The following is a 144179-nucleotide window of genomic DNA, read 5'->3' on the forward strand; positions in this document are numbered from 1 at the left end:
GGCTACTGTCCAACACCCACAGTCACTCCTACCAACCATTATGGCCAAGTACTGCCATCTACTGCACTTATTCCCTCACCTGCTGTCTCTGTAAGTCTACCAATATACCACTTAGATTGTAAGCTCTCTGGGGCAGGGATTTCCTTTCCTATTGTCTGACTTTGCTGTGCTTATTATATTATTATAATTCCCTGTACTGTATTGTCTTTGTGAAGCGCTGAGTACACTGTCAGCGCTATATATAAGTTAAGATATGCATAAATACATACAACTCACCCGCATAATCATACACACAGCTCCCCCCAATATAAACACACAGCTCCCCCCAAAAAAACACACCTTCAAAATGTCTTAGAGTGTTTCCTAAAATCGTAATAAATAGTTCATAATAGCCCTGTCTTTCTACTATCTCATTTCTCTAAACTCTTTTAATGTTTGGCATCTTGTTCAAATATTCTTGCTAAATTTACTCTCATATTCCACTTGTTGCAGTAGGTTGATATACGGTTGAAGGACTTATTTTAGATGATAAGTAATAACTTCAAACTTCATGCAGCTAAATTGTTTGGCCCATTATCCCTCTTTGTTCTTGTTGACTTCTCAGCTTTTCAATACTGTGGTCATTGTTTTTCTTTTCCCAAACTTTAAATGTCTTGGCAAGAACTTCTTATGCCCTTATTCTGTAAAGTATGATAAGCGCCATTGACGTGCTATTGCTATCAGGTAGCTTCGATATGCACATCCCACCTTCAACCCGCATATTTTTGTCTCGCCACCTAAAGGATGGTAAGATCGGGTTCACGATGTGCATAGGAAGGAGTGTATATGTTATTTTTAATGCATAGGATTGAAGACCGGGGGTCTCAAGAGCTGAACCACATTACTTTCAGCTTGCGAGACCCCCTGCTTCAATCCTATTTTAATACATTTTAAAATAAATGCAGCGGGATCACCTGTAAGAGCTGTGCCGGGATATGCAGTTTCTCTCTGCACAGCTCTTCCAGACTGGAGCGATCTCGCACGGGCGTATCGCTTGAAAGGCAAATTCCAACACCTGCGGTATGTACTTTTTCTACCATTATTTACCAAGCGATATATCTTATTGAATACCGTTTTTTCACAAAATTCAGACAGTTCAGTAGGAACATGCAAACATGTTCTATGTTGCAGTGATGAAATCAAAGACATCTGAATAGGCTCCTTAGTGGTATAATAATGCAGCAGTCAAAAGCTCTAGGGAACCCATGTAATACTGTGGATTGGAAGCTAAAACTGACATTCTCTCTAGATTTTAACTTGCATGTCACCATTCAGAATCCTTGTCATCACTTTAACCAATTTATGCCATATGGCAATGGGGTGAATAAAGCTATTTGCCAACCCAATGCTATCCTTTATCTGCTTTGAGATCTCTAGTCTCTTATCATCATCTGATGCAAGCTAATTACTGGCATACAGGGCAGCCTATACCTCTAATAAGTATTACTCAATTACCTCCCTACGTTGCTGTGTTGTGTGCTAAGATGGCCCATCAGAATCACGGGATCCATGTGGTACTGCCACTAGTGATGGCAGTGGTGCTGTGGTGAGTGGTTTGCCTAGAGATGGTCGCTGACCTTTGTGAGCTTCAATAGTTTCCTCCTAGGGCAGTGGCATGGGTGACTAATGATCTGACCTCTCTATCCAAGGAAAATGGTGCTGAAGATAAAGTCTTAGAGGAGGGCCTGAAGGGAAATAATGAGGAAGAAGGAATGCCATATGTTCTGAATGGAGACTGTATGTGGAAGAGTACTTTGGAATGAGATTGGAAATGTTGTTAGGCCCTCTGTCATGTAGAGCGTTGTAGGTGAGAACCAGAATCTTGAATTTTATTCTGCTGGCCATTGGTAGACAATGTTGGAATTTGCACAGTGAAGCAGTAGATGTAGAAAGATTGGTGAATTAGATGAGCTTTGAAGTACCATTTAGGATTGATTTGAACAAGGTAGTCAAAAGAGAGAGAATATCACAAGGAACAATTGCAGGCTGGAGTGCTGTTGATGGAAATGGGCTAGCAGGCAGGTAGCAGTGGTCAGAGGACAGGCAATGGTCAGAGGCCGGCAGTAGGGAAACAGTGTAACGAATAGGGCCTTGTACAAGAATAAAGAGCAACAAGTTATGACAACAAGCTGGAGTACTGAAGTAGACCTCAATAATCAGGCAACGAGGAAGAGAAAGGAGAGCTTTATATAGGCCTGGCTGCTGATGGGGGACAGGAACCACTCATGAGGTAATCAGCAGATTTAGAAGGATCTCTATAAGAATAGCAACAGGCAACCCACATTCATGGTGGCAGACAGGCAGAACTACAGACTGGGAGTGTGGAGACCAAGATTCAAGGCCCACCAGGGTCATCCCTGATATGAAAACTGCCTAAGAGCAGATTATAGTAGTCCAGTCACCATAATAAAAGTATATGAATTAGAATATTGTGCATTGCATGGTAAGTAAAGGGCATATTTTGTCTATGTACTGTACGTGGCAGTGAATTCACTGAAAGCCTTTTGATATTATTATAAAGTAATATGACATGCTTTCCCTCTGGATCTATCAATTGACAAAGACTAACAAAATATGACCTCTATGAAATACGTCTTACACATACATACAACGGTGCCAGAAATAAGAAAAGCAGAACTCTGTAATTTTAACATTATAAAGATTGAATATATAGTTGAAGAAATGTGTATTGAGTAATACAAAAAAAGTAGAAACCTTTTTTTCTTAAAAAGAAGAGAAAAGGATGACGGTGGCCCTGACCTTCCAGTGGAGGCAACAAGATTAGCTCATCTGAATGTGAACTCCATCAAATACAACAGGAACAAAGGATTATACAATTTCATAGCTATCTGTTTTTCTCACAATAAACTTTTCAATATTTTCTATGATTTCTTAATCCTTATCTTTTCAATTGTCAGTCACCAAAGGCAGAATCCATTACAGCTGCTGCAAAGTAGATAGAAATACCAAATACCTCATGTCACGGGAGACCAGAACTCAGATTAAGTTAAAAAATCACAACAGAGCTTATACTCACAAACCTCAGAACAATAAAGAAGGAATCCCAATCGCTTAGGTATACGTTACCACCGAAATGACTCATGCAATGCAGTGCAGCTTCCACTTCTGCAGTAGGTCCAGAGTATCCTGGCAGCTCTGGATGCAAGTTGGTGCAAGGCAACTTCAAATCTCCTTCTTAGCATACAAGCAGCCGTGACTTCAGGTGTCTCTGGCACGTCCTCATAGCCCACCGATTAGTCTATCCTGACGCCAGCCCATGAGAGATCTGTGGAACTTAGAACGGTTGCTGCTTTTCTAGGTTCTCGGTCTCCATAGGAAATCATGGAGAATGGGGCAGCAACCAAACATGCTGCATGAGGAGCCATTCACAGGACGAGGGATCGCCTGTGTTGGCTTATTCAGGCTGGGCAAGGAGGGCAGGGAGGCTGAGGCATGGAAGGCAGGAATTACAAATTAGCCAATGAAAAAAACGCCTCCAGTGTTGTCAGTGCCAGCTTGCTATCTCGAGGAGATAGGCGCCTCTGTCTGGGCAGACAATGGCTCGGCTTTTCGGACCAACATCTCCCAGATACGAGGACTGCACATACCCACCCTCCATGGTCTGCAACCTTCCTGTGGAACAATGTGCAGAGAAATCCTGCAAATCCATCAGATGGAGAAGGGCCTGAGACTGGGCTTAACTGCGCTTAATACTTGTCTCTGGGCCCCGACCATCACATTGAAGTGTACATTTCAATATTTTTCTTTTCACGGGCATATTTTTTATTTTTTTTGCAATAGTCCTTTCATTAGTGACAATACAGACTTTGCAGTATTAAAGACTGTATGGGGCTTTCGAGACTAAGAAATTTGAGAAACGAGTGTGATGTGTTTTCACCACTGGGTGTTGTTTGTGTCCCAGTAGTCATAATTGTAATTTCCAATTGCATTCATCTTCACAATCCCTCCAAGGCTACACAGTGGCAACAGCATAAAAGAGACATCTTCTCATCATTATTAACTATAAAAGGTGAAGAGCCATAAAAATGTGTGTTTAAGTAAAATTAACCGTTTCAGACCTGGCCCTGTACATTGCTTTCTATTTGGCTATATAGATTAGGATATATATCAGGCCAGAAAGAGTTAATTTATTTCCGTCAATTTGAAAATATATTTAACATAATTCCTATAATAATGTAAACCAAAACAAATACAATAACGTTAAAGTGTAATCACGCCTGTGTAGGGACTTCTTTTACGTAGACACATTCCTAATTGTATTATTCTTCTGTGCATTATGTCTTATATACTATTTGTAAAGAGCTACGTACACTAACTTGCACTATTTAAATAAAAACACAAAAAAAAATCTACAAATCAGCACCCAAATCAAATTCACGCAAATGCAAAACTAAACGTCAGGAATTTAGCAAGACCATGTGACAAAGGAAAAAAATTCTAGAACACACAAGTATATCAATTACAGAAAATGGAAAGTACAGGATCACTACATGGGCACCACCCTATCCCACACCCAATTGTGATTGATTAAATTATAGATTACGGAGAGAACATTCCTCACTGACTGCCTATACCTGGAATGCCATTTCCTTCAATATACGACTAGCACCCTCTCTATCCACTTTTAAGACCTATCTTAAAACCCACCTCTTTAACGGAGCATATGAGTAGCTGGTTGTCGGGGCTAGCCTACAGTTGGCAACAACAGGTTATACCTGGCAAACATGTAGACATATGTGTGTGGATAACATACGGTTTGTCAAAGAATGGATACAGACTGAAACTGCCACATATCACTGCTCTCAGAGTGTAACTTCCAGGCTAGTGATTAATTAATCCTGTACATTTGTACTTGCTGAGGTATAATACATGGGGTTAGTGAATACTCCCCTTTTATAGGTAGAATAAGAGGATTATGAGTAAAACTCTGTATCCTAATTAGACAACATCTGCCTATTATTTTTATATAGTTTGCTGATGTATAATTGCAAACTAAAGCTTAGTACTACTGTATGTGGCAGAAAATATTTTTTTTTAAATCACGTTGTCCCTATATTAAAATTGAATAATGTCCTTTTGGTGATGTAATTATATACTTCTTCTAATGTAGGAATGAATAAAGAACATTAACAATTGCTCCTAATAATGGAGTTAGCCAAGAAATAGGGATTGATCCCTTTAAACCCCTTGTTAAATGTCAAGTGGTATAGGGTGAACTGTTATGCTTGGACACAGTTTTGGTTTGAAATAGTAAAACACAGCACTGTGTATGTGATGCTGCAATTCTGTTTTCCTGGCTTAAAGTTAAGTAGTTCTGTATAAGATGACACCACAATGGTAGTTTCACTTTTAGAAATACCTATATGGTTAATGCTTATGGATAGCAACATTTAAACAGCCCTAAATAGTATGCTTAGTGTTGCATATCTATTAGACATCATGCAGACCGTAGATGCAATGCATGCTAGGAGCAACTTCGGCAAAATATACTGCCTTCATAGAACGTAGCTTAATATCACTGCGAATCTCAGACTGGTATCACTGCCGTAATATATAACATCCATTACATTAATATCTAGCTGACAGTATGTATCGGCTTCAGGAGGAAACCAGTCTCATACTCCGAGCTATCCATCAGGTTCGCACTACGGTAACATCATCGAGATCGACACACACCACGTACCATACACCAACGTACGTTTCTCATCTCAATTATGCTTTCTCAAGGTGGCCCCGCCTACAGGTAAGATGTGTGCCTTAAGTAGGGGATAGTTGCCATGGTAACTCAATAGTGTTCGCTTCAGTGTCACTGTGTATGCAGAATCAACTGGCTCATCGCTGTTATGTTACAGTAGTTAAAATGGTAAGATGATTTTGTGCTCAATGACCATAGGTATATTTAATTTATACCGTTATGAGGTTTTAGGCATGAAAACAGATATCGCTCAGATAGTGTTGCAGAGGATAATGCTAGAGGTCTGTGTACCTGCACCTTTCGATTATGTTAACCTTATTTATGTTATTAGTTAACATGCTAGACAATCCTTGGATGAGATAGAATTACAAAAGATATTCTCAAGTGACTATTAGAGTGTATCCTGGAATTATTTAAACCTAGTTTCTATCATTAGGCAACATTCCAGACTATTCCCCTCCTACTGTCTCTGTACGTTCTCCCTACCTACCAATTAGATTGTAAGCTCCTCGGGGCAGTGACTCCTCTTCCTTAATGTTATGTTTATGTCTAAAGCACTTATTCCCATGATCTGTTATTTATATTATCTGTTATTTATTCGATCACCACATGTATTACTACTGTGAAGCGCTATGTACATTAATGGCGCTATATAAATAAAGCCATACAATACAATACAATACTATCAGCACATTCTGCAACCACTATGGTAAGGAGGGAACTGTGTTAACAAACCTATTGTATAGTACAACCATATTATAATGTCTGGCATAGATGGACTAAATATAAATCTCTAGGACTAGTGACATCCCAGAGAGCCAGATATGTTAGATCGCTTAGGTAGAAAGGGGGCTGTGAAGGTACAATGTTGTACATTACAACCTAGAATAGCTTCTGACACAGGAACAGTAAGAGTGTGTCTCTGATGTTGGTAATAGACACCACTGTATGTCAAAGTTGATGATCATAACTGAGAAGTGAGAAGACAAAGCCTTCATTGAGGCCTTGAGGAGACAAAGTGCCCAGATTATATATCCATCGCGATTCCCATTGGAGGAGCTCTTTGTCCCAGTTACAACCTCATATGGTGAATGATATATGATCTATACCTTTGAATTTAACATTGGTCAGATCCATTATGGATCCCATTAATGTGCTTACAGTAGCTAGGGGAACATCCAGTTTTTTCCTGATTGATCCCACATGTTCGAGTACCCTCCTTCTAAGTTGTCTAGAGGTCTCACAGATGTTCTTCTTCCAGCAGGAACATATAACTTTATATATTACTCCTGCTGTATGAGTTTATAAATTGCTTGATCTTAAATGTTTTCGAGTCATCACAGTTGTTAAAGGTTTTATTCACCTGCGCGTATTGGCACGGACGGCATCCTTGACACTTCTGATTGTCTGGAGTTCTTTTAGATAGCCAGGTCGTTTTCGCTATACTTTAAAAATGGCTATGAAATAATTGGTCCTTTAGATTTGAAAATCTCCGACTTACCATTGATGTTTTTTTTTAGTAAAACCTCTTGTAGGTCCGGATCTTCAAGAAAGACATGCCAATGTCGGTATAGGGTATTATATATTTTTGCCATTGATTGTTGTAGGTTCCCACTAGTCTGATCAGTTTAGGTGGTGTTTCTGGTGGTTTGTTACGCAAGAGCTCATGGCGTTTCGTATATTTGGCTCGATGATAGGCCTTTTTAATACTGTTTCTACTATAGCCTCTTTCCAGGAACCTTCTTTTCATTAGCCCAGTTTGTTCTTCAAACTCCTTATCGGTAGAACAGTTTCTTCGAACTCTGGAAAACTGTCCTACGGTGGCGGCCGCCTTTAGTCTTATGCGGGTTTCTCCGTGGGTATTTCTAAACCGCGTGCAGACGCGGGCTTTTTTTTTTTTTTCGGTGCCACAGACGCTTCCATTGTTCAGCGCCATTAGCGCTGAATGGAGAAACGGCCGGCGCACGGCCACGAGATGCGGCTGGCGCGTGGCCAAGTTTGGCGGCTAAAAAAAAAGCCCGAACAATTGCGGTTAAGCTTTAGATTAAGTTTAGACGCAACAGTATAGGGATACCATTAATCAGACTGGTTGAATGATGGCTACTAGCATGTAGTAGACTGTTAGTAGCAGTCTGTTTCCTGTTGACAGTGGTTTCTAGGAGACCCTCCACTCCCCTTGATATCTCAAGGTTCAGGAACACAATTTTATTACCTTCTATTTCATATGTAAGATGGAGATTCAATATATTGGTATTCAACTTATCAATGAACTGTTTAAAGACGTCGGCCGTAAATTTCCACAGGATTAACACATCATCTATATACCGTGCCCAGAGTATTATGTGGTCGGTATATATGGTATTCTCTTCACAGGTTCCAGGTGTACCTAATTTTCTAATTAAGACCATAAGAATTTACACTATTTAGCAAATAGGTCCATCTGGGATTGCGTTCCAATAGAACTTTATCTGTCACCTTGTTTTATGCCTAATTTGGTTTACACAATCCCAATACATTTGAAAAAGTTTTACCTCCATGGACCGCATTAAAGTCTCTGGAAACACTACTTGTTTTGTCTATATTGACAATGTCATTTTTGTGTTCAAGAAAAAATCTTCTTAATTCTCTTTTAGTTTTACATGTGTACTGTGCACCTTTGTGTATCAACAGTAAAGTCAATAAATGATACCAATACTTTAACAATTAATAATGCTGTTAATTTTATATCTAAATGTTATTCTTCAGAGTTCGTGTCAGGTCCAGGATTCCATATTTCATATATTTTGAATCGTAGGGGTAATCATGCCCCTTTGCACTCTGTAAAATCCTTCCAGGAATGCTTTGAAAGTACCTTTAAATGTATCCTATTTTCCCGGGTGTCCGAAGAGCCATAATTTTATTCCATCTCTTGCCAAACAAATTCCCTTATCTCTAAATTCAATTCGTCCCATACAACACATATTTCATTTTAAGTGGGCCATCAGTGAAACCCCCAATAAAGCCCTCTTTGTACAGTAGATCATCACATATGCATATAGAATCTTGATCTGTCATATACACAATTTATTGTATTTTTAAGGCAAACTGTAACTATAGAGTAGAAGTCCGACAGGAGGCTGGTGCCCCTAAGGTATATTTTGGGTGGGTGAAGGATTTTGAGGGATGGGTAATCAAAAAGCCTGATCCCAAATATTATAAGTAGTACCCCTATTCTTCATGTTGGAAGAACTAGATATCATCGCTGTAATCAGTGGATGAAGTGGGTCTTGCTGTCTGTAAGTGTACTCTGGTTATGTTGTACCATAATATGTGTAACCTGTTATTATCTTGCAGGCTCCAGAGTGATGGATGGTGCATCAAATTTGTTCCAGTGAGGACATGGAATTTTCCACCCAGGGGACAGTGTAGCCTACCTAGTCCAGGCTGTCTCTCTGCCTCCTGTCATGTAAGTTCCTGGTAGTTACAGGCTGTGGCCGGCTGTCCTAGGGGGCGTTTACCCTCCATGCTGACTCTCTGAGTGACGAAAGAGGTGGTGCCACAAGGGTCTGTGTATAGTCAATAGTGGTACAGACCTTGTGCCCTCCACTTCTGGAGTCCCAATGAGGAAGTGCCCAAATTATAGGTGTTCTCTTCCACCACTCCTAGAGAGAGGAGGTGTGTGCTGCTCCTCCCGGCTGGGAGTGAGCCAGGCCAGTCAGTCCCTACTGGGCTGACTGAAGACAAGATCAGAGTCCTCAACACTAACAGAGACCCCAGAACCATCCAGAGGCCTGGGACCCTCTGTGACCTATCTTCATCCGCTGTGTGACATCTGCAGTGTGCCAAATTAAGCATCCCTTTTCATATACCCTTTCCTGAGCTCTCAGTCTATTGGGCAGGGGTATGGATGTCATCTGTCCTAGTGGGGGACTGACTCTGGAAATCCTGGAGCCCACTGGAGCTGGAGGCTCTGACACGCTGGGTTGAACATCATGATCATCAAAAGCCTGTCTTGTTCCCCACACCATTGCGGACTACTCAGCTCTTCTGGTCCCTCACAGGTATGTCCGTACCACAACAGCAGTAACCAGTAGTGACATCTCTCGGGAGGGGGTGGGGGGGGGGGACTGTGTTACACGTAGTTGTAAGTAAGACTTCCCATTTTATTTATAAAAAGCTAACTGTATTTATTGCATGTGTATTATATGCTTAAGAATAAAAACCCAGAAAATACTTTGTGTCAGTTTGCTTCTTGGTGATCTTAAATGGAGTATTTATAAATTCATTCACAATTAAAATCAATTGTTTGCTGTATTTGAGTGCTGTCTGAATACCCGGTCCTATTATGATATTGTTGGCGATAGTTTGGGGAATTAAGGGAAAACATCAGCCTTTGAGTTTGTTTCCCAATTATCGAGATTGTTTTTACAAAAGGTTAAAAAAACCATATGATACTGTACATATCCTTTCAATTGCAAGGGAATTCTTTAGCAGAATTTTTACTTCCTTTATAAATCCCTAATCCACATTTAGCAGCAAATGATTCAAACCATGTCTACCAAGATGTTCTTAGAAATACATAGAATTAACACTAATGGTCTTATTCTATATTAACCGAGGTGGCGGTCCGGGTAAATTTCAGCCCAAATTTCCTACTGACTACACTGGTCAGTTTTCTCTGAAAACACCCGATCGGTCATTGTGGCTAAAATAGAATAAGGTTTTTTTAAATTGGGATAGAAGATATTAAAATATGAACTGGTTGAGGCTTTCTTTTCTAGTATTAACTTTTACATCTCCAATCCCTATTGGAAAAAAAAAAAACACCATTTGTTCTAATTTAAAGAAGATTGATTAAGACTTAAATACTGTGTACAATAAATAAATATAAATTTATATAATCCAACTTTGTTTTGGTACCCCTGGGAGAATGCACCAAAGAGAATATCCTTGCCAGCATGTGGTTAAATAATTCTAATAAGAAATGAGTCAACTTCACAGGGAGAAAATTAATTTGAGGTTGTAAATCAGTTCAACACTTTTCACATGAGTGAAGCGCTGATTTGTACATTTGTAGGTTTCTCTCGCTGAGTCAAAGCAATCTAACAATGAGAAGACTTCAGTGTATGGCAGTGAAAAGGCAAAGGCTGATTTAAAGAGGCGACCTGATAATTTCTTCTGGAACTCTACCGAAAATAACAGTCAGATATTGCTTCACAAATGATAACATGTAGATGCTTTACTTTTTCAACCCTTATATATTATAGCCATACATTAAATTCAAATCTAACCTTCGTATGTTATATCAAAGTACAAATCTGATAAATAATAGTAAAGCTAGTCTAGCCAGGGTTCCTCCCGGTGCTCTGTTCCCCCTCCTTACCTCCGGTGCCAGGGGCGAGGGCGAGTGCCGCCGGAGCAAAGTGGAGGATCCGCCGGCATTTCTGGAGGGTGGGGGCCAAGCAGGGAGCGCTCCGGTGCTCTGGAGGCTCTGCGGCGGCCCGACAGTGGAGGGTGCCGCCATGTTGTGCCTCACGCATGCGCCAGTGGAGAGACGGAAATGCGGCGGCAGCCATTATGAAGTTGCGCATGCGCAGCACACTAGGCGCACGCGGCGTCAATGTTAATGACCCTAGATGGGGACTACAAGACTCAGCAGCATCTGGGGATGCTTTACCACCTGATGCCAGGGAGCCAATAGGGCTGCAGGATTCCCTGGAAGGGGAGGATATATTAGCAGGCTGGAAGGAAGGAAGTCACTCAGGGATGGGAGGCAGACAGGGGAGGAGGTAGGTGTGCAGGGTCAGTGACCAATGCACTAGGCCAGTGTACCCTCCCCAGGCCCCAGATAGCCCTGAGTCACCAGTGAGCTGCTGCAGCTAGGGACAGACCCCAGGTAGGGATGCTGCCACCTTAGCTGAGCAGGATAGCTAAGTTGAGACAGTGTTGCTTTGCAGTGCAGCACAGCAGTTAGTTTTGGCAGTTTCAGGAAAGGCCCCTTCAGTGTGAGGAGGAGTTGTTTTCTATAGTACACAGTGTTGTGTGACATCACCGGTGCCAGTTGCACGCGGTGATCGCGGCCTGCGTCTGGGCTCAGACAGGCTCTACAGTAACAGACATTCTGTGGGTGCGATGCTCCACGAGGGAGACACTTCACACGGAGGTGGGACACCACGGAGGCGGATTCCTGTTCCTGCGTCAGCCCCTTTGTGAAGATCTTTACACCCGGGCACGGACGTGTGCCCGGGCAGGGATCTATAAGTGCACCTACCTCATCTCATCTAGTGGGCAGCGCTGTCTCACACTTGGGTGGGAGGGGACTTTGGGGACATTTGGGACTTTGGTATATGGCATGGGGTTATCACTCATGGGGAGTAGTGTTACAGACTGACACAGTTATTGTTTCTGATGCATGTGTAATGTGTTATGGTTTGTTGCTTCATATAGTAAACGGTTATATGTATACTCCTGTGTATGTGGTTACTATATGCGGGTCCTGTGTGGGGTACATTCTACACTCCTAGAATCCTACATAGGTGGATGCACTGTAAGAAAAATCGTTCCAGAGGATTCACCCCAGGTTCCCATCAGCGGAGTCTCAGGCCTCCTGTGAACCTGCAGGTATACGCACCACACCTGGTAACATATAGGTTCCCCCTCACATGCACTCTATCTGCGATTGGGGTAGGGGGAATACCCGTTACACTAGTTTCACAAATATATTAAATATATATGCGAGAAGTGTCTCTTAAAGCCACTTTGATTAAGAGGGCGCTTTTCTCACTAGAATTTACAGTAAATAATTTGTTGGTAATGCTTGGAAAATGTTGCTAGCTTTGCTAAATTTTCTGAAGCGCTGAATATCGGATATTTGCAAGTTTCAGGAGCATGTGTGAAAGTTTTACATACTGTATCACTGGTTGGTATTCATATCGCTAACTAAATGATTTTATTTGTGTCAGCTTTCGAGATACAGTGATCTCTTCTTCCGGCGATGTTACAATGAGTAAAGCAAGCCAAGGGTTTACTTAAAAACAGTGTATCTTGGAATGTTATCTGTGACTGAAACCTATCCCTCCCCCCTGTGCAGTATGCAAATTATTTATCAAATGCATCGTATTTATTCTGACCCATAACTACTTCACATTTGGAAATGGCACATACTGTTCCTCTATACAACTGGAACCAAAATGGGCACTCGGATGGCGCCACAGTATACCAATCTGTTCAGCACAAAACTGGAAAGTGACTTTCTTTCCACCTGTCACTTGAAACCCCTTATATAACTTCGGTACATCGATGACATCCTCCTGTTTTGGATCTCTGGTGAACAGGACTCCTACAGTTCCATGAGAACTTCAATAGGTTCCACCCGACCATCAACCTCAAACTCACCCATTCCCCGGACGAAGTATATATTTTAGACACCACCATTACTATAAAGAACAACCAACTACAGACTTCTGTATACCGCCAACCTACAGACAGAGCCAGCTATTTGAGGGACAACAGCTTCCACCTGACACACACTAAGCATGCAACCATCTACAGTCAAGTCATACGATACTGCCGGATATGCTCTGACACAGCAAACAGAGGCCAGCGGATTACAGCCCTGTGATCGGATTTCATAAACGGTAGATATAACAACAGAATTGTAGACCAGAAAATCCACAAAGACACCAGAATACCAAGAAGTGATCCCCTCGAATACCGACAGAAAGAGACAGGCGACAGGGTACCTTTGGTGGTCACAAATAACCCACACCTAGAAGCCCTACGCAAGATCACCAGTGAACTACAACCCATTCTCCAGGAAGATGCAAGACTGCAACAGATCTTCCCTGAAACAACCCTATTATCATACAGACAACATTATAATCTCAAGAAAATGATGGGGAGGAGAAAAGTATTCAACAGCACAACTGAATGCGGGACAAGACCTTGCCAAAACGCAAGATGCAAAGCCTACGCAATGCTCCACACAGCGGGCACAATACAAATACAACACAGGAATCTAGAGTACAAAATCAGAGGAAGGTTAACCTGTTCCTCAAGCAATATCGTGTACCTCATCATGTGCATGAAATGCCCAAGGGACTGCTATTACATAGGTGAGACGGGGCAGGGGATAAACATGAGAATGAATCTGCATCACCCCAGCATCACACGCGGAACAAGAAACAGTCCTGTTGGTGAATATTTCTCTGACTCTGGCCATAAGTTGAATGATCTGAAGGTGGCCATACTCAAAGTTAATCTTAGAACACCGAAAGAGAGACGGTTGCATGAATACAAATTTATGCAACTGTTTGGGACACTTAGCGGTGGCCTAAACAGAGACCGCAGTTTCATGAGTCACTACTGACACAAGAGAATTCTCTTCTCATGAGAGCTAAAGGCCATGTCTATACATATTGCGCAATATGTATGCACACACTGCTGTCTCTTACACATACTAATACTCTATGTAATTCCATCCCTATATACCAATAGGGACCACATAGTATCTACACATACTTTTAGTAATACAACACCCTCTTACATTAATCCCTGTGCTTCTCCCATTGGGATAGCAATAAATGGGGTAATAAATATACATAGTGAAAACTTAATCTATAAGACAAAGGAGACTTTTGGTTACATCCTTTGATCAAATAATGCCAAGCCTGCTAACCAACGTCAAGTTAAGTCTCAATAGCAGGTCCCTATTCTAAATGCATACATATGTTCTGTGAAATATACCCTGAAGTGGTTAATATACTCAGCATAAGATATGTAATTTAGTGCAGTTAAAAACTGGTATATACTGTACCAGTGAAGCTGTTATAAGGCTGCAGCGGTATGGGACTTAATGATAATTCATTAACAACTATTCTAACCATTTTCTAACCTAGTACTGTCCATAATCTTCCTTTTGCAATTTTGCGTCCATTATATTGTTCTGTTTCTTTTCTGTCTAAGTAAGGAATCACAGCAGTGTCACGCAGTAGGGCTTTCAGATAAACTCTAAGAGCCACTTTACTTTGCATTTGAACACAGGGAATTGTGTACCAACATATTCTCTCATAAAGGATCAAAGGTAATCGAACACAGACCAAACTTTCAGTTGTTAAGGGATTAGGAAGATAAGGGATAAAATGATCTCTGGTTTCTGTAGAAACCGTAGAATACCTTGGGCTGAATTATTGTTTCTTTTCTTTTAAGTACAGTTCATATGAAACTATTTCTAGATGAATGGATTTATTCTAAGGGGAATAGAGAGATAGAATCATAGATATACTGTAATAGCCCTCAAGCATTTATTATACAATGTGCTTTATATTACATCACTCTGAAAGCTGTAAATATGAAAATAAATGCACTGGAATTGTTTTCATGGCCCACTGCTCAGCTCTTTTGATGCAAGTACTTTCTGTTGTATTTACTTTTAGACATTCGTGTTCTTTGACCATTTTCATTTACATCTGAATATCAGCAACCAGCTAAAATAAAGAGAAGGTCTCACTGATAAAGGTTGTGACAAAAACAACCACCAAGATCAAAATAACTATACAGTACATAACACAAATATGGCAAAAATTAGATCGTTTTGGTCGGTACACATACACTGGCGACACACTTTATTCGAGCTCGGCTAGTCCCACGAATTCGGGTATACTCGGGTGTATTGAGGTTTGTGACTGTTTTCTGCCCTAGTGCATTGCGTTATTTTCCAGGCAGGGATTGAAGCATTTTATTCCCGCTGGCTGCAATACTGCACAGTATATATATATATACTGCATTACAATTCATGAATTTATGCCATGTGGTAGACACGTAAAGCATTGCAGCCTATTAAATCCTAATCATTATCATTTAACAGATCAGCCGCCCGTCAGCCAGGCATGAACCCAGGCTGGGAAGGCAAACGCAACGGGGCTTGTCAGAGGTGAGGAGCGGCGCATTCCAGGTATCTGCCAGGTACATACTGGGTATTTGCTCGAATAAAGTGTGTCGCAGCAGTAGATTGAAATTATACTTTTAGTTGTTTGCTATTTTGGTACCATCAAGGCTTCTTTTAACTTATGATAGTGATGTGCCGGGGACGACTGGCCTAGTTTCCCAGACAGTTGTTGTATCGCTTCAGCGAGTACCTGGTCTCTAGACGAGCTGCGGGAACTGCGACTGGTCCGACCTGACCGTCAGCTGTCACCTGACTCGGTGCTGGCCTCGCTCCTTCTAGGGCTACCTGGGCATAGGAAAGGGATCAACCACTGGGGGCTCCCCTTGGGTAGGGTCAAAACTGAAAACCTCCATTTTTACTGGCAATTTAGGGTATATAATATCCATTAGATAGAGCTCCAGGAAATTACATGGTCTGACGGCCTTCTTTGTCCTGCACGTCACAACCGCCGGTAAGTAGAACGGCACTAGAAAGCTTCTCAGGCCCCGGTCTGCGGCATATAATATGAGTGTTTTGTAGGCCCGAGAACTGCCCCAAAACATGCATATATCATAGGAGGGGTGTGTGCGGGGTCCTGCCCAATGGCGAGCACTTGCCAGGGGGGGGGGGTTGATTTTTCAGGGCCCAGTCATAGATATCCTGCCTGGACGGTAGAAACATGATCCTTTACTTAATTTGGTTCTACTTTAAATCGGGCACCCCAGGTCTGAATCTCAGGAGCGCCTCCAAATGTCCACCTTTTCCCTAAGGGAAATAGCGGTATTTATGGTCACTGGTGCTACCTGTTAGACTTACAGAAGGCCTGAGCCTCTGCTCCTGGGAGACTGGGGTGACAGGGTGTTCTCTCTCTCTGGTGCAGCCCCTCCACCTATGAGGATCCCACGTAGCAGGATGACTCCTCATAGGAACACGTATACATTTATGGTATACCCCAATAACACAATCAGATAAGGGTTACAATAACTCTTTTACTGTGGTCCCACAGTAGGCCCAGGTAGTACCACATAGACCAAAAACAACAATAATACAGAGATAAGAATAAGAACAATCCTGGGGTAGCTAGCCCCAATAATACTGAGGGTGCTTTGGCACATATAACCCAGTGTCTGGCAAAAAACCCTTGCACAATGTATGTCTGAGGGCAGTGCTACCCTTGCTGTGGTGCACGAATACCTTCCTGGCCTTAACCAGGGAACACTTCCAGATGGCGAATGATCAGCGGCAGGGTCCCATGCTGCGGGGTCTCCAACAACAGACCCTCATGCCTCACGTCCAGCTGCTGCGCAGTGAAACCTCCCACTGGAGGTACTACTCTCCTGGCTCTGGTCCTGCTTCGCTGCTACCACTCATTAATGGGAGATTCCTAGCTGTGTGGCCGGCCTGACAACTCCACTTAGGTGAAGAGACTGCCTGGGGCCTAGGTGTAGTATTTCTGGCCTAGTCCAGAAGCTTATGGGTATGGGGGAGATGGGTGCTCCAAGGTAGGAGAAAATTTGCCACTCCATAAATCCTGAAGGACTCCCTGTGAAACCGTATAACGGAGTGGGTACAGTAAGAAAATGACCTGTGAGTTACCAATGCATGCCAAGATCACTACTACTGGAGGGAATAATAATGCAAAGAATCACCTCACAATGGCCTCATAAGAAGAATAAAGATGCTGGTACTCATCCATGGTTAGCCAAAGTCAATAATGTAGATAATCTTACCCACTCCTGCAGTCTCTGGGAGTCCAAAGTGGCATGCCAGCCGCAAACGTAGAAATCCAGAGCAAACGAACAAGAAAACTGCAGCGCACTGCCAGGGAGTCAGGTGCTGAAATATAAAATCCTATTTATTCAGCACAACATCCACAAAAGTATCACCCCAGGAGGGGAACAGGGTCCTCTTACGCATTTCGGACAGCAAAGTCCTTTATCAAGGAGCTTGTCTAACTCCCTTGAAACTACGTTCCTCGCTGCAGGCTCCGGATCAATTGACCATGCCATCCCCAGTCTCAGAAGAAATCCAGCTTAGACAGGACCTCCTCTTCCGGCAATGCCAACCCCAAGATAGCCACCGCCCTACACATAGTTACGGTCTATGTGGTGGCGCCAACCACAACATGGCCGACACAATTTCACTGCTACTCCTGAGTGATGGAGCTAATTCCACCCCAGGAGATAAGAAGGGGGAATTCTGCTACACTACGTATGTATTACTTTCACGTATTAAATTGTTTCTATAAGAATAAAAGCAAAAAGAGAGACAGCGCAAACAACCTCATTGTGTAGTATATAAACAAAATTGTATTAGTAATCAGGTGAGTATCACACGTACATCAAATAACTGAAAAATAGGCAAGACATGTTAGGTACATGTTACCACTCTGTGCTCTGCAATCATGGATGATTTATGTGGGTCACCAGGATCAGCTCTCCTCCCGCAGGTTCCCTAGGATCGATGCAAACTTCTGCTAGATCAAACCAGGGCCTCTGGTAGCAGGATGCAGGCGCGGTAACCGCCGCTACGAAAGGGGAGACCTCTCCGGTTTTCACTGCCATGAAGGGGAAGCCTCTCTACCGGTTCCTCTGTCTTCGGTCACAAGACGCACACCAGTGACGTCATCAACCGGCGCCAGCCAGAGACGCGAGTCACATCTAAATGAGTCACCATTTAGGAGGTGAATGTCCCAAGAATGTCCCGAACCACAGAGTGATATGGAAATAGGCAAATAGCAATAAAAACCTCAATAGGTCCTCATTCAATCCAACGTGTTTCGTGTATTAAACACTGACGATGTGTTTAATACACGAAACGCATTGGATTGAATGAGGGCGCATTCTTTATATACCTATTGAGGTTTTTATTGCTATTTCCCTATTTCCATATCACTCTGTGGTTCGGGACATTCTTGGGACATACACCTCCTAAACGGTGACTCATTTAGACGTGACTCGCGTCTCTGGTTGGCGCCACTTGATGACGTCACTGGCGTGTGTCTTGTGACCAAGACAGAGGAACCGGTAGAGAGGCTTCCCCTTCGTGGTGGTGAAAACCGGAGAGGTCTCCACTTTCGTGGAGGCGGTTACCGCGCCTGCATCCTGCTACCGGAGGTCTTGGTTTGATCAAGCAGAAGTCTGCATCGATTCTACGGAACCTGCGGGAGGAGAACTGATCCTGGTGACCCACATCAATCATCCATGATTGCAGAGCACAGAGTGGTAACATGTTCCTAACATGTCTTGCCTATTTTTCAGTTATTTGATGTACGTGCGATACTCACCTGATTACTAATACAGTACTACACAATGAGGTTGTTTGCGCTGTCTCTCTTTTTGTTTTTGCACTAGTTCGGTTTGTGGAGCCATACCACGAGCACAGCCGCATAATCTCTATTTCTGTAACAGGTTTATATTTGTTTATTAATCACAATATATATATATTCACTCGAGCACAATTATCACGATTATATGAGCGCAGATCACTCTCTTCTTTATCACTTATCCTTTCTATAAGAATAGGATGATTTAAAATAAAATTAAACACGACCAAAACCAAAAAAAGGGGGTGGTGAATGAGAAAATGCAGTGTACAATGTTCCCAACAACTATTTTCTCCCTAACTTACTCCAACCTAAATCCTTGACTCTATCCTTTATATCTGCTCCAATTCCCATAATCATTGCAACATTTTAAACGTCCCCATATCAACAACACAATCCCTCTCAACCTTCTGTCGTGCTATTATATGAGGCTGCAGCAATAACAGAAAAGCTGGTCATTGAGTTCAAGTATGTGGATTAGTTCGTAGTGTAGGAGTACGTGGAGGACAAAAAATTATTGGAGGACATAGGTGAGGATTTAAGTTCACAAATGGCACAGAATGAGATTATTATCATTGATTTGTAAAGTGCCAACATATTCCACAGCATAGTACAATGGTGTACAGTGTTATGTATTTGATATAAACAGTTTGACATACCAAATAAGGATAAACAAACAGATAAAAAAAAGTAATGAGGGCCATGCATCTAGTGGAGGTGGAATTTACTCATCTGTTGAAGAACGGAGATAGTAAGACTGTTACAGTACACTGAATTTGGAGTCAGTTCTTACTCCTCCTGTGCCATCTGTGTCCAACGGCTTATTCTAGTAGCTTTGATAACTTTGCTGCTATCTCGAATGATGTGGCATGTTCCAGCCAAACGGTTTGTCATTTGTGTTATCATGGTATTCAAAGAATCTGAAACCATCTCAAACCTTGAGGTACTGTTGCGGCCCCTTTTATCCTCCTACATCCCCGAATTTTTTCGGGGATGTTTTCCGTATGTCACGCACTTTGCCGCGTTCAGCCGCAGTCTGTCATGCCTGTATGCCCGCAGACCTGGCAAGACACCAATACTGAGGTGGGAAGGGTATTACCATGCACTCACAGCAGTGAGGGCGTGCCCGGAGTGTGGTATGGCATTGCCGGGCCTGTTGAAAGATAGTTAGTGATACTTGCAATGCCTTGGGAGTACAGAGTAAGGATAATGATGTCCGTGCGCCAGATTTCATGGATCCAGAAGTCAGAGTCGTCAAGTTCATAAGCCAAAGTCCAGGGGTTACAGAGGTCAGCAAGGTAGAGTTCGTAAGCAGGGTTCAAGGGCAACAGAGAGAAGGGTAGTCCAGGACAAGCAGAGGTCAAACCAGGGAGATCCAGAGTTAAGCAGGAGCAGGAACAAGCTGTAACACAGAGGAGAGCCAAGCACAGGACTGCACACACAGGGAAAACAGAAGCTATGCAGAGCAATGATAGAAAGGACATACAGTGGTTATAAAGGAGGGAACACCAATAGGAGAGAGGGAAGGAGCAGAAGGTGAAGTGGGAGAAATTAGGGATAGGTGAGGAGGAGAAGAGGAGTAGACAGGGGAGAAGACAGGGGAACCAGTAAGGGAGATCGCTTGCAGGGCCTGGGAGGAGGAGTCAGTAGGCTGAAAACCCCTAGAAGAAGAGTGTGTGCGCGCGCCCTCTGTAATCTGAGATTGCGTGCGCACAGGCTGCGTCACGAGGCATTCGGAACGCCGCGCCGCGGGGACACCCGCAGAGGAGGATGGTGGAACGGAGGGAGAAGCCGCCAGAGGAAAGGGGATGGGAGAAGATACCGAGGGGGGCTGAGAGTGGGGAACGCCGCAGCAGGGGCTTGGGAACCACACGGGTGCATGAGTCTTGCGTGGCATGCGCCGTGGTGCAGGAACGGCGTCAGAGGCTGCTGGAGAGGGACAGGAATGGGTACAGGAAGGGAGGCTGACAGGGGAAGGGACAGAGAGGGTAGGCGAGCGTGTGACATCAGGGACACATGAAGTGGAAGTAATCCCCTGAACCGTCACACATTCATGGCTTGACAGCGCTAATAGCGCTACACAATGAAACCGCCCGCAGCGCCTAAAACGGCCGGAAAACGGCTGGAACATGCCGCATATCCCCGCGGTTTTAAAAATCGTGCTTAAACGGCCGCACGAGGCTAAAGGCGGCCGACACTATAGGAAAATGCCAAAACCGCTCAGTGTAGCAGCAAAGTGATATCAGATATTTTCTAAGTTCTCCCGCTGCGATCTTCTTGCAATCTGAGCTGCATTGATAGATGCAGAGAGAGAGTAACCTCTCCCAGTACAGCTTTCACAGGTGATTACAGTGTTTTTGTTTTTATTTTTATTTGAATACTAGTGTGCGGGAGCATGGGGTCTCCAGAGCTGAACCGCATTAATTTCAGGTCCGGAGACCCCCTACTTCCCGAGATACAGGCCCCGGTATGGGGTGCTGGTATCTCCTATGCGTTTAAATGTCCCTGTCACGTGACACAGGAGATTGATATATTGGAAATCAGACTGTGAAGACATCTAAAGGTAAGAAAAACATTGAATGTATGTAAAAAAAATTCCCAGGTTTTTTTGTTGTGTTTTTTAATTATTTTTTTTTGCTTGCTCATTGACTGCCAATGTATTTATCTAGGGCTATAGATAAATACAGTGACAGGCAATGCATTTTTTGGCAAATGCTTGTTTTTAATTAATTATGTTTTGTATTTCTGTTCCTTGTTTTTAGTTAATTGATATGTATTTGTAGGGCTTGTTTTTATTTAATGTTTTTGTTGTTTAGGTGTTTGTTTTATTTAATTGTTGTGTTGTGTAGGTGCTTAGTTTTTTTAATTGTTGTGTTTTTTGTTAGGTTGTCCATTGACTGCCATAGTGGCTAATCATGACCATATTATATAAGCATGATGTACCACTGTGCCAATCAATGGGTAGAGGTTGGGGCTAGTTGACCCAGGAAGTGTGGTTAGGCCTCCTGAGTGGGTAGTGTGGGAGGGGGTCAACTCCTTAATTACTACAGTGGTTACTAATCGCTAATGTGATTAAGGAGTTAGTGGCCATTTTTTTTTTTTTTTTATTGTACTGTTGCTGCCCACGGTGGACATGGACATAAAGGACGGTAATTAGGATGGCCTTCATTCCTGGCAGGGGTAAGTAGAATTTTTTTTTACTTTATGCGTGCTGGATAATGTTTTATTTTTAATGGGCAAATGAGCTATTAGCCAGATCTGGATAATAGTAATTTTGCCCATTACTGTACTATATGTGTCAGGGGCTGGGGTTGTTGGGGGTAGAGGGGGTGCCCATTAATTCCCATTGGGGTTATCTTTGCTCCCATTGAGGCAATGAATGGGTGTATTGGCTAGTATTGTGTTTCAATGTTTATTGATGGTAGCAGGGGTGGGTGAAGGTGGAATTTGACCTTTGGTGGGTGTTTATGCCTACCGGGTAGGTAGCGGGAAAGGTTAATCCTTTCATTACCATAGTGGTGGTAATCGCTAAAGTAATGAAGGGGTTAACTCCTCCCGCATCCCCCCGCATGGCTTAAACACCCACCATGGGCCAAATGCCACCTTCACCCACCCCCACTAACCACAATAAACATTAAAACACAATACTAGCCAATATACCCATTCATTGCCCTCAATGGGAGCAAAGATAACCCCAATGTTAGTAAACCCCTTCATTGCCTTAGTGGTTAGCCGCTAAGGTAATGAAGCTGCCTGTAAATTTATTTTTATTGCATTGGATGGAAGCTGGGTGTCTCTGGAACTGGTATTAATGCATATCAGCTCCGGAGACTCTCGGCTTCAATACGATGCAGGAAAAAATAAAAAAAAAATCTAAGTCCTACTCTCAAATCCCTTCTCGCCACCCTTGGGGTGGCAAGATGAGATCCGTGACAAGCTCTCAATCTCATCGCGGCTCTGAAATAATCGGGGCTACTAGAATAGTGTGATCTTATCAAAATGGCACTATTTTGCTTTATTTAGCTCTCGCTCAGTGTGTTTGAGCAGGAGCGAGACTGCTCAGGAAAACGCACTTCCCAAACGCAAATAGCAAATTGGCCAAATTGTTTGGGAACTGCTCAAAAACTTCAATGAGTTAGTTATCAAACCTACTAGAATAGGCCCCTAAGTCTTTGTTGAACCCATGTACCTGTAATATGGTTTTTGAAAATGTATTTCAAATGAGACAATGGTATGATCACTTTTACCCAAAGGGTCCCGGACTTGAATATATGTTATGACTTCTACATTGTTTGATATTACCAAATCCAGTATTGCTACTGTACTCTCCGTGTTGGTTCCTCAATAATTTGGGTAATGTAATTATTTATAAGCAACCCAAAAACCTGTTTCCTTTTGTTGTAAGGGAAAATTAAGACGTTAAGTGGTGCAGTGCTACAGAACAAGACTGGACTGCGGTGTATTAAGCACACACGTTTTAATGGCACATTTTTTCTTTAGAAGTTTTCTTGTAATATCTGTTTTAATATGGGTGCCTCCCTACTTGCCAAACTCCCACATGACCCCATTTTACATCCCCACGTTAGCCACTCTAACGCGTTTCATGCTGTAGGATAGTGCTTTGTCTTTGATTGTCTTCTACATTGGCTGGAGCACGCGAACATATCCACGTGGACCATCAGCGGAGTGAGTATTTTTTTCTTACATAATAGAACTGTGCATTGTGAATATTGATTACATTTATCAAGCGAGGAACCGAGGGTCACAACTTGTATTCATTTGGACTCTCCGGGACCAGTGACACACAGGGGACAAGGAACACGGGTGCTATCTCTGTACTCCCCCCCCCTCCATCTATTGCATTGTACTGTACATAACTGCCACTGTGTGTGAAAGTAGTTACAACGCAGCTATTTTCTATATACTCAATCAACAGATACTCACTCCGTAGGAATTTTTTTCTTTCTAACGGATATCTGGACATTTTTATCAACATTTATTGTGGCTATATATTACCATATAGTTGATTACAGTACCGACACACTTTATTGCAGTGTGGTCGGTACCGCAAGCCGGGAGATTTCCCGGCTTGCTAGTGGCCGCCCCTCGGCGTGCCGCGCGTCATAGACGCGCGGTCACGCGTCTTCGGGAGCGTGCGCCCCCTGCACGCGCGTCCAGGGGCTCCCCGAGGGAGCCCTGGTGTCCCGCGATCGCGGGACAGCGGCAGGGGGTTCCGGGGGACCCGGCGGACCCGGCAGCGGTAGGGAGAGCGCCCCGATCGGAGGGCGCTCTTCCGCTGCTTCGGCGCGCGCCCGTCACACTCGGGCGCGCGCCAGGCTACTGCTGCGGCCAAGAACGGGCAAATGCTCGAATAAACTTGGCCGCAGCAGTATATCTCAATAAGGAACAGTCCAAAACTTTTTTGCTTACCTTATCTTGATGCATTGTAGTGGAGTTTAATTGTAATGCTAATCTCATTGCTCCAGTCAATGTCTGTATAATTAAAATCACCCATTATGCAAACATGACCTACAGTAATTTTGATGCCTTCTCCATTTCCAATGTATTTTGGCTTCACCTCTTTCACAGATATTTGTTGGTTTATAACATATCCCTGCAAACATTTTCTTTCTACTTTTACCTCCACTGCTCATTTCTATCCACAAGGTCTCCAGATTTTCCTCAATCCCTTCATAAACATCTTACGTTATAATAGGTTTCAGATCTGGTTTAACATATATAGTAAACTTACTCCACCTCCTCTTCTATTTTCTCTAAATTAACTGCCAGTCATGAGTTTCATCCCACCATGCTTCAATAATGCCTATGATATCATAATGCTCCCTTATAGCTTAAAATTAAAGCTCCCCCATTTTATCTGTCAGGCTTCTTGCATTAGCACGCAAGCCTTTAAGTTTTTTTCATTCTGTACTATTATATTATCTGCTCCTGCTTTTCTACTCCAATTGTATTTTATCTTTAGAAGTTTTCTTGTAATATCTGTTTTAATATGGGTGCCTCCCTGCTTGCCAAACTCCCACATGATCCCATTTTACATCCCTGATTGATAGCTATTTCCCCAGCCCTATCTATTCTATTTAGTTCATTATCTATTTATTGCCCCTCCCCCTCTGTCCTGAGTATTTAGGATTATACATTATCTAAAGGATTGCCTTTTCTCTCGCTTCATATTATAATTGAGATTAAATAAAACATGTTTTCTGACATACAATTAAAAACAAAGTGAAGTACAGATGTGACAGCTGTGCTAGACATCAGCTGTCTTAGCTCATACTCCTAGATCTGTGGCCTGGAAAAACAGTGGTTATGGGTTCTAGACATGATTTGTCTGACATACAGTAATAGGTAGGTGCCTTAGGCTTATTATGAAGTCTATATACTCGGTATAGAAATTCTTTTGGGAAGTGTGGGACAGGACTCATTTAAATATGCTTTGCATAACCATTAGCATATTGCTCCAGTGTTCTCCTTTTTCATCATAGGCATGTCTCCCTAATTTATTTGTAGAGACTCTTGAGGGGATATATATACAACTGGCAACTGACAGTTCTGTCTCTCTCTCAAAAAAAATCTTTAATTGTAAATTTCACTTTTTGAGAGTGATCCTCAGAAATCTGTGGATCAAAGATCTGCTCGATTTGATCTGGATCCAAATTCACGCATCTCTAATTATTTGGAATCATATACTGTACACTTGTCTCCTTAACTTTAGGATTTTTACAGCCAAATGAGTCATAGTAAAAGCAGAAGTTAAAAATACCATAGTGCAAAATATATTTTGCAAGGCATTGTGTTTCGAAAAGTTGATGCATTTGAAATGAGAACCTTAACAGAGATGCAGTTATGTATACAGTATTCTTTTAATGCACAACCCCTATTCAATACACCATTTAATAATAATAATAATAATAATAATAATAATAATAATAATAACCTTATTTTATATACCGCTTTTCTCCCAATGGGACTCAACGCGCTTCAAAATTACAGTATAGTGCGATTTGATTCCCATTGGGACTTTGAGCCTGGAGGCTGGGAGGAAACTGCACCTGAGGATCCAGTTCAGGGTAGTCGCTCCCCCCCTCCCCCCACATGTTGCAGCAACTGAGGATCTTTTGGGACACTGTCCCCATCTGACAGTTAAGGACTCAATGCTTTCTCTGTGTGTTATTTAAAGTTGGTAACCATCTTAGCCAGCCAATATTGCAAATAGGGATAGGCATGTGAGTTAGATGTAATGCCTGTTTGCCCGCAGACCTGGCCAGTCCCCAGTACTGAGGTGGGTAAGGGTATAACACAGACCCACAGCAGTGAGGGCGTGCCCGGAGTGTGGTAGTAGCGTTGCCGGGACTGGAGAGTAAGGGTTAACGTAATACTTGCTGAGTCCAGGGTGCCAGAGGTCGGAGGGTAATGTCCAAGTGCCAGAGTTCAGGGATTGGAGAGAGCAGCGTAGTGATGTCAGAAAGCCAGGGTTCAAGGGCAGGAGAGAGCAGCGTAGTCAAGTCCAAAGCAGAGTTCAAGTTCAAGCCAAAGGAATCCAAAGAGGGGCAGGGACAGGAACCAGGGCTGAAACAGACAAGGGAGCTAGGCATAGACATTGCACTCACAGGAGCTACAGGAAAGCTATGCAGAGCAAGCACTGGGAGGACAGAGTGGGGTTATATGGGAAGGAGGGCCAATAGGGATGCAGGGAGAAGCAGAGGTTTGAGTGGTTACTTGCAGAGATTGGTCAGTGAGAGCAGGGGAGGAAACAGGGAGGTAATCAAGAGTTATAGCCTGCAACCGACGGGGGGCAGAGTCAGAGCGTGGGGGCGGCAAGTAACTAGAGCGGGTGTGCGCCCTCTGTAAGGCCTTGCCCCCGCTGCCTACTACAGCGTCCGCTGTGGCAGACGCTGCACGCACGAGAGCCCTCCTCGCAATGGCGCCGGGCCCGCTGCGAGGGGGGGCCGCAGCGCTCGCGCGAGAGCTACTCCTGCTCTCAATAGAATTGAGAGCAGGACTCGAGTCGAGCGATTAGGCACGCCCCCCCGTGGTTCAGCTAATGAGGACGAACCTGCCGGGTGACGTCATGGCCGCGCCCCCGTCACTCCTCCGCCACGCCCCCCCGGTCTCTCCTCCTGCAGTGAGCTGCAGACCGGGGAATCGGCTGAACGTGCCGCCAAAAGCGCGGTCGCGCTTTACAGCGGAGAGACCGGGGACTTAGCCTTACCCTGCTATGCGCGCGCAGTGTGCGTGCACCAGAGCGTGGGGGAAAACCAGCGGAGGAGGTGCACGGGAGAGGAGACAGAGGGGAAGGAGGAATGGAGGAACCAGGTAGGGAACGGACAGGGATGACAGCCTGGAAGCCTGGAAGTAATGCCCTTCATAAGAGGCTGACGTACACACCAGTCTTCATATAGCGTTAACACATGTGGTTGGTTTGGCTTGTAAATGGATTGGATATAGTGCCTAACTTGGAGAAATCTGAAAAATTCAGAGGAGGGAATGTTGTGGCTCGTTTGTAACGAGGTGAATGGAGGAACCTTACCTTTGATGAGAATATCATTAACTCTTAGGAGTCCTTTTTGGACCCAAAGGTTAGATTGTTGGTTATAAGTGTAAAAAGGGAGGGATCTGAAAACAGGGGTTGCATGAGGGATGGGGTACATGTAAGTTGGAACCTAACTTTAAGGGAGTCCCAAAGATTACATGCGAAAGATAGCACCGGGTTTGTGTAAACCGCAGCTGGTCTGGATTTTTTATTTAGCCAGAGGAGAGTCTTAATTTCGAATGGGGAGCAGATCAATTCTTCTATTTCGACCCATCTTTTTTCGGTTGGGTTTGAATGCCAACTAACTAGTTGCCCCAGTTGTGCCGCTCTATAGTACTTTTGTAGGTTTGGAAGGGCTAAGCCTCCTTCTAACTTAGATTTATAAAGGATATCTTTGCGGACTCTAGGGCGTCTATTTTGCCATACAAATTTCAGAATTTTATTTTGAATGTTATTTAGGTCCTTCTGACAAATCTTTACTGGGAGAGTTTGGAAGAGGTACAGTATTCTAGGTAAGATGTTCATTTTAATAGTGGCGATCCTTCCGAACCAAGAGATAATGTATGGATTCCAGGTGGACAAGTCCTTTGCAACTTGGTTGAATAAATGTTTAAAGTTTATTTTGTATAGGGATGAGTAATCTTTTGTTATTTGAACACCTAAATATTTAATGTGGGTCTGATTCCACTTGAAGTCAAAATTAAGAGAGAGCTATCTTAAATTCCTTCTGTCCAACATTGATACCCGTGATATTGGGGTTCATTCTTATCTGGCAGGCTAATGGTTCTATTGCCAAAGCAAACAACATGGGGGACAGTGGGCACCCCTGTCTGGTTCCGTTCGATATTGGGAAAGGGTCAGACAAGGAGTTATTCGTTTTTACTATGGCTGTCGGAGCCGAGTATAGCGTGTTTATGCTATTTAAGATTTTGGGAGTAAATCCCATTTGTGAGAGTGTGGCGTTCATAAACTGCCAATCTTGCCGATCAAAAGCTTTTTCAGCGTCTAGTGAAAGTAGTAATGATCAGCGTGTGGTTTGTTTTGCAACATGTATTAAGTTCACCGTCCTCCTTGTGTTGACAAGGGCTTGCCTGCCCAGAACAAAGCCAACCTGGTCCGGATGGATCAATCGTGGAAGAATATTGTTTAATCTAGTGGCCAAGATTTTTGCGTATAATTTTAGATCTGTATTTAACAAAGAGATAGGTCTGTAGCTAGAGCACATCATGGGATCTTTTCCATCTTTTGGGATTACGACTATGGTTGCTCGTAGCATATCTCTGGGTGGGGGGAGGCCTAAAAGCATCTCATTAAATACTTTGGTTAAGTGTGGGAGGAGTATTGTGGAGAATTTTTTGTAGTAAAGGTTTGAAAATCCATCCAGACCACGGGCCTTCCCATTTTTAAAAGATTCTGGTTCCAGCGTCGGGAGCCAGCATTGAGTTAGAAAGTTTTGAATTTTTTTCGCTTTTTTCTTTTTAGCCGATTCTCCCACTGGGCCAGGCAGATTGTAAAGAGATGCATAATATTTCTTAATATTCCTTAAAGGCTATGGGGCTATGAGATATCTTTCCATTTTTAGTATAAATATTATGGATCTTAGCTTTAACCTGCTTTTGTTTTAGTTTACGTGCCAGCATCTTATCTGCCTTATTACTTTTTTCGTAGTATTTCTGTTGGGTCCATCGTATAGCTCTCTCTGCGTTTGTCACTAACAAAAGATTTAATTGCCCTCTAACTGAGATTATTTGTCTATAGTTTTTTCGGGAGGGATTTGCTTTATGGATACTTTCTAGTTCTGATAGCTTTTGTGTTAATGTCACAATGTGTTCCGCTTTTTCCTTCTTTTTCCGAGAAGCCAGAGCAATCAGTTTACCTCTAAGCACAGATTTATGGGCCTCCCAAAGGGCAAAAGGGAAAACGTTCGGGGTGTTATTTATATCAAAATATTGGACCAGTTCCTCTTCCAATTGTTGGAGATTTTGTGAGTTCGACAGTCATGATTCATTTAAAGACCACAACCTTGTTTTGTTTTTGGTTGTGAGGCCACCCAGTTTAGTTATAATTGTAGAGTGGTCTGACCAAGCAGAGGGGGCAATTTTTGCTAAGGAAATGCTATCGCTAACTTGTTGGTCAATTAAAATAGAGTCTATACGTGAATAACTGTTATGGGGATGAGAGAAGAAGGAAAAATCTTTTTCCTTATTGTTCATTAGTCGCCAGGAGTCTACTACCATCAGATCCTTGGCCATGGATACGAGGCCACGAGTTGAGGGAACTATCTTTTGTGGTAATGGAAGACTGGGAAATGTATCTAAATTTGGGTCCATGATTGTGTAGAAATCCCCTGCAAGAATTAGAAAACCTTTCTGGACAGAGTTTATTAAATTTGTGAGCTCCTGGAAAAAGGATTCTTGATTTTCATTAGGGGCATATATGTTAGCTATTGTTAGATGAGTACAGTCTAGTAATCCTGTAACAATTAAAATTCTCCCAGCAGGATCATTTTTAATTTGATCAACTTTGAAGTTTAGATTTTTGTGGAAAAGTGTAGCCACCCCATTTTTTTTTTTATATTGGATGATGAGTGATAGATTAGAGGGTAGTCGATGCTGTACAGCAGTGATTGATCCTCCTTTTCCATATGCGTTTCTTGCAACAAAATGATATCTCCTGCTAGTCTTTTAGCCTCTGAAAAGGCTATTCGTCTCTTCCTGGGGGTATTGAGGCCCTTGGTGTTTTGGGAAATTATATTAATCGGCATAGTGATGCTTTAAAGTTCTATGATACAGGTGAATTGAGTGGTGACTTACAGTACCGACACACTTTATTGCAGTGTGGTCGGTACCGCAAGCCGGGAGATTTCCCGGCTTGCTAGTGGCCGCCCCTCGGCGTGCCGCGCGTCATAGACGCGCGGTCACGCGTCTTCGGAAGCCTGCGCCCCCTGCACGCGCGTACAGGGCTCCCCGAGGGAGCCCTGGTGTCCCGAGATCTGCGGGACGGCGGCAGGGGGTTCCGGGGGACCCGGCGGACCCGGCAGCGGTAGGGAGAGCGCCCCGATCGGAGGGTGCTCTTCCGCTGCTTCGGCGCGCGCCCGTCACACTCGGGCGCGCGCCAGGCTACTGCTGCGGCCAAGAACGGGCAAATGCTCGAATAAACTTGGCCGCAGCAGTACATATAACAGATGAAACAGTATCTTAACTATTGTAAACAGTCTGTATTGTAAACATACATCTTGAGAGATACACATACAGCACCGGCAGCTTTTATTCTAACACTTCCCGCACGGCAGGATGCGTGCGGGAAGCGTGGTGACGTGGCTTTTCGCGGCGTCACTGTGACGTCACAGTCACGTGCGCGCCCGGCTTCCCCGGCTTCCCCGGCTTCCCCGGCTTCCCCGACACCCTGGAGTTTAAAGTGAGGTAAGCGGGGGTGCAGGGAAGCAGAGGGGCAGAGCAGGTGCCGGGTTCGGGGTTGGGAAGGGGGGCTAAAATGCGCTCGAAGTAGAGGGGGGGTGCGCGGAGGAACACACGGCGGCACGCGGTCTAGACCCGGCGCCAGCCGGAGTTGATCCTGGCATGCCGCCGGCAAAAGTACCAATAAAAGCTGCCGCTGCTGTTATAACTTTCTGCAGTAACAAATGCTTGTAGAACTGGGTGTGGGGAGAGGGTGGACAAGGTAGGGTGGGGTAAAAAGAGGACCCCGGTTTCCAAACTATGTTTGGGGGGACCAACCATTTCAGGTCCCGTGATGTGAGTGTATCGCAGTCACAGGATGCGCAAACCTGTGGGGGGCGGGCCGCAGCCCAACGGCTTAATGTCGTAGTGCTCCTTTGTTTGGGAGCCAAATCTTCAGAAATCAAAAGCAAAAGCAACACCCCGGAGAGTACGGGGTGGATTGTATGTGTAGTCTTACACGTCCGGATACAGAAAAAACGAGGGGGAAATGAAACATTGTAACTACACTGGCGACACACTTTATTCGAGCTCGGCTAGTCCCACGAATTCGGGTATACCCGGGTGTATTGAGGTTTGTGACTGTTTTCTGCCCGAGTGCATTGAGTTATTTTCCAGGCAGGGATTGAAGCATTTTATTCCTGCTGGCTGCAATACTGCACAGTATATATATATATATACTGCATTACAATTCATGAATTTATGCCATCTGGTAGACACGCGAAGCATTGCAGCCTATTAAATCCTAATCATTATCATTTAACAGATCAGCCGCCCATCAGCCAAGCATGAACCCAGGCTGGGAAGGCAAATGCAACGGGGCTTGTCAGAGGTGAGGAGCGGCGCATTCCAGGTATCTGCCAGGTACATACTGGGTATTTGCTCGAATAAAGTGTGTCGCAGCAGTAATTACATCACCTTATCTTTCCTTAATTTTCTCACATTGAGTATATCAGACTGGCATCCAGTGCTCGGCCATCTCAAAATCTATATTTAGTCTATAGGGGAAGAGAGACACAAAAGGAACAGTGCAAAAAATTATACTTAGAGTATTGGGGGAACAAGTCTGGGGTAAATAACATAGAAAAACTGCAGCCATGACATACTTTTACCTAGGAAACGGTTTCGGATTAGGCCCAGGGTGTCCAAACCCGGGCCCCAAGAGCCACCAGCGGGCCGGTCATAGGCGGCCCATCCAGCGACCCAGTCAAAGACAGAGCCACCGTCCGGGCCACCCGCACCGAAACAGGGACGCCCACAGAAGCCGGCCCGCCGACGGCCCCCGAGGACCGAGCCCGAAAACCCCCAAATTGGGCCAACATGTGTCAACTGCACAAAACATTCAACTTAGATCAGGCTGTCTATCAGTTTCTAGGTGCTTTGAGACTTTCAGTCCATTTAGTCAATTTTGAAAAAACATTTCCAAAGTAACCATTGTGGTAGCCTGTATTTTAAAACTAAAACCTTTCACAGTATGGGAAGTTATCTTCGGGAGATTCTTGATAACCAGATCACCCTGGTCTTTGAGAGTGGTTCAAGTTAGTAAATTGACACCAGGTGTCTCCACTCCTGTTCAAGAAAAAGAGCATATCTGGAGTAAACGACAAGTTCAGCTATGCCTTATGTTCCGAACAACATTCCGTCAGTCTGTAGAATTAACTGGAAACTCAATGAGTGATCAGCTCCAAATTTCAAGCGGGCTGGTTCTTTTCTCTTCGTGGAGTTGGGGTCTTTACCCATGTTGAGCACTGTTGTTTAGGTGGGGGCTGAATCCGCTGGGAGGCCTCCATTTCCTCTGGCTCAAGGAGACACATTGCTCTCAATTTCTCTTCGCCTTCTTCTGGAGAGAGAAATATATGTGTTTTTTCTTGGTAGATAAATCTATCTTGCACGGAAAACCCCAACGGTAGCATATTTTATTATTTCTCAGTGTGTTTGTGATCTGTGCGAACATTTTACGTTTGTTCAACGTGATTTGAGCCAAATCCGGGAAAATGAGAAGCTGAACATTGTCTTGTTCAATCCTTGGAGTAGATCTAGCGTCTCTCAGTAGCTCTTCTTTAATACGAAAGTAATGTAGACGTGTAATCACATCTCATGGTTTTTTGGGGTCCAGGCCTCTAGGTCTAGGCAGTCTATGTGCTCTGTCCATCTGGAGTTTGTCTTCCGATATTTCTGGTAACAAAGACCCAAAGAGCTGGATGAGATATGCGTCCAGTTGAGCATTGTCCACTTCCTCCGGAACTCCTCTGATCCGCAGATTATTGCGTCTTGACTGGTTCGCTGTATCTTCCAATTTTTAAAAAATTGTTTTAACTTGTGTTTTTAATTCGTGGATTTCTTGGGCTTGGGTCTCCTGGGCAGAGGCGGTGGTGTCCACTTTCTCCTCCAAGTCCACGATACGGTCTCCTATAGACGCTATTTCCTCTCTGACACTGTGATGAAAACTCTGCATCTCGGAGCGGAAGGAGCTTTTGATGTCTTGGACAAACAGCAGAATTTCTTTGCGAGTAAGCGTGGTATCTGTCTCGTCTTCAGAGTCTGGTTCTGGCTCCGCGTCTTCGCCTGTGATAGACGCTTCTTGATCTTTAGTTCCTGTCTTTGTTTTTTTTAAAGAAGAGTGTGGCCTCCCGTGGGTTTTTTTTTGTGGTTTGGTGGGTTGTTTGGTGGGTGGCATATTTGTTGTTATTGGTTGTTTTTATATTTAGAATTGAAGCTGATTTTGTTTGGGTGATGTAAGTTTTGTTTTTTCTTTTTACATTGAAATAAGCTCCCTCATTTCTGAGGTGTCATTGTCATTTACATATATATTTTTTTGTATTTCCTTGCCTCTTTTATTTATTTATTTATTTTAGTATTTTGCTTTTTGTTCCCCTCCTCTGGGGGCCCGAACCCCTATTCCTTGATATTTTTGGTCCTCTCCCTCTATTCAGGGCCACCTTAAGAGCTGCCATGGGCCCAATGGGCTCTTTGTGCTAGGTATTGCACAGGAATTTAGTTGGAGTGGGGGGAAAGTGTGATGAAAAAGCCTCTTCATTTGCAGCCCGGCAGTCTGTTGAAGCTAGCACTGTCAGTGGGCAGCACGATCGGGTGGACCAAGATGGCCGCCAGCCACCCTCAGCAGGGCCGCCCGTCACACCTTTCAGAGCGCCCCCCCTCTCCCTGACCGACAGTCCCTCTCATCACCTCCGGGACTCACAAGACCCCCGAGTCTCACACTAGGACACACTTCTCGGCCCTGTCGCAATCTCTCTCCCGTCGGGTAGGCTCGGCGTCTCATATGTCGGACGGCGCCATCTTGTGACTTCGTCTCGGCGGGAGAGCGGGGATGCGCAGCGTTTTTGGGAGAGGGGCTGCTGGTGTTTCCCTCTTTCCTGCACCAGAATCTACTTGCCCCCGTGGCAGCAGCTGCCCCTACCTTTTAACAGTTGAGCACGGTCAGGAGCTCCTCTTTAGGTGAGCCGCACAATCCCGGCAGCCACCTTGGATTTCCTGGTGAGGGGAAGCTGTGCACCAAGAGCGCTCAGACAGCACGTTTTTAACTTATTAGTCAGGTCCAAGGACCTTGTTTCCTGTGCTGGGAGCTTTGGGCAGTCTTTTAGGGTTTTCCCCCCCGATTTTAGAGGTTTTTTTGCTGATTTAGCTCGGTGTATTCGTGGAGCTAGGCAAACCTGTGACCAGCTCGTTCAGCCTCCTAGCCACGCCCCGGGTGGATTAGTTTCTTAATGAGTTAATGGCAAACTCAGCCCAGGGTAACAGGTCCACCCAATTGTCCTGCGACTCCGACACGAAGCATCTGAGATACTGTTCCAGCGTCTGATTCATTCTCTTCATCTGCCCGTTGGTTTGTGGGTGATAACCCGCGGAAAATAGAAGGGAAATGCCAAGTCTCTGAGAAAAATCTCGCCAAAATGTAGAAATGAATTGAGAACCTCTGTCTGAAACAATCGAAATAGGAACACCGTGTAATCTGAAAATTTGCTTAGAAAAAACGTCGGCCAAGGTGGCTGTATTGGGGAGACCCTTGAGGGGTATAAAGTGTGTATGCTTGGAAAACCTGTCTACCACGACAAGGATCGTATTCATCCCTTTAGAATTGGGAAGTTCCACAATAAAGTCCATGCAGATGTGTTTCCAAGGTTGTTCCGAAATAGGAAGAGGCATGAGAAGACCAGAAGTTTTGTGTCGGGCGGATTTGCTCTGGGCACAGACTGGACATGCTCTAGTGAAGTCAAAAATGTCCTTGTTCATCTTAGGCCACCAAAAGGTCCATTTGATAAGGTCTACCCTCCTCTTGAAGCCTGGATGACCAGCAGATCTAGACAAATATCCCCACAGAGTATTTTGTGGCGAAAACGTGGGGCAGCCTACAAACGTCCTTCTGGCACCTTAAATCTCCTAGGAATATGAGCTTGGGCTTTATTGATTTCATCCAAGACATCAAAGTTGTTGGCGGAAATATTACACTTAGCGGGAAGAATCATCTCCGAAGATTCATTAGATTCGTTCTCCGTGGAGAACTGACGAGACAGGGCGTCAGCCTTGATATTTTTGGTGCCAGGAATATAAGAAATTGTGTAATTGAACCGTGAAAAGAAAAAAGCACAACGAGCTTGACAAGATCCCAACCGACGAGCTCCCTCAATGTACAATAATTTTTTTGTGGTCGGTGAGGATGGCTACTGGCTCCTTGGTACCCTCGAGGAGATGTCTCCATTCTTGGAGGGCCAACTTGATGGCCAGAAGCTCAAGATTCCCGACATCATAATTTCTCTCGGCCGAAGAGAACTTCCTGGAAAAGAATCCACAAGGATAGAGTTTTTCCTGTGGGGAAGATCTCTGAGAAAGCACTGCACCGGCTCCCACATCTGAGGCGTCTACTTCTAGAGTAAAAGGAAGGGAAGTATCTGGATGCCGAAGGATGGGGGCTGACACAAAGGCTCTCTTGAGGAAGTCAAAGGCTTCAATGGCCTCGTGGGACCAAACAGTCGGATCAGCACCTTTCTTGGTCAAGGCAGTGATGGGTAGAGCAATAGTGGAGAAATTACGGATGGATTTCCAGTTTAATTAGCGAAGCCAAGGAAGCGCTGCACGGCTTTGAGGGAGTTCGGCAACGGCAAGTCGAGTACAGACTTCAATTTCTCAGGGTCCATGGCGAAGCCTTTGTCAGAGATTATATAGCCTAAGAAAGCTGTGGAAGATTGATGGAACAGACATTTCTCGATTTTCGCGTAGAGGCGATTAGCACGAAGCCAAAAGAGAGTACCAATATGGCATGGCGAATGTGCTCCTCCAAGCTTTTGGAGAAAATGAGGATGTCGTCCAAATTTACGATGATGAATGTTCCCAGAATGTACCGGAAGATATCGTTCATGAACTCTTGGAAAACAGCAGGGGCATTGCATAGGCCGAACGGCATCACTAAATACTCATAATGTCCCGAACGCGTGTTAAACGCGGTTTTCCATTCGTCCCCGTCCCTTATACGAATAAGATTGTAGGCTCCTCTTAAATCGAGTTTGGAGAAAATAGAGGCACCTTGTAGACGGTCGAAGAGTTCTGAAATCAAAGGAAGGGGGTATTGTTTTTTTACCGTAATCTTGTTAAGCCCACGAAAGTCGATACAGGGTCTTAAGGAGTCATCCTTCTTTTTCACGAAGTAGAAGCCTGCCCCGGCGGGAGAGGTAGAATTTTGGATGAACCCCTTCTTAAGATTCTCCTGGATGTATGACGTCATCGCTTCCGTCTCGGGCACAGATAGGGGATAAGACTTGGACTTAGGGAGTATGGTTCCAGGAATCAAATCAATGGGACAGTCATAAGAGCGATGAGGGGGTAACACCTCAGCCTGAATTTTATTGAAGACATCTAAGTGTTCATGGTTTACCTTCGGCAAAGCAGAGTAGGAAGATGAGGTGGTGTCGAGGCCAGTGAGCATGGCAACAGAAGGAGAACCCGTCTTCTCTGCGGTATCAGCCCATTGGATTGGCAGAACATTGGTCCAATCTATATGCGGGTTGTGCAGCTGAAGCCACGGAAATCCTAGAATAACCTGGACAGTAGGGGAGTGGAAAACATCGAAGACCATAACCTCGGTATGACCACACGCGGTGGTCAGGATAAGTGGAATAGACTCCCAAATGATGAAGGCTGGTTGAAGTGGTCGACCGTCAATAGCCTCCAGGCCAATGGGTGACTTTTTCTTGACTAACGGTATTTGTTTGCTGCAAGTGAAGGCGTGATTAAGAAAGTTGCCACCAGACACGGAATCGATGAAGGCTTCAACCTCTACTTGAAGATCCGGACCCACGAGAGTTATGGGGAGGAATATTTTCTTCGTAGTTCCTTAGGGAGAGGGGCAAGGAGAAATAGTACCCAGTAGAAGCCCCTCTACCTTTACTGGGCATTCCCGTTTCCCGGTTTCAAGCACATTTCACGTTATCTAACACCTCTGCAACATCCACATTCCAGAACCTTCTTGGGACCAGCTACATGGGTGGACCATACTCCATCCTAAGGTATACGCCACCCCACAATGAACAGCCACTTAAACTTTTCTTTCAACATTGCCCTTTACACAATCAAGATTGCAAAGTTTCATTAGCAGGGCCCTCACTACCGTATTTGTATGTGTTTGCCCTTATTTTCCCTTATACTTTTATGCAATTGATGTCACTCAGTACTGTCACTGTACTGCGCTGCAGAATATGTTCAGGCAATACAAATAAACATTATAATGTCCCAAATAATGTCAATCCTGCTGCTCGACTTTCTCCTGTGATCAAACGGGGCCAACTACAGAACAACACACAAACAAAAAAATGGTGCGTGGAAAGACAAAATCAATATAAAAATATAAAAACTTTATATAAATAATAAACAAGTTAAAAACTTACATGAATGTACACATAGTTGAACAACATCATGTAAAAAATTGCCTCCCACATCTCAAGGTGGATGGGACAGCTTGAATCCCACAATACCGATGGAAAACTGAGGGACCTAACCAATGTCCCGACTAGCATGGAGGAACTGCTGCAGGGCTACAGTACTTGCAGTGTCTTCGTGGGCACAGGGAAACATTTGGCGTCTGTCGTCACAGCATCTGACATAGGTAACGTGATGACCTCAAAAACCTCTATGCGTCACATACACTTCATCAGGGATGGGTCTATAGATCTAGGGGCTGGCTTATACAGTATATACATAATCTAGTCCCTTCCCATTGGTTTAGATCAAATGAGGACAATTTACATTCCAAGTAAAAACATAAATTAGCAATACTGTACATAAAATACAATACAATACAAAACACTTAGACCATATGAACATTAAAAACATGTACAGTATAACAAAGTAACCCAAATATACTATTGCATAATAATTGATAAAAAATAATACTCATAATAAAAATTAATAAATAATAAATTATCGTGATACTGTATGTACTACTAAGATGTGAGTAATACATGAACCCAAATAGAAAAATATACTGAGATTAAACAACCAACTGGCCAGATAATTCTGAAACCCAAATTGATGGACTGCTTGATAGAAAACAAATGACAAGAAATTCCCTTAAATGGATAATTAAATGGATAATGATTCTGGAAAACTTGAGCATACCATTCCATAACGACCTAGATATGCTGATACGTACATTTGGTGAACTAGTATTTTATAAATAGAACCTATTAGAAAAAAAACAAAAAATAAAATAAATCATGACATGCTAAAGAAGTATAAATCAATTGATTGATTAGAGTTCAATGTAACAAATAAACTAAAGTCAAATAGGTATATTCATAACATCCCTATCCATTGATATTGTGACATATTATAGCAGATATTTAATTTCCCAATATCAATGTATAGCCAAAAGGACTTAGGGATCATGTTGAATAAATTGATAACTCAAAGGATAACGCATCAATGGATCTAAATAGGACACATGGTCACGACAGGTCATCCTGCGCGTGTATGCTGGTAAGCTGAGACGGAGCCTGCAGGAGACAGCAGTGGTTTTATCCATCTCCGCGGTGCCGAGATCTGGATCCTGTGCAGACACCGCGAGTCTGCTGACTGTCTCAGTGTGAGTGTCCGTTTCCCCTTGCCAGTGCCCAACCCTATGGCGGTTTCTATACAAATCTGTTGATAGGTTGTTTTCATGTTTGTTTTTTTCTTTCGTGTTTTTTATATAAATTTTACTGTATTTGTATACTGTGCAGCTTAGGGTTTAGTCACCATCAGGTGTTCTCCTGGGTAGTACTTAGCCGTCCAGCTGCACAGCTGTTCTGAGGTGGGGTTGGATCCCCTCAGTTTTTGTGTATTTTTAATAAATTACCTTCCACTAATCCCTGGTGCGCATTTGTGCATTTTTTATTATCTTGTATTTCAGGGTGCCTTGCCCCCTTTCTAAGGGGGTTCACCTAGATTTGAGAGTTTCTGGGGAGACGCTTTATGTACATGCTGCAAAGGGATCATCCACACCATCACACAGCACGAGCGCAGAATATCCTGTTTTTTCTACCATCATGTTGAATAAATTGATAACTCAAAGGATAACGCATCAATGGATCTAAATAGGACTAACCTGAATAGTATTGATTCCTAAATGTCTGGCCATGGAAACAGACCAAATATTATATACATCAAATATGTCACTTCAGAAAGGGATTTAATTCTATTAACTCATTCACACCTGGAGGTTCTTTGCTATGCAGTGTGTATATCAAGTGTTGTTCTCTTTTGAGAAGCCTCAAATCTCTATTCCCCCCCCCTTGTCAAGTTTTGAGGGATTATTTCTAGACCTGAAGCGTAAATCTTCATGTCTACCTCCATAATAGTCCAGAAAGTGTTGGGCTAAATTTTAAATCTTGTTTCCATTTTCAAGCAAACGTATAGCATTTTTTTATCCCATTAATGTGAACCCCAACTCATACTTGTAGGATTGTCTTGTTACTTCCAAAAGCACTCCATCCCATCTTCATTATCCTATTAATTTCATTCAAAAGGTTCCCATGTATATTGATACTTGCTGGCCAAAATAGACATCGTTTTCGACTAAAAATTCATCAGAAAAATATTTATATTAAAAAATATATATATTAAAAAATAAGAAACACACACAAACAAAAGCAATTACAAATACAGCAATAGAAATACACAAGAAGAATAAACGGTAATGTAGTAAAAAAACTCAATATCATACATCTCCATATCTGACCAGAAAGCCTCTGATCTGAATTTTTAGTGAGATGAATGCATCTCTATATCATTAATCTAATGATAGTACAATATGGGTCTATATCGATATTATGCCCCCTTCAGTTAGGGAAAAAGGTATGATTTTATATATACTGAGAAATAAATCCAGACAGTATGCTATTGTCAATAGCTTCAAGTGTGTGACTTATTACTTAGTCAAAACCTTCTGCAAGAAGGACACATCCTATGTATAAAAGACACAATGATGATAGCCCCTATAGTCCAGAGTCCCCAAAGTATCTTAAGGGCCTTAAGGGCCTAATTCTTTTTCACTTTTTCTGTTGGTAAGAAGCATCTTTTTCATAAAAAATGGGTGGTCCCCACAGGTGTCCGCAGCCCCTCTGCTAGGCTCTGTGGACCTCCAGGTGGTCCTTGTGGGTGTGTTGGCCCCGAGGGTCTGTGGGTGGTTCCTGCAAGTATCTGGCGTCCCTGGGTTGTCCCCATGAATGTCTGGAGGCCCTCGGGTGGTTCCCACGGGTGTCTGGGGGCCCTCACGTGGTTCCCACAGGTGCCTGTGGGCCCTCGGGTGGTCAAGGTGGCTGTCCAAGGGCCCCAAATGGGTCCCCGGTGGTCCCCGCATGTGTCTGGGGATCCTCAGGTGGTCACAGTGGGTGCCCGGGGGTCCTCGGATAGTCCCTGCTGGCCTGCGGTACCATTACTGTATTTAAAAAAACAAAACATGGCCTACATTTCAATAAATACACATTCCTCCCCCCCCTAACACATACAGTACAATAATGTGCAATATAACTATTATCCAGATATGGATAATAGATTATTTGCCATTATTAAACACAACATTAGCCAGCCAGAATAAATAAAGTAATTAAAAACCATTCTACTTACCCCTGCTAACATGAAGGGCATTATCGTCAGCATACTGCAGAGCCATGTATTCCGATGCCAGCAACAATACATAAAAAAACAAAATATAATGGCCCCTAGCCCCTTAATCAGCTTAGCGGTTAATAACGACTATAGTAATTAAGGGGTTAACCCGCCCTAACCCCACTACCCACATGGGAGGCCTAACCACCCACACCGGACCCACTATACCCACCCTATACACATTGAGTGGCATAGTAGTACATCATACCCATATGCAGTTAGGTCCGGAAATAATTGGACACTGATACAAGTTTTGTTATTTCGGCTGTATACCAAAATAAATGAAAGTTACAGTTAAATAATGAATATGGGCTTAAAGTGCAGTCTATCAGCTTTAATGTGAGGGTATTCACATCCATATTGCAGAAAGGGTTTAGGAATTACATTGCTTTAATATGTAGCCTCCTCTTTTTCAAGGGACCAAAAGTAATTGGACAATTGACTCAAAAACTGTTTCATGGACAGGTGTGGGCTATTCCTTCGTTATTTCATCATCAATTAAGCAGGTAAAAGGTCTGGAGTTGATTCCAGGTGTGGCATTCGCATTTGGAAGCTGTTGCTGTGAACCCACAACATGCGGTCAAAGGAGCTTTCAATGCAAGTGATACAGGGCATCCTTAGGCTGCAAAAAATAAAAGAAAATCCATCAGAGAGATAGTAGGAACATTAGGAGTGGCCAAATCAACAGTTTAGTACATTCCGAGAAAAAAAGAATGCACTGGTTAGCTCTGCAACACAAAAAGGCCTGGACGTCCACGGAAGACAACAGTGGTGGATGATCGTAGGATCCTTTCCATGGTAAAGAAAAACCCCTTCATAACATCCAGCCAAGTGAAGAACACTCTCCAGGAGGTAGGCATATCATTATCCAAGTCTACCATAAAGAGAAGACTTCACGGGAGCAAATACAGAGGGTTCACCACAAGGTGCAAACCATTCATAAGCCTTAAGAATAGAAAGGCCAGATTAGACTTTGCCAAACAATATCTAAAAAAGCCAGACCAGTTCTGGAACAGCATTTTTGGACAGATGAAACTAAGATCAACCTGTACCAGAATGATGGGAAGAAAAAAGTATGGAGAAGGCTTGGAACGACTCATGATCCGAAGCATACCACATCATCTGTAAAACACGGTTCAGGCAGTGTGATGGCATGGGCATGCATGGCTTACAATGGCACTGGGCCACAAGTGTTTATTGATGATGTGACTGAAGGTAGAAGCAGCCGGATGAATTCTGACATGTATAGTGATATATTGTCTGCTCAGATTCAGCCAAATTCAGCGAAGTTGATTGGACGGCGCTTCACTTTACAGATGGACAATGACCCAAAACATACTGCGAAAGCAATCCAGGAGTTTTTAAGGCAAAGAAGTGGAATATTCTACAATGGCCGAGTCAATCACCTGATCTCAACCCGATCGAGCATGCATTTCACTTGCTGCAGACAAAACTTAAGGCAGAAAGACCCACGAACAAACAACAACTGAAGACAGCTGCAGTAAAGGCCTAGCAAAGCATCACAAAGGAGGAAACCCAGCGTTTTGTGATGTCCATGCGTTCCAGACTTCAAGCAGTCATTGACTGCAAAGGATTCTCGACGAAGTATTAAAAATGAACATTTGATTTATGATTGTGTTAATTTGTCCAATTACATTTGAGCCCATGAAATAAGGGGACTGTGTATGAAAATGGTTGCAATTCCTAAACGTTTCATACTATATTTTTGTTCAACCCCTTGAATTAAAGCAGAAAGTCTGTACTTCAATTGAATCTGGGTTATTTCATTTCAAATCCATTGTGGTGGCGTACAGAGCCAAAATTATGAAAATTGTGTTAGTATCCAATTATTTCCGGACCTAACTGTAATATGGGCATGATAAGCTACTATTGCAGTCAATGGTCACACTAACACAAAAGCATGAATGTCAAAAATACACAATAATAAAACAAATACAACAAGCACCTAAACACATTCAGAAACAACAATTAAAACCACTAGCAACTAAGCAATTAACTACATAAAACCACTAGCCAATCAATTAAAGAAATAAAACCACTAGGCATTCAATAAAATATTTAAAACCACTACTGTATGCAATCAATTACATAAATCATACCACCAGCCAAAAAATACATTTAATACCTAAAAGCAGTAACCAACACAACAATTAATTCAAACAACCACTAGGCAACACATTAATTAAAACCAGTAGCCACCAAAATACATCATTTAATAAAATTGCTAACCAATCTGTAAAAAGAAAAAAAATAAGCCATCACAATTCAAATCAGTTTAATCTAAACATTATGTAAACACAACTTGTAGTCTACCGCTCACCCAGATAATATATACAGATATTCAGAGTATAATAATACTCTATTTATAGCCGGTGCAAGGAGGATACAGTAGGGTAAACACATACAAGAACAAAAAGAGGAGGTATGGAGTCCTCCCCCGAGATCCTCAGTGACTGCACGCAGGGCTAGGTAATTAGCTGGGCTCAAATGCCCAAAGTACAAAAAGGTTAGATTAACCTAATTACAGGTAAGTAACTGCGCCCATCACTGTGGGCGGACAATTACCACTAAAACGCCGGATGGCAAAATAACAAATTTTTAATTAGTATTCAAAAGCACATAACACAATACACTAACTCTAAACGGATAAAATCAATTAAAATATGAAAATAACTGGTGTGCTTGCACTGCTAGCAATAGGTGAGTTACCAAAAGAACTATATGTGGGAGGTACAGCAATTAAGTGGTTAATCCACAGATGAGTGCTACAAATCAATAACCCCTCACGTTGGTAGCTCCAGTGTGCATATAAAGTTTATGTGGTAATTGCATACATTCAAAGCACATATATTTCCATTGATGTGCACACAATCAGATGTCCCTCTATAACATATGTTGATACACAGTGTCTGGGACATGAGAATGATACAAATTACTCAATCAGGCTAAATGCTGCACACTGCTGAATCGTTGGTTGCTGCATGTTGCGGTGGCTATATACTAAATAAATAAATAAAGTGTCTTGTAGCCATGTTCACTCGCGTTAGCATGAAGTATGCATAGATACCAGCACTTAGATCAGTGATTCTCTAGCATGAAAGTGACCCGCAGCAGCCGAACAGCAGGGACTGATCTCACCAGTTAAGTTCCTCCTCCACGACGTCAACGTAGTGACGTCATGCCGATGTACGTTTCGCGCGTGAGTGGACCTGCGCTTTCTCAAGGTGGGACCTCCCAAAACAAAAATATAAAACATAAAAAAAGTACAATCCAATCAAAAAATCTGTTAAAATAAAAGTACATACATTCAATATTTATCTTACTTTTAGAAGCTTTGGCCCTCCGAATCCTGGGGAATTAGCAAGCTCTCATACCGTGACATCACGAAACACAATCCAACACCATTCACCGTGAAGGTCAATGACAGATAACAAAATTCTTATTTCTGTAATCTTCCATCATCTTCTTCTTTCTTCATCTGTGATAATTTCTTGTTTTTCTCTATCTCCTGTCTTTTTGCCAATTCAGGGCCACTAAAAAAAAAAAATCACTGAGTGAGCGGCGATAAGCCACTTATCGGCAGGTTCTGAAACTCATGCAATTCTACTAGCCACGATTAGGTTATCGAGGCCTATCGCAGCTCTAGAATGCCGAGTTTCTCCCCAAATCCTCACGCCAAGAAAAGTTAGCGTGAAGGTGTTGAGAACCTGCTGAGAAGCAGCGAGACAGGACATTTTTTTTTCTGTATCGGATTGATGCGGGAGTCTCCGGAGCTGAAATCCATTAATATCAGCGCCGGAGACCCCCGACATGAATCCCATGCAATAAAAATGCATTTACAGGCAACTTCATTAACTTAGCGGCTAACCGCTAAGGCAATTAAGGGGTTAACCCCTCCCGCCACCCACCAAGGGCCAAATACCCCTTCACCCACTCCCGATACCCACAATAAACACGAATACCCACCTCCTCTACCCTCACATGATTGATACCAGAGGCCGCGGGTGTCTGGGGGTCCTCATGTGGTCCTCACAGGTGTTCGGGGTTCCTTAGGGGGTACACTTGGGTATCTGTGGGCTCTCTGGATGTCCCCACGGGTGTCCGGGGCTCCTCAGGTGGTCCCCACGGGTGTCACTGGGCCTTCGGGTGGTCCCCGTGGGTGTAGGAGGCTCTTCAGGTGGTCCCTGCTGGTGTCTGTGGGCCCTCAGGTGGTCCACGTGGTTGTCCAGGGGTCCTCAGGTGATCCCTGCTGGTGTCTGTGGGCCCTCTGGTGGTGTCTGGGGGAGTCTGGGGGCCCTCAGGTGGCCCCCATGAGTGACTGGAAGTTCTCAGATGGTCCACCCGTGTGTCTGTGGGCCCTCAGGTAGTCCTTCGGGTGTCTGGGGTTTCTCAGGTTGTCCCCATGGGTGTCTGTTGGCCCTTGAGTTGTCTCTGTGGGTATCCGTGGGTCTTTAGGTAGTCCCTGTGGGTATCTATAGACTCTCGGGTTGTCCCCGCAGGTGTTCGGCGGTCCTCAGGTGGTCCCCGCAGGTGTCTGTGGGCACTCAGGTGTTACCCACGGGTGTCTGGACGTCCTCGGGTGGTCCCAATGCATGTCTGGGGACCCTCGGGAGGACTCCACGGTGTCCGCTGGCCTGCGATACCAATCCTGTGGTAACATATTTTTTGCTAACATTTAAATAAATACACCCCCTTCTCGCCTCCTAACACAAACAGTACAGCAATGGGCATATAACTATTATCCAGATAGGGATAATAGATCAGTTGCCCATTATTAAATAAATTATTTGCCAGCCAGCATAAATAAAGTAAATAAAACTTTCTACTTATCCTGCCATCATCAAGGGCATCCTCGTCAGAATCTGCAGGTCCATGTACTCTGTTTCCAGAAAGAATACAAGAAAAAATACAGTCTAAAGTGATGTCACATCCTTTTGAACTAATGTAACCTATCACATGTATAGTAACAATGGGATTGTCTTCAATCCCATTGGCTGTAATAGCATGTGATATAGCCATGGGGTTTAAAGGATGTTACATACCTCCCTTGGAGAAGACATCACATCCTTAAAAAAAAAAAAGGAGTCGGGCACATGATACAGCGTCCAATCAGATTGAAGCTGTACCATCTGACCTTAATATGTGACATCACAGACAGACCATATATAAGGCCTGGACACCTCATTTAAAAGGAAGAAGATGACGAGACAACATCCGTTGGGACTTACAATGGGGTTGGATTTACAGATGAAGAAAGATAATAGAACATTAAAGAAAACAAAGAAATAATGACAGAAGAAGATGGAAGAAGGTGATAGAAGATAAAAGAAAGAATCATTTTGTTACCTGTTCCAGATCTTCAAGGTGGATGGCTTTGGATTTACTTTGATGATGTCGCGGTACGAGAGCTTGCAGAAATGCCAGGATTCGTTGGGTCAACACTTCTAAAGGTAAGAAAATATTGAATGTATGTAAATGTCTTTTCTCAGGGTTTTTTTTATTGTATTTTTTTATTTTTATGTTAACATTGCCCATTGACTCGTAATATTTTAATCTGTGCCCAATTAGGGTACAGATAAATACAGTGACAGCCAATGCATTTTTTGGCAAATGCTTTTTTTCTATTGATTGTTATTTTTTCTGTTTATTGTTTGGCTTAAATTGTTTGTAATTTGGATGGCTTGTTTTTATGTTATTTTATGATAGTTTAGCATTTTTATTATTTATTTTGTTGGCTGCTGGTTTTAATTTATTTGTTGCCTAGTGGTTTTATTAATTCATTGATTTGTTGGCTAGTGGTTTAAATTCATTAATTATTTTGTTTGCAAGTGTTTAAAATTAATGAATTGTTTTGTTGGTTAGTGCTTTTATTTATTTAATTGATTGGTTGGCTAGTGCTTTTATTTATTTAATTGATTAACTAGTGCTTTTATTTCTTGATTTGGGGTGTTTAGGTTCTTGTGTATATCTTTTAATATTGTGTATTTTTGGCCTTCATGCTTTTTATTACGGTGATCATTGACTGCTATAGTGGCTAATCATGCCCATATTATATGGGTAAGATGTACCACTATGCCAATCAATGGGTAGAGGGTGGGTATAGTTGTCCCGGAATGGGTGGTTAGGCCTCCCAGATGGGTAGCGGGGGAGTGTGGGTTAACCCCTTAATTACTATAGCGGTTATTAACCACTAAGGTAATTAAGGGGTTAGGGGCCCCTATTTTTTTAAGGGGTTAGGGGCCCCCTGTATTTTGGGGTGTCTGTGGGCTAGGGGTTAGGGGCCCCCTGTATTTTTTCTTGTATTCTTTCTGGCAACAGAGGACATGGACCTGGAGTATGCTGATGAGGATACCCTTCATGATGCCAGAGGTAAGTAGAAAGTTTTATTTACTTTATTTATACTGGCTGGCTAATGTTTTATTTAATTATGGGCAAATTAGTTATTATCCATATCTGGATAATACTTTGCCCATTACTGTACTGTATGTGTTGGGGGGGAGTGGGGTGTATTTATTTAAATGTTAGCAAAACAAATATTGCCACAGGATTGGTACCAAATGCCAGCTGGGACACGTGGCGACCACCTGAGGACCCCTGGGCCCCTGCAGGGACCACTCAAGGGCCCACAGACACCCATGGGGATCACCTTAGAACCCCCGGACACCCACAGGGACCACCAGAGGGTCCAGAGACACCAGCAGCGACCATCTGAGGACCTCTGGACACCGGTGGGGACCACCCGTGGGCCCACAGACACCTGCAGGGACCACAATTTATTTTTATGAACGCTTATAGCATGGGCCCCTAAGATGCCCAATGGGTAGTATCTGTCATGCAGACCTCTTTTTTGCAGGGCGACTTGTATCTAATTTGGGCTTTTACCATGAAGCCCTAGGAAATCTCTAATACAACTTATCTGAATGAGGGTCCAAGCCCCTGTTCATATTCAAATTTATATCACATATATCTTACAGTATATGTACAACTGTGGTTTATGTAATACTAAATAACATGTTCCTCTTCTCTACAGTATATTGTTTTGTCTATCCATAAATACAAATGTGCCAATATATTTATGTCATATAATTATACAGTACTGTTTAAAAGTTTAATTTGTTGTATTATTCATAGAGCAACTCCATTGTACATAAAAAATATGATACTCATTAGACTTGTATTTTTTGTCATATGGCCTTTTTTTTTAACTTTCAGAACATTCTTTTTAATTGCCTTGTGAAGAGTTTGGCATCTAACAATGGTTTTATTTAAGATGACAGAACTGATAACGTTAAGTTCTTCTCATTACAAGTGTACATGTTAATGTTTCATGAGCTGATTTTTCCTCACACTTGATTGTGCATACTGTACAGTACTTAATTTACGTTTGTCATTTTTATTGTGTAGAAAAATCCTCTTTTTCATGCAAGACTTCTCAATAAGCAAGCAATTATATACTTGATGTGTTTCATTATTTCTGTCTTGCTAAGCAGCCAGCAAGTCCTTTAAAATATTTTTCAGATTTGAAGTTGTACTCTTTTTGGGAAATATAAAGATGAAGTTATAATATGCACAGAAAGCTTTTATAATTAAAGGAAATATTGTAGTAATCGAGTCTATGAAAGAACAGTTTGAATAATGAGGCAGACATACTATTTTTTTAACAATGGATAATGGATTTAAAGAGACACTCCAGGCAACACAATGCTTTTTTTATTTTATTGTTTTAGGATTAAAACAAAGGCTCTGGAGCTAAACTGCATTGATTTAAGCTCTGAGGACCCCTTACTTCCAAAGATAACTACCTCCGTAGGTGCTGCCCATAGGAGCCCTGGCTGGATTCACAATACAGTATGGCGGTTAAAAAAACAAAACAAAAAAAACACGTCCTGCAGGCATATTGGAAGCCACAACATCATCCTTTTTGTCTTTCTTTTTGCCCACATGACTGGGAGCTTAAGGCTGAGTCCATAGAGACTGAGGGAAAGCGGGTGCGTTCCCTGTCCTTACTATGCGCCCCCTCCAGAGGTGTCTGGGGGCGGGCCAGTGATGTCACGGAGCTGGTTCGCCCTTGTTGGGCGAACCGCTCATGTGACTGGCCCTCCGCTCCCCTCAGCGCGTAAACTAAAAAATGTTTGTCTGCTACGCCTCTGCATGCCTGCGGAAGCGTGCGCGAGCCCCTGCTAAAGCTGCTCTCATTGCGGCTGCAGGGGCTTACTGGCAAGTTTGAGCGCGGCTCAGCGTGGGTCAGCGGCTAAGCGCTGACCATGCCCGCGGCCTTATGTTGCTTCACAGAGATATCAGCAGCACCTTTGGAGGCACGTATATGTAGCAGGAGGTCCCCAGAGCTAAAAATAAGGTGCTTCAGCTTTGGAGACCCACTGATTCAATTACTATATAAAATAAAAATATAACTTCACTTGGAGTGCTCCTTTAAGCTCCAATAGTACTTTTAGTGAACATGTACAGTACAAGAATTCTTCTAACGAATGCTACTTGTAAACTGTTGCCCTGTTACTGTTATCCAATTGAAATACACAATGGCTATTCTTGTGTAAAAAAACATGCCAAAAGAGCAATATCAGACACGTTATGCAGACATTAGGTTTAAACAAGAAATCAAAATGTGCTTAAATGTGGTCTATAGATTATAGATTAGACAGTGACTTTAATAAGCTTCTTCCCATCATTTCCACGTGGAATTCTGTTCACAGTGTGCTTTAAATGTATTATTGTTCTATATCAGTGAAAGGAAGGGAAGGATTTGATTTTATCCTGTCATACAATTACTACAATGAAATCATAGTAACTATGTTAAAATGTAAGAGATTCATGAGCAGCAAACACCTAAAAATTACATGCAGTGCTAAATTCATATTAAGATGTAGTGTTGTCACAAAGCATATTTTTTCTTTTTGTTTGGCATCTGTAGTTTTTGTGCCAACTATTTTAATCCAAGGCACACTATATTTTAGGGTTTAGTATGAATAGAAAATTGTACAAAACAGGGCTCAACAGTGTTAAAGTATAACACAAACAAGCAAAATCATATTTTAATCACACATACAGTACATTTCATAAATATGTTAATAATGGAAGTAGCATAAAAGATCAAAGCTATTTAGTAATGAAAATAATTACACATGGTTTCAAACATTATTACTATTTTCTGTTTGCATTGACAGCCAGGGATTTAAGGGTTTACAATAGAAATACTCCATGAAAAAAGTAAATCTCAGCCCTTTGAGAGTTTACAGTCTAAAGGTATGATGGGAGACAGAAAGAGTTGGATTACAAATTGTTTTAAATGTCTAAGTCATGGCAAAGAAAGTGGGTGCATTTGTTTTGAAGGGAGGTGATGGTAATGGTTTTTCTGTGCGATCTAAGCACGTCCTTTAAAAGTGATTTTTAACAAATTCTTGATAGGGAGATACAGTACCATGTTACCTCATAAAAACTGTTTTTTATAACTAAAATGATGTGATTTAACGTTATTGTAGGAATATTGGTTCTGGTGACAAGCAGATCTGTTTGTAAGAATCGGGTACAGGCTTTACCCCTGGGTGATGGATCGGGGCAGGACCCGCCCTCGTGCTAATTCTATCATTGGTCCTCATCAGCATCTGCTGCGCAGACTCCGCCCAGTGACAACCCAGTGGTCTGATCTGTGATTATCTATTTCAGCCGTGCAGACTTTACTCAGATTGGCTATTCATTAGACAATCATCACCTGCAGCCTTGTAGCCTCTCTTTCGATTGGTTCACCAACCTTTATATGCTCAGCGATCCATGCTCCAAATCGGCTGAGCATACAGTAGTAGTTTTTTCCTGAGATGAATTGCTATCCACAAGCACCCCACTTGCTGTGTCCTGCCTTGCCTTGTGCTTTTCTGCTTCCCTTGTCTTGCATTCCAGTTTCCTTGACCACGGACCCTAACCTTACTTCACGGACCTCTGCAACCCTCGACCTCGGCTTGGATATCTACTACTCTACCTTCTACTGTCCTCGACCTCGGCTAAGTGACTTCAACTGTCTGTTTATCTCCTACCCTCGAACACGGCGACTATATCTACAGTACCACCTGACCACTCCACACTCTGACCTGACTACACGAGGATGAACGTGTACTTTCGACTAAAGGTCGGTGTTTACAAATACCCACCTCAGCCTCGCGGTACCGTCCTGTTTGTGGCGAGCTCTCATTACACTGTTGAACTGTAGGTTGTTCTACATTTTAGTAACAAGAATATTATTTCTCAGTAACGGAGATGCTTGACGTCAGACAAAGGCACAGCTGGACTGCTTCCAGTAGCTCATGACCACACACCGACACCCTTCAGCCTGCACTGAGGTTTTGCATAGCGCGTCCTGCTCGCATTCAGTGCCCGTTATTTATTTATTTATTTTCCGACTACAGGAGTGTCTGGTGTCAGGCACATGCGCAGTAAGACTGCTCTCAGTCTTCTATGCGCTCCAATATCGCGCCTGCATTCCCTTACACTCTGACATGCATGGTTCATTCCTACTCTGCACCTCTGGTCTGCACATGCGCACCAGCTGCGTTCCACCACACGGGCGGCTCCCTGCGTTTCAGGCAACGCCATTCTGAGTGTATTCTTGTTTCTATTGATTAATGTGATGTTTAGCAGCTGTTTTAGATTGTGTAGGGTATTTATATGTGTTCACATCCACTTTGTCGGTCGCATCACCTTGAGAAAGGTCCCATCTACGGACCGAAACGTCGGTTATGGTGTCTTGGTAACTCACAATATACTTTTTTGGTTATCCATTGGAGTGCTGCCTCTGATTTCTTTTCAACGCGGTATCGTATTGCCTATATATATATATTGTATGTTTTTTTATATATACAGTCATGTGAAAAAGAAAGTACACCCTCTTTGAATTCCATGGTTTTACATGTGTGAAGGGTTCAGGACATAGCACCTTACCGGCCTACCGAACTACGGGGGTACATACTCACTATTCTGGTATCCAGTCCGGCCGCGTGACCTGTTGTACTTCCGGGTCAGGGATCCAGAGACATTTGCTGTTCCTGTATCCATTGGAGATTACCGGAGTAGCTGACACCTCATCCAAGGGAGAGCAGCACACCAAGGGAGCCAGAGCAACACGTGGAGGCGAATGAGTATACTCATTACAGGCTTTTATTTATTGTTTGTTTGTGAGTGCATCTTTGTTGGACCTAATCTTTTTATTAAAAGTGTATTTTTTATGTTGCACTAGGATCGGGCGCTTTCTTTTCTTGTTGTTCATATATATATATATATATATATATATATATATATATATATATATATATATATATATATATATATATATATATATATAGTTTTTTTTATATATGTATTGTTTTTTTTTTTTTTTTTAATACTTTTTTTATATATATGTAGTTGAGGGGTTATATGTATTGAGGTTTTTATAATATGCATTGGGGTTTTTTAATATGTATTAGGGGAATGTTTTTGTATGTATTTGGAGGAGGGGTATTTTGTTATATATTTGGGGGGTGGGGTTTTTTGGTATGTATTTTGTGGGTGAATTGTGTGAGGGGGAGGGAATGAATGTTAGGAGGGGAGATTAAGAGAGTAAATGATGGGGAGAGTAAGAGGAGCGAAGGGGTTGAGGGAGTAAGAGTGAGAAGCAGGGGAGACAAATGCATGTGTGGAGGGGGAGAGAGTGTGAGGGGAGAAAAAAACATGGGAAGAGGGAAGAAATAGAGGGGGGCTTGCGAGGTGTTAAATGGGTGGGCTCACAAGACTGCTGACACAGGGGTGGGGGGACCAGGTCATAACTATAGTCCTGGGCGTCATGAAATCTGTCTGTGTCCCTGGTGCAAGTAATTGACAGTTATTTGTTAAATTATATAGAATGATAAAACAAGACATTTTTCAAGAAAAATAAGAAATCCACAGCATAATGTAATTATGTGAAAAAAAAGAGATGGTTGTCAAAATGATTGTCAAAGCTTACAAGAAATGTGCATGACATGATGATGCATTTTTCCTCATCAGGTTTCAAATTGGGTTTCTTTGGGTTTCAAATATCAATCAAACAATTGCATTTTAGTGTGTACATGATGCAATTAATCTGTGCATCATGTAACACTATTCCAAATCAATGTAAAAAATAAAATAAACAATTACCAACAAGATACAAAAACTAAGCAAGTATAAAATGCAATTGTTTGATTGAAATGTTGTATATATGTATTTATGTAGGTGCTGTTTTTTTATGGTACATGAGAGATTATTTATTTTGCAATGAGCTGCTGGTTCCTTTTCGATTGCAATGTGCTGGTTTGGAGATTGAGATGTAATGTTTTCATTTCTGCATTTTTCTGTAATCCTTATTTTCCCTGAGGCTGAAATCAATGCGGTTTAGCTCAGGGGACCCCTTGCTCCTGTACACTATTATTAAAAATACATTAATGCTGCTTCATTATCATAGCGGATAATGAATGTTAATGAATTATTGTTTATTGATATGGGTGTTTTACTCATAGTGTAGATGTGCAGGGGGTCTCAAGAGGTGAACCGCTTTGGTTTTAGGTCCGGGGACCCCCTGCTTCCAGAGATACAGGCCCCTTTATGGGGTGCCGATATCCCTCTGCTTTGTTTATATTCTGCGATCACGTGATCGGGACATTTAAAAGCAGAGGGATACCGGCACCTCATAAAGGGGCCTGTATCTCGTCAGTAGGGGGTCCCCGGACCTGAAACCAATGCGGTTCATATCCGGTTCATCTCCGGAGACCCTCTGCACATCTACACTATGAATAAAAATTGATTAAAAATATTTTTTATTTTGCCAATGTTTGCGCAGAGAGAGTGGCGGATCTCTCTCTGCTGCAGGCTGATCTCAGCAGGGGATGGCTTATCGGCAGCTTATCGGCAGGCAGACTGTCTTGCCACCGGCTACTCGGCGTGTTGCTCTCGCAGGGATTCGCTAGGGTTTCGGCCCTTCCCGCACACTGCGAGGGCAACACGCCAAAAACATGCCGAGTTTGAACCCCTGCTGAGAGTACTTTTTCGGTGCTTACTGCATCGAGCCCTGGGTGTGTGACTGTGTGTGTGACTGTGTATGTGTGATTGTGTGTGTGTGTGTGTGTGTGTGAGTGTGTGTGTGTGTGTGTGTGTGTGTGTGTGTGTGTGTGTGTGTGTGTGTGTGTGTGTGTGTGTGTGTGTGTGTGTGTGTGTGTGTGTGTGTGTGTGTGTGTGTGTGTGTGTGTGTGATTGTGTGTGTGTGACTGTGTGTGTGTGTGACTGTGTTTGTGTGTCAGCACCGGGATTTCGGGGGACGCGGCTCCCTCGCTCTCTCCCTGCCAGGTGTTCCCAGCACCTTTTCTCCCCCTCGGTTATGCGCAGAGGCCCGCGGCCATGCACAGAGGCCCACGGCCATGTGCAGAGGCCCGTGGCCATTTGCAGAGGCCCGCGGCCATTAGTGTGCACGCATGCTAGAAGAGGGGGGAGCGCCAATGTACTTGGTGGACAAGGGCGGTACTGCACATGCATGGTGGGGCCTGCACATGTGCGACGGATGCATGCGCGTAAACGAAGGGCGCACACCTATTAGCAGCGGGACGTCACTTTAATTACAGTTTTTCCCAGCAAAGTAGTTTCACTTCAAAACAGGTAGAAACTTTGTTTACTAGATATAACCACTAAAAACCTCACTTATGCAAACAGAGCAAAACAGGAAACCTAGGGGTTGATTCATGAAGTGCGGATGTGAAGTAGCTCACTCGATCTGGCGTTAACTGGCATTTACCATGTTACAGGTGATTAGAACAGGCTTGAAACATTTGGAACGATTCCAATTCCGGAGCTCCGGCAGCATCAGGGATCACGAGCTGTGGCAATGCTGTGGGCTTAAAATCACTGACAGGTAGCATGGCAATGTTGTCTAGTTATTGATATAACTAAATAAAGCTGTGACCTTGTTTCCCCCAAAGAAGTTTTGTGTGTTTGTTTCTTAATAAAGGGAGTGGAACTCTAGGGTTTGTATAGGTCAAGTATTTTACAAGTTCAAGTACATGATAGGAAATAGAGAGCAGTGTTTAAAACTAAAAAAAGTCATGCAGAACAAATGCATTGTGGATTATTTTAGGCATTTTATTTTTCAATTAATATTGCACTGCTAAGTGCACAAACCAATTAAGTCTGATTGGGTTTGAAATTACCATACTTCTCCGTTTCTTAATATTAACTCTGGATTAGTTGACATGTAAATAATCTGTGAAGCATTAGTCATATCACTTGAGTGATTTCCTAATTTTTAATTATGTAACATAAAAGAAAATTGCACCTCAATCTTGAGACACAACTAAACCGAAACAAATATGCTGAATTCATGAAAAAAGAAGGGAAACTTTGTTATTTGCTTATTTATTAAGCACAGTCAGACAATTACATGTATAAGAACAGCACCTCCAAAAAGGGCACAAGAAGACCAAGGAGCTTATTTTATATCCGTAGTTATACTAAAAAGGTGCATACCTTAAGAAAAACATTCATAGAAAGAGGTTATAATCCAAACTCTTTGAATGCATTAAACTAAAAATGTAGCCTCATAACAAGAGAATCCCTATTAGAATAAATAAGTAGAGATGGGTGATTTTATTTTGCAGGAGACAGAGCAGAGACTATTATTATTTGTGGACAAATATTCTTGGTGTTATACATTTGAATCTTATTAGACCGGATCTGTGCAATCTCATTTACTGTATATAGTTTGTACAGGAGCCATTAAATCGCTTCTATGTACATATCTATTTAAGCGGATCGGATCGCTTTCAGGGTTACAGGACGTCTGAAGAAACCAACCTGTCATTTAATGCATTTTGAATTTCCAATCTGCATTATCAAACAATCTCTAAATCAGGAGTCCTTTGTTCTCAAAATATAAATATACTGTACAGGTTTTATTCATTGCTTAAATTACACTAAGTACTCGGTCTCACTACTAGAACTACACCACACCTCAGATCTTGTGCTTTTTAAATTATGTTTTCTTTAATTATTCTTCATTCTGCCTCTTCACAAATGTATAACTTTTTAACCACTTAGTTAATGCAGCACAGATACATTGTATTACGTTAATGCATTCTTTACGTTTTGGATGTATTTTCTCATTCATTTTAATGATATGTGTATTTAAAGTTAATTTTCCAGGTCGTTATACATCTCTAATGTATGTAGTGTAACCACATGGAGTATTTAAGAGTACACCTCTTCTAAAAGATTGCCTTTTCTCTCTCTTCATATTCTAATAGAGATTAAATAAAACACATGTTTTCTGACAGACACACAAGTAAAAACAAGGTGAAGCACAGCAAATAAAGCAGATGCAGAGAGAAAGTGTCATACTGTAAGTTAGTGAGCTTGTGACTTAAGTTAGTACTTATAATCTTAAAAAGGATAAAGACAGTGGGCCATATTTATTATGCAGTGTTCTGCCATAAGGCACTTTCAGGACTTTAATACATTACAGTCTATTCAAATAAATTGACAGCAAGGTGTCTTCCCGTGCCAGAAGTTGTCTCAAGGCAGAAAACTGCTTATTAGATATGCTTCTCCATCCTGAAGAAGGTAACGTGCTGTGTACAGGTATGAGCACTTAATGAGAAGCAGAGCTGAAATCAAAACTAAGTATACACTGACAGTAGTGCTAGCCATCAGCTGGTTTAGCTCACACTACTATGGCTGTTGTCTTTAATAAAAGAGGTTGGGGGCTATGCACTAAGCAGTGATAAGTCGTTTTAAGAGCGCATTCTGATTGGCTGGCATCGTTCCCTTTAAGTGACTTCATGTCAAAAAAAAAAAAATTAAGTCGGAACATGGTTTGAACAGCCAATCAGGTGGCTGTTAACCATTTTGAGGCTAAATGTGACGTCACTTGCCATATTTAAGGCCGTGACGCCTCATTTGAGCCCAAGAAGCCGACGAGACAGCATCGGCTGGGATTTAACATGGGGTATTTTGGATTGACAGATGAAGAAAGAAGATAAAGAAGAACAAGAAATGGTTACAGACGAAGATAGAAGAAGGTGATAAAAGAAAGAAAAAAGAAGATTGGGGTACGTGTGCCGGATCTTCATGGCGGATGGCATCGGATGCTGTTGGAGGCCTTCAAGGTACGTGAGCTTCCTGTTACCCAGGGAGTCGGAGGGCCACCGCTTCTAATGGTAAGTAATATATAGAATATTTGTAAATGTCTTTTTTTACAGGTTTGTTCATTGGATGTGATTGTTGATTTTTTGGGGGAGGCACATTGACTGATAATATATTAATCTGTACCACTTTAGGGTGCAGATTAATACATTATTATTACAATATTTGGGGGGCATTTCTGGCTTGGTATTGCTGTTGGTTTTTTTAATGTCAGTTTCTTATGTGGATGTAATTGTTAGTATTTTTCCTGCTTAATGTAATAAAATGTTTGCGATTGGTGTTCGTTTGCAGTTAATGTTGTATTATGTTGGCTAATGTGTTTTATGGTTCTTTCAGAGATTGTTTGAATGTATTTCTTTGTCTTTTAATGTTACATTCATTAATGTTGTTGTAATTAATTGGCTTGATTGGTTAGTGTTACTATTCATTTTGAGTTGGTTTAGGAATTAATTGGTTTCATTGGTTAATGGTTTAATTAAATAATTGTTGATGGTGTTACTGCTTGTATTGATTGGATTAGCTGGCTACTGTTGTTATTGACTTTATTTAGGTATGCTAATGCAGTGTTGAATAATGGCCAAATAATCTATTATCCATATCTGGATAATAGTTATTTTGCACATTATTGTACTGTATGTGTTAGGGAGGAGGGCGGGAGGGGGGTCGTGTATTGATGTTTGTTAATTCTTTTTAAATATACATTTTAATTATAGTGTAGATGTGCAGGGGGTCTCCGGAGCTGACCCGCGTTGGTTTCAGGTTCGAGGACCCCCTACTTCAGGAGATACATGCCCCGTTATGGGGTGCCGGTATCCCCTGCACTTTCAAGCATCCGCGTCACGTGACCGGGACATTGAAATTCTGCAGGGGATACCGGCACCCCATAACAGGGCCTGTATCTCCTGAAGTAGGGGGTCCTCGGACCTGAAACCAATGCGGTTCAGCTCGGGAGACCCCCTGCTCATGTACACTTTAATTAAAATGTATTTATTTATTGTACGATCGCCTGTAACAGCCTTGAATGGAGATGGAAAATCTCCATGCAAATGTTACAAGCGGCTTTTTTTTCAATCAGCTAGCGTATGGGAAGTTTCAGTGCGATAGCAGGGGGTAAATACATTGCATGCACGATAAGCCAGTTTTGGGCACGTCCGATAAAAAATGGGCTGCGGGCCTTAGTGAATCGCGCCGCCGGCTTCATTTTTTATCGGACGTGCTAATTTTTTTCAGGCCAGCGCGAAAGCTCGGAGCTTAGTGCATAGCCCCTGTTGTGTGGGATCAAATTGTGATTTTGTTGGGCCTGACACCATACCCAATTCCTAAGAAGCCTTACACTGTCAGCCCAAAGTGTCAGCCCAATAACACTTTGTATTCTGTAGGAAGCCAGAAGAATCACTTCCTGGAGCTTGTAGAATTTTCTTTATTTTAAAATAAAGTATTTCAATTCAATATGTGAAAAACAGATGGTGGATCCCTGCACTTCTCCATTGGGCTAACAATATATGGTGAGAAATATACATTCTAAACCTGTCTGTGTGACAAAGAAGACTTTTGGTTGGTTGCATCTTTTGATCAAATCATGACAAGCCTGCTAACCAACATCAGCGTAAGCCTCAATAGCAGGTCCCAGTAATTAGGTTGGTACCTTTGGTTAATCAACTCTAAATAGTTTGTATTGGAATCGTATTAGGAAGTGTGAGAGGGGGATCATTTAAATATACAAAGCATATCTCCCAGCAAGGTACCTCAGGTGTGATTCATTTTCAGCAAGGCATGTCTCCCTAATTTATTTGAGAGGACCTTTAAGGGGATATACATACAGTACACAACTGGTGAAACTTATTACATTTGAAGCGCCCTCACTTGAGCTCTCTCGCTGTGCATGTGTGTTAATTTTAGCAATCCGACAACAGAGTTAATCCGTGTACAGATTTATAAAAATCCGTCCGGATTACAGTATATTAAATGACCTATTTGAATTAATCCGGCAGGACGGATTTTGTTAAAATGATTCGCAGAATTTCAGGAAATGTATTTGACCTGTTCCAACCATCCCTAACTCCCACCCTCAACAAACCTAACACCCACCCTCTATACTGATGGGTAATAGCCTTTTTAGCCAAATATGGTTACGCAGGCTTTTTTCCATTTAAAAATACAAAAAAAAAACAGGGTCTTTAAAAATAACAAATACAGTAATATACTGTAATACGCTACCTACCTCCAATTGCTACCTTAGCGGTTAGTAAAGCATTTCTATGCAATGCTTTCCTAACCTCTAATTTAATCAATGGATTAACCCTAACCATCCACCTCTAGGCCATTACTTCCATCACCCATTCCCCAACCTCCATCCCACCAAAAACCTACCCCCACTGTCATGATCAGGGTTGACTGAGGGTATTTAGAATTGCCAGACAGAACACAGAGGTTTAACAAACTGGAGTTTATTTAGCTGGAGCTAACAGTGAATCGGGCAGTATATACATGCACAATGATACAGTACCGGTACAAGGGGACAACGAGGAACACCTATTCTTACTAGGTGCAAGGTCCTATTTTAGCTATCAAACCTCCTGGAGTCCTTACAGTGAGGGAACAAAAAGTGTTTCTTTTGTGCAAAGAAAAAAGTGTTTCTAAAGACTAGAAGTGTCTGAAACAAGAGTATGATTCGGTCCCGGTAGTATAGCTTACCTCCTGTAGCTAGAGAAAAAAATTGATTCCTCTTATTGGCACCCACCCTAATTTCACAATCACAAGGGGTATCTTTAAAGTAGCTAGTTTTAATGCAATGCTGAAATGATCGGTAAACTTATAAATATATATCTTTAATTAGACGTATTAAAATAAATCAGCTATGATTAATAGCCCAAGTAGCACTATAAAATATTAGAGAGTAAACATTTCCTGGAGTCTTCTTAGTGCCGGATCAAAAAGTGTTTATTTTATGCGATATAGCAGTTTTGGACACAGTCTTGAAAAAGACTTGCCAAGGCTCATGTTCAGGTAGACATACAGTTGCTGTAAAAACTGTACTGTATGTACAGTACGCTAGTAACCCGATAACATGGTATGCAGGGTACCGTACATGAACTCATTGATACAGAGAACACGAGGGCCCCAGGATAAAGGTACAGTTATACCCTTAATAAATTAGCTGGGCGCCAAAGGGTCTCAGGGACAACAGAGGAAAGATGTGCATGGCTACCTAGTCTCTTTTTAATTCTAAATCATGGATATATATTTTGCAACCATGACTGAAATATTGCATGCAATGTTCTCAACTGAAAATAAACTAACATATGTTGTATCCTAGACTACACTAACAAGAGTTACATCATCATGGATTTTAAATGCTAATTGTGGTTTAAAATAGTTATTTGCTCTCCATGAATATGTATCATTATAGACGATGGATTGTAAATGTTAATGGTGTTATAAAGCAGCCTTTTCCTGCATGAATATAGGTGTCAGTGTAAATAATGTATTTATTATTAACATTATCCTTGAATGTTGGGTTACACTCAATTTAGATAGCTATGGATAGAAACCTCGCTCTTAAACCCCTTGTTGGTTGGTGCGTGCTGCCTAGGGAGTGGATCATAAACAGATGGCGAGTGTATCAAGAGAGGTACACACAAAGAGTCCCTTTGTAGGCGCACCGCAGACCATTATAGAATAAATGAGGTCAGAGGAAAAAAATGTTTTAACAAAATAATAAATATTTTAATCAAATTGGTGATTGTGTAATAAAAATAGCAAATATTAGAGAATGGTATTTACTATGTTAAAAGACACTCATGGTGTCACAGACGTGGGTCCAGGGGAACTACTCTGGGCCCGTCAGCAGGTATAGCCTATGTTATTTCACTGTAGTGCCTTAGATGTTAAGCATATATCAATAGTATCCCAGTGTATGTCCTAAAGTGGATGTTAATCACTCTAACTGTGACCCTTAGTGGTGCTGGGATATTTCGTACCCAATGCCTACAGCATCATTTAAATATGCCTCTATAGTCTGATGTTACCACTAACAGTATGTGGCCTCAGGAGTATGTGCACGGTTAGGATCCACCGTGTACTTATCAACAGTGTGTGGAGAGTCCTCGGCTACTGAGTCAGCCTGGTTTGGTAAGTGTCACTCTGGTGCAAATACAGAGATGCACCAACAGTATGTAGCTTCCATAAATTTGGTCATTGGTATAGTATCTCAGCACTTATGGGGTTAATACCCGCTATACCTATGGAGGTATTGCTCCGTGTATTCCTACTGAGCACATAGACACACTGTAGTTTAGAGCTAGTATCAAGCTTGTTACTTGATTCTATGATGTCTATATTGACTTCAGTGTGTATATCTACACTTGAAATCAAGCTGTGGTAATTTATTGCAAGAGCTATAGTTGTTATGCCCAATTCGGCTGCTGTGTTTGCCGTGTAGCCCCTCTGCCGATATAATTGATTAAATATTTCTACAGCAGTTTAGAACTTAGCTCTATGTTTTCACTGTTGCATTACAAACGTTGTAATACCAGCCTCTAGTCTCTTACATGGACCTCCGATCTGATACATCCATTTAAAGAGGTGTTAGCTCTGTGTTTAGCAGGGCTGTGTCACAAACAGATATACACTTTCCCAAACCACAAACGAAAAGTCTGCCCCTCTCTAGCTTCTATGTGCCTCTGATCCCCAAACAATAACAATATTACCTGGCAAACCGGCACACTGTGGGACTGCCTCCCGCTACTATTACAAATGCGGAGCTTCACTGATTGTTATAACTAGATAACCATGACTGCGTGGATAACACAACATCAGGTTTGCTGACTAAACATAGCATTACTTTATTGAATCAGCTATGGACACCGCAGACTCACCTTAAACTGTGCCGTTTCCAATAAACACAAACTGCATACAGTATTCCCCGAGATTCAAGTATATGTACACGGGGTCTACGGGACAAGAATTCAGGGGCGCGAGGGGCTACACGGCAAACACAGCAGCCGAATTGGGCATAACAACTATAGCTCTTGCAATAAATTACCACAGCTTGATTTCAAGTGTAGATATACACACTGAAGTCATAGAATCAAGTAACAAGCTTGATACTAGCTCTAAACTACAGTGTGTCTATGTGCTCAGTAGGAATACACGGAGCAATACCTCCATAGGTATAGCGGGTATTAACCCCATAAGTGCTGAGATACTATACCAATGACCAAATTTATGGAAGCTACATACTGTTGGTGCATCTCTGTATTTGCACCAGAGTGACACTTACCAAACCAGGCTGACTCAGTAGCCGAGGACTCTCCACACACTGTTGATAAGTACATGGTGGATCCTAACCGTGCACATACTCCTGAGGCCACATACTGTTAGTGGTAACATCAGACTATAGAGGCATATTTAAATGATGCTGTAGGCATTGGGTACGAAATATCCCAGCACCACTAGGTGTCACAGTTAGAGTGATTAACATCCACTTTAGGACATACACTGGGATACTATTGATATATGCTTAACATCTAAGGCACTACAGTGAAATAACATAGGCTATACCTGCTGACGGGCCCAGAGTAGTTCCCCTGGACCCACGTCTGTGACACCATGAGTGTCTTTTAACATAGTAAATACCATTCTCTAATATTTGCTATTTTTATTACACAATCACCAATTTGATTAAAATATTTATTATTTTGTTAAAACATTTTTTTCCTCTGACCTCATTTATTCTATAATGGTCTGCGGTGCGCCTACAAAGGGACTCTTTGTGTGTACCTCTCTTGATACACTCGCCATCTGTTTACACTCAATTTATACAGCATACATGTTGCACAGACTTTTTCTGGGATTCAATAGATCAATTAGCCTAATAGACATGTTTGAATTCAGATGTAATTAATTTGTGATTAATAAATTGTGATGTTATAGGTAGGCGCTATACAAGATAACCACCTATTCTATTTTAAATGCACCTTGAGAAAGTACCCTAGCGGTGAGAAACATGAGGAAGGTTCGCTTTTGGATATTTTTCTTTATAATCGTTTGTTTATGACCTAATAAAGCTTTACATCAAATAGTTGTAATGGAGGAAGCACACAGGAATCAGGTTTGTGAGAAAAACGTACTCTGTATTTAATGCATAAGCAGAGCAGGTACAAACATGTGACGTTTCAGGACACACTAGTCCTTTCCAGAGACCTTACACCGTTATTTTTCTATTGCAGTTGGGTTCCCATGCTCCTTTTTTCTTGCTGTTGCTCTGCATCCTTTTTTTCCTTCGTTATTAATTTTATACTTAAATTGGAACGTATTTTTTGATTGTACGTTTACATTGTTCTCCAAGGAGGTAAAACTCTATGCATATCTGTGCAGGGCCACATTTTGTGATTAGCATATAAATGTATTGCATTTATCAGACTTATATCTATTTATCTCTTTTAGAACAACTCCTTTATACAGGACATTGTGCACACATTGATACTTGCTTGACACATTTTAATGTTTACATTTTATTAAATTGTGTCTTTCAATTGTGTGCAATTGCTCCCTAATGTCCATAATTGTGATATTTATATCACATCCACCACTATGGGGAGACCATGAACCCCTAAAGAAGCTCAAATCGTGAGTGAATTGCGTAAGGTGCATCAAGGAACACGGTGAAGAATTAATGTTACTTTCCCTCCTGTGGATCAACGGCGGAACGCAACTCTCCATGCCTTCCCTGGTGATGTCCCCGGAAATGTAGTTGCGCGCTTGAATGGAAGGATCAGAGAGCTTGCAAGAATAAAGTTTCTGGACGGTATCTTTTCCATATTTTATTTATCTACATGCCCAATGGGAGCTTGATTTCGATAAAACATCCTAAAAGATAAGACCAAAAAATTCATAGAAGTCCACATGTATTTGAAAAATGCTTGATTTTTTCCAATACCACATGAGTCCACTGATACTTCTGTCAATCCTTTTTTTGCATCTCTGCATGTATATTCTGTTTCTCTATATCTGTTTCTGTAACGAGTGCTCACCACATACAGGACAGGAGTGCGAGGCCGAGGTGGGGATTAGTAAACATCAATCAGAAGCCGCGAGGCCACGCCAAGTGTGCAGGTTTGTTGTCGTGTAGCCGGTTCAGGGTTAGGAGGAGAAGGGTAGTAGGTGTACTCGCCGTGGTCAAAGATTCTCGTTGTGTCCATCACACATATTGAAAGCCGTCTTCCACTCATCACTTGACGAATTCTCACCAAATGATAAGCTCCTCGTAAATCCAATTTGGTGAAAATAGAGGCTCCTTGCAACCTGTCCAACAGTTCAGAAATGAGTGGTAAAGAATATCGATTTTTTTTACCGTTATTTTGTTGAGTCTTCGGTAATCAATGCACGGCCGTAGCTTTCCAGCTTTCTTTTTAACAAAGGAAAACCCTGTGCCAACAGGAAAAGAAGACTTCCGGATAAATCCCCTCTGAAGGTTTTCATGAATGTACTCCTTCATGGAGCGGTTCTCCAGAGGTGACAGTGGATATGAACCTCTTCTGGGAGGCACCGACCTGGGAAAAATATCAATAAGACAGTCAAATGAGCGATGTGGTGACAACTCCTCGAATGAACTTTGTTGAATATATCCCAAAAGGTGGAGTAAATACTGGGTAGATCGGGGTTTACCTCGGATGGTACTGAAAAACCTGTCAGCATTTGGGAAGAGACAGTTCTTTAGATGTCATGAACTCCAATGGACTAGTTGAGACTCTGCCCAATCCATGAAGAAGTTATGAAGTTGGAGCCATGGCAACCCCAGAAGTACATCAATATTGGGGAGTGGATTACATCCAGTCAAATCTTTTCCATATGGTCCGTATCTGTCTCCAACTGTAGTAGATTTCTAACAAAATGAACAATGGAATGCCATGTTTCTCCGCAAAACCATGGTCAATGAAGTTATCGCTTGACCCGGAGTCCAGAAAGGCCTGTGTCTTGACTGCAAAGGATTTCCGGTCAACTGGATAGACATCAAGTATGTAGACTAGAGGGAGAGGTATGTAATGTTCCCTGCGTGATTCTCCCATCTCTCACTGGGATTTGGCATTTCCCGACGTATTGGGACAAAGGAGAGCCTGATGTCCGGCGATACATACAGACACCGGAGCTGCCTCTGCTCTGCTTCTCGCTGGCCGATAGGCTATTACCCCCGACCTGCATTGCCTCCTCTGGATCCAGGGAATGGTCGGTAATGGGAGCCACTAAAAGAGTATGGAAATATCATGTACCTCTTCTGTGCTTAGTCTTATCGGCTCTTCTCTCCCATAGATGCAGGTCCATGCAGCTACATTGGGTGATGAGATCCTATAGAGCTGCAGGATGTTCCAGCATGGTGAGTTCATCCTTGAGATTCTCCTTAAGGCCTTGTCAAAATACTGCTACCAGTGCTTCGTCATTCCATCCGGACTCTGCTGCGAAGTTCCGGATTTCAACTGCGTAGCGGGCCACAGTTCGACTGCCTTGAGAAATATGCAGAAGGGAAGAAGAAGCCATTACCTTACGTGATGGAGTGTCGAAGATCCTTTGGAATTCCTGTGTGAAGAGAGATATGTTGCTTGTGAGGTCCAATCTTTGCTCCCAGATAAGAGATGGCCACGCCAAGGTGTCATCAGTTAACAGGGACATGATGTATGTGACTTTTGAACGCTGAGAAACAAAAGGAGAAGGGGTACGTTCAAATTGAATAATACATTGGTTTAGAAGCTAACAACAGCTGAGGGGGTCCCCACCATAGCGATTTGGCATAGGGAGTCGTGGTTCAGCGGCAGCGTGGGTAAAACTCGGTGCCGGACAGCCGCTGCTGGGGGAGCAGGATTGAAAGTTGCATGCTTTACCTGGTCTGCGGTAGATTGTACTGCGGACTGGATCTGATCTATTCGTTTGTTAGTCTGATCTAGGTACTGTTGCAATTGGTCAAACATGTTGGCGTGCAGGGTCAAAACTCGACCAACCTCTGTGGGGTCCATGTTTGTGGGGCTGTGCATACTGTAACGAGTGCTCGCCACAAATAGGATGGGACCGCGAGGCCGAGGTGGGGATTAGTAAACACTGAACAGAAGCCACGAGGTTACGTCCAATATGCAGGTTCATTGTTGTGTAGCCATGTCAGAGTTAAGAGAAGTAGGGAAGTAGGTAAACTCGCCATGGTCGAGGGTAGGAGAAAGAAGGGTAGTAGAGGTCACTTATCCGAGGTCGAGGTTAGTAGAAGGTAGAGTTGTAGATATCCAAGCCGATGTCGAGGGTAAGAGACTGGAGGGTTGTTGGTAAAGGTCTGTGGTAAAGGTTCAGGCGAACTGCAAGGCAAAACAAGGCACAGCAAAGCAAGGCAGGACAAGGTGCAACAGAGTGCTTGCGACAAGCACAACGTGACAAGTAACAAACTGTTATGCTCAGCCAATTTGCAGAGGCAAATGCTGAGCTTATAAAGGATGAACAGCCAATAGATAAATGGCTGCATGACAGAAGCTGATACTACAATAAGAGCTAACACAAGGTGAACCCTGCTATTGCTAAATAATGAATATGTATATAGAGTAAGGTGCTGTGGGTGATAAGGTAGGTAAACAGCAAAGAAGCAAGAACCCAATTAAAGCACTCAATACCCTAATGGTATATGACAATATTAAAATTAAGTCTTTAATGTTATACTGATTAAAATAATGAGGTTTAAAATCCAACTAGAGGACACACATATATTAACCCTAAGTTGAGTGTATATGACACTCCGGGTTCTGAGAAGATGTGAATAGATGAGGAAATTAGATACAAATGTTCAATAAAGGGAGCTGATATGAAATATTCCCTAGGTATGAGTTCTTAGGTAAGAGCAGAGATCAGGAAGTGATGTTAACTTGCCTATATGAAGCAAGTGTAGCCCAGACAACTAGGGGCTAGGTACATGATTTGCTATCCGTAGGTGGAACAGCTTACAGATACCAGAAGACGGTGTGGCTGATTGAGTATGCACAACCGTCAGGTATTGTGCTTCCACATAAGCTAGTGAAATACTAAGATAGTCAGGTACACCCCTAAGTATAGGTACAACCACTAAAGGTTGCTTACATAAAGCAAATGTAGCCCAGATAATTAAGGGCTAATTAAATTAGTTGCTGTCAGTGGGTGGAGCGGCTATCTAATACCAGAGGACGGTGTGGCTATAAGTATACCTATGCACATATTCATGAATGTGCTCAACCGTCAGGTATTAGGTTGCCACATGAATTCAAACCAAGTCAGGTATAAAAGCAAACACTATCCTCACCATTCGCTTTCCGAGTGAACTGTAAAACTCAAGCCCAGTTTGAGAGAGTCTGCACGCGTTTGGTCTGGCAGCTGCTCGCTCTGTGAGGTAAGAGGCTGCCACATCAATACTGACCGTGCGCGTGCACGTGACAGGTGCCGACACGCGCGTTTCGCATGAGAAACGCTTTCTCAAGGCTTCAATGAGAGGGGGGGAGGGGTCCCAGAGACACAGTCAGGTTTTTTATATGCACAGAAGTGTTTCTATTGGTTACCAGGTTCACCCTAGTTGCCTACCCATGTAGTGCTAATGTTGATACATATATACAGCACTGCCTACTAGATAATGAGTGGCTCTAAGACATATAAAGATAGTAGCACAGTAAAAGGATCCAGCAGTATGTGATTGATGGTAATCTACTGCTGCACATAATATTCAAGCTGTTTGTGTAAATACATGTAGCCCTTTTTCTGTCTCCTCCTAAAGGGACTACTGGTCACTGTACACAACCGGTGGCTCCAGGAGATCTGAGCCTCTGCTAGTTGGGAGCCTGGGGTAACTATTCTAGCGCAGCGCCTCCACTTACCCAGGATCCCCATCATACAAGATTCCCCTGGGCAAGAAACATACCACCACAGTGCGTGCAACCAAGTTTTACTATGCAATCATACCTTATACTCTATATGACATCACACATAACATATTCTTATACTATAATGCTAGTCTTGGCAGCAATACCTAACACCGTTATAACTGCTACGGTCCTTATACTATAGTGGCTCTGCCACACCTCTAGGGAATATTTTCCTGTACAATAGTGGCTCAGCCACGCTCTTATAGAGTATTATCCTTGTATTGTATTACGTGGTATAGGCTCAGTCCTCTAGCCACTCGCTAGTGTCCCTAAAGAGTTTAGCCTAAGGCGGGATCAGCGCATGATGACCGGTGTTGGTGCACTTGTTTTTACAATATACCTTCCGGTCACGGCGGTGACCGGTACCTATTCACAAAGGATGTGATGCCTCCGACCCTTGACCTCCAGATGTCGCCGTGTCCAGCCGTCTGGTCCCAGATGGCTGCAACCAGCCGCAACTCTGTGCTTTTTCCCTAACTAATGTATAGTAGGGTGACAATCACTTCCACTACAGGGCGTCCCTGCAGTACAGCAGCCTACTGTGACTCAGGGGATGCTCCTATGGGCCTGAGGGGATAGCTGGCCTATGCAGGCGGGTCACGGACCCCCTGCACTCACACTACCTCCTTCAGCTCCGTCCAGATCTCCTCTGACTAGCGTGGTCTCTCCCCCACGCTTCCATTTCCTGCTCCCGTCATCATAGCCTTTTGATTGGTTCTTTAATCAGGTGACTGCCCAGGAGCTCATGGGAGTTGTAGTTTCTCCACGGAGCCTCTCTGCCTTAATCTGCACAGATACACAGCTATTGCATCAGCCACTGCCTGTCTGACTCTGCTCTGACACACTGCAACACTGTTGCAGACACTCCACAGGCCTCTCACTGAACAGAGTCAAACATCAACTGAACACACATATGAGGTTCCTACCACATCCTTACATTCTCCCTCTTGCAGAATCCAACGTCCCCGCTTGGGCTACACCTACATAACTATACACAGAATGTTATATAACCAAAAATAACGCAACACAGTACATCTTACTTATTGCTCTATATTAAATTACACAGTTCAGTGAACATTACCACTACCGACTGTACTCTGCGGCGAGCCCACTGCTGAGCCTCATAATGGGGTACGACAAATTGATCATAAGCCAATCTCATTGGAGGTTGACCAGCTCTTTGGCTTCTGCAAATTTGTTCTTCAGCTACCTCCTCTGGAGAGTAGCAATTCCCATTTGGTATTTCCAACTCTGCCCTTGAGGGGCTTGATAAGTCTACAAAGTCTCTTTGTGGCACAAAGCATGGGCTCTGTGGATCTAGCGGCTGGCACACTGGAGTCAGCGTCTCTGTCATTGGACCAAGGTGCTCTTTACCCTTAGCTCCTTCGGGAGATGCCCCCGCGGCCGGAAGGCCCCTTTGAGAGGTTCCCTCCATAGGTGGCATTTATTACAGTCTCTGGGCCAACCTCTGTATTTTAATCTTCTCCATTTATTGAAACAGTGGGCACTTCCAATTCGTTGTCCCCTACTTGAGGTATGGGGAGCAGATGATTCCTATGCCATACCTTTACCCGGCCTTCTGAATCCTTGACGTGGTACACCAGGAGGCCAGGCATCTGTGATTCTACCTCATACACCCAATTTCTCCACTGATCAGCCAATTTGTGCTTTCCAGGAATGCCTAAATTACGAAGAAGAACAGCATCCCCCGGGCGAATCTCTTTATGCCTCACCTTGTGGTCATAGCATCTTTTGTTGCTTGCATTTAATTGCGCCGCCGTCTTTTCCGCCAATTTATAGGCCTGCTGTAGACTGTCTTGTAGTCTTTGTACATATCGGAAATGCGTCCTGTTGGATACCCCATCGGTAGATATCCGTAGTCGCACATCCACGGGCAGTCTAGCTTCCCTTCCAAACATCAAGAAGTATGGAGTATACCCGGTAGACTCGTGGCGAGTACAGTTATATGCATGCACCAGTGTCTCCACATGCTTGCTCCACTCCGTCTTCTGAGAGCCTGTTAGTGTTCCCAGCATGTCAAGTAGCGTGCGGTTGAACCGTTCAGGCATAGCATCTCCTTCTGGGTGGTACGGGGTCGTTCGTGACTTAGCTATATTTAGCAACTTCAGCAGTTCTCTAATGAGAGTGCTCTCGAAATCTCGGCCTTGATCCGAATATAGCCGGTTCGGTAATCCATAATGAATGAAGTATTTTTCCCATAATACTCTAGCCACAGTCACCGCTCGTTGATCTTTGGTGGGGAATGCTTGGGCGTATCTTATGTAGTGGTCCATAATCACTAGTACATTACCGATGCCCTGGGAGTCTGGCTTGATGCATAAGAAGTCCATGCACACCAAATCCATAGGGCCGGAGCTTTTCAAATGTGCCATGGGGGCAACCCGAGTGGGGAGAGTCTTCCTCTATGTGCAGCAGGTACACTGTCGGCAATGCAATTCCACGGATTCTCTCATCTTCGGCCAGTAGAATCGGTCCCGACGTAACCTGAATGTTTTGTCGACACCCAGATGGCTATGAACATCGTGTAGGGCCCTGAGGACCATATTCCGCAGAATCTTGGGCAGGAATAGCTGTCGCCGGTCGGGATGATTATGGTAGGGTATACAGGAGGCAATTGTATGGACGCGCATGGTCAGTATTGACGTGGCAGCCTCTTACCTCGCAGAGCGAGCAGCTGCCAGACCAAACGCGTGCAGACTCTCTCAAACTGGGCTTGAGTTTTACAGTTCACTCGGAAAGCGAATGGTGAGGATAGTGTTTGCTTTTATACCTGACTTGGTTTGAATTCATGTGGCAACCTAATACCTGACGGTTGAGCACATTCATGAATATGTGCATAGGTATACTTATAGCCACACCGTCCTCTGGTATTAGATAGCCGCTCCACCCACTGACAGCAACTAATTTAATTAGCCCTTAATTATCTGGGCTACATTTGCTTTATGTAAGCAACCTTTAGTGGTTGTACCTATACTTAGGGGTGTACCTGACTATCTTAGAATTTTACTAGCTTATGTGGAAGCACAGTACCTAACGGTTGAGCACATTCATGAATATGTGCATAGGCATACTCAATCAGCCACACCGTCTTCTGGTATCTGTAAGCTGTTCCACCTACGGATAGCAAATCATGTACCTAGCCCTTAGTTGTCTAGGCTACACTTGCTTCATATAGGCAGGTTAACATCACTTCCTCATCTCTGCTCTTACCTAAGAACTCATACCTAGGGAATACTGCATATCAGCTCCCTTTATTGAAGATTTGATCTAATTTCCTCATCTGTTCACATCTTCTCAGAACCCGGAGTGTCATATACACTCAACTTAGGGTTAATATATGTGTGTCCTCTAGTTGGATTTTAAACCTCATTATTTTAATCAGTATAACAGTAAAGACTTAATTTTAATATTGTCATATACCATTAGGGTATTGAGTGATTTAGTTGGGTTCTTGCTTCTTTGCTGTTTACCTACTACAATAAGAGCCCTGATTCATTGCTGGGTGGAATCTGCACAGCAGACACTGATGAGGCATCTGCTGCAGGAAGGTTTGAAAGAAACTCGGGGCAGAACCTGCACCCGATGCTGACATCACGGGGACGGAGCCTGCGCCGATCCTCACAGTTTCTTTTCATGTAACCTGTGTGACTGCAGGGGTAGCTGGGGGACATAATAAAGAGAAATCCAAGCTATTTACCCCTAAAAAACAGTGTAACTTGGCTGTCCTAGTAATATTTCATCCAGCAAAATGTCTTTATTATCTGGGGAAGAACAAGGAATGTGTAAATGTAACCCATGTCTGAAAGAATGTATTTCAAAGCATGTATTCTTTATTCCCTGTGACAATCCCTTCCCCTAGTTTAGAAAGCCGGCATTGTCTTAAGATGTGATTTGGGCTAGCTGTGTGTAATTCTAAGTCCTGTCTTTTAGAAAATTAATTTACGTCTGTATTTATGCCCATGTTAGCAATTCCTCACAGATTAGATACCTGCTATTGTGTGGTGATGAAATTAACATGTTAGCCCTGCAAATGTAAATTATGGTATATGCCTGTTCCTATCATTTCAATGGAGGGAGTTTCTGTAATCCATTTAGCTGAGCTGTTCCATAGAAAAGATATGATATGATCTCTGGATTTGGCATGAGTACTACACATTCAATCTCTAGAACATGTACTGAATGCTCCTGTCAGGGGTCCCTGCAGTTATTCATCAAACTGTTAGAATATCTTGAGACTTTCAATGCGGATGAGTGCGTGGTAATCGGGTGTGATTTTCACTGCACCCTGGAGGTTCTAGATCATAATGGGACAGAGTCGCATAAACTCTGTGAGAGATCATCATCCTCAAATCCCTGGTTGATATCCTGCTAGAACAGCATCCTGTGGCATACACTGTGCTCATCTATGCTAGGGTATTGGGTGTATGGATGTTCTGTTTCAGGATCGACATGATGTATATATCCAACCACAGCATGCCGCTTTCAGGTCTGCAGTGGGACTATGCATGGGAAGAGTCAGTAGTGTAGAAACATATGATAAACTGCGAGAATGGCCATTCGCCAGACTTAGAACTCTCCTTTATTTGGCGGATTCCCCTCGCAGTATGCAGGAAAGTGCGCATATCTGTGAGAGGAATCCGGCAGAGAGATGGGGAGCCCTGGCGAGAAGGGCTCCGCTGGCGAGATCTGTCAGCAGAGAGCGAGATCCGCCTCTCTCTGCACAAATCTCTGCTGCAAATAAAAAATGTGTACATAACAATTGGATTACTATTGTAGATGTGCAGGGGGTCTCCGGAGATGAACCGCGTTGGTTTATGTCCGGGGACCCCCTGCTTCCCGAGATACAGGACCCGTTATGAGGTGCCGGTATCTCCTATGCATTGAGAGAGCCCGATCACGTGACGCGGGACATTTCCATTCATAGGAGATACCGGCACCTCATAAAGGGGCCTGTATCTCGGGAAGCAGGGGGTCCCCGGACATAAAACCAACAGGGTTCATGTCCGGAAGCCCTCTGCACATGTACACTAATAATAAAAATACAGTAATGCTGCTTCATTACCTTACCGGCTATCCGTTAAGGCAATGAAGGGGTTAAGTCACAGTAGCTTGTTTATTGGGGACAATGGCCCCCAATAAACATTGCAATACACAACACAATCATGCTCTGTGCCCCCAACAACACCTAAACCCCCCTTTTATACATAAACCATAGTATTATTTTTAGGAACAGAAATGGTACTATAGGCTGGCGGTGGCCTTCGGGTGTTGCCTGCATTATCAAGTCTGTGCCCCCCAAAAATTATTACAAAACACATAAATACTTTAACATAAATACACCCCACCCTCCTACCCACCCCTGTGAGGCATAATCACCATCACCCCCAACACACCGGGAGGCCTACCGTCTGTCCATTGGGGAAAATAACCTCTACCCCCAATACCCAAATTCAAAACAATACACACACCCGCAAGAAACATAACAATTATTAATAAACTATACATAACCCACCCACACCATATAGCAAATATATTGTGGTGTTACTTAACCCCTTAATAAAAATAACGGTTAATAAGCGCTAAAGTAATTAATGGGTTAAGCCACCCTTTACCCATTCATTTGTAGAGTGGCTTCATCATTCTCTTTATATATATATATTATTTTACATATATCTTTATAAATATATGTACAATATAAGTATAATTAAGCAATCTACAAAGAAATGGGAAAGGATATGCATGTAGCAATTTAAAACATCCGATCTGCAATTCAACATCACTGCCAAATTAAAAACAAAGCCAAATGAAAATAAAAACACATCTCATAAGAGAATACAGCAAGCACCTATCCAAAGCAGTAAAGAGTAAATTGCTATAAAACTTAAAATTGAACAATATGTACATGAAGCAAATAATATTTCCATCATGTACACAATTGCAATCAATGGTCCAAAACAAATACACGATTGAAAGTAAACATTCTATATAAACAAAGCAAGTCGACAATAATAAATTACCAACACACAATTAATGCCATCCGAAATATATTACAAGCAAATCTAAACAAAAAACCCTATTCAAGATTGTTATGCAAACACAAAACTATTGCAAAAACAAATTTATTCCTAACTAACACGATCATACACAATCTAAATTCACCAAATAAGCCACATTAAACCCTTAAGGCAGGGTCCCAACATGTACCCATGCAATCATCATCATCTGAAATGACAAAGGTAATTCTACATTACATTTCACACACACAATAGTAAGCAAACAGGGAAAAGACTTGTAGAAGACATGAAAAAATGCATTAAACATTTGAAAAACAACCCTTTAATAAACATGTACTGCACCGACACACTTTGTTCGTGCAAATACCCAGTATGTACCTGGCAGATACCTGGAATGCGCCGCTCCTCACCTCTGACAAGCCCCGTTGCGTTTGCCTTCCCAGCCTGGGTTCATGCCTGGCTGACGGGCGGCTGATCTGTTAAATGATAATGATTAGGATTTAATAGGCTGCAATGCTTCGCGTGTCTACCAGATGGCATAAATTCATGAATTGTAATGCAGTATATATATATATATATATATATATATACTGTGCAGTATTGCAGCCAGCGGGAATAAAATGCTTCAATCCCTGCCTGGAAAATACCTCAATGCACTCGGGCAGAAAACAGTCACAAACCTCAATACACCCGGGTATACCCGAATTCGTGGGACTAGCCGAGCTCAAATAAAGTGTGTCGCCAGTGTATGTATATAGCTCCAGAGGGATTTATATACAAACATGGGCATGAATTGAACATTAAAAAAATAAATCAGACTTGTGAGAAAAAACAAAAAAAAATATTACAACTTAAATAAAATACATTTCTGGACTTTACTTACCATTAGATGACCAATGACCGACTTCAGGGGGAACTGCTATGTCTGCAACAAATCCAAAGACAGGAACCAGCAACCCATAAAATTATAAACCTTTGTAATTCAATGTGGTGTCTTCTTTCCTGTCTTTATAATCCATACCTTCTGTGGTCTTCTTTTTGGGGTCTTTTTCACCGTCTGCAGGGTCTTCGGGGTCTTCTGGCTTCTTCTTCTGTGACGCACGTCCATCTTCTTCTGAGGGGAGGTCCTCTCCCCACGGCGTGAAACTGGAAAATGAGACGACATAGGCATATATAGGCCTATGACGTCACATTTTGCATCAAATGGTTCTCACGGTCCTGATTGGTCCGTGAAAAGCATGTGATTTTGGATACGGCTAACACAAATGATGACGTCATTTAAAGGAAATGAAGCCAGCCAATCAGAATGGCTGTGCTTCATTTACCTTTAACATGACGTCAACAAAACCAACATGGTGCCGTCACACGGGACAACAGCCAATGAGATCGTTGATTTAGTATTCCTGCTTCGGATGCATGTGGGGGGCTTCGGTGCTGATATTACTGGGTATCAGCTCTGGAGCCCCCCTGCATCAATCCGAGCCAGGAAAAGGGACAGATTTTTTTTCTATGTCCCCTATCGCCGCTCTGCACCAGTTTCTTGCCAACTTTTGTTGCCGGAGCGATTTGGAGAAAATCTCTCCATTTTATAGCCGCGATCAGCGCCGAGATGCTGATAGGGGCTACTAGAACTCAGCGGGTTTTAAAATTGGTGAGATATTGCATCTCGCCACCCACGCGGCGAGTTTTTTTTCACGCCAAATAAAAACGGCGGATTTTCCTCATTTCGCCAGTTTATCGCCATTTACTGAATTGCTGTAGGCATATTTGGCAAAAAACTGGCGAGATAGGGCTTCTCGCCGGTTTCTGCATAGGCCCCGTAATGCCTTAACCACTGTGTTATTGTAGCAGACAAGGGGAGGTTTTAACAATAAGATGTGTTGGTAGATGGCAAAATACATTATCCCATATAAATCTTGTAAAGGGGAGAAATATTGCTGGAGAGCCCGGATGGACATACATGGATTCAGAGGAAAGCAGTATAAACAAAGCCATCATTTAACCCTTTGGGAAATAAAATCCCTAAATTGTATATCCATCTGGATTCCTTTTAGAGGAGGGCCGTATCCAGGTCCCCCTTACGAATCCCCAATTTAATCAGGTCAATACCCTGAAATGACAAACATGAGACATCCCCCCATGTATGGAATTCCCAGGAGGTTTTCCCTACATATTTCATTCCACACTTGCCATCTACCAACACATCTTATTGTTAAAACCTCCCCTTGTCTGCTACAATAACACAGTGGTTAAGGCATTATGTCTTTTACCTGATAACTCAGGGCTATCACACAACCATTATAAGTGTTTACAACTTATACATGCGCTCTGTGGCCAATCTATACCTTCCTCCTGTCTCAGGATATCAGCTTCATGTTCAGCACAACCTATATAGGCATACCCCGGTTTAAGGACACTCACTTTAAGTACACTCACGAGTAAGTACATATCGCCCAATAGGCAAATGGCAGCTCACGCATGCGCCGGTCAGCATGTCCTGAACAGCAATACCATCTCCCTACCTGTATCGAAGCTGTGCGCAAGCGGGGAGACTATAGAGCCTTTTACAAATGCGATATTTACATCAGTTATGCACGTATATGATGATTGCAGTACACTACATGCATCGATAAGTGGGAAAAAGGTAGTGCTTCACTTTAAGTACATTTTCGCTTTATATACATGCTCCGGTCCCATTGCGTACGTTAATGCGGGGTATGCCTGTTGTGACAAACGGCTTACTCCGGGGCTCCGCCGTCTGTCCGGGACTGTTAGAACACGGTCTTTTAGGGTAGGTTAAATGATGAGACGTCACGTACTGTTCCTTTAAACAGGCTATGCCTGGTTTATTCAGTCCCAGGCACTGAGACTGCCACAGTTTAAACAGAAAACAAAGCCAAACAAAAAGCTGCTCGTCTGAGCGATAACTTAAACTTAGATGTCCCTGACTCAGAGTTGGAAGTGGCTTGTCCACTTCCACCAACAAATAAGTACCTTTGCAGTCTTTAGACAAACTAACAGAATGAATGAAGCGATTTGGGAAAGAGGCTTTCTCACCCCTCTGCAGTTCAGCAGCCTTCCAGGCTCTTGGGCGGGGCCCAGAGGAAACAGGAAACAGGTCTTATATACCTGAACTCTAATCAGCATGACAGGTGACAGAAAACAGGCAGCAGACAAACTGTGGAATGGAGTGCCTGTACCACGAGGCTGCCCTGTTCAGCTTAGACAGGACAGAAACTGTTCAGTATCCTGGGAGCCCTGTATATGGAGTTTATTACCAACCCCTGGTTTCTGTCACATATCCTCCCCCCCAGCTCAGACCTCGAGGGGTGAGCGACCATGGATATTAGGGAGTGCATCCTTGACAACCCGTCGGCATTGCCATGTTTGTGCCCCGACCTGTGTTCCACAGAAAATTTAAAGGGCTGTAGGCTTAGGAACCACCTGGTCACCCTAGCGTTCTTCTCCCTATTTTGACACATCCAGGTAAGGGGTGCATGATCTGTGACCAATCGGAACTTTCTCCCCAACAGATAATACTTGAGTGTCTCTACAGCCCACTTTATTGCGAGACACTCTTTCTCGACTATGGAGTAATTTTTCTCCTGGGGATTTAGTTTCCTACTTAAATAAAGGATGGGGTGCTCCTCCCCTTGAGACTCCTGGGAGAGTACCGCCCCCAGCCCTACCTCAGATGCGTCGGTTTGGACTACGAACTCTTTGGAGAAGTCAGGTGTGACCAACACTGGTTGGGCACAGAGAGCTTCTTTCAGGCTTCTAAAGGCCTGTTCGGCTTCGGGGGACCACTTTACCATTAGCGGTCCTCTTGCTTTTGTGAGGTCGGTTAGTGGGGTTGCCTTAGTTGCAAAATTGGGAATAAACCTCCTATAGTAGCTATTAACCCCAAAAAGGTCCTTACTTGTTTTTTTGTGACTGGCCTTGGCCAATTTTGTATCGCCTCTACTTTGAGTGTTTGTGGTTTGAGTAACCCTCTACCAATAGAATACCCCAGATACTTGGCCTCCTCCAGACCAATAGTGCATTTAGCGGGGTTAGCAGTTAGTCCAGCAGACCGAACTGTGTCGAGCACAGCTTGGACCTTTGGAAGGTGGGACTGCCAATCTTCACTATGGATTACCACATCATCCAGGTAGGCGGCAGCGTACCGAACATGTGGTTTTAAAATTTTATCCATCATTCTTTGGAATGTGGCGGGAGCTCCATGTAAGCCAAAAGGCAGCACCTTATATTGAAAGAGGCCGTCTGGGGTTGAGAAGGCTGTTTTTTCTTTTGCCCTTTCTGTGAGGGGAACCTGCCAGTACCCTTTTGTTAGGTCTAGGGTTGTGAGATATCGGGCTTTGCCCAGTCTCTCTACAAGTTCATCCACCCTGGGCATAGGATAAGTATCAAATTTTGACACCGCGTTTAGTTTCCGGTAGTCATTACAAAACCTTGTTGTACCGTCTGGCTTTGGGACTAAAACTATAGGGCTGTTCCACCCACTTTGGGATTCCTCAATTACGCCTAGTTTTAGCATTTTTTTAACCTCTAAACTTATAGCCTCTCTCTTGGCCTCTGGGATTCGGTACGGTTTAAGGTTAACTCGGACCCCCGGTTCAGAGACTATGTCATGTTTAATTACGTTAGTTTTACCTGGCTGTGTAGAGAAGATTTCTTTGTTCCTTCTCACTAAACTCTGGACCTCTCGTTTCTGATGCACGGACAGTGTTTCAGCTATGCTAACCTCTGGGTCAGTTTCTTGATTCTCTGACGGACCTGGGGGTACTAGGGTTAACAAGACCTCTCTATCTTTCCAGGGCTTGAGTAGGTTTATATGGTAAATTTGCTCAGGTTTCCTCCTACCTGGCTGCCTTACCCTATAATTTACTTCTCCCACTCTTTCCAAGACCTCATATGGCCCATGCCATTTAGCAAGGAATTTACTCTCCACGGTGGGAACCAGAACTAGTACCCTATCACCTGGAAAAAAAATTCTGACCCTAGCACCCTTATTATACGTATTCCTTTGTGCTTCTTGAGCTTTCTCCATGTGTTCCCTCACTATGGGTAGGACTGCAGCAATGCGGTCCTGCATTTGGGCAACATGCTCTATTACACTTCTGTAAGGGGTAACCTCGTGTTCCCAAGTTTCTTTGGCTATATCCAGTAAGCCCCTTGGATGTCGGCCATACAATAGTTCAAACGGGGAGAAGCCTGTGGATGACTGGGGAACTTCCCTAATGGCAAATAACAGGTATGGTAACAAACAGTCCCAGTTTTTCCCATCCTTATCGACCGCCCGGCGTAACATGCTCTTTAAGGTTTTATTGAACCTTTCCACTAAACCATCTGTTTGTGGATGATAGACTGAGGTTCTGAGATGCTTGATTTTTAGGAGTTTACATAGCTCTTTTGTTACTTGGGACATAAATGGTGTTCCCTGGTCAGATAAGATCTCTTTAGGAATTCCGACCCGGGAAAACAGAAGTACTAACTCTTTTGCTATGTTTTTAGCAGAGGTGCTACGTAGGGGAACTGCCTCCGGATATCGGGTAGCATAATCTAATATTACCAATATATGCTGATGTCCCCTAGCAGACTTTATTAGGGGTCCTACTAGATCCATAGCAATCCGGTCAAATGGTACCTCTATTATGGGAAGGGGTACCAATGGGCTGCGGTATGCTTTGAACGGGGCGGTGATCTGACATTCTGGGCATGAGGAACAATAGTTTGTAATTTCTGCCAGAACCCCAGGCCAATAAAAGCTTCGGAGAACCTTTTCTTTTGTCTTTTCCACCCCTAGGTGTCCCCCCAATGGATGACTATGTGCGAGGTGTAATACTACGTTACGGAATGTCCGTGGTACCAACAATTGTTTAGTTGTAACTGATTTTCTTTTATCAACCCGATATACTAGGTCGTTCTCTACCTCGAAGTAGGGGTAAGCAAGTGACCTATCTGGTTGGCCATGAGTACTATTCTGGTCCCGTATATTTCCCCTTGCTACCGCTAATGTGGGGTCCTCCCACTGGGCCTTCTTAAAACTCCCAGGACTGACCTCTAGGTCAGCGAGGGTCTTATCCTGTACTGGGGTGGTAAGTGCCTGATCAACATCTTGATTTGGGGTATTCCCTACCAAAGTAGTGATGGGGAAGGGAATTTCACAGCACTCCTCCTTTTCCCCCTTCTTATTTGGGCCCTCGTCAACCTCCATTTCTGAAAAAGGGAAAGGATTTGTTTCTTCTAACACTTCGTTATGGTCTGCTATTGAACTCTGGGCGCTATTCTGAGCTGGGGACCACATTTTTAGAAAATGGGGAAAGTCGGTCCCTATTAACACATCATGTGCCAGTTTGGGTACAACACCCACCTTGAAATCTAAAGAACCAAATTCTGTTTCAAAAAAAACATCAACAGTGGAATATTCATGATTATCCCCATGTATACAACAAATTGCCACTCTTTGTGAACTGTTTACCTGTTTCTTCTTAATGGGCAATAGGTATTCGGACACTAGTGTGACCATACTCCCAGAGTCAAGAAGTGCCCGAACCCTCTTACCATTAACCTTTACAAATGCCCACAGATGGTTATTCAAGGGGTCCTCTGGGCTAGGGCCCATACATTGGGACAACAGCGAATAAGGTTCCACGCTGTTGCATTGCATGGGCTCATCATTTAGTGGGCAGATTTTTGCTGTGTGGCCCCTCTCATGACAATTTACACATTTAGGTACATAGTCTGTGTCCCACTTAGAGCCTTTTCCCGGCTCCCCATGTTGGCTATTGCCCTTAGTGTGCGAACCACTGTTGCTGGAGCGGCGTGAAGGTGGTCGCCGCTCTTCAGCGCCCCTTAACCCCGGTACCCTTTTACCGTCTCTGGAAGAGTCCTGGAACCTCGGATAGTGGGGTTGCTCCACGACTGTGGGTTGCGGGTGCTCTTCTGCTGCACTGTACCTTTCTACAAGGGCCACAAGCTCATCCGCATTGTGGGGGTCACTCCGACTGACCCAACGGCGTAAGGCAGAGGGAAGTTTCCTCAAGAACTGGTCCATGACCAACCGTTCCACGATGTGGCTTGCTGAGTTGATCTCGGGTTGTAGCCACTTCCGGGCGAGGTGGATGAGGTCATACATCTGGCTTCGGGTGGCTTTATCCATCGTGAAGGACCATGCGTGAAACCTTTGGGCACGAACAGCCGTGGTTACGCCGAGGCGGGCGAGGATCTCGAACTTCAATTTTGCATAGACGTTAGCTTCGGCGGGCTCTAGATCAAAGTAAGCCTTCTGGGGTTCGCCGCTTAGGAAGGGTGCGATTAGACCAGCCCACTCAGCTTCTGGCCATCCCTCTCTCTGTGCCGTGCGTTCAAACGTGAGAAGATAGGCTTCCACATCATCCGAGGGTCCCATCTTCTGAAGGTAGTGGCTTGCCCTGGTCATTTTCGGAACTGGGGCTGCCTCTGCCAGTGGAAGGTTACTGATAGTCCCCCTCAGGATCTCGAGTTCCTGCTGTAAGCCCTGAGCGAACCGCTTTTGCTCCTCTCTCAGCAGGCGGTTTGTCTCTTGCTGGTTTGCATTAGTCTCTTGCTGGGCTATTAACAGCTGTCGCTGGGTTTCACTCGCCTGTTGCTGGGCTTCATTCGCGTCTTTCTGGACAGCGACATTGCGTACCAGCGCACTCACCACGTCTTCCATCTTGTTTGGAGAGAGAGAAAAAAAACCTTCTTTTTTTTTTTTTTTTTAAAGTTCTTTAACCCCCAGACCTTTCAGTGTTCTGCCCGCATTCTCCACCATATGTGACAAACGGCTTACTCCGGGGCTCCGCCGTCTGTCCGGGACTGTTAGAACACGGTCTTTTAGGGTAGGTTAAATGATGAGACGTCACGTACTGTTCCTTTAAACAGGCTATGCCTGGTTTATTCAGTCCCAGGCACTGAGACTGCCACAGTTTAAACAGAAAACAAAGCCAAACAAAAAGCTGCTCGTCTGAGCGATAACTTAAACTTAGATGTCCCTGACTCAGAGTTGGAAGTGGCTTGTCCACTTCCACCAACAAATAAGTACCTTTGCAGTCTTTAGACAAACTAACAGAATGAATGAAGCGATTTGGGAAAGAGGCTTTCTCACCCCTCTGCAGTTCAGCAGCCTTCCAGGCTCTTGGGCGGGGCCCAGAGGAAACAGGAAACAGGTCTTATATACCTGAACTCTAATCAGCATGACAGGTGACAGAAAACAGGCAGCAGACAAACTGTGGAATGGAGTGCCTGTACCACGAGGCTGCCCTGTTCAGCTTAGACAGGACAGAAACTGTTCAGTATCCTGGGAGCCCTGTATATGGAGTTTATTACCAACCCCTGGTTTCTGTCACACTGTATATATGTTTTTACTTGTTTCATGGATCAATAGGATCCCTCTTTTAGTTACCTGACTCCAGGAGCTACGTTCACTTTGTGTCACGTTTTGAATACACAGGCAACATCACGGGTTGCCATGACAACGCATGGTGTATAAATAACATGCAGGAGTTAAGGTCCGCCCACCCCCGAAGAAGTTCCACCTTGGAACGAAACACGTGTCGGGTGACGTCACAGCGCGACCAGGCTAGCAGTAGCCTGGTCAGTCTTCATTCACGGCATGAAATATTTGCTCTAAGATTAGCTAAAAAAGATGTGGGCCGTATAGGATCCCACTAGCTAGTATTAGAAGCCATTGCAGCTTTCACTGGGGGCTCATCCGGATGTCAGTGTGGTCTGGGAGATTCAGCGTGCATGTCTGTGGCATAGCTATCAGCCACATAAACGCTGGTTTGAAAGTGATATTCCCTGATTGCGGGTTACAGCCCTGAGAAGGTAACGATTCAATATTTAGATTGAGTCCATCTCGGCATATGACAGTATATTTACCACTACTACTGCAGTCATTTGCACTTGGCAATTAGTGTATACTTTGTATCTCCTTATCCAAGGGGGGCATATCCAGACAAGAACTCTGACTCTGTATCGATTTATGCAGTGATTCTGCATTTTCCTTACCCACTGCCAGACCAAGACCCCGTTGAGTTATTAGGGGTTCACCCCACTTTATTCTTTGGAGCATTATTTTGGTTATACCTTGACGTTGGTATGCAGGCTTATGACGCCTTTGGCCAAAGGGTTAACTAAATAACCAATTATTATTATTGAAGTATTTTACTTTATATGTTTTGTCAATTGGATGCAGCATTGGGCACCCCCTGTCTCTTGTTATATACAATTGCCACGCTCAGTAGCTCTCTGGTTGACATAAATATATATTCACTTTGTGGTGGGTGGGGGAGTTTGAGCTTGCTGGGTATCTGTGTTAACCTATGTCTCTTTGGAGGCTGTGGCACCTCCCCCCAGAGCTCACTCCTCCTCCTTCACCCTTTTAACTTGGAAGGTCATTTCACTTGCTGCAGGAACAAGACCCATTATGGTTTTTTCCCCTCTCACAGAGGTAAAAGGAAAGGTTTCACAGTGTAGTGTAGGACCTGCATTATTTTGGTTATACCTTGACGTTGGTATGCGGGCTTATGACGCCTTTGGCCAAAGGGTTAACTAAATAACCAATTATTATTATTGAAGTATTTTACTTTATATGTTTTGTCAATTGGATGCAGCATTGGGCACCCCCTGTCTCTTGTTATATACAATTGCCACGCTCAGTAGCTCTCTGGTTGACATAAATATATATTCACTTTGTGGTGGGTGGGGGAGTTTGAGCTTGCTGGGTATCTGTGTTAGGTTTTAAGTAGTTGATTTTTTCTGTTTTCTATTTGTATATTAAAACTTTAACCATTTACATTCCCCAGATCTAAAGATGTCGCCAAACTTTGCCGATCAATAGACGGAGAACAAATTGACCGGCAGCTATGCAGTTCTTTAGGTAAGTAGAGATTGCCCACATGAAACTATTGAAGTAAAAAAAAAACTAAAAGAAAAAACGGAGCTTGAACTGCAACTTTAAATACTTATTTGTTCACACTGGAGCGTGTGCTTCTCATCTTTGTTTTTTAGAAATCTTATTGATTTGGTTTTTCTTTGGAGAACCAGCCCTCATTTTCTGACTTCATTGCAGGTTTTCCTTACGTTTATATTCTTCATGTATTTTTCATTGACTTTAGAATATTTTTGGACTATTTTTGCACTATTCATCATTTTTCTTTCAAGGTTTAAATGTTTTATACTCCATTTATAATGTATGATTATTAACCTGTGATCACTATATTGATACACATACTAATCACCATGAATAATTGTTTGTAGAAGGAGTGTGAGATAGAGAGAGCAAGAGACAGTAGTCCACAGCACTCTAGCTTTTTTACCTGACCGGTTTTGGTAGACTTGGATCATCCAACATGAACCCAATCTACTGAAGCGAAGTTTGCTATATTTTTCTGCTTTCTTTTCTCTAAGGAGTACCTTAGTTATTTTTCTTTACTGGGACACACACGTGGAGTACAGTGGAAGAATTTTTTCCTGTCTCTGTTTATAATTGTATGCATTTTTGGGAGTTAGGTTCTTCAGTTGGATCAGAATTGGGTTTTCTGATTATAAGATACATGGGTTTCAATGTTTGTGTAATTAATGTATTTTATATGGGAGCAGAGAATTGATCAGTTAATGTGTTTTTGTCTTTTCAGCTGGGAATACTAACAAAGGTGCCAATTATTGTAAATTGTGACTATATTTAAAGTGATGTGTTTGCTGCTCTTATAGCATCTGGACTGCAACAGCCAACTAATTTTACATAGGACTCTGAACACCAGTTAAATGAAAATGTCTTTCTACTATTACTATCTAAATGTGAACCAAAAAGTCTGAGATTAAACTCTACAATACTAAACTGTTTTGATAGCAGAAAGCCATCAGAGCTAGGAGCATGTTATTCCTGGAATGTACTGTCAGAAAACTCCTTGATAATTGACTTTTCAGTTAACGATTGCAGTAAGAGTCATGCATGAGAAAGTATGTGAAAGTATTAATTACAAAGTTATCTTTCCTTTAGTTGCAGTGGTATTCTATAGCCTCCATAATTCCTTTACTTACTTTATAAGATAATACCTAAAACCAATATGATTAGAGATTCTCCATTCCACGTAATATACTTCTGAAATACTATAGAAATGGGGTGCAAGTTATGAGGTGTCTGTGCTAATAAAGGAAAACATGAATTAGCCAATTCCCTGCTGGAACGGCCTGATTTCTCCTGCAGAGCTAGCCAGCAGTGAATTTACTTATGATGAGAATTACCTAACCAAGTAAGACTGTATATGTCATTCAACTCGGATGTTGTTGGCAAAGAATAAGGAAAGCTTGGTAAGTGATTATTTTGTGGTATGGCAATGAGGAATTCAAAGTTTCAAATCCAAAATCCTTTGATCAACAACACAAAAAAAAAACTATAGGATGTAACAAGATTATGTAAATAAGACAATTTTTACGTGGCAGGATTGCATTGTCATTTTGATCAGTTTAAGTTTGCGAATTTGTATTGCTCCTTTACAATTTTCCATTGATTACTGAATGTCCATTAGTTTTAAGACTTACTACATCTTTTATCAGTAGAAACATTATATGCCAAGGAGTAAAGGCCATAAACTAGCCGAGTAGCATAACTTAAATTTCTTGCAGAGATGGCTCAGCTGCCATATAACATCTGTCTGAAATATCTCAGCAAAACTGAGATCCGCTGGCTCAGATTCCAGCAATGTTACAGTACCTAGATGTCCACCCTTCCAAAGTATAATGGTGCAACAAAAAAACTCAACAAAGTGACAACAAACCAGGCCATGCCATTGCAAGTTTTTGGTGTACTTCACTGACGTCATGCTGTGCCTGCAAAATTCCAAGTAGATATTCCAAAAACAAATAAATAAAGTTACTAATAAAGTATTTGATCAATTTTCAAACATGAGCAACAAAGCTAGCAAACATTGACAACGTGACAGTAATGTGAACATAAGGATGGAAATTGTGTTTCCTGCGTTAGTATTTTTAAATGAAATATCCGAAGACAGATCTTTTCCAGTTCCAATATTTATTTAACTGAGGAATAATAACAATAAGCTTCATCTACAGGAATACAGGCTAAAAAGATACATAGATTAGAATGGAGACTGTACAGCACAATCATGGTGGCTGGTTGTTACAGTTCTGAAATTTGACAGTCTACTTCTAGCCTATATTGAAATAGAGTACTGGAGTAGTACTTTGCATGACCCAAGGCAGGTAGCAACTGCCTGTTATTTAAAGGGCAGTGGCAGCTGTTGATAATGAGAGTCAGAGTGAGGCTTACTTCCTGTCAGGAGGAAGAGGGCAGGATTTGCCAGAAAGCAAGATGGCGTTGCTTGCTTCAGTATGTTTGAAGTCACTTCCTGTTGAAGAGATAAGGCAGGAGGCAGGAGCCACCGCGGAGGTGCGGCCTCTGCAGAAGCAGGGAAGAGTTCAGGTAACAGACAGACATTAGATAGTCTTGACTTGCACCTGGAGAGCGGCACACGCCGTCACGTGCATGCTGTGCGCATGAGAGAGATGCTCGACACGACTGGGGGCAGGGCCGGGCTTCGTGGCACAAGTAGAAGCATTGCAGGTGCGTGCACGCTCTGTAATGAGCAGGGATCTGAGATGCGGCAGGTAAGGATGGAAGCGAGCGGCGTGTTCCCCGTTTCCTTACAGTCTGCTACTAGTGTTTTTTATGTGATGCAGTGCAAACCCGTGAGGTAACAGGAGGGCTGAGTGCTCCGGGATGATGTGGAGATAGACATGACAGTTTTACAGGGTACCTTGTTGGCAGTGCCTATAGTCAGCGAGGATCCTGTGGTAGTAAGATGGTCCATGCTGACACATTTTCATATCCCAAGACAGAAACACTTGCATATGGTTCAATGGTATTGGTTAGTTGTTACAGCAGTGCATTCCTTTCTTGCTTCCCCTGGAAGGTTACTTTAAGGCTTGAGGCCCATCTAAGTTCCCTTCTGGGCTCCTCCTGTATCCCGTATGGGACACAGGGTAGCTGTTGCTCACTCCACAGAGGGAGGAAAGAGACACACCCACTTTTGGGAGAGTACCAGTTTATATACCCTGGGGTTGGGCTGATAACCCTGCCCCATAACAGGGCAGGTCGTATAATGAAATGTATCACATCTGACAAGTGTCCCAGCCAGTATACTCCCCCAGGCTGACACTCTCTGGTTGCTAGGCCTGCCCTTGGATACACTACTGTATACTTCCTTGATATACTGGATACACTACTGTATCCAAGACTGCAATAGCACACTAGTCTTTCAGGGAGGATATAACCCTTCCAGCGCCTGAGCCTAGCAGGACTTATACTGTTAGGGACAAGAGAAAAAAGGTAGCGGCCGGAGGCTATGCTATATTCTCCCCCGGGTGAAACTTCAACATCCCCGCTTGGGAAATAAAGTATGCGCAACATCACATACTGTACCAATAACTTGGTAATTATCTTTACACTATGCATTAAAGATGTGCATACATTTTAATACAGGCATACCCCAGTTTAAGGACACTCACTTTAAGTACACTCACGAGTAAGTACATATCGCCCAATAGGCAAACGGCAGCTCACGCATGCGCCGGTCAGCATGTCCTGAACAGCAATACCAGCTCCCTACCTGTATCGAAGCTGTGCGCAAGCGGGGAGACTATAGAGCCTGTTACAAATGCGATATTTACATCAGTTATGCACGTATATGAGGATTGCAGTACACTACATTCATCGATAAGTGGGAAAAAGGTAGTGCTTCACTTTAAGTACATTTTCGCTTTACATACATGCTCCGGTCCCATTGCGTATGTTAATGCGGGGTATGCCTGTACATCAATTCAATAGTACCATGCAAATATCCATCCCCGGATGAAACCTTGGAACTATATGAGTGGTACTTGAGCTACATCAGTAGTAGTTGGCCACAATGCCCTGACTATCAGGTACCCTTACAAAATAGCACCGCTTTCACCCAGACTCAGAGATATATTCTAATCTGTCTAGGTGGATGTTGCGGCCAACTACTCACATCTTGAGTAAATATTGTGCCCGGTCTAGATTGCAGGATTTAGATCCTCTGGTGGTGTTGGCTAGGTGTGCAAGTAGCTTCCTTCACCCATTCTACGCGGTGTTCTTCCACACTCCTCATAAGGTTTTCAGGAAGGTATGGATATTCATACCCCAAATTGCAGAACCTCATTACCAAACTCTCTCAGCCCTGCTGAACATCATAAAGCCCTTCTCTGTTGCGGTGCCAGGCAACACCCAAAATAATGATTCTTCCCATGCTTGTGCCATTAGGCCCTCTTCCTTAGCTGGAGATATGGCATCACTGATCCTGACATACTATCCTTTTCTTGCCCCTTGTGTGCTGACTCTAACTGAGACACATCACCTTGGCTCCCTTGATCTCACAAAGGCAAGGCCTTCCCCAAAGACACAACAGGCATGTTATTACATTTTTCCTTACTGCTTGGGGCCACGGGACAAGTTCCGGGGGTTCAGGGGTTTATTGTTAGGACTGGGGTTGGTATGGGCTGTTGGGGCAGATTGGGGCAAGTTGGGCAAAGTGACCACTCTAACGTCTCTGAAAAGAAAACTGTTGGGAGTCTCCCCTGGAGGAACGATAGACATGTCCACAGTCCCAGCTAGGTTTAGTTGGCCTTTAGAAACTATGCTTCAGCCATGGCTGCAGCATCTAGAGAGTCCTTCACTTCCTTCCGCTCTCAGCAATGAAGGAAGAAGGGATCCACAGTGGGCCAGTTACTCACCGGAGTGGTAACAATTGGAAACAAACTTAGCTGGTCCACCCAATAAAAAGGTAAAAACTATTTTATTTGCTAGTTCTCTTATAAAGAGTATTTAAGAGGGACAACACCCCTATTATTATTTTTTCTTTATTGTGAAAAATAAAGTAATTATTTTGGCTGCAATTTAAAGTATGTCACATACTTTTACAAACTACTATCCAGTCCAATAATTACATAGTAAAATGCAAAATACATTACCATGTCCAGCTACTTTTATTTGGCTTCTGTCATGTTTATCTCACTTCTTGGCATGAATAGTAAGTTGACAGAAAGAGGAAGAATATATACCTGTAGACAGACATTGGCAAAACAAGGTCTGTGAAATCAGAAACTACAGTACCAGAACCTTACATTCCAAAACCTAAACCCTTAAGATTTTTAGAACCAAAACTCAAAACATATTTTCGAACCATAACCAGAGTCACATTTTTTTTTCTTTTTGAAGTTATTCAATTATATTATTTTTGTTTCCTAGTTATGTTTATGATATTTTTTTTAAGCATTGTTTCATATTTCATTTTGATATTCTAGCATTCCCTGCTTATTTTTAATTTTTGTTTTCATAGTATACTGTAGTAAAAATAAAACACATTGAATTTGGGAAAAACGTAAACTTGAAGACTATATAGACAGGGATTCATCATACTGTCATGTGGGTTATTGTTCTACCAGCTGGTGCTAACTGCCATTGACATCATGGCAGTTACCGCTGGATCGTGACGCGATACCCCGCATTGTGGCCTCTTCAATCCTGGCCTTACAATCAAAAATATTTTGAAAACCAAACAATGTAACATTTTTAGAACCAAAACCCTATTATGGTGCCAAACATACAGTAGACCATCTTCCTTTCTTTGTGAAATCCAGGAATTAACAATGTGCTTGTTGTTTTAGGACTTGAATTGCTGAAGAAGGTTTCCTGGATTAAGTCACATGGACAGACGTTTTCACGATCTAAAGTTTTTGTGCTTATTGCATAATGATATAATGTGAATTCTCCAAAACCACAGCAAGATGGCACTGAATCATGAACACGGTTCTCCAATTTTAAAGGCAGTGCTATTACCCAAAGAAGAGGAGGTTAGTGATTCCCCCCACAAACAGAGCCTCATTTTTAAAGACTGTATAAGTATCACAACAATTAAGGTGCATTAGTAAACTGGGCAAGTGAATTTTTGACCATGAAATGAGGTAGTTGAATTATATAGTAATAGGTTTTAAGAACGGAACATTATTGTCTCTGGATAAAACTATTGTTTAAAAAATATATATATATTATCAACCAACCTGCATGTCATGTTTTAAACTGACTGGAGTCCAGTCTTGTTTCTCCGCAGAAATGCAGGACTATTGAGCATTAGAAGACATGGTGGTTAGAGTAAGAAAACAAGGTCTTGACTAAAAAAATCCTCACAATGACACATGGAGCCAGTTTGGCAATACCGTTAAAAAATTTGACAAACGTATAGTGACATTTATGTGTTAATTAATGTCAACTAAAATTCAACACACAAACTAAATGTAAAAAGTTCTAATGTCATGTGATACTGATTGTAGTGGTTACATTATTTAAAAATCAGCTAAAAATCGTGTTTTAAATGTGACTAAATGCAGCCGTTTTTAACAAACAGTTAACACCTTATATTTTAAACATAATTACTGTGTCAGCCTTTGGTTCTGTTATTGGAGTAGGAAAAAAAGATAGACAGTGGTTTCTTAATTTGTTTTAAATCTTCTGTATTCTTGTTTCTCTGACATACACGAGACAGACGTGTCCTGGGCAGTGATGTGTATCAAGGTCTATTGCATTTACTGTCAGCTTGATAGGTCCACTAGATGACTGCGCACTGATCGAGAAGCACCTATTTTTCACACTGTGTAACTTTTGAAGACTTCATGCATACCTTATATTGTCTGACAGAACATACTTTGCTGTTCTTTATTATTATTAATATGAAAATATATATTTTTTTGTTTTAATACTATTTAACCTTTTTAGTGCCGGGGTTCTGGCATCCACAGAGAGCCAACGTATCTACAGCATTTGCGATCACTCCAGCAGTGATTACATGACTGCCACTGCCACTTGGGTAATGCAATCAGAAGTGAAGGGGTCTCCCCCTTCTTTTTCGATCAGGCCAACCACTTTTGTTGGAGTGGTTAGTCTGATCACTCCCTAGAAAACTAGAAAAAGTTCCTGGTACTGTACATCAATAGGGCCTCTAGCGTTCCAGGGCACATGACCTACCAGGCACATCACTGGCACTGTAATGGTTTTATATAATGTATTATCACCATATAAATAAATGTGCACAAAATCAGGTACAGGAATATTGTTATGTTCATTTGTATTATATTCTGCATGCTTTTAGTTGTTTTCTATAAATAAGTTAGGGTTAGCTGCTTGAAAAGCAAATAGCTACATACAGTATACATAACGAGTTAAAGATATACTAATATAGTACTAATCTATTTGAGATGTGAAAGGATGTGTAATTTTTTTCTGAGTCACACTGTATGTAATACTCCTAAAATCTAAAAATATGTCAGGACTTATTTTTTATAGTTATTTTTATTCTAGGATTTATTTATGTGTGAAGAACTATTATTTATTGCTTTCCCATTTATATTTGTACAGCATATTTCCATTGTCAAGATGTAACCCCCAACCTAATATATTATGCAATAGACACATCACAGCATGTATTGAATTTATACATAAGATTTCCTTTCCAAAGCACTTGAAGAAATTGAATAAATGGTTTTCCTTGGCAATATCTAATTTCGTGGTGCTACGATCTCTGGGTCACTGCTCCCTTTTAAACCAACATCTTAACTCTTTTGTTTCTGGAGATGTCTGCAGTAAAGTAGATTGCTGGATAAGGTGGTGTATAGCCAAGCCTCAAAAGATGAAAGCGCCGCTCTTGGAATTAGCTGTGACCTTTGAACCCTACATGTTTCGTGTGCGTCACTTCCTCAGGGGTTTGTGATGTGTTAGATGCTTCCTGGTTAGTCCAAATTCAGCCAATCAGATCTAGCACCTTAAACAGCCGATACAAACAATAACAAACAACATGGCCAACAGACAACAATACAAAACATGAAAAACAGGTACAAATTAATAAATAACATATTTAAACACAGTAGTGCTATTTTGAAATGTATCTGTAAACACCCCAATAATAAGATACTTAAAAAAAACACAGCAGTACAAAATCGATTCACAAATATTACCTTGTACTATATTCAAATGCAATGTGGACCTATAAATGACACATAATATATATATAACTGACTAGAGGTATATTACTATATAGTTGAATGTAAAATATATTCAACAGACTAAAGACAGTATATAATATGGCAGATATAGTGAATAATAACTTATTACACACAAGGCTTAAACATTATTGTGGAGATGATTATAACCTACACCGCTAAAACTGAGTATAGGAAAGAGAATGCAAATTCTGAGGTGGATATTAATTGTCAAGAAATACTCCCAACTCAAAATCTATGTTAAGTCCATTTGGAGAGAGAGTTATCAACTCATAGATCCAGTAGGCTTCACGCCTACTGATCTGATTGAGTTTGTTCCCCCCTCTCCATCTGGACGAAGCAATCTATATTGCCTGACACACCAAACCTGTAGGATTCTCTCTATGGTGTGTCAGGAAATGATGGGAGACACTATGTTTGACTAATCCCTTTCTAATGTTGTAAATTTGTTCATAAACTCTTCATTGAAAGGTACTCCCAGTTCTTCCCACATTTTGCAGGCCACAAGAGCACTGCAAAATGTATATAACAAATGTGGAGTGCAATTAATAAAAGATTTAATTGGATAAACCTTAAAGGTGACATTAGACCTAAATGTTTTCCAACTCAAACCATATTGTCACGATGGACAAAACTATTATCAACACATTTATATCTTGGGTTTAGATTGAGCAAACAAGTTGAGCAAAATAAATTGTAATTTATGTCCTTACTAGACAGACACATGACAACCTTAGAATACACTTAATAAAAACACTTAGTGAATAGGGAAACGGGATAAAATGTCCAGAAAAGTGCAAAGCACCAGAATATTGTCCTTTAAATTGCAGTCTTTTTGCAAAGGCGCAAATTACCAGCCCAATCCTTCTGTGAGTAGTGCAAAGTTCTTTCTGGTCCATTGGGGTCTGATAGATACCCCCAGCAATAACGGAGTCCTGGTGCAGGGTTTTGTTCTTGGTTCCGATGGTGATAAAACTCTTTGCAACCCAGGATTGTTGCTGCTCTTATACACTGTTAGAAGCGTGATGGAAATCCGCTCACATTGTAGAATGGAAAACGAAAGACAACGGGGATAGCCTGGGTGGCATGTATATAGGGTTTGAGAGCCTATCTCCAACATACCCACCCAATTCCCCTCGTGGGAATTTTCTCATTCCCCAATCCCCTACTTGCCCACAGTTTGGAGAGTGGGCACTCTATGGATTTCTTGTACACACAGAGCCTGTGCGACAATGTCACCTTGGCTACTTAGCATAGGTGCACTCCCCTTTTTACCTCGCCGCTCTCAGGCTGGGAGGGAAACTCAGGGTGTGAGCTATCCCAGATGGTCAACAGGATTTCATATTTAGCATCCATCCTGGCCAATTCACACATCCTGACTCTGGGGCTTTCATTTGCAACACTTCCCGAGACTCACCGGCATTGGCCTAGCATGTGATCTTTGAAGCTTGCATAGGAAAGTGACCTAGTTCATAGGTGTCAAAACATTTGCTTCTTGTATGCATTTTAATGACAGGAGAAAAAAAACTTCATCCTGCTTGTTCCTTTTAAAACCTGCAGCAAAAATACACTTAATTGAAAATACATGTTCCCCTTATCTCACAATTATATTTTTCATATGTGTGTGCTTGGGATGTACTCTACTGCAAGCACATACCATCCTGCAAAATGGGGACAACAAGGGACAGAGGGAAAAATAAGACATGTACAGTGCATGAAAAATTAACAGAGAGAGAGAGACAGAGAGAGACAGAGAGAGACAGAGAGAGACAGAGAGAGACAGAGAGAGACAGAGAGAGACAGAGAGAGACAGAGAGAGACAGACAGAGACAGACAGACAGAGACAGACAGACAGAGACAGACAGACAGAGACAGACAGAGACAGACAGAGACAGACAGAGACAGACAGAGACAGACAGAGACAGACAGAGACTCAGTGACATATATCTCCTAAGTACTCCTTTATGCGACAGGTGGAGCTATGCCTGCTAACAAGACTGAACAAACCATAGAACTATGCTAATTGTAAGGATTTCAATGTACTTTTCTGAACCAAATTAGCAAATTACTCAGATATCTCAGGTGTATTTCTCTCCATCTGTTGTATAAAGTAGTTTTTGATAAGGAATATAAGTAACGTTTCAAAAATTGGACTCTTCCTCTCCAGCAATACACATATTGTAGGGTCTCGATGGGAGTAAAGTCACCTTTAGGTAAAGCATGATTAATTTCTCACTATACACAATCCCGACTCTTGCGTTCTACTCAAGGATGCCTTCTCTCTTTCCCTTTTATCTCTAAAGCCCTCTCCCACCTAAAATCTTTCTCACTGACTTCACCAACCCTCTGGATTGTCCTTCCCCTCGATATCCAATTGGCACCCTCTCTATTAACCTTTAAGAAGCATCTTAAAACCCACCTCCTTAATGAAGCATATGGGTAGCTCTATGTCTGATACTATAAATTTAATACATCGACCTTGGCCCCTTGCAGACACACTTACTACTGTCTTTGTATGTTATTCCTATTGTACTTACCATTTAGATTGTAAGCTCTTCGGGCAGGAACTCCTTTTCCTAATGTTACTTTTATGTCTGAAAGCTCTTCTTCCCATTATGTGTTATTTGTATTATTTATTATTAAGTCACATGTATTTCTGCTGTGAAGCGCTATGTACAGTACATTAATGGTGTTACATAAATAAAGATATACATACATATATACAGTACAATGCAATATTATTTGAAATTGACGCAATGAGATATTCAGCTGCTGTCTCTTGTGTATAATTAGCTTTGTAGATATGCGTTAACCCCTTAGAATAAAACATCTGTTACTGATTTTGGTAATGAGCCCTGAGTTAACGGACCCCTGTGCATCAAGCCCTTAGAAGGGCACAAGACACAAACTCAAATAAACTCAAACATCTCCAGGAGATGTGGAATGATCAATGCTCCAAACACCTCCATTGACCTCCGGTAGAAGACTCAAACCCATGCGTGTTTTGCCACAGAGGAGAGGCTTCATCCAAGGCAATTGGTATACACGCAATGCGTCACTTACAGTTGTGTGAAAAAGAAAGTACACCCTCTTTGAATTCTATGGTTTTACATATCATGACACAATAACAATCACCTGTTCCTTAGCAGGTCTTAAAATTAGGCAAATACAACCTCTGATGAACAACAACACATGACATATTACACAGTGTCATGATTTATTTAACAAAAATAAAACCAAAATGGAGAAGCTAAGTGTGAAAAACTAAGTACACCCTTACTGCTTCCATAGGAATTAAGATGCTAAGTAGAATACAGGTGCTGCTAATCAAATGCCCTTGATTAATTGATCATCAGCAAGTGTGACCACCACTATAAATGCCAATGTTTAGCAGTTTTCTGGTCTGGAGCTTTCAGGTGTGTGTTAACACAATACCAAGGAGGAAAGACCTCAACAATGATCTTAGAGAAGCAATTGTTGCTGCCCATCAATCTGGGAAGGGTTATAAAGCCATTTCCAAACAATTTAAAGTCCATAATTCTACAGTCGGAAAGATTATTCAAAAGTGGAAACCATTCAAGACAGTTGTCAATCTTTCCAGGAGTTGACATCCCAGCAAATTCACCCCAAGGTCAGACCGTGCAATGCTCAGAGAAATTGCAAAAAAGAAACAAGAGCTACATCTCACATTTTACAGGCCTCAGTTAGCATGTTAAATGTTAAAGTTCATGACAGTACAATTAGAAAAAGACTGAACAAGTATGGTTTGTTTGGAAGAGTTGCCAGGAGAAAGCCTCTCCTCTCTAAAAAGAACATGGCAGCATCCATTTGCTGGTGGGTTACTAGTAAAACAGCGCCATAGACCCAGTTCTGGACAAGTTTATGATATCAGACATCATTAAGTTTGGTGTTATGTGTAAAAAAAAAATTTGATATCAGACACACCAAAGGCACACTACATTTCTTCACTTATCTCCTCACAAATGTTTTAAGGAAAATTATATAATACTAAAAAAAAAATATTTGTTCACATGTGCTCTAAAGTATTAATAGCAGACATAATAACTGTTAAGTTTTAAATAAACCTTGATCTGCATCATTAGAGTGCTTCTTTTTTAGAAACTGGCTGCTAACACCAGCCTTCCCTCTAAACTTTGAAAATGTAATAAAATTAAAACAGAAAAAATAAGAAATAATAAGGGAATTAAGTATTTGAACAGTGATAATATTGTGCGTTTGATATGAATTCAGCTAAATAAACGTTTGAAAGATTCAGCTAAGAGACTTATAATTGAACAGTGCTGCGCATAAGAAAAAATTGGTATTTCATTATTAATAGTAAATATAAGGTATAATTTGAAGCATGGTTTCTCAGATTAAGTCATCAAGAGCTACGGTACCAAAAGGCCAGGTGTTGAATATTTCTCAAATTAACACATAGTAATCCAATTAACCTAGCATTAATTATAGTTACCACTAAGACCACTTGTTTAGGTACAGTACAGTATGTGTTTCCTTAAATAACCTTGCCTGTTGGTAGCCCTTGGGGTCTGAACTTGAACATCCCTGGTCTTCATTATATGGTAAATAACATTGAACCATATTGTCGTTCTAATATACTGTACTAAGTAATTTAGCTCTGAAGCCCTGGAACATAGTCAGCTCACTTTGAAGCAAGTAGCCAAGAATGTACTGTATTATCATTGAAGAGAATATCTGCTAAAATGCACGCCCTGATGTCTCCTGTAGGTCAGGGATACAACTCCTTTAATCTTTATTATCAGCGGATCACTTTAATTATGTTCTGCATCTGCTCTGTCTTACTGCCTAAAGACCTGAGCAAAAGGTTAATGTTAGTTGGCCTGTGTTTGGTCGAAGAATTCCAAATACCACCACAGAGCTCCCATGAGAAAAGAGAAATGTTGCTGTGTTTTTCACACCTAAACTTGATAATAGCCCAAAGTCTGGACAGTCTGCATTTTTATCACAGTTGATTGTTTTTGCTTCACCTAAATATTCATGAGACACCTACAGATATGTTGGTCCACTAAGAAAAATAATATTTTGATTAAGGGTGCTATCAGTTTTCTAATTATTTTTCTCCTAAACTGGTAACTTGTTGGTGCCTTCAGGGAATCTATTCTGTATGCTAAATTCATGCACTATCAATGCTTCTCTTTTAATAGGCTCCATACCTTTATAAGAGGATTATGTGTAATACTAAATGCAGATGTTAGAGAGCTTGTGTCCCCCCTTGAATGTCAATGAATGGTTGTATAGAAACACAATAAATGCTGCAGCTTTCATTTGGCAGAACTAAATTAGACTATGGTACTCACAATCAGGCCAGAAAAATGAATTCACATCATGTGAATCACCTGATTCACTAAGTTTTAATACTCGTCTTATGAATGTATTTACTTCCTACAATGCCTGTGGCGGTTTTCGGATTTTACTTTTCATTAAATATAATAAATCAAGTACTTAATTCCAGGCACATTAAAAAAAAATTATACTAAAAAAAGTTAATGTGCATGCATTTTAAACTATTTATTTATATATGGGATTTATTATTAATATTTTAATAGAAAATATTCTTTGAGAAGTACATCTCGGGACTTCTGAACCAATTTGTACTGTGCCAACAGGTGATTCACCACTTGCATGTAGTCTATATTAAAGTAGATACAGATATAGTAAGACTCTGTCCCCAGAGTCGCGGATGAATGAGCAAATATCTGCTGCTCTGGGGACAGTGTCTGCCAGGATCATGCAGTACGGGGTCCATGCTTCTGAATGGGACCCCCCACAGTGTTAATTGTATAGTGCTGCGACCGCCGTGGTAGAGAAATATTTTATGGCTGGAGCACCAACAACGTTAAGTCTTGCTATATCTATAGAATAGGAAAGTATTACATCAGAAAATATTGTGCAGTATTCCATTAATGTAACATTATTCAACATAATATATCTTATTGAGTAAGTTGAAGGAAACCCTTTAATTAAATTATTAATTGTATAGGTGTTTGTAGATATCAATATATTCCATTTCAAAACATATCTAGTGCTGATAACTGGTTATACAAACCTGATTAAGAACAATTCTATTAATCAGACCGCACTCTGGAACATTCATGCAGAAAATCCAGGAAGTTAATAAATGGTGGGAAGAGTGGGAGGAGGAACAGCTGTGAAATGCATAGTGCACCATGTATTCTCGGTTTTCACTTGCATTTTTACTCCTTTTACCAGCGTTTATTTACAGTATCTCCTGGATTCAGCATCTTCAGTGCGGTTTAAAATATTTTTTTTTTTAAATCCCAATTTAACATAATGATATCGAAATTTTTTGATGAAAACATTGTCTGTACTGTTACTCTGTCTTGGACATTATAAGTAGACATTGGCGAATGAGCCCAAATTATTATTATTAATTATTATTTATTCAATGGATTGCTGAATACGCGATTGAATTCTGAAAATCCGTCCACAGGTTGCAGAATTCGCGGCGTGCATTTGTAATGATAATAAAAAAAATCTGCAAAACACAACTCGCCCTTTTTGAGATTGATCCACGGATATCCGCGGACCAAAGGAAAAGCTGATCCGCTGCGGATCCAAAACCGCCCTCAAAATTTGCCCATCTCTAATAATAAGCACAATACAGAGTTTTTCCTGTTTTTTCATGAGAAAGACTTATAGGGTATTTTTGTAACTTTTATGATATTTTTAAGATTCAAAGAACTCCTCTAAACACTTGATCACATGATCTTGTTATCCACATCTTACAATTATTGTTTTCATATATATTCTACTGTATGTGTTTTCTATGTTTATATGAATTATAAGAGGTGCAATATTAATTTACATATAATATGAGTCAATCATGCAGTTGCATTGTTCTATGATATTATAATAATTAAGTGTCAACAGTTCTACTCATTTTATACTGTAGTAATGTTTCTCAATCCTTTCCTTTAGACATCCCAGGAACACACAAGATTTTAATCAGTGAATACCCAAGCACATGATTGCACTTACAGAATCTGATGTTACAGATTGGTACAAATGTATGTGTGTGAAATCAGAACCTACCAAAACCTTACATTCCAAAACCATTAACATTTTTAGAACCCAAACCCCAAAATTATTTAGTACAAAAACCAAAACAGGTCCACCAGGTCAAGTGCCCATGTCTACTAGGTGCAGAAGTTACAAGTGGATCTGAAAATTTGGGGTGTCTCTAACCCTATGTATTACATTATCTTATGTTTTTTTCTTATACTGTATATATTTTTTCAAAATTACATTTTATGATTTTAAACTTATTATAAGAATGTGTAATCCTTTATTATGCTCTTTTAGCATTTTCCTGCATATTTTGAGTTTTTTCCCCATAGTTTGGTAAAAATTCCAAATCCACACCAAAACTAAGCAAATCAAATTTTGGGTAAATCAGAGTCAAAACAAAAACAAACATTTTTTTTAACTACTGTAAACCACACTTTGGGCTCTATGCAGTAAGCGCCGAACAAGTGCTCTCGGCAAGTGTTCACTATCGGCATGATTTTGGCGATTTGCCCTTGCAGTATGCAATAAGGGCCGAATCCCTGGCGAATCACTGCGAAAGCAAAATGCAGATTAGCCGGTGGCGAAACAGAATGTCTCCCGATAACCTGGCGAAATGCCGTTTCTGCCGATATATGTTTGCAGCAGAGAGAGATCCGCCACTCTCTCTGCGCAAACATCGGCAAAATAAAAATATATAATTTTTTTTTTACTAATAGTGTACGTGTGCAGGGGGTCTCCGGAGGTGAACTGCATTGGTTTCAGGTCCGGGGACCCCCTGCTTCCCGAGATACAGGCCCCTTTAGTAGGTGCCGGTATCCCTCTGCATTTAAATGTCCCGATAATGTGACCGCAGAATATAAACAAAGCAGAGGGATACCGGAACACCATAAAGTGGCCTGTATCTCGGGAAGCAGGGGGTCCCTGGACCTAAAACCAAAGCGGTTCAGCTCCGGAGACCCCCTGCACATCTACCCTATGAATAAAACACCCATATCAATAAACAATAATTCCTTACCATAGCGGCTATCTGCTATGGTAATAAAGCAGCATAAATGTATTTTTAATAATAGTGTGTGGGAGCAGGGGTTCCCCTGAGCTGAACCGCATTGAATTGTGGATCAGGGACCCCCTGCTTCCCGAGTTACAGGCCCTATATATATGTATATATATAGGTGCATGATGAAGCCACTGTACAGATATTATTATTTATTTATTTATAAAATATTTTACCAGGAAGTAATACATTGAGAGTTACCTCTCGTTTTCAAGTATGTCCTGGGCACAGAGTTAAGACAAAGAATACATGTTTACAAATACAGTTACATACAGTGGCGGCAGAGTTTATTTGAGCTCGGCCGTAGCCGCGGTGTGGGGAAACCGACGGCAAGCCGGCGGCTCGTTTGGGGCTTTCCCTGGTGTGTGCCGCGCGTCACTCTGGCGCCGGTCACACGGTCCAGGGTTCCCCGGCATCCCCGAAGGCTGCAGAGGCAGCAGGGGTAAGGGGGATGCTGCGCGCAGCTTAGCGCAAGCCAGGGGGAGCAGCCAGGGGTTAGGGGAAGGGGAGGATAAGGGGAGGGGGGCATTTTAATTAAACGCGCGGGAAGGGGAAGATGCGGCAAGATGCGGCTCGCTCGCGGCTCCGTTTTGGCGCCAGCCGGAATAAGCCCCGTTCATAAGGGGCACAAAACGGGCAAATGGTAGAATAAACTGTGTCGGGCCTGTAATGAGCAGGGTATACATGATATACAAGACATTGCATGCACAGTTAAAGATAATATATATTATGAGCGTATGAAACAGTTACAGACCAGATTAAAATGTGTGACAGCCTTAGATTTGAAAGAACTTAGACTGGTGGTGGATGTAAGAGTCTCTGGTAGGTTGTTCCAGTTTTGGGGTGCACGGTAAGAGCAGGAGGAGCGACTGGATACTTTGTTGAGCCTTGGGACCATGAACAGTCTTTTGGAGTCTGATCTCAGGTGATAGGTGCTGCATGTGGTAGGGGTGAGGAGTTTGTTCAGGTAGCTGGGTAGCTTGCCCATAAAGAATTTGGAAGCAAGACAGGAAAGGTGAACTTTGCGCCTAGACTTGAGTGATGACCAATCTAGTTCTTTGAGCATTTCGCAGTGATGTGTGTTATAGTTGCATTGGAGAACAAAACGACAAATTGAATTGTAGAGGGTGTTAAGTTTGCTAAGGTTGGTTTGAGGTGCTGAGCCATATACTATGTCTCCATAGTCATTAATTGGCATTAGCATCTGCTGTGCGATACGTTTTCTGACCAGGAGACTTAGGGAGGATTTGTTCCTGTAAAGTACCCCTAGTTTGGCATAGGTCTTGGTTGTCAGGGTATCAATGTGCATCCCGAATGTTAAGTGGGAGTCAAAACATATGCCCAGGTATTTAAAACTAATAACAAGAGTTAGGGTGGTGTTAGTGTTGGTTCTAATCTGGAGCTCAGTCACTGGAAGCTTTAAACATTTAGTTTTGGTCCCAAACACCATTGTTACAGTCTTGTCTGTGTTAAAAAACAGTTTGTTTTGGGAAATCCAGTTTTAGAATCTGAAAAAGTCAGATTGAATTATGTGTTGAAGGCCAGAGAGGCTATGGCTGTGTGCATATAGGATTGTGTCATCTGCATACATGTGTATTGAGGCTTCCTGACAAGCTGTGGGAAGATCATTGATGAACACTGAGAAGAGTAGGGGCCCCAGAACAGAGCCTTGCGGGACGCCACAGGTGATATCCAGGGGGTTAGAGTTAGAGCCAGAGATGGACACATGTTGGGATCTACCTGATAGGTAGAACTGAAACCAGTTTAAAGCATGCTTCCCTATTCCAGAGCTCTGGAGTTTGTTGAGCAGGATAGCATGATCAACAGTATCAAAAGCCTTTACAAAATCAAGGAATACTGCACCAGTGAGTTGACCCCGTTCCATTCCACACTGGATTTCATTGCAAACTGTTAGCAGGGTAGTTATGGTGGAGTGTTTGGGGTGAAAGCCAGATTGGAATTGGCTAGGGAAATTTGTCTTGTTATAGTAATCGCTTAATTGGGAGTGTACACATTTTTCCATGACTTTGGATAGGATTGGGAGAATGGAGATTGGTCTGTAGTTTGAGACAGTGTTTTTGTCCCCACTTTTGCAGATTGGGACAACTCTGGCAGCTTAACAGGTCTTAGGGATATGGCCTGCAGACAGGATAGAGTTGACTATGGAAGCAATTGGTTTGGCAATTGCTGGGGCACCAAGTCTTAGGAACCAAATTGTAGTAAGTCAGGTCCACATTGGCTGCTTAGTTTTAATTTGAGGAGCGCTTGTGTAATCTCCTCTTCGGATACTGGGCCAAATTGAAAATTGTGTGCAATGTTGGGAGGGGGTGGGGCTATAGGGGTACTCCCAGGATGAGATTCAGGTTTGTGGTTTGAGTTGCGTTTTGCTAATAAGTTAGTAGCACACCCCACAAAGTAATCATTGAATGCATTTGCAATGTCGGTGGGGTTTTTCAGAGTAATATCGCCCTTGGTGATATTACTTGGGTGTTGATGGTTAGAAAGCTGGAATATGTTGTTGATAACCTTCCAGAAGTTAACTGGGTTTGATGTGTTCTATGAATGGGTGAAGGGTGGGTATCGGGCCAGGGTGGCTTAACTCCTTAATTACCTTTGCGGTTATTATCCGATAAGGTGATTAAGGGCTTAATTGATATTAGAATGTAATTGCAATGTATTGGCTATGTATTTTGTTGGAAACGGAGGACACGGATTTTGCTGGCGAGGGGGCTTCTAATTGATGAGATGAGTAGAACTTTAGTTATTTTATTATGCTACTTAATGTGTTTAATAATGGGCAAATAATCTATTATCCCTATCTGGATAATAGTTATTTTGCACATTATTGTACTGTATGTGTTTTGGGGGGGGTGGGGGGGATTGATGTATTTATTGTATAGGACATGTTTATTTTTTTTACATACAGGGTTGGTTCCTTTTGGTCTGCGGGGGACCTATGGAGACCACCTGCGGTCTCCTCGGGCTTCTCACGGGTACCAGGCTGCCGGGTCAACGGGGGATCACCTGTGGGGAAAAACCGGACGCCCCACACCTGTGGGGGCACCGTGGACCTGTAGGGACCACCCGTGGGTCCACAGCCCCCCGTGGGAACCACCCGAGGCCCCTCAGACACTTGTGGGTCTGACCCGGGGCCCCCCAGACATCCATGGGCCTACCGTGGAGACCTCATTGTGGCCCACGGTGACCCGCAGAGACCACCTGGTGGACCATGGTGCCTGGCGGGGACCTCCCGCAGGCCTCCAGACCCTGTTTGAAACATGGTGCTGGGCTACTGTAGATCTGTGAGGTGACCCATCAGGCCCACCGGGGACTCCCGTGGGCCTGGGGTATTAACCCTGTATGTAAAATAATAAATCATGTATTAATGGGGGGGGGGAACAGGGGGTGGGTTATGTATTTAATAAATATAATTATTTTTATTGTGGGGCTGTGTATTGTTTTTATTGTGGGTACTGGGGTTGGGGGAAGGGGATATTGGTCACAAGGGTATGTGAGTAGGCCTCCCGGCTGGGTATTGGGTGAGGGTGGTTAGGCCTCACGGGGTGGGGGGATAGTGGGGGAGGGTATGTAGGCCTCCCAATTGGTGGGTGAGGGTGGGTTAACCCCTTAATGACTGTTGCGGTTAATAACCGCTATGGTGATTAAGTGGTTAGGGGACATTACATTGGCTGTTTTTATTCTTGTTTATGTTTTGTATCATCGGAGGGGGCATGGACGGTGATGAAGATGAGGATGGCCTTCATTGTGGCAGCCGGACAAGGGTGAGTGCAATATGTATTTATTGTATTTATTGTTCTTTATGTATTTGAAATGGGCAAATGCACTATTATCCATATGTGAATAATAGTAATTTTGCCCATTACTATACTGTATGTGTTAGGGGGGGAATTATTTCTTTATAAGTATGTATGTGTTTTGACATTAATTTGGGGGGGAACAGAATTGGTACTGCAGGCCCGCGGGTAACACCCGAGGGCCCCTGCCGGCCTATAGTATCATTGATGTGCATACATGTGTATATTAGGGGGGTATAGGTGTTGTTGGTGTAATATATATATATATATGCAAATATAGCTGTATGCTCATCTGCATGTCTTAGGCAGGTCTGCAACCCCGCCTTTCCCCATTATCACCCAGCATACAGCACTTCCACTGCAGCAAGGGATTCTGGGAAATGACATGCAAATGAGCACACAGTGTCACTTTTTGCCTCAATAACCATTTTTAACATGGTTCCCTATAGGCTTACGCTTGCTGCATGGTCACAGCTTTGAGCACAGCCAGGGTTAAGGTGCATACCCAGAAAACCACCCACAGACAGCCGTTTCGACCTTGATGGGTCTCATCAGTGTGGGGTTGATTTTACAGGGAATGCAAGAGAGGCTATGGGATAGGCTAAACCATAATACTGAGTTAAGTTATGGTGAGTAAAAAAAGTGACAAAAACCCTCCACAGGAAAGCAAATATGCAAATATAGCTGTATGCTCATCTGCATGTCTTAGGCAGGTCTGCAACCCCGCCTTTCCCCATTATCACCCAGCATACAGCACTTCCACTGCAGCAAGGGATTCTGGGAAATGACATGCAAATGAGCACACAGTGTCACTTTTTGCCTCAATAACCATTTTTAACATGGTTCCCTATAGGCTTAAGCTTGCTGCATGGTCACAGCTTTGAGCACAGCCAGGGTTTATATATATATATATATATATATATATATATATATATATATATATATATATATAATAGATATATAATAGATGATACCGTTCTATGGCTAACGAAATGCTTTAATTTGTGCGAGCTTTCGAGATACACTGATCTCTTCTTCCGGCGATGTTACAATGAATGAAGCAAAAGGTATACTTAAAAACAGTGTCTCTTGGAATGTTATCTGTGCTGTTCCTTCCCCCGGTGTGGATGTGTTTTATGGCTAGAGGTGTCAAAAGGTTACTGAAAGCAAGTGAAGAAAGAGTGTGTATGTGTATCAGTGTGAATAAAAATGAATGGAGACCCACAGTATATACAGTGCTTTACACAAGGTGTGTGTGGAGTGGGAGTGGATATAAATGGTGTGGGTGGGTGTGGAAATGTGAGAGTTTGTAGCACAACTAAAAGTGTGTGTGGATACTAAGTGGTCCCTATTGGTGTATAGGGATGGAAAAACAAGGAGTATTAGTATGTGTGAGAGACAGCTGTGTGTGCATACATATAGCACAGTATGTACAGACATGGCCTTTAGCGCTCATGGGACGAGAGTTCACTAGTGTCAGTAATGACTCATAAAATTTCGATCTCTGTTTAGGCCACTGCTAAGTGTCCCGAACAGTTGCATAAATTTGTATTCATGCAACCGTCTCTCTTTCGGGGTTTTAAGATTACCTTTGAGTATGGCAACCCTCAGATCGTTCATCTTATGGCCAGAGTCAGAGAAATGTTCGCCAACAGGACTGTCTCTTGTACCGCGTGTGATGCTGTGGCGATGCAGGTTCATTCTCTTGTTTAGCCCCTGCCCTGTCACACCTATGTAATAGCAGCCCCCTAGGCATTTAATGCACATTATGAGGTACACGACATTGCTGGAAGAACAGGTGAACCTTCCTCTGATTTTGTATTCCCGATTCCTGTGTGGTATTTGTATTGTGTCCGCTGTGTAGAGCATTGCGCAGGTTTTGCATCTTGGGTCCTGGCATGGTTTTGTCCCGCATACAGTTGTACTGCTGAATACTTTACTCCTCACCATAATATTCTTGAGATTATGGGGTTGTCTGAATGATAATAAGGGTGCTTCAGGGAAGACCTGTTGCAGTCTTGTATCTTCCTGGAGGACCATCAACCTCAAACTCACCCATTCCCCGGATGAAGTACATTTCCTAGACACCACCATTACTATAAAGAACAACCAACTACAGACCTCTGTATACCGCAAACCTACAGACAGATCCAGCTATTTGAGGGACAACAGCTTCCACCCGACACACACCAAACATGCAACCATCTACTGTCAAGCCATGCGATACAACCAGATATGCTCCGACACAGCAGACAGAGACCAGCGGATTAAAGCCTTGAGATCAGACTTTATAAACCGTGGATATAACCACAGAATTGTAGACCAGCAAATTCACAAAGCCACCAGAATACCAAGAAGTGATCTCCTTGAATACAAACAGAAGGAGACAAGCGACAGGGTACCTTTGGTGGTCACATATAACCCACACCTTGGAGCCCTTCGCAAGATCGCCAGGAAACTACAACCCATCCTCCAGGAAGATTCAAGACTGCAACAGGTCTTCCCTGAAGCACCCTTATTATCATACAGACAACTCCATAATCTCAAGAATATTATGGTAAGGAGTAAAGTATTCAGCAGTACAACTGAATGCGGGACAAAACCATGCCAGGACCCAAGATGCAAAACCTGCGCAATGCTCTACACAGCGGACACAATACAAATACCACACAAGAATCGGGAATACAAAATCAGAGGAGGGTTCACCTGTTCTTCCAGCAATGTCGTGTACCTCATCATGTGCATGAAATGCCCAGGGGGCTGCTACTACATAAGTGAGACAGTGCAGGGGCTAAACAAGAGAATGAACCTGCATCGCCACAGCACCACACGCGGTACAAGAGACAGTCCTGTTGGCGAACATTTCTCTGACTCTGGCCATAAGATGAACGATCTGAGGGTTGCCATACTCAAAGGTAATCTTAAAACCCCGAAAGAGAGACGGTTGCATGAATACAAATTTATGCAACTGTTCGGGACACTTAGCAGTGGCCTAAACAGAGATCGAAATTTTATGAGTCATTACTGACACTAGTGAACTCTCGTCCCATGAGCGCTAAAGGCCATGTCTGTACATACTGTGCTATATGTATGCACACACAGCTGTCTCTCACACATACTAATACTCCTTGTTTTTCCATCCCTATACACCAATAGGGACCACTTAAAGAGGCGGCACATTTTATTTGAGTGTGGCTAGCTCCGCAAGCCTGGGGATGCCCCGGCATGCTAGCCGCACTCCCTCGGCGTGCCGCGCGTCATCGATGCGCGGTCACGCGTCATCGGGTGCCTGCACCCCCTGCACGCGCGTCCAGGGCTCCCCGAGGGAGCCCTGGTGTCCCGCGATGTGGGGGACGGCGGCAGGGGGTTCCGGGGGACCCGGCGGACCCGGCAGCGGGAGGGAGAAAGCCCCGATCGGAGGGCGCTCCTCCGTGTCTTCGGCGTGCGCCCGGCACCCTCCGGCGCGCGCCAGGTTACTGCTGCGGCCGAGAACGGGCAAATGCTCGAATAAACTCGGCCGCAGCAGTAGTATCCACACACACTTTTAGTTGTCCTACAAACTCTCACATTTCCACACCCACCCACACCATTTATATCCACTCCCACTCCACACACACCTTGTGTAAAGCACTGTATATACTGTGGGCTCTCCATTCATTTTTATTCACACTGATACACATACACACTCTTTCTTCACTTGCTTTCAGTAACCTTTTGACACCTCTAGCCATAAAACACATCCACACCGGGGAAGGAACAGCACAGAAAACATTCCAAGAGACACTGTTTTTAAGTATACCTTTTGCTTCATTCATTGTAACATCGCCGGAAGAAGAGATCAGTGTATCTCGAAAGTACGCACAAATAAAAGCATTTCGTTAGCCACAGAACGGTATCATCTATTTATTTTTTTGATTATTGAAGCTCGGCTAACACGGTACTGATACCTCTATATATATATATATATATATATATATATATATATATATATATATATATATATATATATATATATAATATATAATATATATTGTGACATAGTCCAAAGATGTTAGGCAGCTTTCTGACCCATTTTAGGTCAGAAAGTGGAGGAATAGTTAAAAATGATCCGTTCCACAGCTTCCCATTAACTCAGGCAGCTGGATGGAAAATCCAGACCACAGATTACAATGGGTCTAGTTCTCCCTCACCTGCTCTTCTAATCACATGCACAGGTATTTAGAGCAGAGAGGTTTTGCATTTCACTCTCTCTCCTTAGAGCCTGGAGGCTGGGGGTATCGCTGCTCCCCGGAATCCAGTTCGGGGTGGACGGCCCCTCCAAGTATCACAGTACCAGAGGATTTGCCTGGACACTTGGGACTGTGTTCCCACCACGAACAGATAAGACAAAACAAAACAAATGTTTATTGCTGTTGCTAAAAGACTGTGCTGTATCTAGTGACCCTAAATGAGAAGGCATTGTTTTAAGCTTGGGAACCAGGTTAGTTGGCCCAGTTAGTTCGCAGTTAGAGGCTGATTCTGATGTGTAGTTAGTTCCCTGAAAGGGATAGGATTTCTTTACACTACCGACACACTTTATTGAAGTGTGGTCGGTACCGCAAGCCGGGAAATCTCCCGGCTTGCTAGTGGCCGCCCCTCGGCGTGCCGCGCGTCATAGACGCGCAGTCACGCGTCATCGGGAGCGTGCGCCCCCTGCACGCGTGTCCAGGGGCTCCCCGAGGGAGCCCTGGTGTCCCGCGATCGCGGGACAGCGGCAGGGGGTTCCGGGGGACCCGGCGGACCCGGCAGCGGTAGGGAGAGCTCCCCGATCGGAGGGCGCTCTTCCGCTGCTTCGGCGTGCGCCCGTCACACTCGGGCGCGCGCCAGGCTACTGCTGCGGCACAGAACGGGCAAATGCTCGAATAAACTGTGCCGCAGCAGTATGTGATTTGTTTTTTTTTCTTAAAAGTGACACTGTGTGAAATACTATGACACTGATATAAGTGAACCGCTGAATGAAAATGTCTGAGTGCCTCTAACCTACACATGTTAAAGCTGCAGTACCTTACTTGGATGAAAATAAAGCAGGCAGAAGCCTGACTTAAGCAATATAATACTTTGCATGATCCTGTTTGTTGTATAATTAACCCTAGAAGACTGTGTCGGGAAGAACTCAGACAGACGTCAGCACTACAAAAGAGGGGTGTTTGTCACAATATATATATATTTATATATTTATTTATTTATTTATTTAGTGTGGGGCTGTTGTGTGTGTATTTTTTTAAATTGTGGGTAGCGGGGGTGGCCGAAGTGGGTATTAGCCCCAACGGTGGTTTGTTTAGGGCTTGTGGGTGGGTAGCGGGAGGGCTTAACCCCTTCATGACCGTAGTGGTATTAACTTAATATGAGTGAAAGTGCCCACCCTTATCTGATACATGAAAGTTTGATTAGTTCTGTGGAGTTGAGAAAACAGTTTTATTGACTTGTATTCCTACGGTAACATCTAGCTTTAAATATTCTGGGGACTGAGAATTTGTGAAAAATACAGGGAGACAGAATATACTGTAAGCCATATGTTAATATTCTTCTGCAATGTCCTGTCAGAGACTGTTGGTTTTCAGATGGAAAATTATTGACAAGTCCTGTGTTCTGATTGGTTGAGGTTGTTGCTAAGTTCTACCTAAATGGGCAGTTTAACTTGGACTCTTTCTCTAAATACTTGTCTTGCTCCTAACTACTATTGTAGATATTAAGAGATATCCTACTCCATCCCTGCTCGAATCTTTGTCTCGAGAATTCAGGAAGAAAGCCAGTGAATCAAGTCCTACTTATTGTACGCCTCGACTACTTCTGCAGTACATCTTTAGGGCCCTGGGTAGGGACCTGGTAATGTTGGGTGGGCCTGGGTCTCCTTGACACTATCTGGACTAAATTGCTGCCTGGGCAAAGGTTTACAGATCCTCTATGAGACATGCATAAGCTCATTGTTTAAGGCAGAGGTGCTAAAGATCAGTTCTGTGTGGCAATAAGCTGGCTAGGTTTTTGAAGACTTCTATACTTTACTTATGCACGTACTGTACTTAACCAATTTTCCTAGATTTAGCTAAGCCAACTTCCTTAGGCATGTACAGTATTGCGCTGAAAGACTGGCCTTTTGGTAGGTCCAAGGATTGAAATTGATAACTCATGGACAAATGTGATTGGAATTTTTTGTGTTACTATTAATATTAGCAGTGGTCTTATTAGTATTATTTACCATCAACAAGAGATCTGCATGGAGCTGAGGTATAGACGGGGAATCTAGCTGAATCCCAGGGCAAGCCGCTCCTCCGCCCTCACTTCTTCCGCCCTTACCTGTTACGACATCCGGTAGTGACGTATGCAGAAGTGGCGGACGAGACGCGATCGTGCTGAGTGGAAGCCTAAGCGGAAGCCTAAGCGGACGTAGTCTCCCACCCTGTCGGCGGTTCTCTCCCATACATGTTTGTTCTTTGGAAATGTGGGATTACTCTTATACATCTTGATTGAATATATTTTTTGTACAATACACACTATCGTGGCTTTTTTTCTCTTTTCTACGATCTACACCATTCCCATCCATTGAGGGATTTCCTGGGATATCGATCCCCTAAAAGGCTCCACTCAGAGAGAGAGTAGACTCTGACAAGTCTCATACATTAGGATCCTTGTGAATGCAATCTTATCAGAGCTTACAGACTGATTTATCACTGTAGGATTACTATCTGCACTATTATTGTTATTTTATATTTCATATACCACTGGATTTCACCAGCTCTCCACCTCACACAGAAGAAAAGAAATTACAAACAATATGTCATGTTTATAATGAAAATATATTAATAAAGTAATAACCAGTTTTCTAGAAAGATATATGCTATCATTCATCCCTACTGTATGTGAGGTCTGATTTGCTGAGTCAAGCTCTGGTATCATTGCAATGATAATGGCATAGGACTATTCTGCTGTATACTTCTTCCACATTAGAGACATGCATTTTCCAATTAGAAAATATTATTTATACAGTACTAACTATTGCAGATTTACAATATACTGTGCCAGGTCATACACAGGTCTGCTGTAATTTACACTTACAATGAGACCGCCTCTAGTATTGCATTATTACAGAATGCATGACCCAGAGTATAAAATTGCTTTCTTGCACAGATATGTATGCTATCAACTAATTACTTGATGACTGACAGACTATATTTCCTTTTTTCAATCAAGTGTTAAAATGTAGTTCTTGTGAATTATCTCATAAATGTCCATTTAATGAAAATCTATCTAATGAATATGTATTGGGCAGATTCATTGGCAGAATGGACAGTGTAACTAAATGGTAAATTAATCTACCGTGGATTTCTCTCAATTATTTGATTTTACCCTAGTGGAGTTAGAAATTAACATGTTGGAAAATGAATTAAATCTGCCAGCTGGTAAAAACACAAACTGATTGAAGCCAGCCATTTATTGATTGCTATGTTTGTTAGGTTGGATTTTCTGGATACAAAATACTAACTCAACTGAATCAATATTCCTTTTAAACATCAGACTTTGTCTTTTTAAGATTAACATTCATATTCAAAGGACAGTGTTTAGGTTTAACCTATGTTCCCATAATGGATGTTTCCTTAGTTAATGTATAAACGATGTGGTGGGTGAATGTGGTATAGAGATTGTATCTAGTTGTTATGTGCAGGAATCTGTAGCATCCCACTCATTAAACAAAATCTGCCAAAACAGCAGGAAAACGATCGAAATTAAGAACAATGCAAGACAGAGACATGGTGACTCCAATACAATAATATGACGCCAAAAAAATATCCTCTCTTATAAATTGTGATCATTTTGGCCAAAATAATTAAATAGATTCTTTCAGATACATATTCATTCTGATATTTTATTATCTTTTTATTTCAGTAAAGCATGGTAAGCTGTATAGTATGTACACTATGACTGGTGATGGTGAGCACAGAGTAGAAATAACTCATTTGTAATTATTATTATTTTGATGCCTTTTAACTCTATCATTATATGTTTTTTTAATTCTTTTTGTCTCCCAGATTGTATGCAGCTGATATCTTAATGATGGCCATAATCATTGCCACAGGAATGAATGATTTAGGAATCAACGTATCTATTCCTTACCCAGCATTTGAGAAGCTGATTTCTCATTCTGATTAGCTGTAATCTGGGAATTAAAGTGCAAAGCCAATGAAAATATTTAACAGATATATTGAGATGTCATGTGCCACTGGACTTGACAAGATACAAGTTAACTTAATCCCAGGTTTATTATATCAATTTAAGGTCACTAACCTTGCAATGATAATGAGTCTCTCTAGTTCATGCTTATCATTACTAATATATTGGTGCATATAATATCATATAAATGTATGTTGAATGCCTAGGTTTAACATATTTAAAAACTACAAATATCAGCGGAATATAGAACCATAGTTGGGAGTTTGTGATATTGGTACATTTAGAATGCAGACCTTTGTGACAATTCAGGTAAACACATAGAGTAGGATCTATTAACCAAAATGTCTGGCAAAACCAGAGTAAAAGAATAGTACGGTTTATCAGAGAGAAAAAATGTGTTATTTTTCAGTCTCAGGCTGCAAAACTACAGTACAGCAAAAACACCTGCAAGGGTTAAAAACAATTGCATTTTTGGACAAATCTGGTGCCATATTTATGTACCGATTTTGCCACCAGGAGATTTTGATAGATGACCCTCAACTTCTCATTGATATTTACTGTATGTAATTCATTTCTTTTTTATCATTATGATTCTGAGTTCTGCCCCAGTTGTGCACCGTGATCAATAAACAGATAAAATACTGTAGATCCCGTAACTAACCCTCAGGATTTCCCTTTAATATAGTTGTGTTATACAAGTGAATTAGAAACAGTATTCAGTCATTATTTTGCTGTAGAAAAACAACATTTTTTTTTTGCATGCACATGAAACAGATTTGTTTCTGCTGTAGTTTAGTGAATGACTGAACAGACTAATATAAAGATGTAGTAATGTTTAAAATCTACCAAAAGGGCACGATAACCTATCACATATCACATAAATAACAAGGAAATCGCATTTCGACTATTAATATTAGTGTTATATTTTCATATTGAATAATACAGTATGTTCTGTCATATGCATTTTATAAAATACTATATAATGTAAGTCACTTGGGTATCAGTATTTCAAAAGAAAACTTGTTCTCATTGCATAATGCACTGATGCAATAGGCATGCAACGCTCATTCTTCCTGTGTGCTATGATTATTGCGAAATTCGTTACATTGTATCAAATCTGTTTAAAAAAAATGTTAGTATAAGTAAGTTTTCTTTGATTTTATCATGTAAAGTATTTTTTTATTTTCTTACAGGTGGATATACTGTACTATCAATTTCAGATAATATTTTTATGTCTATCTGCTCTATGAAAATTATGTTCAGGTATTCAGCAATGACCTACTGCATATAGGTTTATTCAGTAGATGTCTCTTTTGGGGAAGTATTCAAAGATAAATAGGGTTGCATTTATAGTGGAAAGTGTAATGATAAAATTGCACAATAGTTTCAGCTGTCTGGTCTGCTCTCTGAACCAATGGATTTTCTTTCTAACATGTCTGCAATATAAATGTACTGATAAGATGCCACCAGCAAAGTTTAATGAGGCATATTTACTAGTTTCCATGGTACTTCAAAGGATTGCTTGCTGTAAGCAAGATTGTACAGTACATAGAAGGAATGAAGAAAAGGTTAAAATAAATAATATACAGATATGACAGCAGTTATTGCTCCCGCTGGTGGATTGCAGTGGGACACACACTACGCACCAGAGGGAGCAGACATAATTAAATAATATTAGGTGTGGAAAAGGGGCAGGGCTACCGTACTATTACACACGCTGGTGCACGTAATAACGTCTGTCACATCTGTAGTTTAATATTCTAATGTCAACACAACCGTTACGCTAAAAGGATTTTGGCAGGAATTTACTTAAGGGCCAAAAACCTCACGGACACACAATTACACACCAAGAAGAAGGAAGAATGCAGTTTCTTTGCATTCCAGTGGGACAGCACTTCTCACAGCCAGATCATTTCATAAATGATTTAAACATCAAAAGGAACGGAAAACATTTGAACTCACAATGATAGTGCTCGTTGACACTAAAACAAGAGGACTCAATGTTGATATGAGGTTTCTTACACACTATCAGAATTTTTGTAATGTGTCTCCCTACAGTACCTCTTTAATTTTCACCCCAAATCCTTCTCCCCTGCTGTACACCCCTTCACACTGCTGATGGATATATTGTTCTACATGCTCTTCAAATATCTCAGTAACCCTTTCATCCATGTATTGCCCTGTCTGTTTATTTAACCTTTGCAATTCATTTTTGCACATCTCCTGTCTTAGATTGTTATCTATTTTGTTTTATAGCTGTGTTAAACTTATGGAATCTCTGTAAATCCATATTGCCGAACTGAGGAAAAGATTAGAGCTCTCAAAAACTTGTCTAAAATATCACGTGTTGGTCCAACTGAAAAAAGTATGACCTAATGCTGATGTACTCATTTACTTTGCACTATCACAACTGGACTAACATGGGTATTTCTACTTAATTCCAGAAAGTAGACAGAATATGGTGAAATACTTTCTGAAAGGTGGTAATCTATGTGATAGGGAATGGCGTGTAAACTCACATTTCCCAGACCTCACAACAGAATAACAGAGGCACAATCTCTCTCTGAAAGGAGCAAGGGGTCCATCTTTAGCTGAGGTGAATCGATACCCCCATGGGGTTATTGGATTGCAGCAAGTCAGGTATATCTTAGGGTGATAGAAAAATAACAAACAATAGTGCAGACTGTCTACACAACTTTTAAAGACATTTTAAAAACCGTTGAAATGTGCACTCACAATTTGCACAATGATCATGCGCATATATATATTATATATAAAGCTTGATGCCAGGTGGGTTGGGGTCCCACTTCCGATATTGCCTATACCGCCAATGTATTTTTTGAAGTTCCCTGTGGGAGCTGCATCATTTCCTGTGGCTTCTCTTCCGGGTCTCAAGGCTTCCAGTCATATTTGCTTCCCCATCCTCTCACTGTGCTCCACAGGAAGTGATGCAGCTTCTAATCTCTCAGGTGGATTTTTAGTGATAAATAAAAAAACGAATCTGCGGATTAAAGGAAACAGCTAATTCACAGTTGGAAATTTTGCCCATCTCTACATATAAGTTTGCACATTTCTAAAGTGTACTGTAGTTAGCTCTGGAACTTTAAATTGAACATAAATAAAATGTATGAATTCCAGAATTGCATTTGTTATTGACATTAAGTAGATCATCCTAACAGGGACAGGCATGGAAAATAATTGCTGCATATGGGCCTATGATAGAAGCAGATTGAACTGCAGACTTCGTGCAAATACATCTGTCATCTTTCCAATACATTCCTGCTCTCATCTGCTTTTTATTATGACATAGAAGGGAAATATTTTTTTTCTTTAGAAATTCATGCTACTGTAATTACGTTTTTAAATGTAGCACACTTGGGGTATGCTAGAAAACGTTTTTTACTCAGTCCTGGTCCCTAAAGGGTGTTAAGAGGTTACTTCTTTACAGGCCCTAGTATATTGCATATTCCATGTAACTTATGGGTGTTTCTATTGACCGTACTCCGAATCAGCAGTCAGCTGTGTTTCCAGTCCAGCTGTAGAATGGCGGAACAGTGGAGCTGCGATGGAGTTGGAAGTTTGGATTACACTAGTTAACCCTAAGCGATATACCTCTGCCTTATGATTCCTATTGATGCCCCATGGATAACTCGAGAGACTAAGGACACTGATCTTCACATACGGTAGTCTGCGGGTTCACCACATCCATGTGTGTACTGGGGATTCACCTATTATTGCTACGGACTTCCGTGAAATCGTTGTGGACTCTGGGATATGTCTATAGGACTGTTTAGAGAAACAGTGTGTCCTATAGAGAAGACTGTATCATCATTGATATACTGCAAGCTAGAAGTTTGTCTCTATTATTGCTGCTGCTATTTTGTTACAGTACTTCTCTTGTTGATACTATGTATCAAGTTACCACCACTATTTGATACTTGTACTTAGAGTAGTTGAGAGTATAACCTTCTGCTTAGTTCCACTTTTTGCATTGCTACTGCTCCAATTCATTCCATCAGGGTTTATCATGTTTATATTCAGTGATATTTTCCTGTTTATTCATTTATCCTATTTAGAGGTTTAATTACATACTTTTCCTGCTTTTTTGCTGGCCGGGCAGTTATCCTATGTTTCAGGAGAGGGAATTCATTAACCCTTTCTGGACCTTATGGATACTGCAAGACATGGCACTAGATTACTATATCTTATAATAGAGTACTCTATAGTTGACTGCTGACTACATTAGTATTTTTGTTACTTAAATTCTCGGGGGACGGACCATTAATATGTTTTTTAGTGTTTTTACTACATTTGTCTTGTATGTTTCATCATTGGTTATTTACTTAATAAAATTTGTACCCACTGTGAGTGCCCCGTTATGGAGTTTCCACGAATCTCGCCTTATGGGATGTGCTTTTTTCTTTTTCTGTTATTCATCTAATTTAATGTATCAGTTTAAAGGTTAGATGTCTGACCACGCCCTGCTTCTGGAAGTTGCCATAAGTCATCCTGTAGAGGATAGTTCTGTGTAAAGTAAGCCCACATTAATCTGCTAAGTAACTGAGGAGGGAGGTAAAGGTTATTTAAGGCAGTGTTTAGCCATTTTTCGTCAGATCCCAGGAGGAACAGAGGAAGGGGTCTCCAGGCTCCCATAGTCTGTAAAGGGAACAACTCAGTTTAGGGACCGTTAGAGACCGGTACTACGGAAGAATTTTGCCACAGCAGGGAGTGGGTTCCCATCGCAGGGCTTAAGAAAGTAGACCTTGGTGGGACTGCTGAGAATTGCTGGATGCAAGTGTCCAGCTCTGTCTCAGGCAGAGAAAAAGGCTTCTATAGGAAGATGAGCTACAGTAGTATAAACCTCATGGTGAAGGAACCTGGAGTGCATGGGTTTGAAAGATGCTGAAAACGAGTCCTATTGTTCATCAAGTTTATATGTTAATAAAGTTCATAAAAGTTTGTGGCGCCCTCTATTTTATTCACTAAATTATTTCTGTTTTTAAATATTAAAGATTTATAAAGATTGGCTCTTAGTTCTATGTTTAAAAATGTAACTTTGTTTACTGTGCTGGTTATGGCTATTGTAATGTGTGCTTACATACATAGGTCTGTACATATTTGTGTGGGGGGTGTTATGATAATGAAGTTTTGTTCTGTTTCCTATGGCCTAGTTGCATGATGGGTTAATTTTTGTCTCTTACAGATATGCTTAAAAATAGTTGCTTTTGCTGTGAACAAGAATGCTCTGAAATAGTGTGTTATGAGAAGTGAAGTTAAGTTGGACTCCCCGCCTCCCTAGCTGGGATGGTGGCTGAATAACTGACTGTGTTCCCTGATACATTTGTCCAGCACAGAAATGTGCCAGACCTTCGACTGTGGATGAGCTGGAGGTGTATTCGGCTCTTCACGCAGTACAAACGTGATCAAAGAAATATACAACTACCAGGCACACATCTTAACTGATGTGTGGGGTCCCCTGGTTGACATTGTTACAGATATCCTGAATGCCAAATAATGCTGAATATATCCATAGCTAAGTAACCAATACATTGTATTTACTAAAACCAACTGGTGTTAGTATTATTCACATATGCATTCATGGCTGAAATCAACAACCCATATCAATCTCTTGCTTGTTGTCAGAACAGGGGATATATATGTGTATATCAGTATTGCTGACCTGAAGAAGAGAGGATAACTCTCGAAAGCTTGTCCAATGACATAAATTGTTAGTCCATTAAAAAAGGTATCACCTAATACTGAAGAACTCATTTATTCGCAACTGGACTAACACGGCTATTTTCTGATATATATATATATATATATATATATGGAACACACAATAGATGCCGCAATCAAATCACCCTTGTATGATTAAATAATCAGTTAACCGGAGGTCAAGGTAAAAGGTAACCCTCTGGTGGTGCTACCGACCCAAAAGAATAATATGACTAAAAGGGAGGGAGAGTAAACATTACTTGGGGAGAACTATTTTTCCCCTAGTTCTGTTATGTTATATTTGTAATGATATATTGTCACCTTGCTCTGGCTCTTATCAGACCAATTGTACCTCTTTGGTGTTCTTACATTGTGTCGCATAGCGATCTGACATGTGATTTGTGTGGGTCTGTCTTTTGTGTTTTTTATACTCTTTGTTAATAAAGTCCATTTCTATTTTTCATAATTCAGCATCTGAGTGCACCTTTTTGACCCTACTCTCCCTCCCTTTTATATATATATATATATATATATATATATATATATATATATATATATATATATATATATATATATATATATATATATATATATATATATATATATATATATATATATATATATATATATATATATATATATATTTATATCAGACTCCATTGATGAAAGACAGCTCTTTTGTTTTGAATATCTAATAGGGTCTTTATCATCCAGAATACATACACCAACATTTTGTTCCTCTCTAGGACTTTCCTCAGGGTGGGAAGATCCTAGAGAGGGTCAAAATGTTGGTTTAAGAATTCTGAGCAATAAAGATCCTTTTTTATATTAAAAAAAAGCTGTACAGAGTCTGGTGGAGTATTTTTCTTATTTTTATTCTTTGCATGATACATGCACTGGCTATTTAATGGCCTAACTGTTTAACGGAGGTCCTTTTATCTGATATATATAGTGCCAAATGGCTCCCTTACGTGGTGCGGCCCTCTGTCCGGGCTCTCTTATTGCACAGTCTTCTAGGGTTGCAAAACAGACACAAGTATAACACGTAGCAAAATATTGCATAATTTAGGCTTCTGCCTGCTCCATTCTGTCCAGTAGGGGACTGCAACTTTAACGGATATACATTTGAGGCACTCAGTTTTTAACCTTCAGTGGTTTATTCTTCATATAAATGACAGACAATATAAATCATGCACAGCTACCCGTCTACCTGAAAAAGCACCTCACCCCTTTCATATGCAGCACTTATCACCTGAGATCTGACTCCAAAACACTGTTCATGGTCCCAAGGTTTAGCAAAGTATCTGTCTGCTCCTCCTTCTCTTACCGTGCACCCCAAAACTGGAAACATCTATCGGAGACTCTCACAGCCGCCACCAGTCTAAGTTCTTTCAAAACTAAAGCTGTCTCACATTTTAATCTTGTCTGTAACTGTTACATACGCCTATAATATATATTATCTTTAACTGTGCATGCAATGTCTTGTATATAATGTATACCCCATTCACTTATGTAACTATGTATTTGTAACCATGTATTATTTGTCATCATAACTCTATGCCCAGGATATACTTGAAAACGAGAGGTATCTCTCAATGTATTACTTACTGGTAAGACATTTTCTAAATAAAAAAAAAATAATATATATATATATATATATATATATATATATATATACAGTGGTTGACAAATCACCAACAAATCTACTCGCCACACAAAAAAATCTACTCGCCACCTAGTACCAAACGTATGCTGCTTGGGCCAATAGGAGCTCGCCATGATGTTACATCCACTCGCCCGGGGCGAGCAAATATATAGGTTTGTCGAACACTGTATATATATATATATATATATATGCAAATGTACATACAACTGTATGCTCATCTGCATGTCTTAGGCAGGTCTACAACCCCTATATATAAAATGATGTTTCCCCCCCCCCAATCGCATATAGGAGCCATTATTGGTGTAGAATGCTCGAGTCCGTAAGCCAATGGTCAAGGAGTAGAGATGGTTGCATCGTAGAGAGTTCGTAAGCCTAGGTCATGGAGAGGAGAGAGCTGCGTCGTCGAAGGTCCATTTACCAAGTCCAAGGGATTGAGAAGACAGTGTGGCAGAGGGTCCATGAGCCAGGTCCGTGGGGTCCAGAAAGCAGCGTGGTATCCAAAGCCAAGGTCAAAATCCAGGGAGGCCAGCAGAGAATCTGGGTACCGGAACAGGGGCTGCAAAAACAAGAGAGAGCCAAGCAGAAGCAGACAGCATCAAGGTACAGTAGCTATGCAGAGCAGTGGGAGAATGGGGAGACAGTGCTAAATAGTGGGCAGTAACCTATCAGCGGACGGGAGGAGTGGAGATGCGGTTCAGGGATCCAATCTGATAGGGAACAGGGGCCTGAGGGCTTGTCAGAGTAGACCTGAGGCAGAGGAGCGCGCTAGTGCACAGGCCCGTAAGGAGAGGGCAGGCTAACCTCAGGATGCCGGGTATGAGTTGCATGGGTCAGCGCGCCCCTGTAATGGTGACGCACGTGACCCGAAAGAGGGAGAGCAGCCGCGAGGGGAACGCCGACGGCAGAGGGACACCGCCGGGGATTCGGGGCGGCAGCGGTACTAGGTAAGGGAGCGCCGTGAGCGGAGGTCCCAGCACCACGGGTCCTTACAAACTTATTACCCCGTAAGGTTACGCACCAGGCACAAGGTATATTGCAAAACAGGAATGGGTTTATTATTACACTGCAGCAACAGTTTCTCAGCAGTCTTCTGTCAGCATTCACTGGATGATGGTCCCTGGACCACCACTACAGGCCAAGGGCACCCGCAGCCATTCTACAGGTGTGCCAATGAGTATTCTAAAACTTGACTTAAACTTGCCTTGGAAAATCTGGGGCTATCACCAACAATATCCAGGTACATACTGGGTACATGCTGCAACATTTCAGTGACATTATTGCAGAGACTAATGGCCCATCGGATTAACACACAGGGGTCCCTGGCAGTCCCATTTAGTTTGAATGGGACTGCCAGGGACCCCACTGTTAATCCGTCTGCAGAAATTTCACTGAAATGTTGCAGCATGTACCCAGCATGTACCTGGGTCTTGTTGGTGATTGCCCCAGATTTGTTTTAGAATACTCGTCGGCACTACAGTAGCTAATCCCTACCTCCCTAGGAGAGGCAGAAGCATGGTCCACAGTCACTCTCCCCCGAAGGGAAGAGCACATGGGAAGGCCCCAATCTCAGGCTCCCAATTGTGTGACCTGCCTTCCTCAGAGGGAAGGAACAACAATTAACTTTTGGACGGTCCTGCCCTTAAGTACAGCCAGAAGACGGGTACCCCGTTGTCCCAGCTACAACAGGATGTACCACCCTCTGCTGTCACTCAATTGCAGTACAAAAGGTGAGGGGGAAAACCCATACCAACTACTGGCAACCTGATAGTACCAGGGTTTACTACCAGCCCTAGGGCAGAATAGTAGCCAGGGGGATACCCCACTACACACACAAACACACACACACACATACACACATATATATATATATATATATATATATATATATATATATATATATATTGTTTTAATAGTTCTTTTTGCTTTGTGAGTTCTCAGATTTGTTGCTGTACTGTAGGTTTTCTGGATTAGTGATAAAAATTACCATGCCATCTGCAAATTGAGCAAATTCAGTGGCATACAAGATATGTATGCATGCATGTATATATTTTCTTGTATACAGTAGTACCTTGTATACAGTAGTACAATCCATGTTCGTAGCGCTTCACAGGAGTAATTATATAATTCGAGACAGTTAGATATTATGGCAGTTAGCGCTACTGTAGGTGGGAAATAGGGGGTGGCAGGAGCTGAATTACATTAATTTCAGCTCTGGGACCCCCTGTTTCCCGAGATACATGCTGTACCTGTAAATGGGCTGCCTGTAACAGCCCCGACTGGACACAGATAATCGTGTGTCAATAGGAAGTTGCAACGTTATCTCTTGCAGCTTCCTATTGACCAGCATGAAGAGGGACCTTTAAACAGATAGGAGATTCCAGCAGCCCCATTACAGGTAAGTATAAGGGGTCAATGGATCTGAAATTAATGAAGTTAAGCTCTGGAGACCCCCTGCTTCCAACCTGGGGGGAAATATTAAAATATATATGTAAAGCGCCTTATATGACCACTTAATCTATATTAAAATCTATCATTTAATAATGTTGAAATGTTGTTTATGTTTCTTTAAATAATGGCCTATGGCCCAATTAGCAATTTTGGCTAATGAGGATTGGTGTCCTGGGTGGTTTGTGCGTGTTTTTAGTCACTATCGCATGAAAGGGGTGAGTACTTAGTATTAGGGTATATTGTAGGTACAAGAATCCCTGTCATTCTGATATGAATTTTGAAATATATGTTTCTCATCTATCAGATTGTTTCACGATCTTTGGTTAAAACAGTACCCTGTGAGTACCGAACCAATAACTTACATTTTCAAACTCAAAGGTTTTTTTTTGTGTGGTTTTTTTCAATGAAAATTTCACATACAGTAATTACCCCCATTTAATGATGTTTAAATAACTTGGCATTCTGCTTTAATTTCATGTTTGGGTAGAAAGGTAGAAAATACGAACAACAAAAAGAAAACTTTGGCTTTTCTGTGTCATTTTGAGAATAACTAAAGATTTAGAAGTCATTGTACAATTATATGTGTATCCCAGTAAAGTGTTAAAATATTATCATACTGTATACTGCCAGTGTGAGGTGCCTCAGCATGAGCTGAGCAGTACTTCCAAAACCATTGTCATCTTTGAGACAACCTGTAGTTTTAAATGACTAGGTTGTCAGTTTTCTAGCTTTTTGCATTTGCTTTTTCTGCTTTAGTGAATAGTAACAATTACATTGCAAGCAGCATGTTATTTCCAACTGATTTTTGACAGAAATCTTTGTGTTAGAAATATTGCAAATCTGAATTAATTTGCCTCATTATTCTGCAGGCTATATTTTTAAATGCCTCTATATCTGCAGTAAAACTGCACCAAAAAGTCTAGGTAACATTTGAACTAATAAACAAAGCAATTGCACTAGGACAATAGCTTTCCAGCCACGCAGTTGGATTAATTATCATTGTAATTACAATTTTTATTTATTCAATGTTCACTTTTCAAAACAAATCTCACTCAGAAATTCACAATAAACAGAAAATACATTTATATTTATGTCATGATAATATCATGAGATATTATGTAGGTAATCCATTTGATGCTTGAGGGGTTAATGAGCTACACTTGTTTTAGCAAAATACAAAATGCTGGGTTTGAAACAGATCAGGACTGTTTCTTTGGGTCTACTCTGAACTTCAAAGGGACTTACTTGGGGTGGGGGTCCATCCTGGATAGCCTACTCAAGGTGTCAATTGTTTTAATCAAATTCTATAGACATGGTCTGGGGAGGGGAGATTCAAAGCCTCTCTACAAGGGGTGGGCTTATGCCGGTGCCATGGGGAAAGAATGGTCTTAAGTCAGGGGGAAATATTTTAAAAATCAGATCCCACCAGAGGCATGCTTGGAATAAAGCATGTGAGACCTCCTGTTCTGAGCCGATGGCCTCTCTGGGGAACATCCATAGCATTTAGTAAACTATAAGATTTTCTGTTTATGTTTTCTACTTTTATTTTAAGAAGCTGTTCTGCCTTATATTGTACAGTAATTGTATGTTTTTTTGGTAAAACCTTTTTTGTAATCGAAGCACTGTATTTTTATATATATTAAAACATGTAATAAGTAATGCTCTGAGCTCTGAATGAACTGATTGCATGCTCTGGGGAGAATAATTACGATTCGGACAGATTTTTGCTACAGCTCGTTTTGTTGTGTTAAAGTGCATAGTTTTTTCCTATAATAAACAGAGCCCTGCGGCCATGGCAAATATCAATCTGATATCTTTTATCATATTTGTATACCTTCAGGTAGTGGCAGTGGATAGATATAATTTGCAATTGAGTAGGGTTTAATATTAACTTACTGGTTCCTTGAGGAGGAGAAAGGGGGTTTGTCTAGAGTAGCCGCATGTATTAACCCTGGTTGCTTATCTAAGTCACGTGCTCACTTCTGTGCTGTTCGTGTCAGTGGTATATTGGGACGGCTTGAGGAGAGATACAGTACAACTCATTTGAGGGACCTTTGCGGAGGTGAAGAGTGGAGCGGCTTGCGGGTTGTGTATTGATCTTTGATCCTGTGGAGGAGATATTGTCCATTTGACAGACTTTTGTCGGAGGTGAAGAATGGGAGCGCTTGCGAGCGCCAGTATTAACCCTTGTCGCGTATGCAGGTCGCGTTCTAGTAGGCTGCCGTACGTGACTTCGAGTACAGTGTTTCTGTATCTGTTTGTTAGGGCGACAGATTTTCTAATGCTACATCAAACATTGTAGAATAAAGTTAGTGATCTGATAACCTAAATCTTTCTTTTTACGGTTTAACTAAAGTTAAGCTTCCATTCCTGACCATGACAATGAAGGAAAACTAAAAAGAGTACTACCGGTATTTAAGTTAAAAAATAAACGATTGCTTATTTCAGAGAAAATTGATCTGCTTTCATGATTAAAAGCAGACACCCAGAAATCAGCACAAATGTATGAGATTGCGTTTTTTACCAATTAAAAAATCTCCAGTATGGAATTATTCCCCTATATAAAAATAGAAAGACTACATTGGTAATGTTGTCATTTGCAGAACCAAAGCCTTTACTGGCAAATTGCAAATGTATTAAGTAATATCCTTTAATAATTTATATTTGTGTCGTGTCCATTTAAAAACTTAGGGGTGAACAGCAAATTTTGTGGTATTAGTTTTTCCTCAGATAATTTATCAATCCCCTGGTTTGTATGCAAACATTACTATGAGACATGTAATAAGGTGTAGCGTGGTTCCCACCCCATTGTGTCCCCCCCCCTCCTTGTTCCCATACCTTCCGGAGAGAACGCTCTGTACAGCGGAGGCGCGCACGTGTGCTGGGGAGGTTGTGGTGGGGGCTGGAGTGGCGAACCGGTCATTGAGAGCTTTGCGGTGTACCCAGTTAGCGTGGGCCACCATTTTAGATTGTGCACATGCGCAGAATAGCTCAGATGTGTGGCGCCCATTAGGAAGCTTAGTGCATATGCAGAGGACCCCAGATCAGTGGCACTGCAAGGGACAGGACGCGAAGGGGAACTACAATCCCCAGTAGCCCCAGGGGCTGCTTGTCAGATGGGGAGAGGCAGCCAATAGGGATAGAGGATTTCCTTGCACTAGGAATAAGATACATTTTGTGCGCTGAGCAAGTCAGTCGGTGCTGGGACAGGATAGGGGTAAGAGGTATGTGTGCAGGGGTCAGTGACACTCTGCACTAGGCCAGATTTCCCCTAGGCCCCAGCTAGGCCCCAACTCCCCTCAGCTTGTGGTTGCTGCAGGGACCAGCCCATAGTATAGGGACACGGCACCCTGTAGTACCATAGTGAGTGAGGGACACAGACAGGACACGGCGGTCTCCTGCTCAATGGTGTCTGGGACCAGACAATATACAAAGACATTTCTAATGTAGTACCATCCACGCGGGACCCACCCAACTAGAGGCGGAGGCTTCGCGGGTTGCAGTACTGGGTCCGTGGACCCCATCCCTCTCAAGACCAAGCCAACGCACCCAGGTGTGGACACACCTGGTAGGTACCTTCCTCACGTGCACCAACATATATGGTACAGTGACGGCGCTGATCGTGCCTAAGGATTGGGGTTATAACTTTGGGGACAATTATGAGGTATAGTGCCCAAGGGCCTCATCAGGTACTGTGGGGACATTGGTGGGCGGGTTACAGCCGTGCGTGGGAAGTGGATAGCTGTAACCAGTAGCCATAATATACATTACTATCAGTAAACAGTTAGTCTGTGCTACCCTGTGTATTCATTGTGTGAGTGTATGCTTATATATGTATGTGGGTCCTGAACGGGCAAATCTACATAGTAGGATCCATTACAGGTAGAGGCGCTGACAAAGATCATTTCAGAATCCCCCACAGGCTCCCTGCAGCGGATGCTCGGACCTCCTGTGAGCCAGAGGTAATGCACCACATGTACACCGTAGACACATATCACACAGGGTGGGGATACATGTGCTACAAGGTTATAGTAGGTAAAAAAAAGTTTTAAAAAAAATGTTATCTGTACAGTACACAGTAATGATAAAGGGCACTCACAAGCTCCGTGTCTCCCTCGGGTTCCCAGAGAACCCCAATCTAACGAAATATGTACACGACCAAGATGGGCCAATTTGGTTTGAAAAAAAAAACAAGAAATTCCATTTGTAACAATTTGTATCAGCAATATCTAAATTAATTGCTTGGTTGGCTAGTGCTTTTAATTTCTGTTTCTGGGTGTTTAGGTGCTTGTCTTATCTGTTTTATTTTTGTGTATTTTTAACATTCAGGCTTTTGTAGTAGGGAGACCATTGACTGCTATAGTAACTTATCATGCCCATATTATATGGGTATGATGTACTAATACGCCACTCAATGGGTACAGGGTGGGTATAGTGAATCCGGGGTGGGTGGGTGGTCGGTTAGGCCTCCCAGGTGGGTAGTGGGGAAGGGTGGGTTAACCCCTTAATTTCTATAAATTCTGATTAAGGGGTTAGGGGCCATTAGATTGTATTTTTTATGTATTGTTGCTGGCATCGAAGATCATGGCCCTACAGTATGCTGACGAGGATGCCCTTCATGTTGGCAGGGTAAGTAGAATGGTTTTTATTTACTTTATTTATGCTGGCTGGCAAGCTAATGTTGTGTTTAATAATGGGCAAATAATTGATTATCCATATCTGGATAGTAGTTATTTTGCACATTACTTTACTGTATGTGTTTGGTGGGGGAGGTGTATTTATTGAAATATAGGCCATGTTTTTGATTTTTTAAATACAGGAATGGTACCGCAGGCCAGAGGGGATCCCACGGGGACCACCGGAGGACACCGGGTTGGTTGGGTGCCCAAGGGCCCCTAGGTACTTTGGGGGATGGTGACTCCCTCGAGAGGGGGTGGAGTATTGGAAGGTACGGCCGTGCGGGGCCTGGTGGGTATGCTGCAACTATATTAGCTGTTTAGAGTAAAACTGTTCTTCTTTACCAAGTGTGTATTCTTTACTGTATGTGTCCTGTAATGGGGGAATTCCACACGCTAGAATCCCGTACAGGTGGAGGTGCTATCGAGCACCACTCAGGTGCACCCCAGGTTCCCAGCAGTGGAGGCTCAGATATCCTGGGCACCATCATGTATTGCACCACTGTGTAGGGAGATGGTGGAGCACTGCAAAGAATTAGGGCTGGAGGCAAATCCGTGAAAAGTAAAAATGCTTTATTCCAGATGCATGGTAGCAACAGCTACATTAAAAAGGGTCCTCTAACGCGTTTCGCGCTATGACAGCGCTTTATCAAAGAGTGACTCCTGTCTCCCCTGATCCCCCTTATATGCTGTTCCCCACGGAGGTGATTTCACGCCAAAAATCAGTCAAAACTCTGACTGAAGCTGAAACCACGTAAGAAACTACGGTGGCCTCATAGGGTAAAAACACCTCCGTGCTGAAAAAGCAAAGGCGGAAATACAAAAAACTGCATACATAGCCAGATTGATAAGTCTGGTGACAACACATAATACAGACATTATACAAGAGTAAAAAAATGAGATAAATGGATTATAACATACTGAATAAGGAGATGTAAAGTACATAAAGTAAAAAAGCAGCACATATAAAGAAATATAAAATAAATATTTAACTCTCATTAGATAACTGGGAACATGAAGAAATATACCCATCAATAGACCCATCACTCTGATAATAGTGTATCTATTATCACTAAATATAATAATAAACATGAATGTTTAGGTTAACTCAAAATAAATAAATAAACTAGTCTCAATACAAAAATAATGGCAATAATAATAAAGTTAAAGAGATACATATGTATAGTTATCATCTTAAAACAGAAAATTTGAAAAATACATTTATAAAGATCATAATGCTGTTATCACCTAGTAATAGGCTATTGGATTAACTTCATCCTATCAGAGTCACGGATATCAGAAAAAACCTAAGAATAAAGTATATTAATACAAATATTGATTCAATAGAAAAATATATTAGATTGAAATGTATATAATATTAATCATTTCTGTACCTTATAATGAACATATACATTAGAGATAAGAGATTATTATGAAAAAATGGAGGTAAAGTCAGAACATATAATGGTTTTATAAAAAATGATTTTATAAAAAATGTATCAGTTCCCAATCTTGATTGATCCCATTTGGGTATAGGGAATCCATGGTGAAGATCCAGAACATCTCACGTCTATTGAGCATGTTCAATCTGTCACCACCACGAATGGGTGGAGGAACATGCTCAATAGCCGAAAAAGAGAAGTTCTGGATACCTCCATGTGGGCAATGGGCAAAATGACGTGACACCGGATGTGTGGTAGTAAGATTTTTTATAGCTCTGACATGCTCCATTATCCTAATTTTCAGAGGTCTTATAGTGCGTCCAATGTAGTGTTTACCACACCCACACTTAAGTATGTACACAATAAAGCTGGAATTACAATTAATAAATGTGGATATTTTTATCGTTTTTTTGGGTTTTAAAGCATTGATGCATTTGAGTGGCGTTGCATATTGACAGACCACACAATGGGCACATTTAAAAAAACCTTTAGGTATATTAGAAATGTGATGTGGACGATCGGAGTGAAACAGGCTTGGTGACAGAAAACCTGCCAATGACTTCGCTTTTTTGAAAACAAATTTTGGTCCCTCTTTAACTACATTTTGCAAATCTTTGTCCAATTTAAGGGTATCCCAATGTTTGTAAATGATGCGTCTAATGGAGTCTGCCTGTTTACACTGTTGCGTTACAAAAAAAGGGGGCCTATTGTCCATTTCCTTTGTCATCATGGTTCTTTTATCCTTATTTTTATAATTCTTACCACTAGTGAAGAGATCTGTGCGATCTAGAGTTTTTACAACATCAAGGGATTCCAAAATATGGACTTTATTATATCCTCTCTTGAGGAACCTCTGAACCAGATCCTCAGATTGTGTATTAAAGGATTCCTCAGTAGAGCAAAGCCTTCTCAGTCGCAAAAATTGCCCTTTCAAAATCCCCTTTTTGAGAGGCCTGGAGTGATTGCTGCTTGCCATCAAGAACGCATTGCGTGAATTGGGCTTCCTATGGACGTCCGTCTGAATAACTTTATTGACATCTATGTACAACACCATGTCCAAATATGCAATGTGTTGAATATTAAAATCATAAGTGAATTTAAGATTGTATTGGTTAATATTAAGAGTGTTAAAGAAAGCTTCAAATAAAAGAAAATCACCATCCCAAATAAAGAACAGATCGTCGATATAACGCCTGTAAAAGATAATGTGCTCTCTAAAAGGGTTCTGATCACTAAAAATAAAAATAGATTCCCAGAAACCCATGAACAAATTAGCATAAGATGGTGCAAATGAAGTCCCCATAGCGGTGCCCTTAAGTTGTAAGAAAAATTGTGAATCAAACGTAAAATAATTGTGTGTTAATAAAAATGTGATACATTCAATCAGAAACGTGCAAAGTGTAATAGGTAGTTTGGATAGATGAAGATAATGTTGTACAGCAGAAATCCCTTGGTTGTGTTGTATAATGCTATAAAGTGACGTGACGTCCATAGTAGCCCAACTGTAAGAGGTTTTCCACTCAACCTCTTTTAGGTCTGTCAAAAGTTGATTAGAATCCTTCAGGAAGGAAGGCAATGAGTGAACCAGCGGTTGAAGGTAACCATCAATATAGCGTGATACGCCATCTCCCAAAGATCCAATACTAGCCACTATGGGCCTGCCAGGCGGGCAGGTCAGTGACTTATGGATCTTTGGGAGATGGTGGAACACCGGGACGATGGGATGTGTACACAACAAGAAATCAAATTCTTTCTTGTTGAGGACACACAGCATCACCCCCACATCTAACAAATCTTTTAGCTCCTTTAGAAATTTCGTCGTAGGGTCACTCCCCAATTTCCTATATGAACAAGCATCACTCAATTGTCTAAGTGCTTCTAATTGGTAGCTGGACGAGGATTGCACCACCACCGCTCCCCCCTTGTCCGCATTCTTAATGACTATTGAATTGTCATTTTGCAGAATAGTAAGTTCAGTTCTTTCTTCTTTAGTTAAATTATCATGGGGGAAGCTGATGGAGGCGCAACCCTCCGCCAGTTGTTTGAGATCTTGTTCCACCAGTCTCTCGAAAGTGGAGATAAAGGGACCCTTGGATGTATATGGGATAAATTTGGATTTTTTCCTAAAATCTGTATGCTGATGTATAAAGAAATTAGACATAGGTATATCAGTACATTGTTCAATCTCATTTTGTTCAAGTAACAACCCCTCCATATCTGATATCACACTAAGCTCCCTAAAGGAGGGAAGTGAGTTAGGAGGATCAAGTGTTAAGTTCTTATCAGGTGGAGATGAAGATGATGTAATCTCTTGGACCGGTTCTGCATCTGACCTTGATGAGAAGAATTTTTTTAAACACAATTTACGTATAAAGCATTGTAAGTCAATGGTGGTGTTAAACAGGTTGATGTTATTCAATGGTGCAAAGTTCAGACCTTTATTCAAAAGGGTTAGTTGGCTATTAGTCAGAATCTTGTCTGAAATATTGATGACATTGTCAGTGGCTGTATCTATGAATATTGTTTCCGTTTTGTTGCTCCTCGCACCCCATTTCTTCCTTGACCGCCTCGTCCTCTTCCAGACCAGTTTTTTGACTCTGATTCTTTTTGTGTTTGATGCCAGTTTACTGATTGTCCGGATGTACTCGGAATGGGATGATCCCTATTATCCTCCCTGTTACGACTACTCGATCTCCATGTATCTGTGATCTGATCAAAGGCAACCGATATGTTTCGGCTATCTCCCTCTGAGGCCTCAGACTCAAAACTAGACGCTTCAGAGTATTTGTTTTTCAAAATAGATTTTTTGGGGTTTGTGGTAGATTTCTCTTTGTCTTTGGTGCCTGAAAATGACCTATCTGATCTACCCCTGTTGGTATTTGTCACTGGTCTCCTCTGCCACACGTATACTTGTTTTCTAATATAATCTTGTTTATCACGTTCAAATTTGCCCTGTTTCTTAAGAATAATCTCTTTCTCTATCTGTTCTAAATTTTTGGATAAGATCTGATCGTTGTTATCAAAATGCTCCATATCCTCAATGGAGGAAAGTGCGCTACACTTCTAATCGATTTTAACATGGAGTCTTATAGTCATATGTCTGCCGTACTACACTGCTTTCCAGCACAGCCTGGGATAAAGAAGTGCAGAGCCAGTAGACCTACTCACAGAAAGCTATTTAGATCTTTTGGATCTCATTAGTGTGAGGCATGTTACACTGGCTTTAATTTCAAACCCTTCTCCCCATCCCTTTCATATTGCTGAGGGATATATGGTCCTACATGCTCTCCACATTTCTCACTATCCCTTTCTTCCATTTATTGAACTGTCAGTTTATTTACTATGAATTTCATCATAGATTGTTATCTTATATTTTTTACATCTGTGTTAAGCTCCTGGAATCTCGGCAAATCAGTACTGCTGACCTGACAAAAGAGAACAGAACTCCTGAAAGCTTCTCTTATAATACAGTATCAATTGTTAGTCCAAATAAAAAAGGTATCACTTAATATTGAAGTACTCATTTACTCAGCCCTATCGCAAAAGGACTAACACGGCTATTTCTACTTCATTAATTTATTATTAAATGTAGCATATGTAGCCCTGGGTAGTTTTGGGGCTATAGTTCTGTCCTCCTCCTGGCAGTAATACCTGGTCAGGGCAGGTTGCCAGGAGTCATCATGGGTTTTCCCCACACATGCAGTGCAGTGAGTCAGTGAAGGTAGTGTCATCAGGCTCTGTGTCCAATTAGAGACACAGGGGTGGTGCCTACTGGAGCTTACTTAATGTACTGCAACTTCCTATTTAGTAAGTCTGTCCCTATCGTGAGAGGGGCAAGGTTACCCGTACCCAGCTGCCAGGGCTCTGGCAGGTTTAAGGCCTCCATCCGGGGAGCGTGGGGTTAACCTATACCACCTACCCTAACAGTGTAGGGGATGTTACGGCGGTGCTGCCCGCAGACCAGACCCGTCCCCTGTGCTGAGGTGGGACGTAGGGATACACGCACCCGCAGCAAAGGGAGCGTGTCCGGAGTGTGGTGTTAGTGTTGCCAGGCCAGGTATAGTAATGAAGACAATACTTGCCGGTACCAGTAGTAGAGGAGGAGTAGTTATTGCCGTTGCCAGGATCAGGGATAGCAGAGTTGCGGATGATCGAAGGTATAAGCCGTGTTACAGGGATGCCAGAAGTTACGAAGTCCAAGTAGAGCCGAAGTCGAGAGCCAGAGGGGGTAGTCGTCCAATCCGCGTCTATACCTGAGGAGTCACTGAGAGAGTAGTCAAATGCTTCCATACAGAGACTATGTCGAGCGACGAGTGATGGGAAGCACAGGCATAATAAAGCTGGGCAGGCCAATGGGAAAAGGGGGCAGGCCTGGAGGACTGCAAGGAGTCTTCCCTGATAGGAGGGAGGTGTTACAGCCAAGCTGAGTGTAATCCTTGATTTGCATGGAACTGTGTGATGCTTGGGGGCGACGCCTCACTGCAGGAGCAGTGGTTAAAAGTGCTCTGTTAGGCGTGTGCTCTGTAAGCTGGGAATGCATGCACATAACGTCTGGGGCTGGCGTGCATGTAGGTGTGCGTGCAGGAGGGCGTGGGCGCGCCCGGCGCTGAGCAGAGGAATCGCCGAGGGGAGTGATCCCGCGACGGTGGCAGGGGCGAGGAGCCGTGGAGACCGGTAAGGCAGAATTGTTTTGTGTGTCCAGGGGCACCCTGCAGAGAGGGAGTGCTCCGTGTTGGAAGCGAGGAGAACGCCGATTCCTGACAGTACCCTCCTCTTCAGGAACGGCCTCAGGACGGTCCAAGAACGGTTTCTCTGGAAACTTTTTCCTGAAGGACTTAAGAAGGGCCTGGGCATGAATGTCCTTTGAAGGTACCCAGGATCTCTCTTCAGGGCCAAAGCCCTTCCACAACACCAAGAACTGGAGCTGACCCCTGGATAGGCGAGAATCCAAAAGAGAGTGAACTTCGTATTCCTCGTTATTTTGTACAGTAATGGGATCCGGTTTACGAGTCTGATCCGGAAAAAAGTCACTGGAGATGAATGGTTTTAAGAGGGACACATGAAAGACATTGGGAATCTTCATACTGGGTGGTAGTTGGAGCCGGAATGCCACAGGATTGATTTGTTCACAAATAGGGAAGGGTCCCAGGAACTTAGGTGCCAGTTTAGGAGATGGTACCTTGAGGTGGATATTCCTAGAGGAGAGCCATACCAAATCCCCTGGTTTGTAACTGGGTGCCGAACGACGACGACGATCGGCCTGTAGTTTCGATCTGCGGGAGGAGTTGAGAAGAGTAGACTGAATCCTGGACCATGCGGTTTGGAGGGAAGAAATGTGTTCATCTACGGCTGGTACTCCAGAAGGAATGTTGGGGATGGGAAGACAGGGTGGGTGGAACCCATAATTTATAAAGAAGGGAGACTCCCGGGTGGACTCGTTTTTTGCAGAATTGACGGCATACTCGGCCCAAGAGAGGAGTTGAGCCCAATCATCCTGGAAATCGGATATAAAACATTTCAGGTAATTCTCCAGGGATTGATTGATTTTCTCTGTTTGTCCATTGGACTGAGGATGATAGGCGGAAGAGAAGGAAGAAGAGATGCCCAATCTCTTCGTGAAAGCTCTCCAAAATTTGGATACGAACTGAGAACCTCTGTCAGAAACAATGGACGAAGGGATCCCATGAATCCGAAAAATCTGCTCCGTAAAGATATCAGCAAGGGCGGGGGAGGTGGGTAATCCTTTAAGTGGAATGAAATGGGACATCTTCGAGAACCTGTCCACTACCACCAAAATAGTGTTCATTCCTCTGGACCTGGTCAACTCCACGATGAAGTCCATAGAAATGTGGGACCAGGGTCGGTCGGGAACTAGAAGGGGTAACAGAGAACCCTGAGGCTTTTGACAGAGAGTCTTGCTTTGAGCGCACGTTGGGCATGCGCGGGTAAACTCCAGAATATCTTGAGACATCCTTGGCCACCAGAAATTCCGACGAATGAGATCAGTAGTCTTCTTAAAACCTGGATGACCTGCAGATTTAGAGGAATGACCAAAAGACAGGACTTCTGGAACAAATTTGGATGGTACAAAGAGTTTGTTGTCGGGAACGACCAAGTCCTTGGGAATGCGTCTCTGGGAGTGCAAAATCTTGTCAAGATTCTTGAAAGTAGTCGTGGCGAGAATCCTCTCATGTGGAAGGATAGTCTCCAACGATTCCTCTGGCCTCTCTTCAGAAGAATGTATACGGGAGAGTGCGTCTGCCTTTACGTTCTTGGTCCCGGGAATATAGGACAGGTGAAAATCGAATCGAGAAAAAAAAAGAGCCCAACGAGCCTGTCGTGGACCAAGACGTCGAGAGTTCTCTATGTAAAGAAGGTTCTTGTGGTCCGTGAGAATAGTAAACGGCTCTTTTGACCCCTCCAGCAGGTGTCTCTACTCTTGAAGAGCCATCTTCACGGCCAGAAGTTCCCTGTTACCCACGTCATACTGCTGCGACACACTTTATTCGAACGAATACCCAGTATGTACCTGGCAGATACCTGGAATGCGCCGCTCCTCACCTCTGACAAGCCCCGTTGCATTTGCCTTCCCAGCCTGGGTTCATGCCTGGCTGATGGGCGGCTGATCTGTTAAATGATAATGATTAGGATTTAATAGGCTGCAATGCTTCGCGTGTCTACCAGATGGCATAAATTCATGAATTGTAATGCAGTATATATATATACTGTGCAGTATTGCAGCCAGCGGGAATAAATGCTTCAATCCCTGCCTGGAAAATAACTCAATGCACTCGGGCAGAAAATAGTCACAAACCTCAATACACCCGGGTATACCCGAATTCGTGGGACTAGCCGAGCTCGAATAAAGTGTGTCGCCAGTGTAGTTCCTCTCGGCAGACGAGAATTTCTTGGAAAAATATGCACAGGGATGTAACTTATCTAGGGGCGTGGGTCTCTGGGAAAGAACGGCACCAGCGCCACAATCAGAAGCGTCGACCTCCAGGACGAAGGGAAGTTCGATGTTGGGATGGCGGAGAATAGGTGCGGATATAAAGGCTTCCTTGAGTGTCTCGAAGGCGGAGATGGCCTCGGGTGACCAAGCAGAAGGATCAGCTCCTTTTTTGGTGAGCGCAGTGAGGGGTGCCACAATGGAGCAAAAACTCCGTATAAACTTACGATAGTAATTAGCGAACCCTAAAAAACGTTGTATGGCCTTGAGAGAGTTGGGTCTTGGCCAGTCAGTGACTGCTTGAAGTTTACCGGAGTCCATCATTAACCCCTCATCGGAAATGATATACCCCAGGAACGGAGTAGAGGTCGTATGAAAGGTGCACTTCTCCAGTTTGGCGTATAAATGGTGTTCACGGAGACGGGAAAGGACGTAGGAGGTGTGGCGTATATGGTCCTGGAGATCTTTGGAAAAATTCAGGATATCATCCAAGTATACAATAACAAAAATATTGAGTACCTTACGAAAGACGTCGTTGATGAAATCCTGGAAGACAGCGGGAGCATTACATAAGCCGAAAGGCATTACTAGATATTCGTAGTGTCCACTACGCGTGTTGAAGGCCGTCTTCCATTCATCCCCCTTCCTGATGCGCACCAGGTTATAGGCACCACGTAGATCCAACTTGGAAAAAATCTTGGCCCCCTGTAATTTATCGAACAGTTCAGTAATAAGGGGAAGGGGGTAACGATTTTTAATAGCGATGTGGTTTAAACCCCTGTAGTCGATGCAAGGCCTCAACGACCCGTCCTTTTTCTTGACGAAGAAAAACCCAGCCCCTGCTGGGGAATTGGAGTGACGAATAAAGCCTTTCTTGAGATTCTCCTGGATATATTCATCCACAGCGTGAGATTCTGGTAACGACAAGGGGTAGGTCTTGGACTTGGGTAGGGAGTAACCTGGAACTAGATCGATCGCACAATCGTAAGTCCTATGTGGCGGCAAGAGGTCTGACTGTACCTTATTGAAAACGTCCCTGAATTGATGGTAAACGGAAGGTAGAATAACTTTGGGAACAGAGGTATTGGCCAGCAGTTGATGAGTCTTGCCTGACCTCGGCCTCCAGGAAATGGGGGCAGAGGAATTCCAGTCAATGAGAGGATTGTTAAGCTGTAGCCAAGGAAGACCAAGGATGTTGGGTATACCAGGAGCGTGAATGACATCGAGAACTAAGATCTCCTTGTGCAGATGTGAGGAGAGAAGCAAGGGAGCCGTCTCTAAGGAGATGTGGGCCGGGGTAAGAGGACGTCCATCGATACCGACGAGTGCGATGGGAACCTTCTTTCTCACGAGTGGTATGCGGTTTAACCTGGCGAATTCAAGATCCACAAAGTTTCCTCCAGCTCCTGAGTCAATGAAAGCGGCAGTAGAAGTCTTGAACTTATCTCCTGAAAGGGAGACTGGAAATGTAAGTTTCTTAGGGAGTTCACCTTTAGAAAGGGGACGTGGAGACATTACACCCAGAGAGAGCCCCTCTGTACTCACTGGATGTTTCCGTCCCGGACGCAGTGGACACTCCCAAACCAGATGTTCCATAGATCCGCAGTAGAAACAGAATCCCCCGGCGTGGCGGAACTGCCGTATCGGTGTGCGGATGCGTTGTACCCCCAATTGCATTGGCTCTGGCAACTCCAGTGCAGGAGTGTTGCTGGGAGTACTGGAGAACGGAACTTGAAAGTTATGGACGCGAGTGCTCTGACGCTCTGAGCGGCGTACCTGGATACGTTGATCCACTCGAACAGCCAAATCAATGAGAACCTCCAATTGATCCGGCCTGGATTGGCGAGAGAGTTCATCCTTGATGGGATCTGCCAGGCCTTGCCAGAACACGGAGACGAGAGCCTCTTGTCCCCAGTTAGTCTCGGCTGCTAGAGTCCGGAATTCTACAGCATACTGCGTCACCATTCGCCGTCCCTGAGTGATCTGGAGGAGAGAAACAGATGCCATCTCCCGACGAGCGGAAGAATCGAATACTTGTTGAAACTCGGCTTTAAATGTCAGGTAATCTTGGGTAAGGTCAGAACGTCGCTCCCAAACCGGGGAAGCCCAAGCCAGGGCACTGCCAGTGAGGAGGTTATAAATGTAGGCTACCTTCTTGCGATCAGTATTGTAGAGATGGGGAGCCATTTCAAACTGCACCTCACACTGGTTTAGGAAACCCCTAAAATCTTGCGGTTCACCTGCATAAGGCTTGGGGGGAGGAATCCTTACATCTGAGCTGCTAACTGCGCTTGCGGAGTGGGGGCTTACATCTGGAGGGGTCGCGGTCGGTACCCTGTCTGAGAGTACTGCGACCTGGCGTGTAAGTGTCACAATTTGATCCGCCATGGCCTGGTTATGCTGAAGCAGATTAGAGAGAAACTGTTGAAGTTCGGTCTTGTCTGCGTCTTGTGGGCTCGACATAATGTTACGCCGGTGCTGCCCGCAGACCAGACCCGTCCCCTGTGCTGAGGTGGGACGTAGGGATACACGCACCCGCAGCAAAGGGAGCACGTCCGGAGTGTGGTGTTAGTGTTGCCAGGCCAGGTATAGTAATGAAGACAATACTTGCCGGTACCGGTAGTAGAGGAGGAGTAGTTATTGCCATTGCCAGGATCAGGGATAGGAGAGTTGCGGATGATCGAAGGTATAAGCCGTGTTACAGGGATGCCAGAAGTTACGAAGTCCAAGTAGAGCCGAAGTCGAGAGCCAGAGGGGGTAGTCGTCCAATCCACGTCTATACCTGAGGAGTCACTGAGAGAGTAGTCAAATGCTTCCATACAGAGACTATGTCGAGCGACGAGTGATGGGAAGCACAGGAATTATAATGCTGGGCAGGCCAATGGGAAAAGGGGGCAGGCCTGGAGGACTGCAAGCAGTCATCCCTGATAGGAGGGAGGTGTTACAGCCCAGCTGAGTGTAATCCTTGATTTGCATGGAACTGTGTGATGTTTGGGGGCGACGCCTCACTGCAGGAGCAGTGGTTAAAAGTGCTCTGTTAGGCGTGTGCTCTGTAAGCTGGGCGCTGAGCAGAGGAATCGCCGAGGGGAGTGATCCCGCGACGGCGGCAGGGGCGAGGAGCCGTGGAGGCCGGTAAGGCAGGATTGTTTTGTGTGTCCAGGGGCTCCCTGCGGAGAGGGAGTGCTCCGTGTGGGAAGCGAGGAGAACGCCGATTCCTGACAGGGGAAGAGCAAGAACCACTCTCGGTGCCCTTGGCTGGAAGTGCATTCAGGGACATCCTAATGGTGGACAGGGCTAACAGCTGATTGCTGTAAGCTGGGACTGCTTGAGAAGGAAGATCAAATAAAGAAGCTGCAGCATTTTACCTATTCCTCCGGCCTGAGACTGAAGTATATTGGGAGGAGGGGAACGTGTTCTTTTGCAGATACTTCACCCCATGCAGCTGGGGGCTGCACAAGATGGAGGCGCTGCACCTGTGAGTAGAATTCGGGCACAACCCCAAAAGTCTGTCCTGTTCGTCCCCTTTACCACCATGCGGGAGACTCAGGGCCCCCTGTTACCAGCAGGTATGCACCACACTGACAGATGTAACAGAGTAGTATTTCCCCAAGGAGACCCTATGTGAGACTGAGTGGGGGAGACAGGGTTACACATATTAAAGTGTCTTATCTTAAAGTGGCTGCTCCACATACAGTAGAATAAAAGTGAACTAAGGGCAGTGGCTTTTTTTTTTTTTCACAAATTGGGTTTCTTGAGTTTTCAATAGGGAAGAGGGTACAGAAATAAAATAAATAAATAAAAAGAGGGGGACTTTTTCAAAAGGTTGAAAGTCTAGGCAAGTATATGTATTTTTTATAACATTTAAAAAATATATTAATAATACATGTCAATGGCGAACAAATGCTTTTAAGGCTTTTACATTTTTAACTGATGTATTTTCGTTATAAGACGGTACAGTATATACAGTAATTCATCAAATCTACATGTCAATTGTTTATATTTGTTTTGTACATTTTTTTTAGAATTGTGATACCATTATTAGTCATAAATACAAAGGCGCTGAATGAGCACTACTACCATTATAAGTATTACACATACATAATAAACCTGTATAATACAGGTGGTGCTCCCTGGAGTCATTAAACCATTATTAGTCAAACAGATTAACATAATAATATGATAAACATGAATTAATTGGGTCTAGGGAAAAAGTCTTTTCTCGTAGCACTTACAACCTGAAATCTTACTCGAAAAGATTGCTCATGGTCTCAAGATTCAACACAGGATCCAGCTGCTCCTCCTTTTCAATCAGTGCACCCCACAACTGGAACAATCTACATGAGACTCTCAAAGTCACCACCAGTCTAAATTCTTTCAAGACTAAAGCTGTCTCACATTTTAATTTGAGATAAAAAAGAGTCTGAAGGGCACTCCTTAGTGGTATAAGTGAAAATCAATGAAGGGTTAATCACAATTGTGTTTCAATCACAATAATTCACATTAATATCAAAACCGTGCTTTCTGTGCTCTGTGAGTATAAAAACTATTGTAGCCATGGCTGGTTTATGGCTACCTGTCTGTCCTTCTCCTGGGAGTTAGCCCTGGAAAGAGCAGGCCTGCCAGGACTAATCATGGGTTCTCCCCACCCCCAGCAGTTTCAGTGACTCACAGGGGAGGGGGTGCAACTAGGCCTATGTGTCCAATCAGGGACTCAGACCTGGTTCCTGCTTTTCCTGTACTTAAGAGGCTGCACACCCCAAATTCAGCAGTTGCCTCTACCCTTGAGAGAGGCTGGTCTACCTCAACAACTGTGCAGGGCTCTGTACTCCTTCCCCAAGGGGAGTGGAGTGGGAGACTATACCTCTTACTTCACCAGGGAGTAAGGGAAGAGCTAGGACTGCTTCAAGTGTCCTTGGCTTGGAGTGAAGTTCCAGGGTACATCTTGAGGGTGAAGCTCTAAGAATTGCCTGCTTTTGTGAAGCTGTAAGATCTGCAGTGTGTTAATAAAGTGTTACAGTGTTTTACTATACCTTCCTGTCTGAGACTGAAATCTATCAGGGGAAGGGTAAAGAAGTTCTCCTACAGGGATTGTCCCCCATGTCCCTGGGATCTGCAAGAGATGGAGGCGCTGTCACTGTGAGTACGAATCAGTTATTACACTAGAAGCCTGTTCTGACCTCCTCCACAACACAGCAGGAGACTCAGATCTACTGTGAGCCAGCAGGTATGCAACACACCATCCCATGTAGCAGTGAAATCTCATAGAGGCAGGGGGGGGGGGGGGGGAATACGTGTTACACTATTATAACAGATAAATGTGAAGAAAGTTATATAAAAAACAACAAAATAAAGTGCACTACAGTATATCATAAAAAGTGAAAAATGTAGCTCAAAACCCTAAGAAGAATGGTCAGAGTTCTCTTCTGTAGAGAAGTACAACAAAGAATTGGGGAGCGCAGATGTCACCATACTGTATAAAGAAAACATAAAAATACAACATGGTGCAAAATTTTTCAACCTGGTATGGATTTCTTAGGGTATTCTATAAAGTGGGGACTCACATTCTATTAAATAAAAGACAGCATTTTCCAAATCTATTTGGCTGAAGTTTTCAGGTTTAGAACGGGTCACCGATCTTCCTGGAATCACTGGTAGTGTGTGGGTCTAGTAGTTCCTCAGTGATGTGGCGATGTGATCTCAAAGAAAACAGAAGCAAACCAAAGTGCAAACTGTACAGAATGGTAGTTTATAAAAGATGCTTGCACAAACACACTTACAGTACATTTTAAATATATAACATGGGCATGTAAAACTATAGATGTCAGGACACCAGCACTCTCACCGCTGCACCGGGAACCGGTGTCTCCCCGTCCTTGGCACTTCCAGTGTCGCGACTTCAAGTTGGTCAGATGGTATGGATGGAGACGGAATGCAGCAGTCAGGAGGCGGCTAGTTGCTGACAAATTGTCGAACGGACTCAACACGTTTCACTTGGAACAGCTTCGTCAGGAGTCAAAATTGCTGCGTCTTTTCATTATTTGTATATTACCCTGTCGGTGTGCCGATTAGTCTAAAATTCAGTTAATGGCACACTTATCAGTTGGGAATTGGTGGATGGGAAGACATACAGTATAGCAGTCTGGTACATTTTAATAGGCAGTTTGACAAACAGTATATACACATAAGATTTGCTAACAGTCTCAGTGAGCTTTATTAATAATGGTAATATAAACCTAAAATCAGAGAAAGTTAAGAGAAGTGCGCACAATGTATTCCCAATCTATAATATTTTCACATATATAATCCTTCATAAAAAGTTTTAAACCGTTAAAAAACTAAGATATACATTTGAAATGTATAGAATTTTTTTTAGAATGAGTTAACTTGACATTATATGGTGATATTCATCATTGGAGACCCATATAGAGATGGGATGCGAACGGCACATACAGTATGACACATGTCCAATGAGGATTATAACATGAGATTTAGAAGATTGGAGGACATATTTTCCCCAAAAAGTGCATGTTGGTGAAATTGAGTAACATGGATGAGGGGAAAGGGGAGTGAAAGAGAGGTGGGGTGGCACTACAAGGGGCTCGTCGCATGGGAAAAGGAAAATGACTAGAACAGTATTAGAGACTTTGATGCACACACATTTGAAACCATATAGCTCATGCAATACGCAATGTGCAATGAACGGGAGGGGCGGGAGGGGTTGGAAACTAACGAAAGAGGAAAGGTATATGATCCCCATTATGGCAATGTGAAGGAGATTAGAGAAACGCACCAATGTCGAGATCTACATTTAGACCTCCCAGATTCATTGTTTGCATACTGTGAATCCAGGTCTCTCATCTGGCTAAATCTATAACCCGTTTTTCTCTCCAATGGGAGTTACATGTTCTATTCCCTTGAAAGTGAGGATACGATTGATGGGTATATTAAAATATTTAGGCACACTGTGTGTCTGTATTTTACTTTTTATATTGCCTGTATGCTCCAAAATATGAACTTTTAGGGAACGGGTAGTCCTGCCTATATTGAAAAAATAAAAGGAGCTAAAGGAAAATAACTAACCATAATAACCCACATATTGTTTACCACATCCGCAATTTAATAAATAAACTGCGAATGTGGTATTACAATTGATAAATGATGAAATATGAAATTCAAATCCCGTGACAAATGAGATGAAAGTAGGACCTGATGTCATATATTTTGCAGGATATGCATTTAATACACTTGAAACTCCCCGTAGGTAAATTGCTATGTTTGGAACTTCTATTTGAAGAAAATAGACCAGTTGAGACGAAATTAGCAATAGTTTTTGCCTTCCTGAAAACAAAGTGGGAGCCCTCTGCAAACACCTGTTGCAATAAAGGGTCTGCTGAGAGAACCCCCAAATGTTTTTTGATTATGTTTTTAATTTGGCCTGCTTGTATATTGAATTGAGTAATGAACATGGGATATTGGGTATTCTGATGCTCATTACAATCTATTCTCTGTTTGTCTAATAGATCCCTTCTTGTCATACAATTTACTTCATCTAAAGATTTCTTCACTCCATTAGACTTGATAATTTTTTCAAATCCCTGGTGCAAGTAGTGCCTAGCAGAGACTACTAACTACAGATGCAGCGGCCGTTTTCGTATGCTCTGTTGTATTCCACGCGGCATTAACGCGGACAATCACCCCAGGCACACGTCTTTATCGCGGTTGCTTTGTTTGAATTTAATGGATTCTGTTTCGTATCCGTGGCAGAAATGAATGAATTATAATGTGTACAGTACTGTGCTACTGTGCTACTGTGTCAATTCCAGTGTTTACTGTAACAATGTTTAACACTAAAATGCCATTTTCTGCACTCGCGTCTTAAATTGGGAATGGGCAGGAAGGTTGGAAGAAATCCCGCGCCATGACATGGGTATTCCGAGGTATACAACGTGTGAAGTGTTCGAATAACGGCCGCTGCATCTGTATGGCTTAACACTATTAGTGCCTGCATTCTCTATTAGAGAAAGAGTAAAACTATACAGCGATGTTGGAGCTGTGCTGTGTCAGTCGCAGCTTTCATATTTAGATACTTCTATTATAGTTAAGATAACCCCAAGGTTTATCAGCAGGTTATTGTAATTATTGAGGAATAATAATAGGAGTCATGTGTTTACTACCCAATTGATGGTGAGCATCTGGTATGCTGTGATATTGACAAGCCCATCAGCAGTGCACCTTATTAACCCCTTTCTTTTCACACATACGCCTATGTGTTTCCCACGTGTAATTCACATTTGGGATACAGGGCATCTATTCATGTGAGAGAACAAAAACAAATGGGGTATTTATCACTCTACATTTTTGCAAATAGGTACACTGTGCTATAGGTCACATGAGGCTGTGAGATTATATAGAGTACATATGGGGTATATAACCACTAAAAAACACTGCGAATAGCTACAGTGTACCAAGTGTATATGGATCTCAAAGATTTTCCATACTATATGAGATTCCATTTTTGATAATTAGTGGAGTTGATAAGATACATAGTATATAGCAGCTTCTTTACCTTACCTTCTGGTTATTGTTTTTAGTAAATACACACAACAAAAAATATAAAACTTTGTTTGCACGTATTAACTTATATTAACAGTAGACTTATTAAATGTTAAGTTTTAAACAGCCCAGGTGTGCACCATATAAAGTGCTTCTTTTT

This window comes from Ascaphus truei, chromosome 5 (assembly GCF_040206685.1).
Source record: "Ascaphus truei isolate aAscTru1 chromosome 5, aAscTru1.hap1, whole genome shotgun sequence".
In the NCBI taxonomy this organism is placed as follows: Eukaryota; Metazoa; Chordata; class Amphibia; order Anura; family Ascaphidae; genus Ascaphus; species Ascaphus truei.